Source organism: Pogoniulus pusillus, chromosome 7, assembly GCF_015220805.1.
Source record: "Pogoniulus pusillus isolate bPogPus1 chromosome 7, bPogPus1.pri, whole genome shotgun sequence".
Classification (NCBI taxonomy): Eukaryota; Metazoa; Chordata; class Aves; order Piciformes; family Lybiidae; genus Pogoniulus; species Pogoniulus pusillus.
In genome coordinates, this window is record NC_087270.1 from 42,064,785 (window position 1) to 42,208,218 (window position 143,434).

A 143,434-nucleotide genomic window follows, 5' to 3' on the forward strand; every position below is an offset into this window, starting at 1 on the left:
CAGCAGAGCCAATGGCACCCTGGGCTGGCTCAGGAGCAGTGTGGGCAGCAGGACAAGGGAGGTTCTTCTGCCTCTGTGCTCAGCACTGCTCAGGCCACCCCTGGAGTTCTGTGTCCAGTTCTGGGCTCCTCCATTGCAGAGAGATGCTGAGGTGCTGGAAGGTGTCCGGAGAAGGGCAGCAAGGCTGGGGAGGGGCCTGGAGCACAGCCCTGTGAGGAGAGGCTGAGGGAGCTGGGGGTGTGCAGCCTGCAGCAGAGGAGGCTCAGGGCAGAGCTCATTGCTGCCTGCAGCTCTTGAAGGGAGGCTGTAGCCAGGTGGGGTTGGGCTCTGCTGCCAGGCAAGCAGCAACAGAAGAAGGGGACACAGTCTGGAGTTATGCCAGGGGAGGTCTAGGCTGGATGTTGTTAGGAAGTTGTTGTCAGAGAGAGTGATTGGCATTGGAATGGGCTGCCCAGGGAGGTGGTGGAGTCACTGTCCCTGGAGGTGTTGAAGCCAAGCCTGGCTGGGGCACTTAGTGCCATGGTCTGGTTGATTGGCCAGGACTGGGTGCTAGGTTGGACTGGCTGAGCTTGGAGGTCTCTTCCAATCTGACTGATTCTATGATTCTCTATTACATGCTGGTAAATCTAACTTCCCAGTTAACACCTGCAGACATAACCAGGAGTTTTGATAGAGTATCACAATAGTAGAATCATGCAGTTGTTTGGGTTGGAAGGGACCTTTGAAGGTCAACTAGTCCAATCCCTCTGCACTGAGCAGGGACATTTTCAACTAGATCAGATTGCTCAGAGCTCAGTCCAACCTGATCTGGAATGTTTCCAAGGATGGAGAATCCATCACCTTTCAGGGCAAGCTGTGCCAGTGTTTCACAACCTTCACTTTACAATGTTTCTTTCTTATATCTAGTCTGAATCTACCTTATTTCAGTTTAAAGCCATTGTTCTTTGTTCTGTGACTATAGACCCTGCTAAAAATGTCTAACCATCAGTGCTCATTGTGAACAAACCCTCTCAGCGTACCTGCTCTCTCAGCTTTCAGGAGTGCCAGGAAAGCTCAACCACATGTCCTAAGCCCCTATGGACAGACCCAAAGAGTTTTCTACACCTAATAACCCTGTGGGGCAGGGCCTGTGGGCTTTCCTGGGGTGGTGACCTCGCTGGAACATCCTTTGCCACAGTCTGACAAATAGAATTAGAGAATTATCTCATTATACAATCACAGAATAAGTCAGGGTTGGAAGGGACCACAAGGAGCAGCCAGTTCCATGGGCAGGGACACCTCACACTATAGCAGGCTGCCCACAGCTTCATCCAGTCTGGCCTTAAACACCTCCAGCCATGGGGCCTCAACCACCAACCTGGGCAACCCATTCCAGCCTCTCACCACCCCTATGGGGAAGAACTTCTTCCTCACCTCCAGCCTGAATCTACCCATTTCTAGCTTTGTTCCATTCCCCCCAGTCCTACCACTACCTGAGAGCCTAAAATGTCTCTCCCCAGCTTTTTTGTAGGCCCTTTAGGATACTGAAAGGTCACAACAAGGTCACTTTGAAGCCTTCTCCTCTCCAGACTGGCCAGCCCCAGTTGTCTCTGCTTTGGTGAATGTGTAATATGACAGAAAGTTAGGAGATTCCATTTTCATTAACTTAATTCAGCTAAGTTTAACTGGGTACAAACTGTATGTGACATGGTTGGGAAAGTTTTAAGCTCTATTTATACAATAGAATACACTCTTCACATTTTAGGACATAGCCTGTAGAGCAAATGCTCAAGGTAGGGCATTTAAATTTTGTGGCAGGAGAGATGAGTTTTGAAGAAGGAGAATAAAAATCAAAACCTGTCCTGTTACCTCATTTGAGGATATTTTTTACCTCCCTTTCCTTTTAGTTCCTACACTCTTTTAACTTGCTTTCTGGTGGTAGGTGCTCAGATAATATGACCACAGGCAATGCTTTAGGGATTGAAAGAGTTTTGGCTGCATGAAAGGAGATGTAGAAAAGTCAGCTAACTATCTACAAGGGAAAAGTATTTCAGGCTCCCAAAACTGAATCACAGAATCAACCAGGTTGGAAGAGACCTCCAAGATCATCCAGTCCAACCTAGCACCCAGCCCCAGCCAGTCAACCAGACCATGGCACTAAGTGCCTCAGCCAGGCTCTTCTTGAACACCTTCAGGGATGGTGACTCCACCACCTCCCTGGGCAGCCCATTCCAGTGGCAACTGCTCGTAATACACCCAAGGTCTCACAATTTCCTGGATGCTCCCTTCAGTTTATTCCTACATTGCACTGTGGCAGTCAGAGATTGCCCAAATAGCAGGGTACTGGGTTAAAGTTTTCATTAACTATGGTTTCAAGCAGGTTTAAGTCTCTCTTTTTCCTTTCCTTTCCTTTCCTTTCCTTTCCTTTCCTTTCCTTTCCTTTCCTTTCCTTTCCTTTCCTTTCCTTTCCTTTCCTTTCCTTTCCTTTCCTTTCCTTTCCTTTCCTTTCCTTTCCTTTCCTTTCCTTTCCTTTCCTTTCCTTTCCTTTCCTTTCCTTTCCTTTCCTTTCCTTTCCTTTCCTTTCCTTTCCTTTCCTTTCCTTTCCTTTCCTTTCCTTTCCTTTCCTTTCCTTTCCTTTCCTTTCCTTTCCTTTCCTTTCCTTTCCTTTCCTTTCCTTTCCTTTCCTTTCCTTTCCTTTCCTTTCCTTTCCTTTCCTTTCCTTTCCTTTCCTTTCCCTTCCCTCCCCAACAATGCCAAGGAACATTCTGGAGTTCTAGTTCTCAATTGTTGACAGGATCCTGGCATGGTTTGGGCTCACATGAGCAATTTCAGGCAGTTGTCAGGCCAAGTTTGGGGTGAAAAAGGAAGAGGCACTATTCCCAGGGGTCAGACTAAATATGAGCAGTCTGGTTTAGAGTTTGAGTTTAATAATACAGATAGTAGCTACTCATGCCATATGTGCCCTTGTGGCCAAGAAGCTGGAGGTGGCGAGAGTGAGGCTGGAGGTGAGGAGGAAGTTGTTGAGCATGAGAGTGGTGAGAGGCTGGAATGGGTTGCCCAGGGAGGTGGTTGAGGCCCCATGGCTGGAGGTGTTTGAGGCCAGGCTGGCTGAGGCTGTGTGCAGCCTGCTCTAGGGTAGGGTGTCCCTGGGCATGGCAGGGGGGTTGGAACTGGCTGGTCCTTGTGGTCCCTTCCAACCCTGCCTGTTTCTGTGATTCTACAATTTTCTTATTGATAAGATTTTACACTGATGTAAAATCAGGGATTGGAACCTGAAACTCTGCTAGCACTTTGTATCTTAATCATTATTCTGTCTTCTTCATGCATTTCAGGTTTAAGTAGCCAGCTTCAGATCTAAATGCCTTTATCATTCCATCTAAATATTGTAGCTGTAAACAACAGTCCTGTGGCTGCAAGTTAAATGTGCTCTGAAAGTCATCCATTGAAGGAAGAAACCCAAGTTCATTAGTCCTGTGGTTGCGAGTTGAATGTGCTCTGAAAGTTATCCATGTTTGTAATCTCATTAAAGGGAGAAAACTAAGCTCATTTGACAGCTTCTATTTTCTGTAAACCTCTATTGCTTAGCATTGACTATATTACCCTCGTTTAATTTTGTTATTAATCGAGTTCTTAGATAACTCATTAGTGAGAAGAGAACTGGTGCCAGACTTTTTTAAGCATTTGATTGCATGGATTTGCTGCTCATATTTAAAAAATAATTAGCAGCTAATTAGCTTTTGTAGTTTCCAAGTATAAATAAAGATTTTTTTTCCCCAGAAAGCAGTTAATTTCCTTTAAAACTCCTCAAATGATCATATTGTAAGATGCTGAGTGACCACAGAGGAAGTTATTCCTTTGCTCTCATTCACAGCACTTATCCTCTGCTGTGACACTAATGCTCAGTCCCTGTTAAAGGCAGGCTCCTGAACCTGCTGCTCTGGTTTGATACCATTCCCAGACTGGGCTGCCACATACTGTTTTAATCTTGTGCCATTGGAATGGGCTGCCCAGGGAGGTGCTGGAGTTACCGTCCCTGGAGGTGTTGAAGCAAAGCCTGGATGAGGCACTTAGTGCCATGGTCTGGTTGACTGGATAGGGCTGGGTGCTAGGTTGGGCTGGATGAGCTTTCTTCTGCAGTCCTTCACCAGCTTCTTTGCTTTCCTTCATACACATTCCAGCACCTCAGTGCCTTCCCTGTTGTAGGGACATGAAACTGAACACAGTACTCATGGTGTGGTCTGACCTGTGCTGAGTACAGGGCACACTCACTGCTTCAGTCCTGTTGACTGCACTACTGCTGAAGCTGGGAGGTGCTGTTGGTTTTCTTGACCACCTGAGCACACTGCTGGCTCATGTTCCTCTGGCTGCTGGCCAGCATCCCCAGTTTCTTTACTGCCAGGCAACTTTTCAACCACTCTTACCCAAGCCTCTAGCGTTGTTGCGACCCAAGTGCAAGACCCAACAGAGTAGAGTAGGAGAAGAACCTCCCTGGATGTGCTGGACATAATCTCCTTAATGCACCCCAGGATTCCAGTGGCCTTTTTGGCTACAAGGGCACACTGTGAAACAATTCTATTTCTGCTCAATGGAGGCTTGTTTGGTCTTCATTTTTATTTTCACATCACAGGCAATTTTCAAGGGGAAGTTTTCCTGCTTGCTTTCCATTGCCAAACCTGACAAGTAGGGTGACAACACCTTGGCATACTTCCAGCAGTTTCTTCACAGCTTACAGTTTCATTAATGCACTCTCTGCTGACCATCTCTAATCCTCTGTGTGGTTTTATTACCAATTTCATACTGTGTATTAATTGGCAGAGTCTCAATGCTTTGATAACTCCTTAATTTAGCTGGCCATAATGATGGCCCAGAGTGGTTCATTATTTGTGCTAAATGCATTAATCCATTAACCCCTTCCCATAGGAAAACTGGGCAGCTTTAGGTGGTAACAGTAATGAGACACCCTCTTGCCATTGCATGTCCAGTCCAAGGCTTTAGATGCAGAAGCTGAGTTTCACAAAGTGATGAAGCTGTTTGTGTGTGTGCCACCAGTACATCACCTTGTGGTACAAGTACCAAGGTGGAACTAGACACAAGGCAGCTGTGCACTTTTCACAGCTTTGTATATTTATGGACTAGAGTACCTGAGGAATTGGACTGAAACTGGAGAATGTGATGCATAGCCTCTCTCCAAAAGTGTGTAAGGATAGGTTATTGTGCCCCTGTGCTCAGCACTGCTCAGGACACAGCTCGAGTGCTGCATCCAGTTCTGGGCTCCTGAATTCAGGAGAGATGATGTTGAGGTGCTGGAAGGTGTCCAGAGAAGGGCAGCAAGGTTGGGGAGGGGCCTGGAGCACAGCCCTGTGAGGAGAGGCTGAGGGAGCTGGGGGGGTGCAGCCTGCAGAAGAGGAGGCTCAGGGCAGAGCTCATTGCTGTCTGCAGCTCCCTGAAGGGAGGCTGTATCCAGGTGGGGTTGGGCTCTGCTGCCAGGCAAGCAGAAACAGAACAAGGGGACACAGCCTCAAGCTGTGCCAGATGAGGTCTAGGCTGGCTGTTAGGAGGAAGTTGTTGTCAGAGAGAGTGATTGGCATTGGAATGGGCTGCCCAGGTGGAGTCTCTGTGCCTGGCTGGGGCACTTAGTGCCATGGTCTGGTTGGTTGGATAGGGCTGGGTACTAGGTTGGACTGGCTGAGCTTGGAGGTCTCTTCCAACCTGCTTGATTCTGTGATTCTATGAAGGGTACCTAATTTATCTCAAAATCTTAGGTCCTGTGCATGGAAGGGACCCAAAAAGATCACTGAGTCCAACCCCTCTGCCAGAGCAGGACCACACAAATGCAGTGAGATAGGAAGAGTCCCTCAAGATTATTTAGTCCACCTGCCCTATCAAAGCTTGGTCATCTTGAGAATGTTGCTCAGGGCCAGGTCTTTTCAACCTGTAAGTATCTTCATGGATGGACACTGCACAACCTCTCTGGGCAACCATGGTCAGAGTTCAAATGAATTCACAGTAACAAAGTTTTCCCTTTTGATAGAGATTCTTGCTTTTCAACTTGTGCCCATCACCTCTTCTACTGTCACTGCACACTGCTGAGCAGAGTCTGGTTCTGTCTTTACTCCTGCCATCAGTTAGTTACATACACTGCTAAGATGGTTTCACAGGGAAGCCCATTTTATCCTGGATGGCAGATGGGCACCAAGCAGAATGCCCCTAGGCTGCTGGAATGGCAGCAGATGCTTATGTGTGGGCCACTGAATCAAAATAGTGCCCCTGTGTGTAGACTGCATGTGTAGACTATACTGAACATGTATACTTGTGAAAGAAAATGTTTGCTTTCAGGTTCCCTTGAGTATCCAAGGAAAAGCTGGGGTAAGAAATCAACAGGAGGTGCATTAAGAAGTGTCCAGCAGACCGAGAGAGGTTCTCCTGCCCCTCTACTCTGTCTTGGGGAAACCTCATCTTGAGTACTGAGTTCATTTTTGGGCTCCGTAGTTTAAGAAGGACAGGGATCTGCTGGAGATGGTCCAGCAAGGGGCTACAAAGATGATGAGGGGACTGGAGCACTGCCCGAGGAGGAGAGGCTGAGGGACCTGGGGCTGCTTAGTCTGCAGAAGAGCAGACTGAGAGGGGATTTAATCAATGTTTATAACTATCTGAGGGCTGGGGGTCAGGAGTGGGGGACAGGCTCTGCTCACTGCTGCCTGGGACAGGACAAGCAGCAATGGATGGAAGCTGCAGCACAGGAGGTTCCAGCTCAACACAAGGGGGAACTTCTTTACTGTAAGGGTCCCAGAGCCCTGGCACAGGCTGCCCAGGGAGGTTGTGGAGTCTCCTCTGGAGGCTTTCAAGGTCTGTCTGGCTGTGTTCCTGTGTGCCCTGAACTAGATTGTATGGTCCTGCTCTGGCAGGGGGGGTTGAGTGGATGATCAATTTGGGTCCCTTCCAACCCCTGACATCCTGTGAGCCTGTGAATGAAGTAAAGGAATGTGTAGCAGTAAAACAAAACAATTTGTATTAACATCAAATGGGATTAGGATAAATTTTCTTTCCCTTTACTCTTGTGAATTAAAAATGAAGGCAAATTATTGTGTCTCTTTGGGTCCCTTCCAGTCCCTAACATCCTGAGACCCTGTGAACAGATGTAGTGAAAACTGTGAGACCTTGATCCTTTTGGAGAATCAGTGAGAAGCCAGGCAGGACAGTGCTGTCTAAAACGTCACTTAGTGCTCTTGTGACCCCACTCTACTCAGCACTTGTCGACCAATACACTTCCAGTGTATCAGCCAATCCTCCTAGTCTCATACCATGACCAAACTTGCTTAAGGTACACTCCATTCCTCTGCCCAGATCGTTGATTAAGATGTTGAATAAGGCTGGACCCGGCTCTGATCCCTGGGGAACACCACTAGTTGCAGGTCTCCAGCTGGACCTTCGCATCTTTGATCATGACTCTCAGAACTCTGTTGTTTAGCCAGTCCTTGATCCATGTCACTGTCTGCTCTTCTAACCTACACTCCCTGAGCTTACCTACAAGGATGTCATGAGAGTCAATGACAAAACCCTTGCTGAAATCAAAGCAGACAACCACTGCTCTCCCTGCATCTACCTGTTCAGACACACCATCCTAGGAGGCTGTCAGATTAGTCAGACATGATCTTCCCTTGGTAAATCCATGATGGCTACTCTTGATAACCTTCTTTCCTTCCCCATGTTTAAAGGATGACCTCCAGAACGAGCTGCTCCATCACCTTTTCAGCACTGGGCACACATTTCCCTATTCTTCCTTTTGCCACTGATGTATTTGAAGAAGTTCATCTTGTTCTCTTATAACTTCCTTTGCCAGATATAGTTCTGAGAGTATTTGCCTTCCTTGTTCCACTCTTACACAGCTTGCCAATGTTCCTGTAACTCCTCCAAGTGCCCAGTCCCTTTTCCCACATATTGTGAATCTCTTTCTTCCACATGACTATTTTTCATACAGGTCTTCTTCCCCTTCTGCTCAATCTTTCACTCAAAGGAGTGCAACTGTCTGGAGCTTGCAGGAAGTGGTGTTTGCATATTAACCACTTCTCTTGCCCCCGTTCCCCTACACCTTCCAGAGTTTTAGCCCACGGGACTACTCCAAACAGGTCATTGAAGAGGACAAAGTTAGTCCTGCTGAAGTGTAGAGCTGCAGTCATATTTTTTGCCCTGCTTCTTCTTCATAGAATAGTAAACTCTGCCACATCATGACCACTGCCAACAAGGCTGCTCCCAGCCTTCATGATTGGCTTTTGGTGCCTACCTAGAAAACAAACTGTGTTGTCAAGGAAGACCTAAGTGAGGATCTAGCCTTGCTAACACAAATGGGGGTTCTGTTGCTGAACTTGCGGACAAATGCTACCACACAGAGGTCACCAATCCTACTGAGAGGCCAGAGTGCTCAACACTGTACAGATTTAATCTTCCTTTTCTTTTCTCTCTGGTCACTTTGAATGCAAATCTGCCCAAGCTCTCTCTATGCAGTGTCCACATAAGATCTGATAGAGATGGAGCTTTACATCCTGTGACTTTTTTTCCTTTATGTCTTCTTGTCTGTGGTGGTGTCTACAAATTAGAGGCTACTTGTACACATTGACCTGTGTTTGGGCACTGCACTTCTGCAGGTCTCAGTGGGTTTGCCTCCTTTTTTGTTTTAATGGCACGAGTGGAAAATTTACACACCAAAGTGAGAAGAGATAGGAGAGGGAACCTCTCATGTGGCTGTATTGAAAATACTGATGAATTTGTCACAGTTGTGTTTCCTCTGACTTTGGAGGAGAGCACACACAGAACTGATCAGAGGAATTCAACACAGCACCTGGGAAATTGTATTTCCCAGAAGATTAGAAGAGTAATATTAATTATTGAGAGTTCATTTGGTAGGGAACAGAGGTGGGGGTTGAACAAACCAAGTTTAGACATGTGGGAACTGCTTCTCAATCCATTTTGCTTTTCACCCGACATCCTTCTGAAGTTTCTGCTATTGCAGCTTTGCCCTTGGTGTGTCATTGCCTAGAATTGCTTACAAAATAATTTCTGCAAGCACTGAAGCAACACAGAAAGAAGGATTGTCATCATAGAATCATAGAATCAGGCAGGGTTGGAAGGGACCACAAGGAGCAGCCAGTTCCAACCCCCCTGCCATGCCCAGGGACACCCTACCCTAGAGCAGGCTGCACACAGCCTCAGCCAGCCTGGCCTCAAACACCTCCAGCCATGGGGCCTCAACCACCTCCCTGGGCAACCCAGTCCAGCCTCTCACCACTCTCCTGCTCAACAACTTCCTCCACACCTCCAGGCTGATTGTCTTCATTTGTGCAGAGATGGAAATCAGTTTCAAGCACCAGGCAAATCAGGATTAAATCAACATAGATTTTATTGCCGTGAAATGTTTGCTCAAATGTGGTCATTATCTTCATAGATTCATGTAAAACAGGTAGCTTGTATAGGAAATAGAAATATAAAAGATTATGTTTTTCACCACTGAATTATAAATGGAGTTAAATAAGGTGGGGGGAAAAAAAAGAAGAAAAAAAAAAGGCAACAAACCAAAGCCAAACCCCAAAGCAATAGATGGGACATCGTTTGTTGGTGATGACCAAGTGTGCACTCACATTTAAATACAATCACAACAGCTGCTGTACAGAACAGAATTGATTGTACAAAATAAAGAACAACAAATAATAAATAATCATTTAACAACAAAAAAAAAATCAGACCTCTCCAAATAATCTTCACCTGGCGAAGGAAAATGACTTTATCTTCCTCCCCCATTCCCCACACAGGTGTACTTGGAGTCTTGCTGAACCTGTAGTGAGGGCAGAGGATATTTTTATAAATACAATTCCTGTATAATTATGTTTACTGATTCTTCCTTGTGTTGCAGGCTTCTATCTTCCATCAATGCTGCTTCTCCTTGTCCTGAAAGATGAAGAATTAGAGCAGCAGAACTCTCTCTCCGAAGGATAAATGAAAGTCAAACGACCTTGGAATTCATCAGCAGCCCTTTTGAATACCTAAGACATCTGAGCCCAAAAAGTCCTTGTTGGTATTAGGAAACAAAGGAACAAACAAAGAAACAAACAAACAAATGCAGTTAGAGAAATTAGCTCTTAGGACACTGAAGCAGCCCTTCGTGAGCTTTGCTGCAAACCCACGAGCCACAGATGTGCCACTGAGTCATGGTCAAAGGAAGAGATGAGCTGGGGAAGTATTTACACAGAGGTCCAGGATTTGGAAGGACTATACATTGTGCCTGCTTTGCAGCAGAGTATTTTTTGTTTCTAGGAAAAGGTAAAGAGAAGCTTCAAAGAGCAACTTCCTTGTTGATTTGGAAGGCTGAAGTCTTGTCCCAATGAATGCTAGAGTTTATCTTTATAAGAGAAGCAAATTAAAGGTTCCAAATTCACCCCTTGTGCCAGTTCTCCAAGGCACCAGAATGACACCTAGATGGAGTTAAAGATGGCAGCATGAAGGACAAAGTTCTTGACAGTTTTCAGTTGTAGGTGGCAGGGTCATCACCGTTTGTGGTTCACTCCCCTCTACAAGCCATGCAAGTGCTGTTCCAGTCCTCATCATCTGCATTAAACTCTCCCTTTACACACCTCTGCTACATAATGATACTAATGGAGGACTGTGTGAGCAGAGACACAAATCTTGGGGCAGAGGTGGGAGGCAAGAATGTCACTCCTAGCACTGCCATAGACTTACCTTCTAAGTTTAGTCAACACATGAGCAGTTTGTACTCACAGTACATACCTCGCTCTAGAGACAAAGGCAAGTGGTTAACCAGTGTGCTTACTTCCAGAGAAATTTGCTACTAAATCCAAATACCACCAGCAAGTGAGTCAAATGTGTTAGTGCTTAGCACGAGAAGGAAGCTCAGAGACCACCTCCAAGTGTTTTGAGATGTGTGGTGGGAAAGGCAAAATGTGCACAAAGCTGAGCAAGGAGCTGAAGTACAACAAGAGCCAAATAGAGAGCATTAGAGCCAAATAGAGAGCATTGGAGTCAAACAGAGAGCATTAGAGCCAAACAGAGAGCATTAAAGCTATGAATCTATTTGCAGAGCTCCAAAAACCAGAATTAATCTTTTGCCCTGACCATGGAAGTCTGAACACTTTGTTGTACTCCTTTGATGCTCTTAACCTGAATAGGATAAACAACTCCATGATCTGTCAAAGGAAGAACTCTTCTTCCCTCCCTTCAGATGATTTTCAAAGCCAAAAAGGTCCAAACACCTACATTTTCTGTGAGTGAGCACCTACTAACTTGAGTCCATGCCCTTCCTTCAGGCATTAATGAATGTGTTTTGAGGTGGTAATATTTCCAAAGTAAACCTAAAAAACCCAACATGGGAACATTGTCCAGGTAGAGGTGGATGAGGACTTAGGCTGAGAGCCTTAGCAGGAATGCCATTGAATCAAGGGCTTAAAATTAAGTGCTTAAAACCACACTTGAAAGCTCCAAATTTAAGAATCAAAGTCTCACAGCTCTGATGGCTAACTCAGTGGAAAAGGGCAGGGACAACTATTTATTCTCTGAATAAAACTTACAAAGTACAGAGGAAAACAAATGACAGAAAGCCTGTGGACATCAACAAAGCTCACAGCTACCTCTTAGAAAGATTCTTGGTTTTCCCTTTTAAAATGCTCTAAAATATTAAAGGGAAAACCCAGAAAGATTGAGATGTAAATGCAGGTAATCTCTTGATGGGAGTTCAGTAGACTTGAAGCAGATCTGTATTGAACCTTACAAAAAATCTGTAAGGGGTCAGTAAATCAAAACTTGGAAGTTCTGGGGCTTGAAGAGTGCTCAGGTTTATTAATACTAAGAGGACAAAGAGCAGACCAGGTCAAAAAGAGTTTGTTTGTAGAGCAGAGGTTCAGAGTGATTATGTAAAGCAACCCCAGAAGATGTGTTTCCATAAACGAGATACTGAACAAGTAACACTGCAAACAACCCTGTGTACATATCATTTCCAATGCCAGACAGTTGAACTGGCCTGCAATAAAAGGCTGCTTTCTCAACAGTTTCACACAGTAATCTACCCAGCCAGCCACTCCCCCTTCTCCAGAGGGCAGGCATTTCAGTGAACTGAAGAGAAAAGGCTTTGAAAAACTTCTTTCCCTCCATCAAAACCTAATTTAAACCAATCCACATCTCCACGTAAAGGACAGCAATGAAATTGCTTTGTAATAAGTTTCTGTGTGGCTACTCTGTTTGATTTCCACATGTGGCAAATCTGTTTGATTTCTTTTTCCAAGCTTTTAGTTTTACTCCCCTCTTTTCCTTTTCTCTCCCTCTATTTGGGCAGCAGAAAAAAGAATGACTTTTCACTTTCACTGGGAAAATAACAGTCAGGGACTTTCAGGCTCAGGTATTCCACCTTCTAGAGGAGTTTCTTGATGTTTATGTCAAGGACATCTTGGAGGATCATTCAGTTGATTTTAGCACTTCTTTCAGAGGTGCTAGAGTGAAAAAAACCCTAATTTAATAGAGTTCAGGTTTTTTTAGGCACTTAGCTGATCTTAAAGTGTTAAGGAAGTGGAGTCCCGTGAAGAAGCACCTATTTCCCTCGATGCATAGAGGATGCCTAGCTGTAGGGATCTTCAGTTCTACATCTGCTGTGAGCAAGGGCAAATCTGGGCAAAGTCACAGCATTTCATCTTTTGGGGCAGATTTCTGCAAGCAAATAGACTCTTTAGTTCCTAGTGTGTTTTATGAGGCTAATGTCCTCAAAAGAAACACTCCAATGCCATAAGTGTGCATTTCCACGTATTTGGGAAGCAAGGTTGGTCAGTCTGACTTCCTACATAACAACTGGAATTTCTCTTGGGTATTTGCCAGAGTCCCTAGGTTTAGTCTGAAGCTGGTCATCCACGATGTGATGCATGCTGGCTACATCTAGATAGCTCCTACATGGACATACAGGCATGAGTGCTTTTATCCTCACATACCTAGCTGGGGAAAGCAGACACTTTCAGGGCATGACTCAGGGTTACTCTGAGGTGAGCTAAGAGCAGACTATAAATGTCTTTTTGTCTCCAGTGATTATAAGGAGAGGAGGATTAATCCAGTTGTAATTGTGTACAATGCATAGTGCCACTGTCACATTCCAGCTGCTGTCTATGGACAGTGACAGGCACCTCCAGATGTTCATTTCTACTACCTGTCCTAGACACTTGATGTACAAGTCAAGTGGCCACCCGTAAGCACCTAGTGCTGTCTTCTGGGATCCACCAGGTGAAGTCCAGTTCCACAGGTTTCATAGAATGAATCATAGCACTCAGGGGCTGGAAGGGACCTCGAAAGATCATCTGGTCCAGCCTCCCTGCCAGAGCAGGATCACCCAGAGCAGATCACACTGGAATGCATCCAGATGGTTCTTGAATATCTCCAGAGGGGGAGACTCCACAACCCCCCTGGGCAGCCTGTTCCAGGGCTCTGTCACCCTCACAGGGCAAAAATTCTTCCTCAGGTTCACATGGAACCTCCTATGCCTCAGCTTCCACCCACTGCCCCTTGTTCTGTCACTGGGCATCACCAAGAAGAGGCTGGCTCCAGCCTCCTGGCACTTCCCCCTTACATGTTTATAAACATGAATGAGGTCACCCCTTAGTCTCCTCCTCTCCAAGCTCCAAGCCCCATGTCCCTCAGACTCTCCTCATAAGGAAGATGCTCAACTTCCTTCATCAATTCTGTGGTATCATGTAATTTCTGTTGCTGTCTTAGATACCATAAAACATCTCAAATGGTGCTAAAGACACATGGGCAGATACATTATTTCCTACCATTAAAAAAGAGATGAACTGTCCCTTGGAAGAAAAAGTCTAATCTTAGAAGGAGTTTAGATGACTTTAAAAGGAGTTTAGATGGCCAACATAACTTCATCCTGTCATACCAGCTCCTCATAACTTTCTTAACAAAGTGACCTCAGGACAACAAGAAAAGAAAAGGAATAAAAGCCTTGTTGAAGGAGTTAGCATGTGGCTGGGAAAAGCCCCTTTACTCAAAGAGGCTTGAGATCAAGCTATGCCTCTAATGTTTTCTGTGTGAAGATGTGTAGTAGGTGGACAAAGTAATGTTTCAGAAGTATTTTAGCAAGGTTATTACCATTTAGTTGTTGTGGATTAAACCAATCTGTCTTATTTGCCTTTTGGTTTTATTGCATTTTCTTTTCAGCAAGCGAGTAGACTCTGTTAGACCTCTGCACCTCAGCTGGATTGCTAAAGACAATAAAGCTGCAGAAACAAAAGCTGTCAAAGAAAACAAAGCATCATCAAATCAAGGCAACACAAAAGATGACTCCAACTGCCTGCATTGATCCTGTTGAACAGAGACCCGAGGATGGCAAACTGCAGTGTTGTGGGACTAGGGGCCAAGAAGATTAAGGACAGGAGCCCAAGGTGTCATTTAATCTGAAGTTCACAGAGGGATCAGGGCTCTTATTGAAACTATAAAGGGTTGGGCTTTTTGTTTTTTCACTTTAGCCTGCCATGCTCTTTTCATAGGAGACACCATGGCTGCTGCTTGGATGGTCAGGACAGATTCCCAGTGGGTTCTGGCCTCATTCCAGTGCAGCTTTATTGTACATTCCCCCACGGGGATGAGCAGCCCCCAACACCGAACAGTTCAGTTGTCCCATGACCTTAGAATTGCTCTTTTGCCAGGTTTCCATACTGTTTTTCCCATGGTGAGCAGACCAGGCGTTCCCAATGGATCAGAGGAAGCTCTTCTTTCCATGTCTCCAGCATGAAAGCAAAGTCAGGCTGCTGGAACCTCGTGTCCCACAGCTGCTGCGCTGGCCCTAACTCTGCTGCCGGAAAGGAAAAGTGCTTCGGATTCCACGTGCCACCTCAGCCAAGCCCAGCAGTGCTTATAAACCCCAGTGTCAGTGTATCACTCAGAACAACCAAACACCACGTGCACGAAAAAGTCCTTGAGAGCAACAGAAACTTGGAAAAAGTGACAATTTCATCCTACAATTACTGTACATTGCTGTTCTTAGGCTTGGACACTTCCTCGCGCTCTCTCTTTCTCTCTCTCTCTTTTAATCTCTCTCTTTTTTAGTTTCTTTTTTTAAAAATTATTTTCTTTTTTGATTTTTTTAAACTTTTCCTTTCTCTCTCTTTTTTTTTTCCCCCTTTTTTTTCCCTCTCTTTTTTTTTTTTTCCTTTCTTCCTTCTCTCTTTCCTTCTTTCTTTTCTTTCTTTCTTTTTCCCCCAGATTTGGTCCGCTGGAGAGAAATTGCCCTCAATGATATATATATATATATATATATATAAAAAAGAAAAGAAAAGAAAAGAAAAATATCAGCAGCAAGACTCTCTTGAAATAGATTCTGTTTGATGTAGCTAGTCTGTCTTTTCTGTTTTGCCCTCTTTCACAGCAGCCTCTGAAGTTTTCCGCAGGGGGGCTTTCTCCGAGTTGGCGTGTCCTTGGCCGGATTCCGCCGCGCCGCCGTTTTTGTGCGATGTGTGCTTTTCCAAGTAGTTCAGCATTTCACTGAGAACAGTTTGGAAAGTGCTTAGGGCAGCACATATTGCAGGAGTTCCAAAACCGTGAGTGATCAAACTGCAAAGGGGAAGGAAGAAAGAAAAAAAAAGCAAAACAAGAAAAGAAAAGAAACAGACAGGCGAACATAAATACAGATTGCAGTGGCAGGCGTCGAGGAGTTTGCAGCACACTCATTTTGCTATAGTGAAATTGGAGATCTGCTCCCTAAACTATTTATTACCTACGGGAGAAATGGAAAAGAGAAGGGTAGAGCTGAAAAGCAGACTACATACAGCTTCAAAGGTTGGTTTTGGTAGCAGCCTTACTTCTGAAACACTGTGGGACAGTTCCTCGGCTGATGCAGACTGACACAGTGCTGTTGACTTCAGAGGCCAAGAGAGGATTCATGCCCTAGGCTTCCCATCATTGCTGCTTTTCCTGCCCCCAGAGGTTTGATTCCCTCCTTCTCAGGTAAATAAAACCAGCTCTGTGTAGTTTAGCCATTCTTATAGATGGAATCAGAAGAATCACTTCGTTCATAAGAGACTTTTAGGAGCATAAAGTCCAGCTGTTAAGCTAGCGCTGCCAGGTCACCACCGAACCATGTCCCTTGCTGCCACTGCTACATGGTTTTAAAATCCCTTAAGGGACAGTGAGTCCATCATAGAATCATAGAATGGTTTGGGTTGGAAGGGACCTTAAAGATCATCCAGTTCCAACTCCCTGTCACAGGCAGGGACACCTCCCACTAGAACAGGTTGTTCAATGCCTTACCCAGACTAGTTTTGTGCACCTGCTCTAGGGTAGGGTGTCCCTGTCCATGGCAGGGGGGTTGGAACGAGATGATCCTTGTGGTCCCTTCCAACCCTGACTGATTCTATGATTCTATGACCTCCACTTCCCTGGGCAGCCTGTTACAGGGCTTGACAATCTGTTCTGTGAAGAAACTTTTCTTAATATCCAACCTAAACCTGCACTGGTGCAACTTGAGGCCATTTTCTCTTGTTCTATCACTTCACAGAACCACAGAATTAAACAGGTTGGATACTTGAGATCAGTCCAATCCAGCACCATCTAATCAAATAAACCATGGCACCAAGCATCACATTCAGTCTCTTTTTTAAGTACTCCCAGGGATGGTGACTCCACCACCTCCCTGGGCAGCTCATTTCAATGGGCAATCATTCTTTCTGTGAAGAATTATTTCCTCAACCTCCCCTGGCACAGCCTGAAACTGTGTCCCTCATTCTGGTTGCCTGGGAGAGGAGACCAATCTCCAGCTGGGTTGGTAGTTGTAGAGAGCAATAAGGTCCTCATGGAGCCTCCTTTTCTCCAGTCTGCACACCCCCAGCTCCCTCAGCTGCTCCTTGTAAGGCTGTGCTCCAGCCCCCTCACCAGCCTTGCTGCTCTTTGAACTTATTCAAGCATCTCAACACCTTTCTTAAACTGAGGGGCCCAGAAGTGGACACAGTACTCAAGGTGTGGCTTAACCACACCCAGTACAGGGGCAGAATGACCTCCCTGGTCCTGCTGGCCACACAATTCCTGATACGGACCAGGGTGCCACTGGCCTTCTCAGCTGCCTGGACACACTGCTGGCTCATGTTCTGCCACTGTTGATCAGTATCCCCAGGTCCCTTTCTGCCTGGCTGCTCTCCAGCCACTCTGTCCCCAGCCCATAGCACCTCACTTGTTAGTTGGGAGAAAAGACTAATCATAGAATCAATCAGGTTGGAAGAGAGCTCCAAGCTCAGCCAGTCCAACCTAGCAGCCAGCCCTCAACAAGCAACCAGACCATGGCACTAAGTGCCCCAGCCAGGCTTCGCTTCAACACCTTCAGGGATGGTGACTCCACCACCTCCCTGGGCAGCCCATTCCAATGGCAAATCACTGGAAAGACTAAGCCCCAGCTCACTACAACCTCCTTTCAGATAGTTGTAAGGAGCAGTAAGGTCTCTCTCAGCTTACTTTTCTCCAGACTAAGCAACCCCAATTCCTTCATCCCCTCCTCATAAGAACTCCATTTGCTAGGAAATCGTGGGAGTCTTAACCAAACTGAGAGCTCAGTTTGGAAACATCTTTCTGGTTGATCTTGGGAGTGGCCCAATCTTTTATAAAGGATCTCCCAAAGGCTACTATCAAATAACTCACTTTTACTGTGTTTATCCATCAGTCTCCAGACACTTCTCAAAGCAGGAGTCTGTGTTTATCCCAAATTAGTCATGAGAGGAAAATGATGATTAAATATTTACAAGGACTATTTTGCAGACATCAATTAATAATGCCACATGACTTTCAAAGTTTGGGCTCTTGAAATTTGGACTTGTAATATCTACATCTATTTTAATTCAACACTTTAAAGAGGTAAATGTAGCTCACTTTCATTTTTTTTAAAGAGATGCTTGGCATACCAGGAAAATAAAACAACTCCTCTTCCTCATAAATCATGTTTTTCATAGAATCATAGAATCATAGAATCAACCAGGTTGGAAGAGACCTCCAAGATCATGCAGTCCAACCTAGCACCCAGCCCTAACCAATCAACTAGACCATGGCACTAAGTGCCTCATCCAGTCTTTTCTTGAAGACCCCCAGGGACAGTAGTCAAAGCAAGATCAGCATATAGGTAAGAACACTTTCAGCTATTTCAAGTCCTTCTATGAGTCAGATGATTTCAAAATTGTATGCTGTATTTTATCAACATTTCTCATCCTCCTAAGTCCAGAAAAATAAAAGGGAATGAACTTGCAAGAAAAGGAAGCAGGGAAAAAAGGGCATTCAAATGTATCATTAGCAGTTTTAATATCTCATGAGCTGTACACTGCTTGTGTGACAGTCTGGGTCTTGATCTGGGGAGCTGACTACATAAAGACATATAAAAAATATATATGTCCTTACATGCAAAAAAAAAAAAAAAGGCTTATATGATTTAAAAGTTGACAGCATCTTCAATCATTGATTTCCAGTAGAGGCAAATAGTAAGTTTAACAAAGGAGTGAATAGAAAAGAAATCCAGCCTGTTCTGTTTGAGCCTCTCCATCACCAAGGAACAGATACTGCTCTGTTCATTGCATAGATCAATACAACCCGAAGAGTAAAGAATACTACAGTGAACACTCCCAGACATGGTCTCAGAAACTATCTGCAGGGCTTGTTCTTGAGGCTGTAGAAAGTACCAGGATAGGACAAAACCTGATCTCAGAGTAGATAAGCATAGGTGCTACCTTGTAGGTGTGTGTACATCGATAGTGCCTAAACTCCTGTGACCATCAAAGAGGCCTTAATGTTGTCTCTTACATATTAGAGTCTACAGTGGTTTGAGGTCATAGCATCACAACATCAGTTTTGTTTGATCTTTGAGTAAAAAAATTATCTAATTCAGCCAAGTCTGGTGTTAAACCTCATCCCTCTGCACCACATCTCTGTGTCTTTTGAACACCTCCAGGGATGGGGATTCAGCCATCTCCAATAAGAGCCTGTCCCAGTGCTTGAGAACTCTTTAAGTGAAGAAGCTTCTCCTAATTCCCAATATAAACCTCCCCTGGTGCAACTTGAGACCATTTCCTCTTGGGTTAAATGATGTTGTATGACATCTTATGAGTTTGTGAGGAGCAGCTGAGGGAACTGGGGTTGTTTAGCCTGAAGGAAAAGAGGCTCAGGGGAGACTCTACCACTCTTTACAATGGTAGGAGGTTGTAGTGATGTGGGAGTTGCCCTCTCCTCCCAATGAGCAAGCAATAAGTTGAGAGGAAACAGCCTCAAGTTACACCAGAGGAAGTTTAGGTTTGACATCAGGAAAGATTTCTTCACCAAAAGGATTGTCCAGCCTGAGAACAGGCTGACCACAGAAGTGCTGGAGTCACCATTCCTGAAGGTATTCTAGAAGGCATCAGTGAGATGCTGAGGGACATGGTTTAATGGTGACCTGGCAATGCAGGATTAGTGGTTGGACTTGATGATCCCGAGGCTCTCTTCCAACCAAAACAATTCTATGATTCTGTGACCTGGAAGAGCTGCACAGATTTGCTAGATGTGATACAGGCCCTCAGTCTACCTTGCTTCTAGGTGTTTTGATGCCAGGCAGGTTACCCTTGTGTATCTCACAGGGCACAGGATACCAGTATTTAGGCAACTGAATTGAACCCTGGAGCTTTATTCAGTACAGTCAAAGAGGTCTGAAGAACAATTTAGCACATGAAAAGAGTGTATCTCCTTTACAGTGAGTGATGCCATTCTTCTGGCTACACTGAGGGCTCCAAAAACTGAATACAAAAAGTGTTTGGTGCTATTTGAGATGCTCTATAGCAGAAAGACACCGAGGTGAGGTGAAGAGGTAATGCAGAAGGTTTACAGGAGAACGGCACCCTTTTAAAGCAGCAGTTGACTGATGGCATACCTAATGGCAGCTAAAAAACATCCTACATGCTACCAGTCAGCTATATATTGCTCTAGATCTTCACTGATACTTGGGAAGCTGAGACATGCAGCTTATCTGGAGACACTTAACAGGGATATTTTACAGTGTTCAGAATCCTGAACATCTTGCCTGAAAAGTAGTGTTCATAATCCACAGGCTGAGGCTGAGGGAGCTGGGGGTGTGCAGCCTGCAGAAGAGGAGGCTAAGGGCTGAGACTACAACTCCCTGAAGGGAGGCTGTAGCCAGGTGGGGTTGGGCTCTGCTGCCAGGCACCCAGCAACAGAACAAGGGGACACAGTGTGAAGCTGTGCCAGGGGAGGTCTAGGCTGGATGTTAGGAGAAAGTTGTTAGCAGAGAGAGTGATTGGCATTGGAATGGGCTGCCCAGGGAGGTGGTGGAGTCTGTGTGCCTGGAGGTGTTGAAGCCAAGCCTGGCTGGGGCACTTAGTGCCATGGTCTGGTTGCTTGGCCAGGGCTGGGTTGCTAGGTTGACCTGGATGAGCTTGGAGGTCTCTTCCAACCATGTTGATTCTATGATTCTATAAGAAAAGGGTTTTGAGGGGTGAATTAGGAGTCTACCTCCTTCACACTTTAGCCTTTTATTTACCACTAATAATTGAATATACATTTTTTCTTTTTTCCCCATGATATAATTTAATTTCCTGTCAAAAATGTTCAACTCTCTTTTAGAGAAATGGCATTGCAGTGTCTCATGGCAGCTCTGCTTTCAGGTCCTGATGAATATCTTCTCCACATATGGAGATACACAGAGCCTATTAATTTTCCCATGAAGTTTACTGAGAGAAACTGTTTTACAGCAAAGTTCTGGCCAGTTGTCCTTGCCAAAGCTCCTGTGAGGGTGTACATTTATTTCAGACTCCCTTTATGCAATGAGCATAAAAAGGCTGAGATATATTATCCTCTACTTTATCACATATTTTTATCAGTGATTCCCCTTGCTCTAATTTTGGTGAACTTTAGTTCTCTGCAAGTTAAAGTCTGAAAGCTATCCAAGAATGCTGGATATTTTCCCTTTGCTGATGAAAGTTAAGCTTCAAGTTGGGGAGAAAATATAATTTTAGATTTAAATCAAACATGACAGACAGGAGATTTAATGGCAAAGCAATCAAATGTGCTTCCTGAAAGTCAAATTTAGTTGCCTGATTTTTCAGACTGAGTTCCCACTGAAGTTGGTTCATTTTTGGTATGCACCTACAAAATGAGTTTCTTTTCACTGTAACTCTTTCATTTGAGTTTAAAAGGCCAATATCAAACATGGTGGTTTCATACTGGAGTCTTCTGGGCTTTCTCAGTTTTGTAGTGCAACTCCTATAAATGAGTAGCTTTATTGTTCTAAGAGGCAAGGCAAAAAGCCCTGGTTTTGGTAGTGTGCATGGAGAGCTGCAAAAAGAAGGCAAAGTCTATCAAGCCAACATGTGATAAATCCTTCTGCTTCAGGACACCCAAACCTGCCTGCAGTGCTATGATGTCATTGTGTCTGCTCATGTTTTAAAGATGGCCTTACTTAAAAGTGAAAAGATCCAAGTGTGCCTGAAGGCTTGGAGTCTCATTTGGCAACTACCTCAAGGACTCCTTCATACCCCAGGCTGGTGAAACCCAGTGCACAGCAAAAGAAACAGGTTCCCTTTCAGTGGGGGAGAAGAGGCCATCTGCACTGAATGTTTACACCCTTGTTTAAAATAAATCAACACTTTCAAACAATAATGATAAAGAAAACCAAGCTCCAACTTACTGGTTCCCCTTTCTCAGAACTCTGGATGTGAAAACAACTTAATGGTAGCCAAATTTACCAACACATGGCAGATGGCAAATATTAAGATCTGTTTAGACTTCTGATGGGTGTAAATAAAATGGGGAAATATTTGAACCTCTGCAGGACTACAAGTAATATCCTAAGGTAGAGGTGTCTGCATTGACCTGGAAGGGCTTCTGTTGATCTCAAGGTCTGGCCTGTGAAGGCTGCAGAGACCATTAAATTCTGCTAACCTTACTTCAAAAGGTCAATAAGTCTAATCCTGATCAAAGTGAGACTGACAGTCAAGGAAAACATTGGAACATGGTCAGTATATCATAGAATCATAGACTCAACCAGGTTGGAAGAGACCTCCAAGCTCATCCACTCCAACCTAGCACCCAGCCCTAGTCAATCAACCAGACCATGGCACTAAGTGCCCCAGCCAGGCTTGGCTTCAACATCTCCAGGCACAGAGACTCCACCACCTCCCTGGGCAGCCCATTCCAATGCCAATCACTCTCTCTGACAACAACTTCCTCCTAACATCCAGCCTAGACCTCCCCTGGCACAGCTTGAGACTGTGTCCCTTGAATGGGGTATAAAAGGCTGTGAGTATAGCAATAAACAGCTTTTTGCCCTTGGCTTTCAGCATCAGCGTTGTCTGCTGTGTCGCTATTCTGTCCATCACCAACAAATATATACAGCGAGAAAAAAGAAGTAACAATTTGTTGCTTTCTAGTAGCTCAGCCCCAGTGTTATCCCTCTCCTTCAGCTGAGACTTCAAACCAGTTTGAGAGACATGCTGGAAACCAGGGAACTCTAGAGGGGCACCAGAGCTATTTCGCCACAAGCTCGATGGTGCGCCGGGCTTTCTGCTGCCCGTGCCTCCAGACAGAAAGCTGCTGCTGCTAATCCAGATGACTGGAACTGGGACAGCAGTTGCTTTACTTTCTGATAAATAAAGAATTAGGGAAAAAAACCCCAAACAAATCAAGAAACCCCAAACCTATAACACCCCTCTCAAAACAAACAAACAAACAAACACCACACCAAACCCAAGCAATCACCAAACCTGATATAAAAGAAGTAAGCATATCTGTAAAGGCAACCCATCAGTAAGGCTTTGGGGCTTGGCTCTTTGTCACGGTTTAAAAACCACCTTGAGCTTCAAATGCCATTTTATTGCTCCCTTTTACCCTTCAGAAAGAGCGATGTTGCTTTTCCTACTGCTCCCAAAGCCTGAACCGCTGGTTTCTTGTCTGTCACTTTGTGTGTCACCTTGTCAGTGTGATGCCAGGCACTTGCAGGAGGTTGACAGCTCCAGGCTCAGAGACTAGCTAAATGACAAAACTCTTGTCTCAAACATTTTCAGAGGAAGGGTGTTTCATATCAGCATGATGGCTAGGCAAAGCACGGAATAATTTGTGAGGATGGTGATTGCTTTCATTACCCAGCTTTAGTATGCTGAGCCTATTACTTTTTTGTCTGGTTTTGTAAGGCTTCTGCTCTGAAAGAAATGTCACTTGCAAGAAAGTAGCTTTCCCTTTGCTGTTTTGCTGTCTTTATCTTTTATATATGAAATAAATGATCTGGATGTGATTTTGCATCTTGATGAAATGTAACCTTGAAGTTAAAGGATCAAACCCCAACTTGTGTAACTGCTGGGATTGATCTTTCCCTATATGGTGGGTGATATTAGTTGGATTTCTGAACTTTCCAAACATGATAGATTCTTAGACACAAGCATCTCAAAAGCAGATGTAAAAGACTTTGTCTATATCCAATTTCACAAGTGAAGAAAGTGAGACTAAGAGGCTGACTGATGGGGTCAGGGAGTTTGTATGGGTAAGCCAAGAAATAGACACAGATCTCTTGAGTGTAATCTCAGCAAGTCTTTGCAAGTTTTTTTCATGTCCTGGTTTTTGGCTTCTGAGCAGAGAGTGTTTTGGGTGGATTTGCTGGTAACTGTTCTTCATGAGAATTTGGGGAACTAAATAAAAAAAGCTTGTGCCAAAATTAAAACCAAACCAAACTCCAAACAAAAACAAAGTTATTTTGATGCAAGGATAGATTTTGAAGTCAAAGCCAAGAAGACACAAGTCAGTGTGGCTCTCAGATTTCTGGCTGAATCTGTGGGAAGCTCAGCTATGAGAGTGAAATGGAAGAGCAAAGCAGATGTATATCCATTCAGCAGGAGAGAGTTAGGCTCTAAACTTAACAAAAGTACTAATTTATCTTTTTGGACATTTGATCCTGTGGAAGTACTGCTCTAAATTCTGATCTTGAGATTGCTGTTTTAACAGGACAAAGGGTAGCTGGTTTAAACTATAAGAGGGGAGAGTCAGATTAGATAGAAGGAAGATTTTTTTTTGTACTGAGGCTGGTGAAACACTGGCACAGATTGCCCAGAGAGGTGGCAGCTGTCCCATCCCTGGAAACATTCCAGATCAGGTTAGATGCGACTCTGAACAACCTGATAAAGCTGTAGAGGTCCCTGCTCACTGCAAGAGGGTTAGAGTAGGTGATCCTGGGCTGCCCAGGGAGGTGGTAGAGTCACCATTCCTGAAGGTGCTCAAGAAAAGACTGGATGAGGCACTCAGTGCCATGGTCTGGTTGGCTGGATAGAGCTGGGTGATAGGTTGGAGTGGATGAGCTTGGAGGTCTCTTCCAACCTGGTTGGTTCTATGATTCTATGATTGCATGATCTTTAAAGATCCCTTCCAACCCAGACCATTCCATGATCTATGCACCAGTGTACCCAGGAATAGTTTAGGACAGTGATAGTTAGACCAGGCAATAAGCTGCCAGTACTTCTGCAAAAAGACAATACAGGCAGCCAACACACACCTCTCCCCTGGCACCCCTTAGTTTACTAAGAGCAACGCATCTTCTTTGTAATAAGATACTCCAAAATGTACTGAAAAGGGAAAAACCTGGAATAAAGCATACATGAGAGTGCCCTGGCTCAGGCAGTGACAGTAGTTGCTATGAATATAGGGCTCTAGAGAATTGTCTGTTTGTGGTTAAACAACATTTGGAAGTCATTCTTCATCTAGAACTGAGTCTTCTGTATTCAGGTCAGATGGACATCTCAGAGAGCAGAGTTGCACACATATGGTTGTACCAGGGGTGTAGAAGAGCCTCTGGTTTTATGTGTGCCTAGCAAAGTTGCGCAAACTCAGCAGTTTTCAGGCTCACTGGAAGCTCCTTTGAAGATTTCCCCTGGTTTGTGCTTTGTATGAATTTCGGAGCTTGGCGTTTGAGCCAACCCAGCAATTCCGATGCCTTCACGGGAGCTATCCTGTATTTTATGTTGGACACATGTTTATAGATCGTGAGGGGTTGGGGCTCAGTGGAAAAGTTTCAGAGAGAAGTGTGAGCTTGGAGATTTAACACAGCAGAAATGGAAAACACTGCCTCGATCTGACCTGTGCCAGGCTGTGAACCCTGGTCTGAGCTATTAACGCTTAGCAGGTACCATCACAAATGAACACAACTCTACACTTAGCAGCTGCTGGGTCATTTACTCCTAAAGAAAAATCCATTCAAAGGTTAAGTAGAGCCTGGATTCTGCTGCATGGACCAGATATTACAGTCCTTCCAAAAGCCTTTAACTATCTCAGAATTCATTCTAGTAACAGACATTTCTGTGATTCCTCTGAATTTTTCTAGCCACAGAGAACCTCTTTGACTTTCTGACATCATATGACACAAGCACATAGACAAACCTGCAAAATACCACCCTTTCGCTTCTGGCTTCTTTTCTACCGAGGTTAGGGTCTAGCAGGCAGATTTTCTGAACCTCTTCTTGTTATATTAGATCTATCCAAAACTATATGAGATTTTTCCCACCATCAAAAGTCATCTCCCATTGGATAATAGCTGGGAAAATGTCTGTGTTAAAACACCCACAAAACCTTGTCAGAGATTCAAGTGAAAGACTGTGGCTTGTCCTTGATGTAATGTTTTGGTTCCATCTCAGTCCAGAGATTCATACAACATAGATAAATTATTGTAAGCAAGTCCACAGTTCTGGAATATAGACAGAAATGAAGATGAAAACTTCTTAGGGAAATTTGTGATGGTTGTAAGGAATCACTGCTTTGGATTTATATCTCCTGTGCAAGACCTACTTGTAAAACACCAACAGATCCTGCCTATTTCAGTTATAAATAACATCAATTTCCTGTGTACAATCAGGACCAGGCACTAAGATGGGCTGCCCAGGGAGGTGGTGGAGTTGCCATCCCTGGAGGTGTTCAAGAAAAGCCTGGATGAGGCATTTAGTGCCATGGTCTGGTTGACTGGGTGATAGATTGGACTGAATGATCTTGGAGCTCTCTTCCAGCCTGGTCAATTCTATGATTCTATGATTCTAAGATAGGTCAGTTTTAGACTCTGACTGTTGTGGAGCACATAACAAGGACTATGACATGAAGGTCAAATCCACCTCTGACACAGAGCTGGCAAGTTGTTTATCTGGAAGTAAAGATACATGATAGATGTGTTCACTTCACTGTCCTTATTCATTAAACAAGGACAACATTCTGTGATTCTGTAACGTGTTTCTTTGGGCATCTGATCTTAGGTGGGACCTATGATCAGGGCTGTGGAGGCCATGGTTACTTTGTGTTAAGCCTGTGCTTTAAGCTAGGCAGATGTCTTCAGTGTATCTTCAGTCAATCATTTCTGGCTGCTGTATAAAGACAAGCAGCTAATTAGGCTTGTGACCGGTAAGGAGACTGCGCTGTGCCTGAGACAGTAGTAAGCCTATTGCTCCTGGGTTACAAAGACCTTCTCTATATGCCAGGGTACAAAGAATTTTTTCCTCTTTTCTCATCTCCAGCAGATCAGCTGCAAGTTCCCTGTGATGAAGGTTGGTTCAGTTCTAGGCTTACCTGACATCAAAAGATAGAGAAACCAAGTGGTCAAGTGGAAGCAGTCAGCATTGAGAGCTTGACTCAGAAAATAGCCAGTTCTCCTGGAAAATGTGGTGAGTTGCATTCTCACATCTTCCCTGGCATCTGAGATGGACTTCAGTGCCTTCTATGACATTTAATTTCAAGGAAGACAAATGGTGAAGGAGAGGTTCAGATCACCTGGCTGTGAAGGCTGTCAAATTTAGGGGATAGGAATAATGATGGGTTTTTTTGCCTGCACTAGATTTAGTTATTTACAATGTAAATGTCTACTGTGTACTGACTGACTAAGCTCTCACTCAGTCAGAGATCTAGACCAGACTGTTCAGTCAATGCAGTTTAGAGAGAAATCTGAGTCACAGGATCATAGAATCATAGGATGGTCTGGGTTGGAAGAGACCTCCGAAGGTCATCCAGTCCAGCCCTCTCTGCAGTATGCAGGGACACCCTCCACTAGATCAGGTTGCCCAGAGCCCTGTTGAGTCTCACCTTGGGTATCTCCAGGGATGAGGCCCCAACCACCTCCCTGGGCAACCTGTTCCACTGTCCCACTACCCTCATGGTAAAGAATACACTAATGTAGATGACTATGTTAAACCTGCTTAACTGTAATGCAGATTTCATGGGCTACACAGAGGAGATCCTCAGAGATTACAGCAGAAGACATATGCCTGACTGAAATGGAGGTACCTATATGTAGATGAGTAGAGTTAGAAGCCTGGGTCAGAAGCTGGGTCTGACCTCAGCTTATCTACAATAGATGGGAAAGGAAAATGGTCTCTGTTCAGCTTCTGAGTCTGGCAGTACTCATCATTCCTGATGCACAATCAGAGAAGACTGTCTGATTTAAGCCCGGGGAAGCATCTGTGCAGGATCAAGACCTGTGCTCTTCTAGGTGCTTATCTTCAGTTCAGCACTTAATGCCTACAGCAGGCATGAAAGAAAATACTGAATTATCCAGGAGCTGCCTATAGAAGCTTTGTACTCCAACCTATTGAAGTGCAGCAGAGAAAGAAGGATGGGAGTTGTACCACTCGACATCTTTTGTAGCTGAAGCCTTCAGCATTTTATCCTGACTGCTATTTCTTCTTTAAACACAGGGATCCTTGGGGATTAGCTGCCTTTTATCACGTTTATTTTGTGTGCATGTAATGGGGAATTATCTATCTTTCCACCAGCCTAGGTAGCCCATTAGAATCCCTCTATGAGCATCCTGTATAAGTAAATATGTCTCCCTCGGTGTGTATAAGGGAAAGCGCACACAGACACAAGCAGCATGTGGAAGTGCACAAACATCACTGTGTGAGAATAGGAGTGGGGTTCTCTAGGTGTCTTCATCTACACATAGGATGCACACAGGTACGTGCAAAGATAAACAGGAATGTGTGCATTTACGGACCAGGCATCATCCCTGCCTTTCCTCATCCTCCCACAGACAGGCAGAAGTGGGGTGGTGTTTTGTTTTATTCTGGTTCAAAGTCTGAAGGTCTAAACACCTCCTGGCTGCTGGGTGCCTCATGGTCTATCAAAATCCTCACAACTAAAAGATGTTGGAAAGTTGGAACATGAAAGCAGGAGCACAAAACTTGTCTGTCCAGCCAATGAGTGAAGAGCAGCTCAGCTGGCTGTGCTACAGAATATGGAACAGCACTCTAAGGCTTTATCAGCCTAACGAACCTGCTTGGTGTCATGGTCTGAAAACAGCTTTGAAACAATTCTTTACATGTTGATTTTTTCAAGTATCAGCTAATGGCTAAGAATAAAACACCAAACAAAGAGAAAGAACCTGTAGCCTCAGCCAGTCAGGTATTCCCCTCTGTGGTCTGAGCAAAGTCAGGAGTACATCTAGGATATTCCATCAGGCTTTGATAAATATCTTAAATGACCCCACTACTTCAAAGTATCCCACTGGAAGTCCCCATCTCACTCTTGACTATATTTAGCACATAGCCTAAAGCAAGAATGTGAAGTTGCACAGCGACTCCTGGGCTAATAAATCTTTCTGGTCCCAAATTGTCTGCACACTTTTATCCATAACTTGGGTAAAACTCCAGTGAAGTTTGGGCTTAGTGCACATGTCCATTGCCATTGTCTTCATAACAGCTTATTAGGCTGTTTGCTCCAGTAAATTAAATATTGCTAGGATGTGGGCCCAGAAACGGGGTCCAAATACCTTAGCAGTATCTGGCTGTTCAGTCTGAGCAGGGCTGCATTCTTTCAGACCTTTCCAGGGTGTTATTCAGGAATTAGTGCAGCAACACTGTTCCAGTAGATAGTGTACTTTGAGGCTGATATTCCTTGGAAGCCAAAAACTTAATAACATGATCACGGTAAGATGTCAAATGGTCTCAGCAGCATACAGCTTTGGAACTATTGAGTTAGCATAAGATGCAGCCTAACTGTTCCTCCTCTTATGGCTACTTTGATTCATCTGTATTATCTTTTTGGCTCTGAAATTAAGTTTCTACAGTTTTGGAGCACCCATGTCATTGGTTGGCCTGTGATTTGGTTCACAGGTGACTATCTCGCCAGATGGGAACATTTTAGGATCATAGAATCAGTCAGGGTTGGAAGGGATCACAAGAAGCAGCCAGTTCCAACCCCCCTGCCATGCCCAGGGACACCCTACCCTAGAGCAGGCTGCACACAGCCTCAGCCAGCCTGGCCTCAAACACCTCCAGCCATGGGGCCTCAACCACCTCCCTGGGCAACCCATGCCAGCCTCTCACCACTCTCAGGATCAAAAACTTCCTCCTCACCTCCAGCCTCACTCTCCCCACCTCCAGCTTTGCTCAATTCCCCCCACTCCTGCCACTCCCTCACAGCCTCAAAAGTCCCTCCCCAGCTTTTCTGGAGGCCCCCTTCAGATGCTGGAAGGCCACAAGAAGGTCCCCTGGGAGCCTCCTCTGCTCCAGCCTGCACAGCCCCAACTCTTTCAGTCTGTGCTCACAGCAGAGCTGCTGCAGCCTCTCAGCATCCTCCTGGCCCTGCTCTGGACACACTCCTGCATCTCCACATCCCTCTTGTCCCAGGGGCTCCAGCACTGGCTGCAGTACTCCAGGTGGGGTCTCAGCAGAGCACAGCAGAGGAGGAGAATCCCCTCCCTGGCCCTGCTGGCCACACTTCTGCTGCTGCAGCCCAGGCTCTGCTTGGCTTTCTGGGCTGCAAGTGCACACTGCTGGCTCCTGTTTAGCTTCTTGTTCACCAGCAGATCTAGAAAATGACCTACTCAAACTGAACCTATGGCCCTAGAAGCAGGGTGAATGCACTTATCCTGAACTACATTGCTGGGTAAATGTGTTTTTAATAGGCACAGATAACAGAGAAACGATGAATATTATAGACTTCTTGTAAAGGAGCAAATACCATTAACATCATATGTAGTCTTTATCAAAATTATGGGGTTTGATCGCTTGTCCCTTTCAAAATCATACCTGAAGTGTGTTAAATGTCTCTGGATGTCGAGGTCTAATATTGGAGTTGGTCTGGAGGATCCGAGGGGTGATCTGTCTTGACTTAGAAGGTCTTGGAATTCTTTACATATTTGTCTAAAAGGAAAGTGGAAAGCCTTAAATAAGACAGGTGTCATGCTTTCTGTAAAGCTGATTCCCATAAGACTGTCACTTTATGCTGAGTGATCTCATTCACAACAGAAGTGTTTGGCTGATGCTGAAGAAATCAAAAGCGCAATTAATCTCTTCTTACTTCCCTGTTCCTAATTCTCAGAGCTGGCAACATACAGAATCTCTTGAACAGGAACAGTTCCTCTTTGGGACCACTGATAGTTTAAAATGTGATTTCTCTCCAGAACTGGACCCAGACTGGCAGTGTTAAGCCTGTCTTAGCTTACCTACCTTAGAAGCAAGGATTGTGGTTAATGAAAATGTGTTAGCACACGCTTGACTACTGTGTAAAGACACCACTACTTGTATATTGGCTTGTGGGCACTGCTCCAGCTGCAAGTAACAGTTCTGGCCAGTTTGGACTTGCCTTCTTGACATCCAACTCTTAAGTTGACTGGGGTACTAGGAGGTGTGAAGGAAAATGCTACTTTTGCTCTCCTACTTTCCATTTTAATGCATCCTTTCCTTCTCTGTAGAATCTGGGGCAGAATCATAGAATCAACCAGGTTGGAAGAGACCTCCAAGCTCATCCAGTCCAACCTAGCACCCAGCCCTGGCCAATCAACCAGACCATGGCACTAAGTGCCCCAGCCAGGCTTGGCTTCAACACTTCCAGGGATGGCACCTCCACCACCTCCCTGGGCAGCCCATTCCAATGCAAATCCAGTGTGAACCTCCCCTGGCACAACTTGAGACTGTGTCCCCTTTTTCTGGTGCTGGCTGCCTGGCAGAAGAGTCCAACCCCACCTGGCTACAGCCTCCCTTCAGGGAGCTGCAGACAGCAATGAGCTCTGCCCTGAGCCTCCTCTGCTGCAGGCTGCACATCCCCAGCTCCCTCAGCTTCTCCTCACAGGGCTCTCTGCCAGGCCCCTCACCACCTTCATTGTCCTTCTCTGGACACATTCGAGTGTCTGAACATCTCTCTTGAATTGAGGAGCCCAGAACTGGACACAGCACTCAAGGTGTGGCCTGACCAGTGCTGAGTACATGGAAGAATAACCTCTCTTTTCCTACTGGAAGGACAGATGGATCTTCAACTGAGACCTCTCCCATAGAGTGACAATTCATTCCAGCAGCCATGTTTATATTTCTATTGAAACATTCACATTTACATTTCTGCTGAGTATCAGCTTAGCTTATATTTGGAAGAGTTCAAGAAACCATTCTAACATTCCAATAATACGGACTGTGCAACTACAAAGATACTCAGAGGGCTGCACTACCTCTCCTATGGGGATGGGCTATGAGAGTCGGGGATCTTCAGCCCTGGAGAAGAGAAGGCTTTGAGGAGACCTTATAATGGCCTTCCAGTCTTTGAAGGGGGCCTGAAGAAGGGCTGGGGAGGGAGTATTTACAAGGTCTCATGATGACAAGATGAGGAGTAATGGGTTTAAATGGGCAGAGGGGAGATTGAAACTGGATGTTAGGCAGAAGTTGTTTGCAGTGAGGGTGCTGAGACACTGGCACAGGTTGCCCAGGGAGGTTGTGGCTGCTCCCTCCCTGGAGGTGTTCAAGGCCAGGTTGGATGAGGCCTTGAGCGACCTGCTCTAATGGGAGGTGTCCCTGCCTGTGGCAGGGGGTTGGAACTGGCTGAGCTTTGAGTTCCCTTCCAACCAAAACCATTCTATGATGCTATGATTCTATGATTGCTAACATAGATACAATTGCTGTGCTTGGGGCTATTTTCTAAGGAGCACCTTTGTGTCCATGATTTCTGTTAGAAGACTGTTTGCAAGCCTGATCCTAGATAAATTCTTCCTTATCTCCTTGAAACTCTTAGCCTTTGGGGCAAGGGCATCATGGAGAGTAAGTGGATAAACTCAGCTTCTAAGCCTTTAGACTCTCCTCCACTGCCGTGTCACATGCAAAGGGACTGTACCAACCTGTTTTTACCCTACCACTGTTCTATGAACATAGACTGGACACCACAGCTCCCTCTTGACTAAGAGGAAAGACAATGCAGGAAAAGGTTTCCTGCTGTGCTGCTGGGCTTTGTCCAGGGCTGATTTCCGCAGGTGCTTGTCATCCGTACGGACCTAGTGCTTGAAAAGGCAGGGTCGTCTGAGCCTCTCAGGCAAAGAGAGGTGCTCAGCAGAAATGTATGTAAATGCAGCATTCAGATTTAATGAATCAGGTCCTCAGAGGCAAAACAGCTCCTTTCAACAACCAAAAACAGTCACTTCGGCTTCTAAACAACCTGCTATCCCCAGTCGGTCCTGCCAGCGCTGCTCGTCTCTCCTCTCCTCCCTCCAGCTTCTACTTTCTACCTGTTGGAAAAGTTCCTCTTACAAGTTCTTACATTTTGACACAGGGAAGTGTCAGAACCAAGCGTGCAATTAAGCTCCCTTCTGTCTTCACACGCCACAAGTCTTCACTGAATGCTGGCAGACGGAAAGCAACGAAAGAGCCTAGTTTTGATGAGACATCAGCACCTGTGAAAGGCACTAACCTACTTTGTTTCAAGGGGATCTCTCGGCAAAGCGGTGCCTCGGAGCCTCCACTACCAACAAAACGCTGTCCGGGGGGCCTGTATACCCCCAAACCCCTCTTCCTCCGCGGGTCGGATGGCAGGGGAGAGGCGCGGAAAACCTGTCCCGCCCCCGCCCCGCCCTGCAGGCGCGAACGGGGGCGGGCAGCAAAGGCCCTCCCGGCACCGGGGCTGCCCGGGCAGTGCCTGCGCTGGGGTCGGGCTGTGACCGGCTGCGTGCTTCGCGCCTGGGGAGCGGACACTCGGCCCCTCGTCTAGGCAAGGGATAACGACTGGGGGGCTGCCCGCCTTAGAGTGCTCCCCCCCGGGTAGTTCCTGCACAGAGTGCTCTGGCGCTGCCAAAGGCAAGCGCCTGAGGGCCAGGACCGTGCTGCTTAGGACTGCTTCCCACCTTCGGCAGCCCTTTGTGCAAGCTAACGAGCCTCGGGTGGCCTGTGAAAGAGAGGGAGCTGACAGCGTCGGACCGCCCTGCCTCACCTCCGACTACATTTTCTGCGCAGCTGGATTGACACTGGGAAAGCTGTGTTTAGAGCTTAGCCTTTTCCATCTCCTGGCTTCTGAAATAGCCAAATCCATCTATGCTATCCATCTAAGATCTCAGTCAAGCTGAGTCTGCTAACTAAACTAAATGAATTTCTGTATATAGTTTAGGAGGCAGGGTTTCAGGAAAATAATTCTGGGGTTAAATATATTCCTGACTTGGCCACGTTAATTCCCTGCCTCCACAACCAACACCACCTGAGGCAGTAACAGGCAGAGAGGCTGACAGTTGTTTGCTGGGTTTGGATTATGACTTTGAAACAGCAAGGAGAGATGATTAAGCTGCTTTAGGAGCCACAGATTATTAGAGGAAGTCCTGGATGATGCTACAAGAAAAGCACCTAACGACTTGTGATGGATGGTCAGGTGTTCAGTGTGCCTGGGAAAAGAGAAAAGCTTCTTTACTGCATCACAACAAGAATCCATCCAGTTCAGGACCTTAGGAACTAGCAGTGGCTAAAGCAAATTCCATGTACTCAGCACTGGTCAGGCCACACCATGAGTGCTGTGTCCAGTTCTGGGCTCCTCAGTTCGCGAGAGATGTTCAGATACTGGAATGTGTCCAGAGAAGGACAATGAAGGTGGTGAGGGGCCTGGCAGAGAGCCCTGTGAGGAGAGGCTGAGGGAGCTGGGGGTGTGCAGCCTGCAGCAGAGGAGGCTCAGGGCAGAGCTCATTGCTGTCTGCAGCTGCCTGCAGGGAGGCTGTAGCCAGGTGGGGTTGGGCTCTGCTGCCAGGCAAGCAGCAACAGAAGAAGGGGACAGAGTTGTGCCAGGGCAGGTTCAGGCTGGCTGTTAGGAGGAAGTTGTTGTCAGAGAGAGTGATTGACATTGGAATGGGCTGCCCAGGGAGGTGGTGGAGTCTGTGTGCCTGGAGGTGTTGAAGCCAAGCCTGGCTGGGGCACTTAGTGCCATGGTCTGGTTGGTTGGCTAGGGCTGGGTGCTAGGTTGGAGTGGATGATTTTGAAGGTCTCTTCCAACCTGGTTGATTTCTTTCAGGTAGTTGTAGACATCAATGAGGTCACCCCTGAGCCTCCTCTTCTCCAAGTTCCTTCACTGTTCTTACAGTCACTTGTGTCCAGAGCTATGCACTGGCTACACAGCCTGATCATCTCTTCTTGTGATAATGTCAAGTAAATCTCTGATTATTCATTGTCTAGACCATCAAACCATTAGAACAGGCCATGGCACTATCTTGCTGCATGGGCTGCTACTGTCCTATGTCAGTTCATGTGAAGGACTGTTTCCAAGAGGCAGTTTGGAAGATCAAGCAGTTGAGCATAGTTAATAGAGCTAGTTCCATGGTAGAATAAGTTCCTGATTTCATTCACTATTACTATCAGTAGATCCTCCGAGCAGGCAGGGCTGAGCAGGACAGTAGAGTGTTACTTTAAGCTCAGTGGCCTCCACGTGTTAAAGAGGGTTGCTGACATCTAAAGTAGCCATCTTTAGCCTTTGTTAACATACAACCCACAGTTCTGTCTATGTCAGCTGAACTACTTAGGGTGGATGGACCTCATTGGAAGGTCTGGGTGTCCTTAGCACTGGGAGCTCCTACTGAAACCGTTAAGGGCTTTGTAGACATTAAGAGCTCTGTGTCATTACCCACATAAAGATACACAGTACTCAAGGCATCCATAATAATGGACAGATACAAGGCACACATGAGACCAGTGTGCTTCTGGAGCAGCAGCTGCTAACCAAGCTGGATAACCCAGATCCTCTCAAATGGCACTAGATGCCTACATTTGGGCAACAGAATTGAGTCACTGAAGTTGGATATCTGAATTCAGAATGGAGTTCAGGTTGCCCAGGGAGGTGATGGAGGCTCCATCTCTGGAGGTGTCTAAGGCCAGGCTGGATGTGGCTCTGAGCAACCTGATCTAGTGTGAGGTGCCCCTGCCCATGGCATAGGGGATGGAACTGGGTGATCCTTGAGGTCCCTTCCAATCTTGACAATTGGGTGAGATATGCTAAAAATGGTCGAAAGAATTCTGTTATTTCCTCTTATTTTCACTCAAGACATGTGGAAGATCTCACCAATTCAACCAAAGGCAGACTTCTGTGGGCTCCTGGCTCTGTCTCAAAGTGCACAGTGGCAACACACAGAGGCAACAGTTCTTTCTGTAGACAAAGTCTGCCATGAGTGCTTTTAGCACCCTGGAATTCCAGGGTTGGTTTTGATATCAGCATAACAATCCACCGCTTTCCATGGTGTCATAACTCCAGAGTGCATGAGGCAGGGCAGCTGGGGAGATGCTGGAACTGTAAACCTGGAGCTTTGTGATGCCTACTGAATAACCGAACCCCCTGACAAGCGGCTGGAGTTATTATGATTAGGCACATGGAAGCACGGCTGGGAAATTCCATGCTCACATGACACTGTGGTGGACCTGTGTCTCCTGTAGCCCCTGGGCAGGAGCGGTCTGTGAATCACTGTTCTCCTTCCGGGCAGGAGAGGGCAGTAGCAGCACACACACTGACCCATCTGGCCTTGTTGCAAGCACTGACTGCAGGAGGACATGGACTGTCTGAACTCTTCAGAGGTGCATTTAACTGATGGAAAGGGTGGGGAGAACCCTCTCTTTTTTTTTTTTTTTTTTTTTTTTCATCCTACAAGTGCAGGATAACAACCTGCAAGCCCAAAGTTGATGAAGGTTAGGAGTAATCATAGAGCTGCGGAGTCACAGAATCAGAGAATCAGTCAGGATTGGAAGGGACCACAAGGAGCAGCCAGTTCCAACCCCCCTGCCATGCCCAGGGACACCCTACCCTAGAGCAGGCTGCACACAGCCTCAGCCAGCCTGGCCTCAAACACCTCCAGCCATGGGGCCTCAACCACCTCCCTGGGCAACCCATTCCAGCCTCTCACCACTCTCCTGCTCAACAACTTCCTCCTCACCTCCACTCTGACTCTCCCCACCTCCATCTTTGCTCCATTCCCCCCAGTCCTGTCACTCCCTCACAGCCTCAAAAGTCCCTCCCCAGCTTTTCTGTAGGCCACCTTCAGATCCTGAAAGGCCATAGGATGGTTTGGATTGAAAGGGACATGTTAGGGTCATCTAGTCCAATCCCCAGAGACATCTCTAACTATATCAGGTTTCTCAGAGCCTCATACAGCCTGACCTTGAATGTTTCCAGGGATGAGGCTTGCCTATAATTCCCCATCTCAGTAGGGAGCATGTAGGGAGTGGCAAGAAAGGGGAGTGAGACTCTAATGTTTCCCTTCATAAGGTAGCCTTTGGAGGTAGAACATAACAGCTCCCCATTGATTATTACAACCCGAGGTAATATGGTCTCTCCCGAGAGCCAGAAAAAAGGGGGAAGATTTACACCATTGTGGTTGTGATGTGGTAAATCTTCCACCTGAGGCAATTTGCAGTCTTAGCTCTTGTTGAGATTGTGCTGCCCACCAGTACTATCGACTTTTCTGCAGTGGATACAGGTTGTTACTAGGCTCTACAGTGTCAAGGAGACATAACTTGCAGGGAGGAGCTGCTTTTTGCCAGCTGGGTTAGTCTGGTGTTTGAAACCCCTTGGGCTCTTGGAAAAAATGTGGGTATAGGTGAGAGTAAGATCATATTCCACTGACTTTGTTTCTTTCAGTCTACAAGGAACTTAGGAGCATGATGTGTGAGATCTTTCATCACCTTCACAGCCAGTAAATGCACCTTGAGCCACATGGTGCTCTGCATATTCCCCCAGGGAATGAACGCAGGCTTTAGTCACAGGATTCTCAAGCCCAAAATAGACTCTCAGAATCATTTAGGCTGGAAAAGACCTCTAAGATCATTGAATTCAACCATTAATGCAATACTACCAAGTTCACTGCTAATCCATGTCCTTCAGCATCGCATCTAGAAGGCTTTTCAACCCCTGCAGGGATGACGACTCCATCACTTCCCTAAGAATGCTGTTCCAGGACTTTGACAACCCTAGGTGTTTCAATGCATGGCATCTCTGGGTCACCTTCAGGGCAAAGAGCTCTGGATAGAAGTGGGCCAGGAATTCTTTTCCTCACAAACAAAGGAAAAAGACAATCCTGCTGCTGGTCTGCCTTCTGCCCTGCTGTGGAGTGATTCCTCTTTGTTAAATATATTCCAGTCTGAATGACTGCCAGCATTGAGCTGGTGGTTTGAGGGCTCATGTTTCTGACCTCAGCTCTCCTGTAGCCTCACTGTGTAACACTGCAGTAAGTGCAGGAAGAGCATTAATGTATTCAAGGCCACCCCATGCAGGCATACCACACATGGAGTGTAGGTCTATGTTGTTCCATGCAGACTACTTATTCCTGTTTCCCATGGCTCATGAAGGCTAATTCTTCCCTCATCAAGGCTAATTAACCCAGATGAAATGTTATCCTAACATGATGTTACTGCTCTAGGGAGGTGTGTGGCTTGTTTAGAGCAAAGTGAGGTGTCTCTGTGTGTCTTTAATGGCTTTAGCAAAGCTTCCCTGCTGGTGTACATCATTCCAATGCCTTTGACTTCAGTGGAACCCTTGCAATTTCCATTCAGAGAGGATCTGTCCCTCTGCAAACCAGTTCTCCCTCGGCAGATATATGGTAATTATCCCACAGTTCCTAATACTTTGGTAGAAGCTTAGATCTCCTGCTCACATACAAACAGGAGAGAAAGCCAGTCCCTATCCTATAGAGGTTACCATGCAGTAATGTCCCCTCCTCTTATTTAAACCAAACCATCTGAGATATACATGCTGCTTAACCACAGGCAATGAGAGCATTGCTACTAAAACCTCATTGCAGTAAACAGGTTTCCTCTTATAGCACCTCTAAAGTGGATTGCTCTCACTTGCTGCCAGTGACTATGGTTATGAGAGCAGTCACTGCAATCCCAGCTCCATACTCCCATTCCTCCCTCCCTCTAGTCCCCAGATCAAAAATGGAGACATGACAGACAGATTTCTTTTTTAGTTCCCCCTCCCTTCTTACTTTGTTGCTAGGATCATCTTTTTCCTTGCTGTCTGCTCTTTCTGTTCCATGTGCTGTCTGGCAATGTGCTCCCCTACTGCCTTGGCAGGGAACTCTGTTTCACAGGTGTAGCCGAAATCTCTGGCCAAATGTAATGCTTCCCCTGTGGGCAAACAAAATGGCTCAGTTAGGTTTTAGGGTTGTTATGATGATGATGATGATGATGATGATGATGATGATGATGATGACAGAAGTTCTTCCATTCTTAAAAAAATAAAAAGCAACAACAGCAACAATGAAAGAAACCTCAAACAAACCAACCCCCAATCACTTTCGTAGACGTTCACTCCCAACCTCAGTTACAGATTACAGCCCATTTGGTTTGCTCGTGGTTAGTCATCAGATGGTGCCAGGCAGAAGATAAAAAGGCTGTTCCTCTCATGTGAAAATCCTAGGCAAGACACTTGGGCTTAACTCCCTCCCTTGCCACCAGTGAGTACTGGGCACCTGCTCAAGTTTTGTAAGCTTGGTTCATCACTGATATTTAAGGTGTGGAAATCAGTGGAAGGCAGGAACAAGTAATTCTGGAGAGCTGAGATTCAGCCCTTGGTGCTTCACTTCTCTATCTCTAAATGATGAATAAATAACCCTCTCATGCTGCAGGCATAACATGCGTTTTAGCATCCTTGCTTAGAGGTTGAGCCAATAGGCACGGTAAAAGTGGCCCACACTACAGATGAGGAGACTGCAAAGCAGAGCACAGAAAAGATTCCAAAAGATTGCAATCAAAGCTGACCAGACAGGAGAGAAAGTGGTGACAATGAAGATCACCATTGCTGTTTTAGAGATGAGGAAATCAAGGCAAAGGGGGAGCACAGCTTTACTAGGCTTTATGAGAGGTCTGCATCAGAGGCAGACACTGAGCACCTCTATACCTCACTACAACTGAATTCCATGATGGGTGCCAAACAACTCTGGAAGAACCTGTCTTTATTCTCTAGCTTAGAGAACCCAGGAGTATATTTCAGGGTTTACTGAACACCCTGACCTATGTGCTGTGACTCTGACAACCTTGGTGTGGGATTTATCCAATCAAACACAGCTGTCTGGAGTGTGAACATCTGTGTCTATGTTTGCCATTCCCTTATGGGAAACAGCCACTTCCAGATGACACTTGGTCTCATCTCGTCTTAGAAGGTAGAAATGGGTCAGCTACCAGAAATGTTCCTTGAAGCACATCTGCATGAGTGACTGAAAGATGTGCTCCAGAATACTTCAGGGGTTAGGGTGTTGGATGGTGTTTTGTTTTGTTTTGTTTTGTTTTACTTTATTTTGTTTTGCTTTGTTTATTTGTTTCTGTCGTGTCCTTGGTTGCCATCATGAGAGGTAGCATTGGACCCTGACTCTTTGGAGACTAGGCTGATCATAGAATCATAGAATGGTCTAGGTTGGAAGGGAACTCAAGGATCATCCAGCTCCAACCCCCTGGCATAGGCAGAGACACCTCCCACTAGAGCAGGTTGCTCAAGGCTTCATCCAACCTGGCCTTAAACACCTGCAAGGAGGGAGCAGCCGCAGCCTCCCTGGGCAATCTGTGCCAGTGTCTCACCACCCTCAATGTAAAGAACTTCTTCCTAACACGCAGTTTAAATCTCCCTTCTGCCAGTTTAAAGACCTGACTGGCAGCTTTGTATTTAAAACCTCTGTTTATAGGATAGGATCTATCTGTAGAGTCATAGAATTGTTTTGTTTAGAAAAGTCCTCTAAGACCATGGAGTCCAACCATTGACCTAGCACCACCATGGCCATTAAACCATGTCTTGAAATGCCATTTCCACATGTTTTTCCAACACCTCCAAGGATGGTGGCTCAACCACCCCCCTGGGCAGCCTGTTCCAATGCCTGACCACTCTTTCAGGAAAGATTTTTTTCCTAATATCCAATCTAAACCTCCCCTGGCACAATTTCAGGCCACTTCCTCTTGTTCTATCTCCTGATACTAGGGAGAAGATATTGATCCCCACCTTGCTACAACCTTCTTTCAGGTAGTTGTAGAGAACAACGATCATAGAATTCTAGAATCATAGAGTCAACCAGGTTGGAAGGGATCTCCAAGCTCATCCAGTCCAGCCTAGCACCCAGCCCTGGCCAATCAACCAGCCCATGGCACTAAGTGCTTTGTCCAGTCTTTTCTTGACGTCTTCCCTCAGCCTCCTCTTCGGACGACTAAACAATCCTAGTTCCTTCAGCTGTTCCTCATAGATGAGAAAAGGTCTAAACTTAAACTATAGCTTTTAAACTTCTGTAGAGGTGCTTGAAAATTTCTGTTTCAGCTATGCTTTTACTTGTCCTTAAATAAAGCCTTAAAGTGTAAGTCAACTGTAGAAGAGCACCAGGTTTTGCTTTTCAACTAAACTCCATTAAAACACTTGATAGGTTTGTTTTTGTGCCACCATGGAAAGAAGATGAAAGCCAAACCCCTTGAAGCTATCATCTGGTGGAACTGTCATGCTCCAGACAGCTCTGGCCTGATCCCAGTCAGACTCAAGTAAAAATACGAGGGCTGTAAACAATAAATAAGTTAAAAATTTAGCCACTGGGAAAGTCTTGGTTTCTCCAAAAGAGAAAAACTTTAGTGAGGAAATGCATTTATTTAAAGTGGGCAACAGCAAAATGACTGAGATTTGTGTGCTTTCAATTAGTGCCCCCAAAAAACTCCAGGTTGCAAGAGACCTCCAAGATCATCCAGTCCAATCTATCACCCAGGCCTGGCCCATCAACCAGACCATGGCACTAAGTGCCTCATCGAGGCTTTGCTTGAACAACTCCAGGGATGGCGACTCCAGCACCTCCCTGGGCAGCCCATTCCAATGCCAATCACTCTCCCTGCCAACAACTTCCTCCTAACATCCAGCCTAGACCTGCCCTGGCACAACTTGAGACTGTGTCCCCTTGTTCTGTCGCTGCTTGTCTGGCAGAAGAGCCCAACTCCACCTGGCTACAACCTCCTTAGATTTACCTTCTTCTGCCTAGCTGTTATCTGTGTCAGGAAGCAGTTCTACTGAAGGCAGAACCCCCTAAAATCCTCAGTTTTTATAGACAGTTGCCTTGTTTCAATCTGAAAATGAAATTTCCCTGCTTGCAATATCCTGAGCTTCTTCCTCCTGCTGAGACAAAGAATGGGTGTTGAGAGTCATTAACAATTGCTCCTCAAATCCAGCACGGGGCTTTGCTGTGCTGCTCCTCCTATGTGGTTTCACAATTGACCAGAGAGGTTTGCATGATGAGAAAGGACAGTTGCTGAAGCTGAATTGGTAGAGACAGCCTTGATAAACCTCAGTGGGGACACCAGGCAGGTACCTTGACAGACTTCTGTGGGCAGGTGCAAGGAGCAGTATGCATGTCCCCGGGGGCTAGCAAGAGTGAGAGATGCTCCTATGCGGAGCGAAGGCAGAAGCTTTGTCCCAGGAGAGGGACACATGGCATCTGAACCTCCTACTCTCTCCTCACCTTTGCCTCCTCCGGATGCTCTTCCCGCAGAAATGCTACCCAGAGGGAGGAGGGACAGGCAGGAGGTGGAAGGAAAGTTCTTTCTATTTGTAGGGTGAGAAAGGAGGAGGAAAAAGTGAAAGGCTATTTAAACAAAAGCTGGTGGGAGAGAAGTGTGACAGCTGATAGCAGGGTGAAAAAAGTAACCGCTGACCTATTTTTCTCAGGAGTTTTGGTCCCCAAACCACAACAGATGAATGCTGTCAATTCTGCACCTAGGAAATCTAGAGTTGAATTAAGGTTGACCAAAAAAAAAAAAAAAAAAACCACTCCACAAAAAATAACCCCAACAAACAAATGCCAGAGGTTGGGGTTTTTTTGTTGTTTTTTGTTTTTTTTCAAGGGCTTCTTCTGTTTTTTGTTTTTTTTTTTAAGCAAAACACCTGGTGGCATATAAATAATTCATGCAGTGCTTTTACCTCCATCTGCAATCACGTTTGTATTGTCTCTGTCTTGTAACTCACCTGTCCAAACAGAAGACAGGCATCTCCCCTGCCTTCATGCATCATTTTTTTGCTCGCACTGAGGAGGCTTTTGACTCCTTTGAGCCGGCAGTGAGGCTTAGCCTTGGCAACGCTAATATTTTATGGAGAAGCCTTTACTGTGCTGCCTGAGATGTAGGAATTTTCCTTTTAGAGATGGTAAGAAAAATGACCTTTCCCTTCATCTAATCCAGGCACTAGAGGGCATCCCTCACTTGCAGGCTGCACGAAGATACAGGTACCATGATACCGTGGAAAGTCTGGCGATGCTGAATTCATTCTCCCGGTTTGTCTTTCCACCCATTCTATATTCCATTATATATTATACAATTCCATATACATATAATGGAGTATATATGATATATTCCGTTATATATTTCCACCCATATATATTCCATGCATTATGTGGATGACAACACAAAGAACAGAACTGATCTGTCAAACGGTTCCTACTTTGGGGCCCAAGTGTCCCTACTGAAGACACTGAAGATGCACCTTGACCAAAATAGGCATAGCAGTAAACACCCAGCACCTATGTTGAGACCCAAAAGTAAGTTCACAGAAAATGAGAGGACAGATAATAATTTTCCTTAAGCCTGGATCTTCACATCATCACCAGAGCCTGCTGTTGAGCTTAGCAATACCCCGCAGACATAAATGATTGTAGTCTAGAGGAAGTGAAATCTCAGTCTTGCCAGAGACTTTTGGGACACATTTAGTCACTGTACCTGTTATGATAAAACTGATTCTGCTTTTTCTTACATCAAACAGATATTCAAGAGGCTGAAGTAATTCCTACCTCACAGAGCTGTTAAAGGCTTTGCTGCACTGAAGACTGTGAGGATCTTTAGTAATATTAAACTTACAAACAGCTAAATTAACCAAGCCTAAATCTTTATGGGAAGTCCACACAGTGCACCTGATAGCTAAAGATTCAATAAGACTAACAAATCATGATGTCAATTTGCCTATTGACATCACATAGGAAAAAAACACCAATCTGTTTTCTCCATGTTTTCTTCTCCTCCAAAATCCAGAATAAACCTTCACCTTTCCATTTCCACCTCCTCCAGCAGCAGCCACTGAAGGATGTTTTCCCTTGCATAAACTATGATGCAAGTTAGTGCCCTTTGAAAGTCCTATCTGCACGTACCAAGGGAGGACAGTTTATACCCCAAAGAATTCAATAAGCACTGCCAAGTTTGACCAAGAAAACATCACTAAATTTAGCCAAAGATTGATTGCATAGATAAAAATGAGCTTAATATTTTTGGCATGTTAACACACGTGATGGAACCGTCCCCAAAATCCCAGCAGGTAAAGTTTGTGATCAGCAAGCAGGTCTCTGTCACAGTGAGCTCAGTCTCAGTATATATCTTTAGGGCTCACAGTAAGACAACTTGAGAACAGAAGCAATAGCACAAGCTTTGAGTAAGGGGCAGGGAGGCAAGAACATCTCCAACTCCAGGGGAAAAAAGGAACCTAAATCTGACTTACAGTAAAAGTACTTTGCCATCAGTCCCAGGTCAGCAGTTGAGAAAGAGCTTCCTCTCACTGTCCCCTGATGAATGAGTAGCTGGCCACATAGCTCTGCTTATTCTTCCCTGATAAGACCCAAGATGCATGAGAGAGAAAACTCTCTTTTCTAAGTGTGTAGCTCTGTTAGGGCTTTCTCTCTGCTACAGACAAGTGTGTTATGGACACCTGTGTTTCAGAACAGACTCATCTCAGGTCTGTGTACTCAGTAGCCCTTGAGAATCTTAATGCATAATAATCCACAATATATGTTTTGCATCACCTAAAGGAAGGACAGAGATTCTCAAGGACTGAGATTTCTCCATCCTTTGAGATATTAAAAATGGAGCTACATAAGGTCTTGAGCAACCTCTTCTAAATGACCCTGCTTGGATCAGAATGGTTGGAGTGGGAGCTCAGCAGAGATCCCTTCCAGCTTCAACCTTTCTATAAGTCTGTGCTTCTGTGGTAATAGGTGCTGAGACCTCAGCCTACTTGCCTAGATCTATGTGGACCTTTCAGGTTATGATCCTAGAAATTGTTGACCTTTAGGATGAGCTGAGTGCTCTCAACATCAAGGAATAAGGATCTGAAATTCCCAGAGCTGCTATTCACAGCCAGACAACAAACCGAGTGCTTAGTGGAGTCACCCAGAATATAAGAGATTCAGGTAAGAGCTCTTTTCCCTTTGCCTGAGGGGTTTGAACCTGCATCTCCCAGCTGAAGGTTTGAAAAGCCAGGCAGTATTTGGTGAATGATATTTAAACGACAAGTAAAGGCCAGGGAAGTATCTCCTGGGCCTGTCTGGAGTTTATCTGAAACAGATTTAATTCATTTATGTGGGGGGAAAAAAATCTTGTCTAAATATTATGCCTTCTCATGGGAAAAAAAGATAAATCACATTTTTGGATCAGCTCCAGGAAATTCACAAGTTACAAAAAAAAGGCAGGATAAACAAACCTACTTATAGGTTGGTATAAGGCATTCATCTCTCTCTCAGAAGAGCACTTGGATCATAGATTTGTAAGCCAGATCCCAGCACAGCAAGCTCAGAAATCTAGAGGACCAAACCAGTTGCTGGGAACCAGGACACCCCCAAGAGAATCTCCAGTTTGCCTTCTGTTCTGCCTGTGGCTTTAGGCAAGCCAGTTCTCCCCTTGCTGCACAGATGATGATACTTAACACTCTGGCTCAAACCTGCTACACACAAGGAAACAATTATATTTCTGTTAGATTGCAAATGTTATAAACCCTACCTTCTACCAAGGAAGTCAAGAGTGTGACATTTGCTGCTTTTCTTCTTCCTGCAGGCAGATTCAGTCCGAGTCTGTCTAATTTTTCTCTCAAGCAGCGTCCTCCATTCTTGGATTTAGCTCTGTCATGAGAGAACAGTAGGAGGGATGAACTTGTCTTTATTCTGCACTTTCCCATGTTAATATGAGTCTAGAAACTGTACACACCTTATTGGCAAATCACAGAATGACACAGAATCACAGAGTGTCAGGGCTGGAAGGGACCTGGAAAGAACATCTAGTCCAATCTCTCTGCCAAAGCAGGATCTCCTATGCCCACAAATGTGTGGGGTGATGCCTGCACTAATGGCAGCAGTGGAACATCTTTCTGAGCTGTGTTCTTAACATCCTGCTTGCACTGTGTGAGTCTTTCACATTGGTCCTTTGACAAATGTAGACCTTTTTTAATGCCTGTCACAGAGGCATCAGATCTTCAGACAGCTTTCCACCTAGTGAAACCCATGGTCACGCGTTGGACACAGGTTGTGGGAGGGAGCAGCTCTGCTATGAGCACAGACTGAAAGAGTTGGGGCTGTGCAGGCTGGAGCAGAGGAGGCTCCCAGGGGACCTTCTTGTGGTCTTCCAAAGTCTGAAGGGGGCTACAAAAAAGCTGGGGAGGGACTTTTGAGGCTGTCAGGGAGTGGCAGGACTGGGGGGAATGGAGCAAAGCTGGAGGTGTGGAGATTGAGAGTGGAGGTGAGGAGGAAGTTGTTGAGCATGAGAGTGGTGAGAGGCTGGAATGGGTTGCCCAGGGAGGTGTGTGCTAGTTTGAAGCAAGCTGGAATGTTTTGGTAAAAGAACTAGATAATGGGCAGTGAAAAGTAAACATGGTTGTGTCTCTTCGCTCCCAGTCACACTGAGAACTCTGGGAAGAAGAAGTAAAACATTCTGCATTTTGTCTCTCACTTTGCTTCTGGGCTTTGATGAAGCTGCATCTCATTAACCTTGCTGCCACTAACCTTGCTCCCTAACCTCTTGGCTGCACCTCTCTTCTTTCTGAGAACTGGGGTAAGGTTGAGAGGGCAAGGGGAGGTGTTGGGGTGGTTTGAGAGCCCCTCCTGGGGACTCAGGTTTCTGAGAGGGGAGTTGTGCTTCTGTATTGTTTATCCTTTGTATATTTCTGTATATAACTGTATATATTGTAAATAGCTGCTTGTATATTTGCTGCTGTAAATAAATTGCCTCATTTATATTCCCAGAGGCTGTCTGAGTTAGCTGGGGCAAATTCAAAAGTGGGGGGGGGGGGCGGGTAAGAGCCCAAACCATCACAAGGTGGTTGAGGCCCCATGGCTGGAGGTGTTTCAGGCCAGGCTGGCTGAGGCTGTGTGCAGCCTGCCTTAGGGTGAGGTGTCCCTGCCCATGGCAAGGTGGTTAGAACTGTCTGATCCTTGTGGTCCCTTCCAACCCTGTTTGATTCTATGATTCTAGGAAGGAACTAGACTTGAAATACCACTGTTTGCATGGTTGCTTTTACCTACTAAGAGATACCAGAACTTTAGCTGTGTTGTACTTCAGGAAATGTCTCCTGAGGACACTTAATTCCGAAGCTGAACTAGCTGGTGCATTACCTAGATGGTTACTGCTGACAGAATGCAAATCCAAGCCTTCTAGCTGTCAGGCAGACAAGGAACAAGGTTTGGTTTTGCTACATCTCTACTGGTAGACTAAAGAGTGCTTCAGTCTGTTTTCTAATTGTAACACCTACAGCTACAGCCTGACCAAATCTATTCATTAATACCTCTTGGTTCAGAAAACCTGTGGGGATCCTTCTAGCATTTTAGCAGAAAGGAAAAGTCAGTCCTCACGTTTGGGCTGATGACCTTGCCTTCATGTGCTGCTGTGGATGAAGCCTGGGGTACGAGGACTTCAAGTGGCCGCTTCTCTGACTACTAGCTGAAGGTGAAGTAAGGTAACAGAGGAAATGCAAGTAACCAAGGTGAAGCAGTAACACCTGGGGATGCAGGTTTTGGATTCCAGCGCCTATAGAGGCAGGTAAATGGAACTCGTGTCACTGAAACAACTTTGTCATCTCTTGTGCTTACTCTGCAAGAGTAACCTTGGACTCCTATACACCAGAGAGGTTGTGGGATTTCCTTCTCTGGAGGCTTTCACAATCTGCCTGGATGCCATCTCCTCCAGCCTGTTTTAGCTGTGAGGCTGGACTAGCTGATCTCCAGAAGTCCCTTGCAGCCTCTACCATTCTGTGATTCTTTACCCTAGGATACTGCAGGTTGGTTAAAATGACTTTTTGTGTGAGAATGAGTGTGGCCTTTAGTGACAACAGGGAAAAAGCCTATGACTTTCCAGCTAGTTTTGATCAAAAGGCATTCAAGTAGCTTATGCCATCGAAGTTGATGCCTCAGGGACACAGCAACTTACATATGCCTGGCTGAATTACAGTTGCCTCCTTGTTTTCCACTTGCAATGTCAGCTCTGCACAGTCTGCATAGTTACTTTCTTCCTCTGCTCTTGCTCCCTGCAAGCCTCTACTCTGGTCAGATGCAAAACAGAGCCTTATCGCTCGCTTCTCCTCCAGTATCACACAGTGACAAAACCAAACCCAGCATATTCCATCTTTTCTCTACTCAAAAGGCATGCAAAGGAGAAAGAAAGAAAAAGGAATCTCTACACCTCCGTGGTTTTGTTTTTTTCTGTTGAGTGATGACTGTAACTACACTTGCTAGAACAGTTCATAGAATCATGGAATCATAGACTCATAGAATCAGTCAGGGTTGGAAGGGACCACAAGAAGCAGCCAGTTCCAACCCCCTGCCATGCCCAGGGACACCCTACCCTAGAGCAGGCTGCACACAGCCTCAGCCAGCCTGGCCTCAAACACCTCCAGCCATGGGGCCTCAACCACCTCCCTGGGCAACCCATTCCAGCCTCTAACCACTCTCAGGATCAACAACTTCCTCCTCACCTCCCGCCTCACTCTCCCCACCTCCAGCTTTGCTCCATTCCCTCCAGTTCTGTCACTCCCTGAGAAGCTCAAAAGTCCCTCCCCAGCTTTTTGTAGCCCCTTCAGATGCTGGCAGGCCACAAGAAGGTCCCCTGGGAGCCTCCTCTGCTCCAGCCTGCACAGCCCCAGCTCTTTCAGTCTGTGCTCACAGCAGAGCTGCTGCAGCCTCTGAGCATCCTCGGGGCCCTTCTCTGGACATACTCAAGCACATCCACATTTTTCTTGTAATAGGGGCTCCAGAACTGGATGCAGTACTCCAGGATGGGTATCACCAGAGCAGAGTAGTGTTCACTTTGGAACAGCTTCTCTACAAGATCTCAGGTTTGCAAAGCAGCATTTATCTACCTCATATGAGTAACTGAATAGAAAGGAGAAAAAAACAAACAAACAAACAAAAAAACCCCAAAAACCTCTGCTTACTGAAAAATGTAAATGCTCTGTGCAAAAATGTCAACACAGTGTTATCTTGCCCTAGAACTTATATTCACTCCCAATCCTCCTCCTTCTGTTTTCCCAAACCAAGACCACCTATCAAGCAAGGAAAGAGAACCAAACTTACTTGCAGAGAATAAAACAACAGCATTTACAACACTGTCTGGGACTTGTTATTCTCACCTTCCACTTACCTTCTCAAAATACCACCTAGGAGGGAAGCATTGAGGCATTCTGGTGGTGAAAGACGCCTCTTCACTTCTGCAATGGTCACTTTGTACTTCGAAGTGGAGCTTAGTAGAGATAAGCGACCAGGAACAGAGCAGAAGAGGTCAGTGGGGTTGACTACGCAGGTGCCACCTATGAAACAAAGCAGTTGTTAGAGCAGAAGAAATGTCATACTCCATGTAAGGCATCCTGGGCTGGCTCGGGAGCAGTGTGGGCCTCAGGACAAGGGAGGTTCTTCTGCCCCTGTACTCAGTGCTGCTCAGGCCACAACTTCAGCATTGTGTCCAGTTCTGGGCTCCTCCATTCCAGAGAGATGTTTAGGTGAAGGAAGGTGTTTGGAGAAGGGCAGCAAGGCTGGGGAGGGGCCTGGAGCAGAGCCCTGTGAGGAGAGGCTGAGGGAGCTGGGGGTGTGCAGCCTGCAGAAGAGGAGGCTCAGGGCAGAGCTCATTGCTGTCTGCAGCTGCCTGCAGGGAGGCTGTAGCCAGGTGGGGTTGGGCTCTTCTGCCAGGCAAGCAGCAGCAGAGCAAGGGGACACAGAGTGTCAAGCTGTGCCAGGTGAGGTCTAGGCTGGATGTTGTTAGGAAGTTGTTGTCAGAGAGAGTGATTGGCATTGGAATGGGCTGCCCAGGGAGGTGATGGAGTTGCTGAGTCTGCAGGTGTTCAAAAAAAGCCTGGCTGGGGCACTTAGTGCCATGGTCTGGTTGCTTGGCCAGGGCTGAGTGCTAGGTTGGCCTGGATGAGTTTGGAGGTCTCTTCCAAGCTGGTTGATTCTATGAGTCTATGATTTGACAAGTTCAATCACAAAGAGCAAATTCCCTTGTTTAATTGTGATTGGTTTTGATGGTGGTTCTGTTTGGCATTATGTATTTATTTATTTAGTATGTTGAGGTGGTGGTTTTCTTTTTGTTGGTTGGTTGTTTGTGGTTTTGCTTTGAGAAATAAGAATGGATAAAAAATTTCATTCTGGGAAAAATGAGTTAGTAGATCATTTTGGTGACCTCGTCTGATTTTATGCTCAGTAAAAACTGGATGCTGGCAGTCTTGTATCTTGCATAATTAACAACATAAGACTGAACCAGATTCAGGTATCACTCAGGACATGGAAAAATGAAGATGGTTTTAAAAATGCAGCCTTGATCCTAGTGAGAAATGTTAATTTTGCCTCTTAGAGCAGCTCTTAGGACACAAAGATGCAACAGCACTATAGCTTCGCAGGGATTTGCAGCCATAACAGTTCCCAAGCCTTTGAACTCTCACATACTAATTTCAAAGTTAGATCAGGTGATGTTAATGACTGAATCTATTGAGCTGCGTCAGTTTATCTCAGGTTAATTCTTGAATTGTTTGTTTCTTGAAAGTGGCAATTACTCAGCTTGGACCTAAAAGTGCTGAATGATCACCAAACCTTTCAACAAAGGCTGAGATCAATAACTCCTCAGGCAAAATCTTTTTCTTTTCAACTTAAAGCTAATATGCAATACAACGAGAAAGCAAACTGTCCCTGCAACAGGTAGAAGAGGAAAGTACAAACTCCTATGGGGAAAAATAAATGTAATCTTAAGGACTGTCACCTATATTATCACCAAGAGCAAAACATTTTTCTTTGACCTGCCCTCTCCAACCTAAGTGCAATAAAAAAATCAGTGGAAGAAATAAATCTTACCACTGCATGCACAATTCTTCCCTGGCAGAAAGATAAGGGGAAAAAGGGATGAGCTGCATACAACCGTTATATGAAATATCATATAATGCAGTGCACTGCTGGTTTCTGTGAGGACAGTGAGATAAATACCCTCTATCAGTGGAACTGATTTGTGCTCATCATTCCCCTTTAAAGGAAAGGTAATGTGTTTTTAAAAATACCACGACAATTCCTTCGTTCCTGTGAGCACCTTAATCTTTGTGCACTGCAGGAGCTCATTTTGTTACGCTCTAAACTTTTAGTTTTTAATCTAGATTGCCACAGGTTAGAATAGAATAGAATAGGGAAGAGGAGAGGAGAATGGAAGAATATCAGCACACTTTCGACAAGGTCCTGGCACCTTTATCTTCTTCCACACTTAAAATTAAGGTGACTATATTTGGTCCAGTTTCAATAGAGGGTGAGGAATATAGCTGAAGGATGAAACCTTCATTAGAGGCAGATTATTGCTCACTTACATAAGGCTACCAGACTTTCTTTCCAAATATGGCAGCTCTTGAAGGTATATTTAAACATTTGTGCTGACAGCAGAACCGCAAAATAACATCTCTTGGTATAAATCCCAGATGGGTGAGATCCTGACTCTGTACAACAGGATATTTAATGGCTTTGCTAATTATGCCACTGCATAGATCTCAGCGTCCACTTCTCAGGCAGAACACAGAGACAAATTCCACATCACCAAGCATCGAGGCATTTATCCACAGTTTTGCACAGCTACAATTTGTGATCTCTTAAGCTCAAATCTGGTGCCATGTCTCTGACATGTTGGGGGGATTTCTTTCTTGTTCTGATGTTTGGTTTGTTTGTTTGTTTGTTTTTCCCCCTCATATCTGAGGCAGCACTGCACAGAAATCTGTAAATATTTTCAATCAACCTTTTCAAAATTCTGATCCTTCAGGTACATTTGTGAAGAAGTTCTTCCCAAAGAGAGTGATTGGCATTGGAATGGGCTGCCCAGGGAGGTGGTGGAGTCTCTGTGCCTGGAGGTGTTGAAGCCAAGCCTGGCTGGGGCACTTAGTGCCATGGTCTGATTGATTGGCCAGGGCTGGGTGCTAGGCTGGACTGGCTGAGCTTGGAGGTCTCTTCCAACCTGCTTGATTCTACGATTTTATGCATGCTAGTACTGAGTAGATTTCTTTGGCATCTCTGGCCACACAAGACATATACACACCTGTATATACATACGTGTCAAGAAGAGACTAGCAAGATCTACATATTTATTTACTTCGGTAGTTCTGTACATTTTATAATGAGAGGAATGGTAGTGAAATCAGCATCATATTAAAGCTTCCCTTCTTGCCAGGTTAAGCCAGTATGTGCACCGTTTATTCCAGACAAATAATTGTTCCTTTAACCCTAAAACCTGCCCCTACTGTAACCAGAGCTTACTGGAACACCTATGCAATATGATTGTTAGCAAAGCAATTCCAGGTAGGCCAAGTATGGGTTAAAAAAGTAAAAGCAAACAACAAGTCTTAAGTCATTTGCTTTCCAGAAACAGAGAGAACAAGTTGCAGATTATGAGAAGGTAAAATCTGTTGTGTATAATTATTTCACTGTATTAATTATTCATTGACACAGCAAGAGAGAGTGGTGTGGTGGTTTCTAGATGAAGCTGTGTCTTTGTCACAAACTGCATGCAGTTTTGAAGGCATAAATCCACTACCAAAACCACCACCTTGGAGAGGAGATGGATGAAGCCCTGGACTTTACACTAGGCATAAACAGAAACAGGCATGGCAGTAAACAAAGGGAGAGCTGCTGGAAAGAGAAAGGAAAGGCTAAGTGCAGCCTTGCTGGGAGAGGAAGGATTAGATTTCTTTCCAAACATCAATCCCTTATTGTATTCCTTCCCTCATGTTCTGGTCTTGCATTAGAGGGGACAAATTATTCTGTGAAGTGCAGCTCAGTGGGGAGAGGACAAGGTATGTTTTAAGTTGCACTAACAACAGTGGCGACAACTAGCTTTTCTTGCCCGTCAAACCAATGCTGCTGTAAGGTGCTGTTGAAAAAGTTGGCCCTTGTTAGCTGTTGGGCTGGTCTTGTCACAACAGAGTGGGATGCTCACAAACACCACTTGAAGAGACAGAAGAAAATGCCCTCAAAAATAGAATAGAAATAATGCCTTTCATGAGTCTAGCTGAACAGCCTGCAGATCTCTAGTCCTCTTAGCAACTTTTACTTGCTTTAGAAAACTTTACAGACTGGTTTCTGATGCCAGGACACATAAAACCCTGTCAGATCATTAGATGAAGAGCCCCACACAGCTCTGGCAAAGTGTCCACTATCCTACATAAAGAAGGGAAAACTCTGGCCATTGCTCCCTGACTATTTAACCACACAACCAGTCCCACTGCAATGCTAGGAGAAAGAATATGAGAGCAGGCAGAAGCTGGGGTAACTAGTGGGATCATCCAGAAGACTGCCTCAGCAGTTCACTGCTCCAGGTACCACGTGAAATGGGCCTGTGAATGTTGAAAACACTTTTTTTAAGGACAACTCCTTGTTCTCAGAGGGAAGTGATCATATAGTCCAGTCTGACATCATCTGTTGCCATAAGATACTGAGTTACAGGTGACCGTAAATGATGATAGTTGTGCTGTGACAGACACAGATGTCCAAAGATGCAAGCAAGACAAGATGTAGGTGAAGGGGGAATAAGTTTTGTATTGAAAATGGTAGATTAGGGGGAGAAAGAGAGAGAGAAAAGAGAGAGAAAGAGAGAGAGACAGAGAGAGAGAGAAAGAAAGAAAGAAAGAAAGAAAGAAAGAAAGAAAGAAAGAAAGAAAGAAAGAAAGAAAGAAAGAAAGAAAGAAAGAAAGCAAGCTCGCTCTCAGGCACAAAACCCCTTCTTCAGGGCTTTTCATCCAGCTCTACTCAACTGCTTCTTTCTCCATGACAGAATCTTACCCTCTGATCTGTTATCTTTATGTTGATTTCAACAAATATCATTGTTCAAAAGGAAAAAGATGTGTGAGGAAGAGATATGCTTTGTGCAGCAGACCACATTTGAGTGGAAGACTCACAACCATATACTGTCACATACTGCATGGCCTCAGCTGCCAAATCCCATCAGGAAAATATATATAACCTGATCTAGTTGAAGGTGTCCCTGTTCATTGCAGGAGGGGTGAATCTTGATCTATCTTTTTCAATCTTTAATGTTCCTTTCAACTCAGTCTGTTCTCTGATTCTATTCCATGATTATTGTCAAGTGGTCTGAGGGAGAGGAATAAGGAAAGAGGAAAAAGGTCATTGCCTTAGTTTTTGGGGCAAATCCTTTTCACTCTAACTGACATGCCAAGCACAGTGTAGTCCTTGTTGTAAACAGTGCTTTTGCTTTGTTTCCCAAGCTGAAGAAGAACCAAAGTTAGGCTATGTAATACTGCAAAACATAGTCAGAGCAAACACTGGGGGAGTATTTTCCCTTCTTTATTCCTCTCTCCCCATCAAATAGCACAAGTCAGTGCAAAATGCCAACATAAGCTGATGATGGGTTTTGTAGATGACAGCAACAAGAATGACAGAGCCTGACTCCAACCCACCAGTCTTGTCAACACAATGAAAATCCCAATAACACATGATGCAAAAGGAGCTTGGTCTGTTTTGATTGTTGGTTTCCCTTTGTACAGACACGGAGGACAATGGGGTGGCTGGAGTGTGATGATTTAGTCTGATTTAGTTATGTGCTTGGGCATCTGCTGAAATCTAAGTCTCCCTGATGCCCTCAGAGTGAAATATTTGTGCATGTTTTCATTGACAAAATCCATATTCTCACATGCCATGTGCTCTATGCAATATTATTGCATCATTAGGAATGAAAGAAATACCCCTTAATTTTAACACTTCAAACAGGTTTTTATATGTGTGTCTATAATTTTCTGCAGATACACACTCTGAAAGGCTGTTTCCTCTTTGTTAATCATAACAGCTGCATTTTGATGAGTATTTTATACTCATTCAGGCAAGGCAGTCCCTTTCACCAAGGAAGTCACCCATCAGTAGCACGCAGTTATGGAAGGCAACATCATAATATCCTGGTGACAACAGCATAGGAGTGCTGGGAGAACAGTGCAAAAGTACTGTTTATTTTGTTTGCTAGTCATAACAGTACTTGTTAATCACAACAGCTGCATTTTGATGAGTATTTTATATTCATTCAGACAAGCTAGTCCCTTTCACCAAGGAAGTCACCCATCAATAGCATGCAGTTATGGAAGGCAAGGTCCTAATATCTTGGTGACAACATCATAGAAGTGCTGGGAGAAGAGTGCAGAAGTACTGTTTACTTTGGGTTTGCATGTTTGTGTGCTTCTGTACATGATTAAGTATGCCTGAGTGCCCACAGATTAATCTTATATAAAATATTAATAACATGGCTTTGCTTTTTATTAGTTTATTATTTATATCTACAGGTGCTGTTGGTGGGAGTCTCCAGCTTATAGCATAGGGGGTGGGGGGATTCTGCTCTGTTCTGAAATTCTGGCAAATTTACAGTACATTATAAAATGAAGACAGGAAAATCTACCTGCCCACAGGTTTTGGGTTGGCTTGGGTTGGGTTTGGGTTTGCTGGTTGGTTATTGGCTTGTTTTTTCCTCTAGCAAATAGCAAATCTAAGCAAGCAGTTAACCACATAGAGTTTGTCAGTGCTATTTAATCCCATCTTCAGTTCCCCAAGGTCTATAAGCAATTTCAAATGTTCTACAGACACAACTCTAAAACCCATCTACATTTGCTAGAAAAAAACAGTAGGTACAGGATTCTTTTTTGGGTTTTTTTCCCCCTTAGTTATTCCTTTAGTCTCCCTTAAATTAGCAAACTTTGCATCGTGCAACTAATGACTGGCAAACCAGAAACATAAACAATTCTGTACATCACTACAGCACTGATGCTAAGGAAATGGATGCTGTTGATGCTAAGGAAAGGACATGTCAGCATGTAGAAAATGTTTTGATTTTTTCCCTTAAAAAAATAGGTATTAATCAGTAGGTTCAGTAGGACTGAAAGAATTGTCAGCAATTTTTAAGAGCAGCCTCATAGCTACACCACAGCTCTTAAGGCTGTTAAGACCGTTATGAGTTTTAAGTTTATACAGTGACAAAAATAATCAAATGCAATATTTAAAAGTATAAATAAAGAAATAAATAGGAGAAGCAAGGTATTATGGTGGAAAATGGAACAATAAAATAGGGGAAATTGTTACAGCAACTCAACTTTAAGGATTGTATCACCGTGCAAGGGGATGTTAAATCTCAGGTACCCAAGACCAACCCTACACTAGCAAGAGGTGTCAGCACCAATCTAGGAGAAGCCTTACAGCTGCTGTGGTGAGGAATAGCACCCAAACCAAAGCTAAACAAAAAAGAGACCTGCTTCATTTCTTTCCAATCCACAAGTCATAAAGACTCATCGTTTTTCAAGATCTCTCTGGGCCCTCTCTGTGGCAGCAGTTTGAGATATAGCTGTCCGTTGTTGGATAGTGTGCATCAACCTGTGCTGGTGGCTATAGGGCTGCAGGAGGACAAAGGCTTGGGCAGGTTGCATACAGTGTGCGAGAGAATGTAGGAAGTGCTTGTTGAGGGTGTGGTCGAGGCTCGGCCTGAGGTGTGTGAAGAGTGGGCTCTGCATGGGGCAGTGAGTCGTATTGAAGCTGGAAGGAACTGGCAGTTGATGAGTGTTGTGTGTGTCCCCTTGTGTAGTATTTCTCTTCCCTGAATGTGTGCCTCGAGTTTGCAGGATGCCAAGGACTGGTCTGCACATTGTGCATCCCGTGTGTGTGACTCCAAACTCTCCACTGAGGCAGGTCAAGCTGAGACGGTGTGGATCATGACATCCCACAACTCAGAACTGAGCAAGGGGAGAGAGAAAACAGAATACATCACCTCTACCCGAGCAGGCGAGGAGACTAGCACAGATACCCAAAGCGGGTGGATGCCTACAGAGGGGCTTTTCATTGCTCCTCCATGGGCAGCCAGAAAATGCCCCTTTGCAGATCAGCAGGGGAAACGAACAAACAAACATTTCAGAACAAACCCTCGAACAAACGAAGCACCACACTGAAAACTCACATCCCTTACCCAAACTTCTGCCAAAAGTCTTGCGGGTTCAAGGACCGCAGAGAACGAACTGCACTCCCTTCCCGGCCCGGCGAAGCTCTCGGCGTCCGGACACAGCCAAACTGCTGCTAAGCCCCCTCAGTCCGCTTCCCGAGCCTGAAACTCCCGGGGAGCTGAAAGTTGGCTTTAGTCGGCTGGAGATTATCTCAGCTGGAGCCGCAAGAGCCATTAATTAAGCCAGCTATTTAGGATTTTAATGCGATTTAAATTGGCCTTTGAAATAGAAAAGACAACAGTGCTAATGACAGTGCATTAGGATCTGAACACAATGATGGGCTATTAGAAGAGTCCCGAGACTCTTGTAGGGTTCAGAAGAGCCGGGAAAGTGGAAAGAAAAGGACAACAAAGAGAAGACAAGGAAAAGATCTGCCTTGCCCTCGGTGGGCTTCAGGCTGGGCACGAAGAGACGGTTCAGCCCTGTCCAGGGTCATCCTCACCTCCCGGCGATGCCAGGCGGGCGGTGAAACCTGCCCTGCCCTGCCTTGCCTGCCTCTCGGGCTGAAGGCAGCAGGGCTTTGGGGCTTCGGGCACTGGGACGACTTAAGGCAGCCTTCGACAGGGGGTGGGAGCTGAGCAGGTAACTCAGTCAGTATGCCAGAGCAAGGGAGAGCAAGAGGCCATTCCTGCATCAGCTCAGAATGCTTGATGGAGACTAACACGCCAGCACCCTCTTTTTTCCTTTTCTCCTGAACACAGAATAACAGGGGAGAAGACTTTCCTGGGGAGAGGTGCAAAGCCTTCAGCCCTTGCCATCACCCGCCTCCTCCAACCTTTTGCCCAAAGTCTTTTCCTTAATGACTGAGTCATTAGGCGGTAGTTTTGAGTCAAATATTAGAGTGAGAACGGGAGAGAGGATGAAGGCTCAGCCAGTGTTTTTCAAATGAGAGGCGATATCACGACTAAGTACATAAAAGGCAGAAGCTAGAAAGAGGAGAGTCTTTCCCCGGATTTTATTGGTAGACTTTATGGTGACTGATGCTTCAGCTTTTAAGAGGGTGTTTCTTTCTCTCATTTTTATTTTCTTATTCTTTTTCTTCCTTATTTTTTTCTTCTAATCAAGTAAGATCTGAGGGTTGTTCCTAGCTAGGCACTAATGCATTCGGATGTCAGTCACCTCTAAGCGATTTGACAAACTCAAGATCTCTTAAAACGTGCAGAGTTCAGATCATATTAATTCCCCAAAAATGTTTTGATTCAAAGTAGTTTGTATTTTATGTTGCCAAGGGCAATCGAAAAAGAGCTATTGCCGATAGGTTGGCCCTTCTCTCTTCATGGCCCAGAGGCGATAGCAGTATTTAAGCTTCTGAAATTAGCCTGGGGCAGGAACGATGGATGATCACAAAGCGAAACAAGAGCTTTTTTTGGAGTTTGCCATCTCGATTTCATAAAACGATGCAGGCCAAATGTCACCGTGTTGTCTTTTTAATCCAAATATATGGAGGTGAGGACACCAAGCCTGCATACACTTCATGTCCGAGGGATGGGGAAGAGATGGGTGGAGAAAGGGGGCTTGGAGGGCACTTTCTGAAGAAGCTTACATTTTAAAAAAGCAAAGAATTAAAAAGAGAGAGAGGAATCAAACAGGAATCAGATTATTCTGCTTTTTAAACAACGACCTAGAGAGGAATTAAAAGGGAATGATATGTAATAAAAGACTGAGACGATTAATAGGAAAGTATAAGAGGGGAGGGATTTTTTTAATGATTAAAAAACACAGACAACTCCTGTAAATAGAAGCTTCATTTCTTCAAGTGATTTCTTTTGAAACGAGCGATCTGAATATTCAACTTTAAGGCAAAGCTCCACTCTGTATGTACAACATTAATATGATCTCTGCAGAATTTGGTACTCAGAAATATTAACATATCAAAGCCGCTGCCTGAGGCTAGAGAAGCTATCGATACATGAGTAGTAGGAAAAGTAAAGATTATTGGTTCTGATGGTTAGAGCAGGGAAGCTCCGGGCTAAATCCTGCACACCATTAACTGAAAGTGATAGCATGGGGATCTCTGCCCTGGAATCGGTGGCAAATATTTTCTCTAGCTAGTAATTAGCTCGCCAGCACCTAAGCCTTGCAAAAATCTTTCACTTTCCGAGCCTCATTAAAAGCAAACACCAAATCACTGCACTAAACAATCCAGAAGGCAGCTGATGTGTGCAATGGCAGACAGACATGGAAGGAGAGAAGAATCACGTTTGTAACACTGGCCGTTCCTATCAGCATTGATACCAAGGGCACAAAGCATTGCACTTTTTTAGAGGCTGGGAGTGGGTTTTTTTGTTTGTTTGTTGATTTTGGTGTTGGTTTTTTTTGTAAACAGGGCGAGGGAATAATGTCTACTTCTGGGAGAGCAAATATGAACTTTCTCTTTTATTTTCCCTTTCCTTTCCCTTCCTTTCCTTTTCTTTCCTTTCCCCTTCCTGCCTTCCTTCCCTCCTGACTTTCTTCCATCCTGACTCCCTTCCTGACTTCCTTCCTTCCATCCTTCCTTCTGTTCTTCCTTCCTCCTTCTCCCCTTCCTTCTCTTCCTTCTTCCTTCTCTGCTTTTTTCCTTCTCTTCGTTCTGTCCTTCCTTCTCCACTTCCTTTTTGTTTTCACCCCTTCCTTCTCCTCTTCCTTATTCCTCCTCTACTTTTTCCCTTCTTCTCTTCATTCTACCCTTCCTTCTCCACTTCCTTTTTTTTTCACCCCTTCCTTCTCCTCTTCCTTCTTCCTTCTCCACTTTTTTCCTTCTCCTCTTTGTTCTATCCTTCCTTCTCCACTTCCTTTTTGTTTTCACCCCTTCCTTCTCCCCTTCCTTCCTCCTTCCTTCCTTCCTTCCGCCCTTCTGCCCTTCATGCTAATGCAGCTAAAACACTCCAGAGCAATGTGTTGTTGTTTTTGTTGTTTTTCTTTTTTTAAATATATGTATGTATTAGTGACAAAAAATAAGCTAAAAAGCCTGACACACGATGTTTAAAATATTAGGGAAGCTGCTCTCCAGTTAATATATTCTTATTGATGTATTGCTGGAAGAGAAGTGTGATTTATTTATACGGGGTAGCGTATAGCGCTTAGGTGCAGGATGTTTTGATTACTGCTAACACCTATCGCTTTTTTTGAAGTCGGACAAAATATTTATTATGTATTTTTAATATACGTTTGAAACTTATATGCTCGCCTTTGATATTTCCCCTGAATATGCCAAGAGACAGAGAGCAGTGCAGCAGTAGTGCAGCACTTAGATCAGGGAGAGAAAACCTTGCGTTTTCGTGCTGGATTCCCTTCACTATCCATCTTTAAAGTCTTGAATAAATTGATCGCTTAAAAAAAGAAGAAAAAGAAAAGGAGAGAGGAGAAGAAGAGTGATTTGGTTACAATCATCTCTACAGGTAATTGGAATCTCCTTAACAGGAGCTGGAGCGCTGACTAAACTGGAGTTGAGCTGAGCTGAGGTTTGAGCCGCCCTGCAGCTGGGAAATGAGAAGCACAGTCAAACGCTACAGGCACAGGCCCCAGCTGACGAGGACTCTGTCCTTCTTGCAGCTAATGATCTCCGCTTCTCGGAGGTCAGCTCCGGGATCAAACCCGAAAGAGTTCCCCCTCTTCCCAGGGATAATTAGACTCCTCTGAAATCCGGGAGACTGGGGCCTAGCCAGGCACAGACAGCACGGCTCTGGGCAGGACCCTTCCCCACAGCGTCCCGCCAGCGGTGCCCGGGGGGGGGGGCCGGGGCGCAGGGAGCCGCGGAGCCGAGGCCGCCCGCTGCAGAGAGGAGGGGCCGGGCGGAGCGGAGAGGGGCGGCCGAGCGGAGCTGTCCCTTCAGCACCACCTCGCCGCCGCCGCCCGGCCCTGCCTGCGCCACCGGGCACCGACCACAGCTCCGGGCCTCCGCTCCTCAGCCCCGGCTTCGGCTTCGGGCCCGACGTCCTACCCCGCCTCCTGGTCCCCGGGCCCAAGCCGTCAGACCCGGCTTCGTCTTTCTCTGTCGGCCCGGGCGAAGCCTGATCTGAGTCGGTGTAGAGAGACAGCACTACGCAACCTCTGCTTCTGTGAGTCAACCGCAGAGAGTAGTACTACTCCCTGTCTCTACTCACTGTAGTAGGGTAGTCTCGGTAGTGGCTAAAATCAGCTCTCTGCCTCAATAGTATCACATGGCCTAACCCACCTCCTGATTGTCTGTTTTTCATGGCGGATATAATGAATAAATAAAGGCAACAATGAGACAATAAGTGCTCATTCCAAGAGACCGAGTCTTTAAATGTCCTCTCTCCTGCTGCGTTTTTCGTTTTCTACCGGGAAGGGGCTTAAACTTGCAAGAATTGTGCGCCTGCATTACATCTTCCAGCAACTTTTGTTTCTCTTCAGGGAAAACGACGGTAGTAACCAACTCCCTCCCCAGAACACTCGGATTTGACAAATGCTGAAGAAATGCAAATGTAGTAAGAGTTCCAAACCTTTCCTCTAACTTCGGCGTTAGATATCTATATTGACAGATGGTTATCAGATGAAATGACACTCAAAAGTGAGTTCAACGCCGGTCTGTAGCGCCACTGAAACCACGTCTCCAAAAACGCTCTTTCCTTTCCCCACATGAGATCAGACTGCCTATTTAACAGCCAGGAAACACGTTTCTCAAGCTATCAGGGATCAGTTCGGTTAGACGGGGAATGAGGAAACCACTCAAGAAAGCTCTGGATTCCGAGGAATTATCCTGAGCTACGGAGGAACAGAACCCTTGCAAAGCGCAAAACGGACTGTGAAATGTGAAGAGGTCTAAACTAGTTTGCACCTACTTCCGTCTAAGGTCACTTTATCGCTGTCTTGACAGTAAACTCAAACTACGCTGAACAGCAGGGGAGGAAAAGAGAGAAATGGAGAGGGGGGTTTAAGTTTTTAAAAACTGATAGACCCAAGTATTTGTAACCTCTTACCTCTTCTTATTACTCCTCCTTGGCCGTTCAGTACAAGTCCACACTGGGCCTCCACTGAGCTCTTAAGAAGAGAGGTGAAAAAAAGGAAAGAAAGAAATAAGATACAGAAACCCAAAGAGCTCACACAGCTTTTGTTTTGTTACACAGAAACAATAGTTAAGGTGAACAGGGGAAAAACCCACAGCTACTCTCAGCGAACTCCAGTGCTTTGGCGAAATCCCACCCCACCCTGAAGTCTGCCCCTACCCCATGAAATGCAGGGTAATTATCACTTTAATTGTTATTTAAATAGGGCTTTATCCTGAACTGGGGAGTTAGAGCGGCAGTTCTGCAGCAGGATAGAGAGAGAAAACCAGCACTCTGAAGTGAAGTGTGTTGCCTCTCTAGAGTCGCACGTACAAAGGAAAAAATACACTTTAACATAGTATTTTTCTATGTTTAGCTGGTGTATATATATATATATATATATATATATATATATATATATATATACAGAGAAAGAGAGCTAAATTCATGTATACATATGTTTCACTGAGGCTTCTATGCCAATTCTCAAAGTGTACACAAAGTAGACAAAGAGCGCAAACAGCAGACGAGCTAGTGGGCTCTGCCGGCTACACAGAGCCGTAAGGGTATTGTAACAATGCGTGTGTCCGCACATAGGTGGGGATGAATATGCATCTGTGCGCGCACACACACAGGCACCCATGTGTGAGCCTGGGGTGAAGAACCATCCAAAAACCTGCCTAGGGCTTTTGGTGCTCACCCGACTAGATCTCTCTTCTTTATTCTCCTGTTACAAGACTGATTATTTGGGGATCTTCGCCCTCCTTAATAAATATTTTTATTGGAAATGATAAAAGGGTTGGGTTTTCTTTGGGTTTTTCCTTATGTTAGGGTTAAAAAAACAAAGCAAAGCAAAACAAAAACAACACAACAAACCAAATCTAAATCTTTGCCCAGTGGAAATGTGTTAAAGACGCGTTTTCCTCTACAAACAAACGAGGTATTGGACATGAAAGAGGCCTTTAAGGGTGTTAACCTACTCAACAGCCCGTGAAGAGTTAAGTAAATGCGGAGAGAGTCGGTGCATAATAAAACCCCCACTTTACAAAACAACCTTTACAGTCCTGGCTCTCTCCCCCACTTTCACCATATTGGCGCTGGCCCTGTAAGACCTTCCTTTTCAAGGCTCTTTTTTATTTTAAGTGTTCTGCCTTAAAGTGATTATGAAATCAATATGAAAAAAACTTGGCGACTGAGCATAAATTAAAGCGGTGATGGGAAAAGGTGTGACAGTTTTCTTTGTTGCCCATGGAAAATCTTTTTAGGGCACTGAAAGATGCCACTCCAGCTCCAAGACTGTTTGCATCTGTTAGGCTGACTTAAACCGCCCTCGAAACTATTGGACATTCACTTAAAATTCTGTGCAGGGAAAAGTATATTTACATTTGTTGCATTTGAAATGAGGCATATGCTGATGAACGTTTTAAAAAGAAAGACTAAGGAGAAAGGGCAAGACTGGTTAGACTACGATTTGGGTTTAAAAGTATTTCTGCGAAGTTCTGTTTCTATTCGCCACCAAAACGCTTCCTTCTAAGCACAAACTGACATTTACACAACTCTAAGTTTGTTCAAAGTTATCTAAATCATAACGACAAATATGAATATTTTCAACTTCTCACCACTCAGCCTTTTCGATACCTCAGCACACTCCCTCTTGTGTTCGGGAAAAGAGGGAGGAGGGAAAAATAAAGAAAGGAATAGGTACAAAGACCTAAGTCTTTCAATTTCAAATAAAAATGTGATCGAAAGAAGAATATTTTCCAAATGAAAAACGTTGATTTTTTTTCTTCTTAGAATAAATATAAAGAGACTATTCCCGTAGCAGCTTAACCAATCTCTCTCTCTTCCCCTCCCTCCCCCCCTTTCTTTCTTTCTTTCTCTCTCTCTTTTTTTAATGGAAACATGTTGTTTGGTCGGATGACATTGCATAAATGACCAGTTGAATGGCACTAAGTCGAAAATTGGATAAACTATGGTGCTTTTTTTGCCCGGGATTTAGGCATTGTCTGGTGTCTTGCAAACGTTCCTAATCCCCTCTTTTGAAAAATACAAGGCTTTGTGCCTGCCAAAGAAAAAAAATTTGTACAGATACAAAAAAATCAGCAGCAGACGTGGTTATAAAAAGGAGTAAATAGGTTTTAGTTGGGCTGAGCAGTGAATAGCAAGGTTCTTTTTTTAACTTTTTGGGGTTTTTTTTTGAGGGCGGTAACATAAGGAAATCCTTGTGAAAAATGCAAACAACAACAAAAAATATGGCCATAATGGATAAAATGACATAGTGAATTTGACTGGAGAAAGCTAGGTTTGAATAGTTACGGTCTCCTCCTCAGAGCTAGAAAAGATAACGATCTTGGTTGTTGGCTCGTTGAATTATTTTACTCCTTAAGAAATAAATCGAGGGTTTGTGGGTTTGTTTTGGTTTGCTTTTTAAAGGAAGAATACATAAGCCTCATCAGTTTCACAAACTTTGGGGTTTTCCCAAGCCTTTGACCTTTCCCGTCTTTTTTGGAAGGACCAACATAGTGTGCTTTGTATGACTGGAAGCGAGATTTGGGGGGAAAGTAAGTACAGTAAATACGGTCTTGTTTGCCTGTCCCCGCTGGTCGGTAGCCCTCTAGTTCCTCAGCTCCTCGGGAGAAGGAAGGTTTGCTTTTGATTTGGAGGACTTTCCGAAATGGGTGTTAGATACAAGAGGGCGTAGTTGGCAGTTTTGGAAACAAAATTCATGTAAGCAATCGGCTTGATTTACCGGAGGTAAATTTTTAGTGAGTGGGAAAGGATTTCTGAGCGGAAAAGGCTCAGGTTTTGATACAGGGATTTTTTAATGAGTCGAGATGCCGGTTAGGAGAGAATAGGTGAGTGATTAGACGCACACATTAATTCGTTCATCGTTATCTCTCGCTATTAACACCTAGATCGGCTATTGCGGGGGGTATTTACCATACTGAATATTTCTGACGCACGTTTGCTCCCGTTTGTTTCTTCCCTGCCTCGTGCCTCGGACTTGAACGAAAGGTTTGCCTTTGTATGCGTGTCGGAAGCAAATTTGTTTCCTGCCCTGCTTTCCCCCCTCTTATCCTGCCCCATCGCTAACACATTTCCCCGTCTTGTAGGTGCAAGTTGCTCAAGCAGTTCCTTTCACCGAGAGAAAGGAAAAGTTTAGGACAAACAGGAAGGTGGGCTGGGTTTGCTTTTGTGTTTCTTTCGCGAGGGCTGGTGCACACACACGCGGACCCCTCACAGGCACACACGCACCCGAGCTCTCCGGATGAGTCCCACCGTCTCAGTCACAACAGAGACACAACCCACGCGGGGAAGCCGGGCGTGCGTTTAGGTTTTTTGTTGTTGTTTGGCTAAGAAAGTCTACTGGCTGCTTTATTTTTTCCCTTCCCCACACAATTTTTGTTGCTTCTATTCTAGAGGGCTCAGCTGTGGATCAGATTTTAGGTGAATCTTTCCTCCTTTGTATGAGCTGTTCTGAGCAAAGGAAAATGGGGAGGGTGAGGGGGGAACCAGGGCAGGGGGAGGGGAGAAGTAGGTGCCTCCAAAGGAAATCGCATGCTATTTACCTGCAAATCGTCTGCTCCCGAGGCTGCAAGCCCGAGGCTTGGTCCTGGCAGGAGTCTTTGATCTGGATGCATCCCATATTGGGATCCATGGCTCATAAGAGACAGGTCGTGGCGGCGGTAAGCATCTAAGCACCCCAGCTCTCTCCTCTGCTCGTCCAAGCAAGAGGACTTGAGCGCCCGCGCATTGTGCAGGTTGATAAAATCAGTGGGTTCCCCATGGTGGATCTGCTGGTAGTATTGCTGGGAGTGATGGAGAGAGTTCAAGGAGTAAGCGTCGGGGTTGACTGCCGGGTGGCTGTGTTGGAACTCGTAGTGGAAGGACTGGTGGTGCAGTGGGGTGTACTGGTGGTTAGTGGAGAAGTACGGGGAAGCAAACTCGGTGCCCGTGGTAGAGTAAGTGAGAGGAGATGAGGAGGAATAGGCGACGGTCGAGTTGGCCACAGACTCCAGGCATCCAAGCTGCATCAAACGGTAACTGTTTGATCCGTCATGACGTATCTGAAAGGAAGAAGTGAAAAGAAGACCCCAAAACTGGAGGTTTGTCATTGAAAGCCCCGTGTGCGCTTCTGCCGAGCACTTTGTCCTGCATAGCTTCTCCCCCTGCAGAAACGTCTAAGCCTGCGAGCGGCAACCCCAGCAACAAAAGATCCTTTCCTACCTTGGGCTGGTGCCATAGAGGTCTGTTCAAAAAATCATAAACAGCCCAACCTGCCCTTAATACCGTCAAGCGAAAGAAATCCACGCACCGAAATAAAAACTATCTATCTTTCTATCTGTCCATCCATCCATCCACCTCCTGATCACAGCTGCAATATCTGGGGCTGACACACAAAAAAAAGTCATCAAACAGAGGAAACTAACGACAATACACACAACTCCCGTCCCTGGGTTACAGCGTTACACATTGAGAAAGCTTCGCCGCCTGCTTGCCTTTGCCTTCCTTTCTTCCTTCCTCTCCTTCTCTCTCTCTCTCTCTTTTTTTTTGAACCCCTATTTTTCTTTCTTTTTAAAATAACGAATCAGATCCAAAATTCCTTCCCCCCCCCTCCTTTTCCCGCGTTTCGAAAGAAAAGGGGAGTCCTGCTTTTTAGTGAGAACTCCCCATTCCGGGCGAGCTGCTGGTGATTTCCCTCCACTTCATTATATTATTAGGGGTATTATTCTGATTTTCGTTCTGGCAACGGTTTTAACGTGGTAATGAGTTGCCCTTTCTGGCGACAGATGTCATAACGAATTTTCTCTCTATACTTCTTTAAGTTATCTCTGAAGCCGGATTATAATTAAATGTAACGGTCCAATATGGATTAAAAAAAAAGTGGAAACAACCGCACAGGCACATCCACACACACAGATGCACACACAAGCGCACACACACATCCACACACCCGCACACACACCCGCTCGCTCACACACACAAAATACCTCTGCATCGTGGACGAGACCTGGAAAGGTAGTTGACATTTTTTGGTTTTCTCCGGGAGAAAAAAAAAAAAAAAAAAAAAAAAAAAAAAAAAAAAAAAAAAAAAAGGAAAGAAAGAGGAAAAAAAAAATTCAAATCAAAACCTTCTGGATAGAAAAAATAAAAAAATAAAAAATCCCCCTCTCCAATTAAAAAAAAAAAAAAAAAAGAAAGGAAAAAAAATCCAAAGTTCACGTATTTCCCCAATTTTTTGGGGGGCTTTTTTTTTTTTTTTTTTTTTAGGAAAAAATCTCTACAGACAGAGAGAATTTGCAATGTATCTGCATAGATCAGATCGCTCGCTTTTCCATGCACCTCCTTAAAAACCTGTAGGAACAAAATTTTCCCTCTGCACAAAAGCTGCTCCCTGGATCAGATTTTGTACTTGCTGGGTATTTCTTTGGCTGATGTCGTAGGTCCCTTGGTAATATAGAAGTTTTGAAAATTAAGCATCAGCACTGAGAACTGGGAGGACAATAGATAGAGGAGCTTCATCCCAGGAGACAAGGAATAAATATTGTATCTTCGCCTAATAAGGAACTGTAGGTTCTTTCAACATTTTTATACATTTTTTCCTCCACTCTTTAGAATGCTTTTTCTTACCCAGGCTAATGTGGGAGCTAATCTGATCGAAGGGGGTATTTTGTGAACATTTTATTGGGAAGACATAAAGCTAATATAAATTAATATATATTATTAAACCATCCTTTTCCATAGGTAAGTGCTCCTTCCTGTTGATTTATAATGCTTTTAAATACTGACCAGCATCTAAGATTGCACATTTGTATGTGTGTCTGTTTGACTGTATTTCTTTTTTTTCCCTAAATGAAAACGATGTGGTTTGGTTTGGTATTTCTTTTTTTTTTTTTACCCTTGCATTTACATCGAATTTAAGTCCACCCCACACTCCAACCTGCTTTTAAAGCTTCCTAATATGTTATCTTACAGGGTTCTTTAAATAGCATTTTCAAGCATAAAGCTAGGGTGAGACCACAAAATATCACTGCAGTGGCATATTATATGGAGCTCTACATAAAATACATATAGATCTACGGCACTGCATCCGCCTGTACAGGAGAAAGCAAACTAGGGAAGGGAACGTATGAGGTAAAGACCACTGCTAGCTGTTTTCCCGTCGACATTTGGAAGTGCCGATGTATTTTAGTGATGGGAATGCACGGGGACTGCGCAGCCCTGGCTTGCAAAGCTGAAGGGGGGACGTTATTTATTTATTTAGTGACACGGGTCCTAGGAGTTGCCACTTGGGGAATAAGTCCCCTCTGCCTGCTCGGCGCCCCACCACCTCCGCCTTGTCCCTCTGCCTCCGTCCCCAGGTAGTGGCTCTCCAGCACCCGAAGTGATTGCGGGCACCGCACCGGCAGGGCCCGGGGTGGGGGCTGCCCGCTGCCAGGCGGGCTCGGGGCGGGGTGTGTGTGTGGGGTGTCATACACCCTTTGAGAGGATGCCAGCCCAAATGACATTTCCCGGCGGGGTGGCTCTGCTGATGGCTAGCTTCCACAAATGATAAGCCTGGAGATAGGAGAGGGTGTAACTTGCTTTTAATTGCCATTTAATTTGGGTTGCTTTTAAGCGTTTAAGCTGCGAAGGTGTCTTAATCATAACCGCAGGCAAATAGGCATGTGGCTCTCCCTGCCTCTCCTCTGTTGTTTTTTTTTTCCAAGGTCCGGGTTTTGGGAGGGTTTATTGGTATCTGTTCATGCAGGCTAACAGGAGCTGTCATTCAGCCCTCTTTTCTTTCTACAAATGGACAAAGGCACACGAGTGGAATTGAAATGGGAAAGTGCGTTCATCCAGGCGTGCCGAGGGGTCAGCACCAAACACCTCGGCCCTCTCCGGAGCACTGCTGGCGAACCAGGGCTCGGCGGAGCAGGGCTCACTCCCGAGCCTCCCTGCCCCGCCTTTCCTACCGAGGAAAGAGAAGTAGGAAGAAAACGAGGAGGAGGAGAGGAAAAGGGAGAGGAAAGGAGGAAAAGGAAGGAAGGCAGGCAGGAAGGCAAGAAGGAAGGCAGACAGGAAGGCAGGAGGACAGGAAGGAAGGAAGGAAGGAAGGAAGGAAGGAAGGAAGGAAGGAAGGAAGGATGGATTTGGAAATTCAGAGGGAAGTAATTCAGAATTTGGAATTTGGATTTCGAAGGAAGGGAGGAAGGGAGAAAGGGAGGGAGGAAGAAAAGGAGGGTTTCTTTCTTAATTTTTTAATTTCCTACCATTCTAATGCTGGTAATGGAGTTTAAAAAAATCCCCAAATATACATTTTGAGTAAATTCTAGGAATTTCTTCCAGTTCAGATTTTGTTTGCACTCCTCAGGGTTTTGGTAGCCGAGATAATAAGAGAATACATGAAAAATGGGCAAGCACTGCACTTTTCAACCCCCCCCTTGGAGCCTGGCGAGTACAGGAGGAGCAGTCACACTGTCCTTTAGCAGAAAGGCTTAGACCTAACAATAAAAAAAGTTAAGACACCTTCGGCACACCCTGCTGATGAAAGGAGCAGTGTCCCTTTCCTCCGAGGAGGAAGGCAGCCCCCTTCCCACTCAGCCAGATCGCCGCACCTCTCAGCGCGGCAGATCTCCCCCGGCCGGGGATTTGCTCTGCGCTACCTTAGTCCTACCTGGGTCTTTTTCTGCGGGGAGGAGGGGGATGTTTCCCTCGACCTATCAAGGCAAACCCAGAGGGGAGACGACCCAGAGAGAGGAGCGCGGAGCGCAGCCCAGCCCCTGGCCCGGTTTAGGGCTCTCCGCGAAGGCAGCGCATCTCACCAGCTCCCCTCCACAGAGCACTGCCCGTCTATGGCTTGTATTTTCAGACAGGTACGGGTGTAGGAGAGGCGGGGAAAGGATTTGGGCTCAGATTTCCTTCTTTTGAAACCTGCGGGTACCGTGGTACGGTTATCACTCCACTGCCCAGATCCTCTGAGTGCAAGGGAAGATAAACATAGTGTGCAAGGGCTGTTGCTTTCCCAACTGGCTTCCCGAGCTGCCAGAAGAGCACCCCACAGCAAGAGATCTATCTTGAGAGAGATCTCCCCCCTGGTCTGACCCCTTCCCCCTCCATGCCCCCCTTCCCACGCACCCAGACAAACGCAGAGCCGAAACACCAGCCAGCTCGCAGCCCAACCTCGAACAACAACAAAGCCACCAAAATGGTTTTGTTTGGAGGAAAGTTTATAAGAAACTCGGCTTGCCAGATGCACGTTACTGGTCAGTTCCATCTGTTAGCTTCGCTTGCAGAGCCCCCAAAAATCATATAGACCATTTGTGCTTTTAATTCCCCCTCAATCCAATTAATAACTCAAGTCCAACTGCAAAGCACTTATTAACTGCTCCCGAAGAAAATCTTTCAGGAAAGTTAATTGGAAGCTTTCTGATGCTGCAAAGAGCACCAGGAGCTAATGGTCAGAGCAGATAGCCTTCCCATTGAGTTTCATTCTGTCTGGGTGTGTTGTTTATCCCCTGCTTAAAGTTTTCTTCTGCTTCTAAGCTTCTAACCAAAGTTGTGGCTTTGTTTTGTTTTGTTTTTAATCTCCTTTTATTTATGTATTTTTACAGAATCTGAAAATATCTGATTGGGCTGCTGGGAGGAGTGGAGATGTGGGGTTGAAAAGCAAGGAAATAAAAGCTCTCTCTCTGGGATCATCTCTGGGAGCTCAGTGAAGTGTGCAAAGTGGCTGGTGCTGCTGCAGGGACAGAGTCTGGTCTTGACGTCTGGCTGCTGTGTGAGTGCAGCTCCCTGGGCTGACAGCTTCCTCACGTTGTGGTTGTGTTGCAAACGTTCCCCAGCATGTAGGAACCTGAAAGCACAAAATTTCCTGCAAGATTTCCTTCCTACTTTAGTTCCTGCATTTTGCTCATTACCTAATAATTGTTTATTTTGTTTCCCGATTAAGAGCCTTCTCTTTCACTGAGGGTCACCAAAACTTGTTCTGGGCTTGACCAAAACTTCTGACAATTTTTTCTACTCTTTTCTGTCTCTGAGTGAGACCAGAGAGGAGTTCAGGCCATCCAAAGCAACTGGGGTTAGCAGTGTCAGGACATTCCTGGAACAGGGTCCGTACTCTGTGATATCCTGTTCTGTGAAAGAACCAAAGAGAAGTCCCCCTTTTGCACTGAGCAAATTCTCTTTTCCATCTGGTTCATCATCTTCAGTTCCTACAGTATGGGGACTGTGAGCTCTGGGGACAGTCAGTTGAAAGGAAAGCAGTCCCAGATCCTCTTGCTGTGTCATTAGGTTCTGCACATTGCTTGTAGATCTATTGTTGTTCATCCCTTGTCGTCTTCTCCATCTCCCTCCCCCTTAGAATCACAGAATCAGTCAGGGCTGGAAGGGACCACAAGGATCAGCCAATTCCAACCCCCCTGCCATGCTCAGGGACACCCTACCCTAGAGCAGGCTGCACACAGCCTCAGACAGCCTGGCCATAAACATCTTCAGGGATGAGGCTTCTGCCACCTCCCTGGGCAACCCATTCCAGCCTCTCACCACTCTCAGGATCAACAACTTCCTCCTCACCTCCAGGCTGAACTTACCCATCTCCAGCATTGCTACCTTCCTCCCACTCCTGGCACTCCCTGATATCCTCAGAAGTCCCTCCCCAGCTTTTTTGTAGCCCACTTCAGATCCTGGAAGGCCACAAGAAGGTCACCTGGGAGCCTCTTCTCCACCTCAACAGCCCCAACTCTTTCTGTCTGTGCTCACAGCAGAGCTGCTGCAGCCCTCTGAGCATCCTCGGGGCCCTTCTCTGGACACACTCCAGCATCTCCACATCCCTCTTGTCCCAGGGGCTCCAGAACTGGCTGCAGTACTCCAAGCAGGGTCTCAGCAGAGCAGAGCAGAGCAGAGGGGCAGAATCCCCTCCCTGGCCCTGCTGGCCACACTTCTGCTGCTGCAGCCCAGGCTCTGCTTGGCTTTCTGGGCTGCAAGTGCACACTGCTGGCTCCTGCTGAGCTTCTCCTCCAGCAGCACCCCCAAGTCTCTCTCCTCAGGGCTGCTCTCCAGCCACTCACTGCCCAGCCTGGATTTGTGCTTGGGATTGCCCTGCCCCAAATGCAGGACCGTGCACTTGGTGTTGAAAATCCTTTTCTCCTCCTGTTCCCCATGTCCATCGAGCTTCTCTGTCTTAGCTGGCAGGGGAGCTGAATCTAAATATGGACCTCTGGGTGCTGGGTATCCCCACCTCATCTTTCCTTGAACTTTGGAAGGAGGGAAAACCCTGGGAGAGGCCCAGGGCATTGCAGGTTGGAGTGAAGGAGTTGACTTCATCCCCTTACATACAGACACAGACCACCCACCTTCATGTTGAGGCCAGTCTGTCTGTTTGCAGACCTTACCAGTCACCCAAATGGAGGAGGGCAATCCCTGCCTGGTAAATAAATAAATCCTGTGCACTATCATGGGGTGCAAGAGATCACAGGGAGATAAAAAAAATCATTTCTTTTTCTTTTTCTCCTCTAAGTATCATCATTTGGAGAGCACAAGTTACACTGTATTGCTCTTTTCTCTTCCAAGGAGGGTAGAAGAAGATTTGACAGCAGAGGTCACAGATTGGTGCATGTGTGACCAACGAAGGTGGGGAGCTTTGGAGGAGGTTTCTTCAAGCTATAAGATGAGAGATATCCAGCAAAACCTGCCCACTCCCCACCCCTCTGAACACAGCTAACCTCTTCAAAACCCACCATGGTATTTCCTCCTCCTTGCCAATTTGTATTCTGCCTCACCACAACAGCCGAAAGGCAACATAATGGGACAGAGAAAATGCATTTGCAAGCAATTAAAATGCTGTGAATAGATTAGTCAAAAATTAAAGGGGATAACTGGTGTCTCCAGTCATTTCTTTGATAGCAGCAAGACTTCCTGCTCACTGAAGCTTTCAGGAAGGCTCAGGGGAAGCTCTATCTCAACTCAAGTACCTGGCATCACTCAGAGTAAATGCAAAAGAGAGAGGTGACATAGCCACAAAGGTGTCAATATTGATCAATATTGCCTTGCAAAAAAAACCCCTCCCAAAACCTAGATGTATGCTCACTTGATGTGAAGCCCACTCATGACAGTCTGTACAAGGACTGAGAGGGCAAAGTTTGTGGTGACTGCACTGCAATGTGACTTTCTGGGCATTTGGTGAGAGTGATTCGTTGACTACCCTACTCTTCCCCTTCTTTTCTTGGTTCACCTGCCCTGTCCTCCCTCTCCTTAATCTCTCTCTTCCCTGCTGGCTGTTACCTATTTCTGACTGAAAGGAACTGTCAGCTGCAGAGTCCATGTCCCTGCTGTGCTGCTGTTTGTGATGAGGGTTGTGGTGAAGTGACTCCCCTGCTTTGTTCTTCAACCACATTGTCCTACGACCGTAGGTGTATTTCTTCCACGGAGAGGCTCCTCACATTTATGCTCTCAGCTGATCTTGCAGTCATCTCATTTCTGCATCTCCTGCCTGTTTCCCCACAGATTCCTGAGCCACTGAGTGCCCCATCCCATCTGTCTTTGCTCTCCAGCCAGACACTAAGAAAGCAGCTTCTCTTGGCTCCGGCTTGTACAGGCGTGGAGCTCCTGCCGAGGGCCCCTTCTTACATGGCTCCTAGGGCTGTACCTGCTCCATGGAGTCCTCTCCACCTGGTCCTCCTTGACAACAGCCTCTGGTGTACCTTGGTCTTTCACACACTCCTGCTTTAAGGCATGTGTTTCATTGCCACCCATGTGTTTTCAAGCTGTCTACCGTTTCTCTCTCCTTTAGGCACCTGCATCAAGAAAACAGGCTGCTTCCACTCCTCCCCTTTTGGGATTTCTCCCCTTTCCATCTTCACACAACACTGTGGTTTTGCCAGGGCCTTTTAGTGCCATATTCTTAATTTCTGTCAGAATCTCTGCCTCACCCCTTAGGGGGCTAACACAACAACGGTGGCAGCTGTCCTCTCTCCAGTTCTGCAAACACTGAGACAGTGAAAAACCTCCCTCCCTTCTTCCAGTTTTCTCCTGAAAGCAAAATCTACTTCTCTCAGTTGCTCATGCCATTTCTTAGGGGCCATCTTGAACTTCCACGGACCTCTTCTGTACTTGAAAAATATCATAGAGTCATAGAATCAGTCAGGGTTGGAAGGGACCACAAGGAGCAGCCAGTTCACAGTATCAGAGTATCACCAAGGTTGGAAGAGACCTCACAAATCATCAAGTCCAACCCTTTACCACAGAGCTCAAGGCCAGACCATGGCACCAAGTGCCACGTCCAGTCCTGCCTTGAACAGCTCCAGGGACGGCGACTCTACCACCTCCCTGGGCAGCCCATTCCAGTGCCCAATGACTCTCTCAGGGAAGAACTTTCTCCTCACCTCCAGCCTAAATCTCCCCTGGCACAGCCTGAGGCTGTGTCCTCTCGTTCTGGTGCTGGCCACCTGAGAGAAGAGAGCAACCTCCTCCTGGCCACAACCACCCCTCAGGTAGTTGTAGACAGCAATAAGGTCACCCCTGAGCCTCCTCTTCTCCAGGCTAACCAATCCCAGCTCCCTCAGCCTCTCCTCGTAGGGCTGTGCTCAAGGCCTCTCCCCAGCCTCGTTGCCCTTCTCTGGACACACTCAAGCATCTCAATGTCCCTCCTAAACTGGGGAGCCCAGAACTGAACACAGCACTCAAGGTGTGGTCTAACCAGTGCAGAGTACAGGGGCAGAATGACCTCCCTGCTCCTGCTGACCACACCATTCCTGATGCAGGCCAGGATGCCACTGGCTCTCTTGGCCACCTGGGCACACTGCTGGCTCATGTTCAGGTGGGTATCAATCAGCACCCCCAGATCCCTCTCTGCCTGGCTGCTCTCCAGCTACTCCGACCCCAGCTTGTATCTCTGCATGGGGTTGTTGTGGCCAAAGTGCAGCACCCTGCACTTGGAGCTATTGAATGCCATCCCATTGGCCTCTGCCCATCTGTCCAGGCGGTCAAGGTCCTGCTGCAGAGCCCTTCTGCCCTCCAACACAGTCACATCTGCCCCCAGCTTGGTGTCATCTGCAAACTTGCTGATGACTGACTCCATGCCCTCATCCAGATCATCTATGAAGATGTTAAAGAGGATGGGGCCCAGCACAGACCCCTGAGGGACACCACAAGTGACAGCTGCCAGCTGGATGTGGCACCATTCACCACCACTCTCTGGGTCCGGCCCTCCAGCCAGTTCCTAACCCAGCACAGAGTGTTGCCATGCAAGCCGTGGGCTGACAGCTCCAACCCCCCTGCCATGCCCAGGGACACCCTACCCTAGAGCAGGCTGCACACAGCCTCAGCCAGCCTGGCCTCAAACACCTCCAGCCATGGGGCCTCAACCACCTCCCTGGGCAACCCATGCCAGCCTCTCACCACTCTCCTGCTCAACAACTTCCTCCTCCCCTCCACTCTGACTCTCCCCACCTCCAGCTTTACTCCATTCCCCCAGTCCTGTCACTCCCTGATATCCTCAAAAGTCCTTCCACAGCTTTTCTGGAGGCCCCCTTCAGATCCTGGAAGGCCACAAGAAGGTCCCCTGGGAGCCTCCTCTGCTCCAGCCTGCACAGCCCCAACTCTTTCAGTCTGTGCTCACAGCAGAGCTGCTGCAGCCCTCTCAGCATCCTCCTGGCCCTGCTCTGGACACACTCCTGCATCTCCACAGCCCTCTTGTCCCAGGGGCTCCAGCACTGGATGCAGTACTCCAGGTGGGGTCTCAGCAGAGTGCAACAGAGGGGCAGAATCCCCTCCCTGGCCCTGCTGGCCACACTTCTGCTGCTGCAGCCCAGGCTCTGCTTGGCTTTCTGGGCTGCAAGTGCAGCCTATTACTAATATCCTTTTACTTTATTGTGCTCTCCTACACAGTCATTTAATGCCTTAATTTGTCTCCTTACACTTACTGCCCTTCAGCAGGTGATCCTCCTAGATCTCTTTTCTCTTTATTTGATCTCTCTTACTCAGGTTGGTCACCTTTGTTTTTTGTCTTTAAGTGCTGTTAGGATCCTGTCACTACCTGAAGACATTTGCTGCCCTGGACAGCCTAATCACAATACTTTCTGGAGGATCCTTTACCAATCACATTTTCTTATCTAATGATTTGTCACATTTCTCATATTCTGTGTGTTTTGCCATTCTGAAAGGGGATGTTTAGTTGCAACCATAGCCCTAACTGGGCTCCAATTCCTCTCCTATGCGAGAGCCTTGCCTTCCACCTCAGCAGCACATCAGCCAGTTCTTTGCTTGTGAGCGGCTGCTGCTTTTGAGTTTGGGGGAAGGAGGAAGGCACAGCTACCACATCAGTGTTTTGTGCTCTTGAGCTGGGATCAAGGGAGAAGCCAGGAATTCTCACTCCAAGAACACTTCTCTATGATAACAATTTTTCTTCCAAGCTGTGGTCTCCTCTGTAGTGGAGAGCCACATGGGCCCAAATAAGCTTACTTATGCCTTGCCTTGCCTGGACACGTTTTCCTGCCCAACCCAGAGGTAAGCACATCAAACGGACAGCAGGGGCACAACAAGCTGCTGCCAGAGTCTGGGCTGCCCAGGGCCCAGGCTGTGTAACACGGTTGCATAAGCCCACGTGCTTAGCTTATGGCCCACCCATGGTATCCCCATATCTGGGGGTACCAGACCTGTGGACCCTTCCTAATTTGGTGTGTTTTGGATGGCTGCCAGATGCCTATTGGACAATATCGTGGCCAAAAGACCAAGCCTGGCCCACATCTGATAAATAGAGCAATCCAGGCAAACAAGAGGCTCTTGCCACTCCCAGCCTGCCTGCTGCTGCCTTTGTCCGCTTTATGCGACCCTTTGTTCCCCGGCTGGATGTTGTTAGGAAGTTCTTCCCAGAGAGAGTGATTGGCACTGGAATGGGCTGCCCAGGGAGGTGGTGGAGTCACCGTGCCTGGAGGTGTTGAAGCCAAGCCTGGCTGGGGCATTTAGTGCCATGGTCTGGTTGATTGGCCAGGGCTGGATGCTAGGTTGGGCTGGATGAGCTCAGAGGTCCTCATCCAATCTTTTCTTACCATTTCCAGCAGAATGGAATAGTGGAAACATTCAGAATTAAGAGAAGGCTTCTCTGACACTTGGCTCTGCACACTGTGAAGTCCAGACCTTCCTGAAGAGAGGCTGGTGCCAACAGCATGTGTAAGACACTTTCACTCAGTTTTAAATACAGTCATCAAAGTTAAGAGGCTTACTTCTACAGAGAGCACCAGGAGAATCTGTATGAGCTACTCCTGCACATTGATGTGGCATCATAGCCATAGCCAAGCACAGCAACAGGAAAAAAGTCCTTATGTCATGGCTATGAGGAGAGGCTGAGGGCCCTGGGGCTGCTCAGTCTGGAGAAAAGAAGACTTAGAGGGGATTTGATAAATGTTTATAGGTATCTGAAGGCTGCCAGGAGAGGGGGACAGGCTCTGCTCACTGCTCCCTGGGATAGGACAAGCAGCAATGGATGGAAGCTGCAGCACAGGAGATTCCAGCTCAACACAAGGGGGAACTTCTTGCCTGTAAGGGTCCCAGAGCCCTGGCACAGGCTGCCCAGAGAGGCTGTGGAGTCTTCTTCTTTGGAGCCTTTCAAGGCCTGTCTGGATGTGTTCCTGTGTGCCCTGAGCTAGATTGTGTGGTCCTGCTGTGGCAGGGAGGTTGGACTGGATGATCTCTTTGGGTCCCTTCCAACCCCTAACATCCTGTGATCCTATGATGCTATGTGATAAGGCTTTTACATCAGACCATCAAAGTTCAGTGGGGACTATCTTTAGAACCTTACATGTTGCTGCTCAGGACAAAGCAGTGGTGATGAAACCTTTACAGATCTCTTCCAGCCCAAACCATTCTATGATTCTACAATGCTACAATTCTAAGCTTCCAGGAAGCTGGAGCTCTTGTAGTTAAGTAACACATCTAATTAAAAGGGTTTATTTTTGTCATGCCAGTCTCATCCCCCAGGACAATTCTAACCCAAACCCTCCACACGTAACCAGCTAAACTGAGACTTTAGAAGTTCTCCTGATCACAAACTGGCTAAGGTGATTTTTTAATCCCCATTATTTTCTGGATGCCTTTCAGTAGAGGAGGCAAAATCTTATCATTAAACTTCTCTCTGGTAGTGAAGAATGAAAACATCTGTAGACTGTGATGTATTAAAGATGTACCTTATATTAGAAACATCCATAATTAATGCAGACATTCCAATAAATAATACAGTGTCAGGTTCTGTGGATTATTGAGTGTACTCCACTGTGCTCATATACTTATGTACTGGCAGTAATAGTGAGTAGGTTTCCTTACCTAATTAAACACTGCTCTCTACTATCTGTTTAAATAGCATTAAGGTTGTGTCACAGACTTAAAAGAGTAAATCAAAGGTAAGGATGACATCTCTGTCCTCAGCTCATGAGTCACCTATTGATGGCTTCTTCCACTTTCCCCCCACCTGCATGCTCACATTTTCCTGGGTGTCATTTTTTAACCTCTAACACTTAATTTCTAGCCTTAACACTTGAAAATTACGTGTAATAACATCAATATTTTAAAGATATTCTTTCCTCAGGAGTCTGGGATTGCTCTGAACAGCTCAAATAAATCTGCATTTAGGTTAAGTAATATATAATTTTCACTGAACACATATATTTGTTAACACATTTAAAATGGGGCTTTTATTGACCCAAGAATCCTGGGTAGGTGCAAAGAAACTGCTCTGTATGTTTCATTGGTTCAGTGTTCAGGCACTTGCCATTAAAATGCATAAAATGTATCCCCAAAACTGAAGCCAGCTACTTCAGAGACATAAGATTCCACTGAGGGAATAGGTATTTATGCTTTAAAAACATATTTTAATTTCCCAATTGATCATAATAGCTCATGCATAAAACCAAGAGATTTTGGGACTTCTGCTACCTTAAAATTGGGCATTAAAATTCATTTGGCAGAAGGAATGGTTGGTTTTTTCCCTCCCCTTCTTTCTAGATAAAAAAAGATCTTATCTGCAACTTCTGATTCTGGAGTGATATCTCTGATAGATTAGATAGACATCAGTCACAACTTGAGAATAGCTGCTGGAGGATTGATAATGAATGTCCTGATAGAGCTGACTGTGAGCTCCATTCTGCATCCACAACTAAGGTCAGTAATCCCTATATGAGGCAGTTGCCTCTATGACCTCTATGGGCCTAAGAAGGCTAGTTAAGGTGGAGGGGTCAGGCAGTAAAAGGCCAGTAGTCTCTTGCATGAGGGCCCTCCTCCAAAGATCATCTTAAGTCAATGTAATTCTTTCCTTGGAATTCAAAGTGCTGTGGAAAATGTCTTAAGTCTTTGGATTGGTATTGTACCCAAACTGTAAGGAGAAGAAAAGGGAGAATAAGAGTGCCATAATGTTCACCCAGAACGTGTCATTAGCAATAAGTTTAGAAGTTATTTCCATGGTCTGAAAGCTGAAAAACCTTTTTAGAGATTCCTTCCTTCCTTCCTTCCTTCCTTCCTTCCTTCCTTCCTTCCTTCCTTCCTTCCTTCCTTCCTTCCTTCCTTCCTTCCTTCCTTCCTTCCTTCCTTCCTTCCTTCCTTCCTTCCTTCCCTCCCTCCCTCCCTCCCTCCCTCCCTCCCTTCCTCCCTCCCTCCCTTGTACTACCATCTGTATAGATGTACATGCGTGTGCCAGTGCTATTGACACTCTAAAGATGCAGTTTCTAAACTCTGGCTTCCACGCTGTGGTTTTCAGCAGTAGTTTCCCTTGATTCATACTGTCTGGCTGTTCTGAAATGATTACTTGCAGAGCAGTGAAGGAAACATAGACAATCATCAGTTTCTGATTGCACAGAATAGAATGACTGCAATTGAAGCACAGTGTTTCCTGTGCTTTAAAGACAATAGGCTATAGCTTACTCACTCCATTCAGCAAAGTGCTCAGCTGAAGAAAACGCTTAACTATTTCTGAGTGTAGAGCTAAAATCAAAGAAGCAAGAAAGTGTCTTTAGCACCAATAAGCAGTATTTATTTGGGGTAAGACTAGGAACTGGAATTTGGGTTAGCAAAGACCAGGACAGCATTTTGATTTGCACACTTCAGGACTTCTAGCAATGCTCATGTATATTTCTCCATTTCATTAGTGAAAAAAATCTGTGGTGACAATAAAGACCCTGTGTCTTCCTCTCTATACACATGTATCACATCTATGCACATCATCCAGATGTATCATGCACTTCTCTGTAGAGATGATACAGGAGCAGACAGATATCACCATGATTTTCATAGCTATTTTGCATCTTAATTTGAGACAAATAAACAATGTTGAAGTGACTGATTAATGTCCATTTGCATCAGCTGAATCTCTGGTCTAGTTTGAAATATAGAAACATACTCCTTTTGTACTTGCAATTCCTCATCACAGCAACAGGAAGTGTCAGTATTTTCTTAGCACTCTCATCTGCCTGCACCTAAGCAGGTTCATGGGGTAGACTTTACACCTTCATTTATATCCCTCCAAATTACCATTCTGGCTATTTTGCATCAAAAGGGCATTTTCCTCAGCTGGAAATAAGAGCATTCACCTTGCCCATACCCTTAACCCTGACCCTAAATTTGCAACACTTAAAGATTAACTTAAACAGAAGATCAATTTTGTTTATAGTGATGAGCATTGATTTTTTTTCTCCCTGAAGTGCATGATGCTGGCCTGGCTATTAATAGAGGAGAAAATATTATTCCCTATGGCTAGAAAGTTCTGTGTCATAAAAGGAAGGTATATCTAATAAAACTGCAAAATAGTTGGGTTGGAAAGAACCTTCAAAGGTCATTCAGTCAACCCCTCCTGCAATAAGCAGGAAGGTGTCTAGAGAAGGGTGACAAAGCTGGTGAGGGGCCTGGAACACAAACCCTATGAGGAGAGGATGAGGGAGCTGGGGTTGTTTAGCCTGGAGAAGAGGAGGCTCAGGGGTGACCTCATTGTTATCTACAACTACCTGAAGGGAGACATCTAACACCTTTTGGGGTAACTGTAAAATAGTTGGGTTGGAAAGAACCTTCAAAGGTCAGCTCAATCCCTCCTGCAATAAGCAGGGACATTTTCAACTAGATTAGATTGGATGGGGCTCTGCATTTCCAGGGATGGGATATCTAACACCTTTTGGGGTGACCTGTTCCAGTATTTAATCAGCCTTGTTGTAGGCAATTTCTTCCTTGTATCTAACCTGAATATATATATATATGTATACATACCCCTCTGTGTGTTTCTATGTCTATCTCCATCTCTATCTCCATCTATCTATCTATAGAATCATAGGATCATAGAATCAGTTAGGGTTGGAAGGGACCACAAGGATCATCTGGTTCCAATCCCCTGCCACGGGCAGGGACACCCTAGCCTAGATCAGGCTGGCCACAGCCTCATGCAGCCTGGCCTTATATATATGCATGTAGATACATACATGGAATGTTATCAGCAGCTTCTCACCTGCTGCCCTGCAGGAGGAGTTTCTAAAATGAAAAGTTACTTTTCTTTATGGTCTTCAAAGAGCCCCCCTGAGCTAGGTTAGTTGTTTGTAGTAACCCAAGGGAGGAAGAAAGCCTGTTTAGCATCCCTCTTCTTCCCTGCAACCAGCAGCAGGCTGTGGTGCAGACGCACCCCGCCGGCCCTCCCTCCCCCTGCCCGCCGCCTCCTCTGCCAGTGCCCCCCATCAGCCCCGCCGGCAGGAGCTGTCCCTTCAGCACCCCGCACCCACCGCCCGCCAAAAGCAACAAAGGGAGAGAAATACTCATTAATTTAAAACCAAACCAAAACCTACAAAAAAAGGGAGGCTTAGGGAGGTGGTGGAGGTGTGGTGGGGGGAAAGCTCAAAAAACAAATCACCAAACCCAAACAAACCACCAAAGAAAAAAAGAAGCCAATCTGCTCAATCCTCTGCCTGCAGGCAGACTCTAACGGAAATCACATATGCTTTGCCTCTCCCTATAAGAAATCTTCATTGGGGCATTAAAATACTTAAAAGGATTAGTCGTTAAATACTTGTACATTTGGTTTAATTCACCAGCAACGCTATGTCACAGGGGTTACAGCAGAGAGCTGCAGAGTTTTAATCTCGCTTGCAGCATTTACCTAGATGTTTTATTCCTTCTGCTGCTTGTTACAGGGGTAATATTAATATCCTGCTTTGTCCAGAGGGAAGAAGTTAAAAAAAAAAAAGAAAGAAAGAAAGAAAGAAAGGAAAAAAAATAAGAAAAAAAAAGAAAAGGAGAAAAAAAAAAAACCAACAACTCCACACCACACCCAAGCTGGCTGCTGTCTGGTGGTATAAAAATATCAAAGAGACTTTTAAAGCAAAATGAAACAAACCAAACCAGCATGAATTAAAGCATGGCATTCCTTCCCACGGCCTGTTGCTTACTCCTGATACAGATCACAGAGGGGTAAGGAGCTATCATGGTAGGAAAACAGAATAGCTTAGTGGCTGACACAGGTCTTGGGGCATAGGAGACAGTGGCTTTGTTTAAAGCCATCACTCCTGTTGGGGTTTTTTAAGCCTCAGTTTCCCTGGGTGGCAGGTGTGCAGCTCCTTTAGAGTTCCTCTCTTAGTGTGGTAGCTGAAAACGCACTGCTCTTGGCAAGGGCCCAGAAGAAGTTGTCTTCAACTAAGCAAAGAATCAGAGGCCATAAATACAATGAAGCCAGGTACAGAAACACCTTACTGTGAACTTCACAACAGGGAGGGCAATTGGTGTGTAGGAGGATTTTGTCCTGTGAGACTTGGGTCTTTTTGTGACTAAGGAGAGAGGATGAACTGTTACAGCCTAAGCCTTGTAGAGGCCTCTCCACTTAGTCCTGACATTCCTGCTGCAGCCTTACTGTGGGTATAGCCAGTAGAAAAGGCCTCAAGTAATGAAATCTCAGTGAAATGATTTGCCTTTTCAGATCAGGAGTTACTTTATTCATGTGCCAGACTGTTTGGCTGAAAAAAAGAAATAAAAGCTAAGAGTGAATTTCTGATCCCATTGTAGTGAATAAGTTCATTGACACAGATTGCTCCTCATTTCGTAAGTAAAACCCACATTGGATTGATGTACCTTTGCTACTGCCAAGAAAGAGTCCATGGATCTTTCACAGAAAGAGAAGAAGGGATAAAGACAATTTAAATTCCATCATCAAGTTGTTTGCTTTGCAGTACCTGAGCAGCAAAACGACCCATAGTGAACAGCTTGCGTTGTATCAGCAGAGTTATCACTGGAAATCTGGCTGTGATTTCCATAAGGCACAGCCCAGTGCCGTGGTAGTTCCTCTTGTCCACTATCTGGAGTCAAGGCATCTCCAGAAGTAGCAACAGAGACTGCCCTGTCAACACATGCCATAGAAAGTACACTGCTGCTTGGTTCGTGTGGAGGTAGAGAGACCTTACCACGCACACTGCTCCTGCACACGCAGCTGACAGGGATTCTGGAGGTACCTTTTTTGCCTTACAATCTGTTATGTCCCCTTCCCTTCCCCTTCCCCTTCCCCTGCCCCTTCCCCTTCCCCTTCCTCTTCCCCTTCCCCTTCCTCTTCCCCTTCCCCTTCCCTCTTTTTAGTATCCCCTTTTCCTTTTTCTTTTTCCAATTTTCTTTTATCTTTCTCTTTCTTTTTTATTTTTTCATTTTTCACTTTTTCACTTTTTTATCTTTTTCTCTTTCTCTTTTCCTTTTTCTTTTTCTTTTCCTTTTTCTTTTTCTTTTTCTTTTCCTTTTTCTTTTTCTTTTCCTTTTCCTTTTTCTTTTCCTTTTTCTTTTTCTTTTTCTTTTCCTTTTTCTTTTTCTTTTCCTTTTTCTTTTTCTTTTTCTTTTTCTTTTTCTTTTTCTTTTTCTTTTTCTTTTTCTTTTTCTTTTTCTTTTTCTTTTTCTTTTTCTTTTTCTTTTTCTTTTTCTTTTTCTTTTTCTTTTTCTTTTTCTTTTTCTTTTTCTTTTTTTCTTTTTCTTTTTCTTTTTCTTTTTCTTTTTCTTTTTCTTTTTCTTTTTCTTTTTCTTTTTCTTTTTCTTTTTCTTTTTCTTTTTCTTTTTCTTTTTATTTTTATTTTTCTTTTTCTTTTTTTCCCCCTCTTTTTCTTTTTCTCTTTCTTTTTGTCCTTTTATTTTCCTTTTCCTTCTTCTTTTTCTTTTCCTCTTTTTATCTTTTTCTTTTTCTTTTCCTTTTCCTTTTTATTTCCTTTTTTTTTCTTTTTCTTTTCCTTTTTATTTCCCTTTTTATTTTTCTTTTTCTTTTTCCTTTTCTTTATCTTTTTTCCTTTTTCTTTCCTTTTCTCTTTTTCTTCTCCTTTATATTTTTATTTTCCTTTTTCTTTTCCTTTTTTCTGTTCCTTTTTATTTCCCCCTTTTCTTTTTTTTTTTTTTTTTTTTTTTTCCATTTTCCCCCTCCTTTTTTTCCTTTCTTGAACCTCTCCTTGTTTAGGATGACTTAAAACCTCCTAAACCTCTCAGTCTCATTTAATTTTTGGGGGTGTCTGAATATCACCCTGCCCTTGACATAAAGAGTATTTTTTGCAAGGCTTTGTGCCTTGTTGTGCCTTTTTTTTCCCCCTCAAAAGCAGAGAGTTGTTTCTTGTATTCAAAGCATAAACACAGCTGCCCATGAGACTGCTTGGATGAGGACTAGATGAGAGAGTTACATTAGGGCAGAAATTCGGGTCACATCATATCAAACTGAAAGCATCAGGCCAGAGATAGGCCTGGCTAATAATATTTATACAGGATTATTTTAAATGTGAAAGTCCTCTTGCCATGAAAGAAATCTCTTCAGTCTTGAGTCAGTGCAGGCATTTTCAATTGGGTTATGGTACTGCTTGCTAAAATGCAATGCATTTGCATCTTCTTTGCATTATTTATTGTTATCCTGCAGGCTGGATTGTCACACTAACCATGATTTATGTCACTGAGTTTTATCAGCTCCTCCTAGATTATCTTTTCAATTGGTGCTCCTGGACTTTAGGAAGAGAAATGTCAGAGCAAGTCTTTTACACCTGTTACACAGCATAGGGGGATGCTGCTTGTTGTCAAAGTCTTGCAGAAAAATGTCTCTCCTTCAGTAGCAGCTCCTGGTATTGTGACCTTAGCACATCCTCAGCAGACAGACTCCTCAATGCTTTGAAAGCTGTTAGAACCGTGGTGCAGGAACACTTTATAAGTTTATGCTTGACAGACCAAGGGGAGAAATTTCCAAATCACTGTGATGTGTGCTGCAATGTATGACACAGAAGGCTCTGCATGTGATTAGAGGACTGTGGATGATTGGGGTGAGGTTTGGAAAAGGTTTTGGGCTGTGTGGGAGACCATTTTTTGCTTCTGCTACTGACTTTCTGTGTCACCTTGGAGGTATCACCTACCAGGTGATTGCTAGGTTCCCCATCTTTCACACGTGCAGTATATCCATTTCTTCTTTTAAATCTTACCTCTTTGCAGCCTCAGCTCCTTGTGGGGAAGAATGAGTCTTGTGGCATGGCTGTACCTTGCTTGAGGGAGTGGGAGCCTTGATTTGAACTTGAGGTCACTCAACATGCAAAAAGCTAAAGTTTTGCATCTTTTTGGGGACATTCAAAAGAATAATCACAGGGGCTGGAAGTGACCTTGAAGGATCATCTAGTCCAACCCCCCTGCAGAGCAGGATTGACAAGGTGAAACCTTGAATCATCATACTTTGCTTATGGACTTGCCCCATTGAAACTTCTTCTGGCAGTGTTTGCTGTGCCATGGCCTGCCTGTAGGCCCATATGGAGAGCATGAGGCTGCCACTCTGACTGGCAAACAAAGACACTTCATTGCTTGAAGAGGTGAACTGAGGAGTCCAGTGGAAGTTGTAGACTTGGCTGATCTACACTGGGGAAGTATATGCTACCTCAGTAGGTATGGTGATTGAAACTAGACTTGAAGAGATGGAGTGATAGTATCAAACTTGTCCATGCCAAGCTGTGTGATGACACAGCAAAGGTTAGAAGGATGGAGTGCTATTGAGAGCCCTCACTCTGTTTCTCTTGAGTTTGCACACCTCAAGTCTTACAGAGGTAGAATCACAGAATCATAGAATGGTTTAGGTTGGAAGGGACCTCAAAGCTCATCCAGCTCCAACCCCCCAACATAGGCAGGGACACCTCTCACTAGAACAGGGCACTCAAGGCCTCATCCAACCTGGCCTTGAACACCTCCAGGGAGGTTGTGGAGCACAGAATCACCCAATGTGATCAAAGATCAAAGATCACACTGGGTAATTCTGTGCTCCTCCCTGAGAAACCTGTTCCAGTGACTCACCATCCTCATTGTAAAGAACTTCCTCCTAACATCCATCTCCAATCTCCCCTCTGCCAGCTCAAATCCATTCCTCCTCCTCCTGTCATTACAAGACTTTGTCAATAGTCCCTCCTCAGCCCTTCTATAGGCCCCCTTCAGATACTGCAAGGCCAGTCCAAGGTCTCCTGGAAGTCTTCTCTTCTCCAGGGCTGCAGAGCCCCAACTCTTGCAGTCTGTCCTCACAGAAGAGCTGCTCCAGCTCTCTGAGCATCTCCATGGCCCCCTTTTGCAGTAATAGGAACCAAAAGAGAAACACCAGGGAAAAGCTTCCAAGGAACTCAGGGATGTTCCTCTAGGAAGGTGGCATAGCCAAGTAAGTCAGCTGGAATGCTTCCACACCAATGTATGTGGCATGGGCAGCAAACAGGAGTCAGAAGTGACTGTGCTGCTAGAGAGCTACAACCTGGTTGTCATTACTGACAGTTGGCAGGATGGATCCCATGAATGTGGCCAGCAATGGAGACAGGTTGTTCAGAAGGACAGGTGAGGAAGGAGAGGGTGGCTGTATGAGCTGGATTTCTAGATCAGACACAGAAACTGGGAACAGAGAAACGTAGAAGTGGAAGAGTATTGGAGTCTCTGAGTGGAGAGGTGAACACTCCATGAATGGGCCACACAATGGCAACGATGGATAAGTTACTGTAGTTTCATTGGAGCATCAAAAGCTTTATGTCTGGGAGCACAGTTTGTGTCTTCCCCTTGCTGCTTCTGCTCAGCCCACTTCTATCTTCCCCCACCTCTGTTTAGGCTGCTACTTTCCTGCTTCACCATCGCTTGACTCCATCCCCATCTTCTTTGTGGTTATTATAGTCTGTAGTAGTTCATCCTCCTTACACTGTTATATTTAGTTCAAACTATAAAAAAAAATCAAACCCATTTTTTCCTGACTTCCCAAATTCTGAGTTGTATTGAATTTACCCTACAGGAGGAGGGATCCAGTCTAGCCCATTACAGAGAGGGTGGAAAGAAACCCAAACTCAAACTATTCTGTGCTTCTGTGATTAAAATTACATCTGGGGTTTTGAATTGGTTACCACAAAACTAATCTTACTGCATGGGAAAAGATCATAGAATCAGAGAATCAAAGAATCAAGCAGGTTGGTTTGCTCTGAGTAATTTCTTGTTTGCTTTCATTAGCTTGGCAGTTATTTGTATTATTTCTCTTGCAGTGTTCTGCTTCTTGCCAGATGAATAAAAGGGGTTTTTGCAGTCATGTCTCTAACTGTGCTATGTAGCAAAGGAATATTGTAAGAGTATTGTTGTCATAAGCAGGAGAATCATAGAATCATAGAATCAGAGAATCAAGCAGGTTGGAAGAGACCTCCAAGCTCAGCCAGCCCAACCTAGCACCCAGCCCTAGACAATCAACCAGACCATGGCACTAAGTGCCCCAGCCAGGCTTGGCTTCAACACCTCATTTTCCTTCATCCAAAAGGCTTTAGTTCAGAAGTCCTCTTCCACCTTTGTTCCCATATTCATTGTCTGTGATCCTCTAGGCAGCTGGAATGTTTTGACAACACTCTTCCCCCTTACTGTTACCTACATGCTGTGCTAGTTTTCTGGGAGGGGAGTTGTGCTTCTGTATTGTTTATCCTTTGTATATTTCTGTATATAACTGTATATATTGTAAATAGCTGCTTGTATATTTGCTGCTGTGAATAAATAGCTTCATTTATATTCCTGGAGGCCTTTCTGAGTTAGCTGGGGCAATTCCAAAAGTGTGGGGGGGTGGGTAAGAGCCCAAACCATCACACATGCTATTAAGTGGCATAAATCCATTTCAGATGTTGATTAAACTTCTTCATTTGAACAAGGAGCGAACTTTCCCCTCGCTTGCCCAGGGAGGTGGTCACCATCCCTGGGGGTGTTCAAGAAAAGACTGGCTGAGGCACTTGGTGCCATGGTCTGGTTGACTGGCTAGGGCTGGGTGCTAGGTTGGACTGGATGATCTTTGAGGTCTCTTCCAACCTGCTTGATTCTATGATTCTATGATTTTGCATCGTTTGAAGTAAGGGCTAAGTTTTCAGCGACCAGGAGACAAAAAGTTTGGCTTGTAAATGTGAGGAAGAAGGGTTTCTTTTTTTGTTTTTTAATGGCACATGGTCTGTGGAGTTGTATTTTTATTTTTATATATATATATATATATATATTTCATAAGTGGATATCTAGGGCATTTCTCTTCAATAACAGCATCCTAACCTGGGATACCAGATATACCATTAGTGTAAAGCTGCACAACTCCCAAGGGACATGTGTTGATTTTACACCCACTGGACATGTGGCTCAGCCAGCCTGTGAGTTTTAGCACTTAGTTGTCTCCATGAACAGAGAATGACATTATCATTTGCCTGCGATAAGGATATCTTTAATCAGGAACTGGGACCTACTGTACTGCTAGGTGCCAAAAAGACAAAATTTAGTTTAGAGGCATCTTGGTGTAACACAGAATTACTCCACGAATACAAGAATAACACAAAGTGATAACGAAAGAATGTTGAAGTGTTCGATTTTATGTGGTCATGACTTGTTCAGGGATTTGAAAGCAAAGGGAGGTAATTCTTCTGTTTTCTTGACTGTGTATTCAACTGCTGCAAATGCTGCCACATGCTCTTTCCTCACACCCATCGGTAGAAATGGAGAGCTGGTTCAGTGGAATTTGCACTGTGCACCTGCAGCACTTTGCAGAGCCTGGGCTGCAGCAGCAGAAGTGTGGCCAGCAGGGCCAGGGAGGGGATTCTGCCCCTCTGCTGCTCTCTGCTGAGACCCCACCTGGAGTACTGCATCCAGTTCTGGAGCCGCCATTACAAGAGGGCTGTGGAGATGCTGGAGTGTGTCCAGAGCAGGGCCAGGAGGATGCTCAGAGGCTGCAGCAGCTCTGCTGTGAGCACAGACTGAAAGAGTTGGGGCTGTGCAGGCTACAGAGGAAGAGGCTCCCAGGTGACCTTCTTGTGGTATTGCAGAATCTGAAGGGGGCTACAAAAATGCTGGGGAAGGACTTTTAAGGCTCTCAGGGAGTGACAGGACTGGAAGGAATGGAGCAAAGTTGGAGGTGGGGAGGTTCAGGCCAGAGATGAGGAGGAAGTTGTTGAGCAGGAGAGTGGTGAGAGGCTGGACTGGGTTGCCCAGGGAGGTGGTTGAGGCCCCATGGCTGGAGGTGTTTGAGGCCAGGCTGGCTGAGGCTGTGTGCAGCCTGCTCTAGGGTAGGGTGTCCCTGGGCATGGCAGAGGAGTTGGAACTGGCTGCTCCTTGTGGTGCCTTCCAACCCTGACTGATTCTATGATTCTATGAGCTATGTTATCAGAATGTTAAGGCATGCATCCTGCCTAGTTCTCTTCAAAAGACATAGCAAAGAAGAGGGATTGGTTTGATAGTCGACATCTGAATTATTTCTGAGAATGTCCTGTGGAAAGGAACTGAATTTGAAAAGATATTGTAAAGGAAAATTCATTTACATATCTCATGCAGAAGGAACCTGTTGAATGACATTTAAAGGAGGATTAAAGCTGATTTCTTACAAGCAGTAGGCTAATCAGATCTCTAAGCTAAAGTGGAATTAAGGTCCTTCCATTAATCTGCAACGCTGACTGAAGTTGAATCTCCGCTTGGCAATTTGCATGTCATTTACAGGGGCACTCATTGTGCTCTTAGTACTGTAAATATGATCTGAACAGCTTTTGATCTTTTGCAGCATTTGCAGGAACATATTATTGTTTCTGAGGAAATAAAAAAAAAAAGAGGAGGAGGAGGAGGAGGAGGAGGAGGAGGAGGAAGAGTTTGATACAAAAAAAACCTGTGAGGCTTTTTTACCATGTCAAAACAAATGTGTCAACCAAATGGTAATATCTGCGCTGGTCTCAGCTATCTGCACACGGTTGTGGTGAGGTTTTAATGATTGTTTGTCACAGAAGTACATTTTAAGAGAAGCAAGCAGATTGCTGAGGAGCAAACATGTTTTATGGAAGATGTAACATTGTAAACACATCCCTCCCCCCCCCCCCCCCTTCAGTAGGATTTACAGAAGAGTGCAAAATGAATGCACAAAATGAGCAGACAAAGCTTTGTGCAGCGCTACCGAAGGGTTTTGTCTCCTGCTTTTCCTAGAAGGATTCCTGGGCTTCCATTAAAATGCACACCTTTGTACTTCGTGGTGGTGCTGGTGCTGGTGGTTTTGTGTTGGACTAACCTCACCTTTGAACTGGGACTAATTTTTCTGACGTGTATTTGACCGCAGCTCCCACAGCAAGGAAACTCGCCCACATTTCCCACAACTGCCAACCTTGTTTGTCTTGTCAATTCTCTCTCTTGAAGGATCAGATCTTTAGCTGTGCCAAAGCCCTGGGAAGTCAATGAAAAGATTCCCAAGGGCTTTGAATTAGACTCTGACAGCAAAGCACCAGTAACTTCAATAGAATTACACCCATTTACTCCAAACGAGGATTTGGTCCCGTGCTTAATGCTGAGCTCATCATCATTCTGTTTGAGACTCATCCTCAACATTGTTTGGAGGCAAAGAAAGGAGATGTTCTGAAACTAGAAATTTGGCTGAGGGAAGGGTGAAAGGTAGTAGATTTTATTCAGGTAGATAACAACTCAGTCAAATGATGATGATTATTATTATTGTTAGTGTTGTTGTCATTATTATTACACACACCTTGAACACTGTGTCCAGTTCTGGGCTCCTCAATTCACAGGAGATGTTGAGGTGCTGGAAGGCATCCAGAGAAGGGCAGCAAGGCTGGGGAGGGGCCTGGAGCACAGCCCTGTGAGGAGAGGCTGAGCGAGCTGGGGGTGTGCAGCCTGCAGCAGAGGAGGCTCAGGGCAGAGCTCATTGCTGTCTGCAGCTCCTTGAAGGGAGGCTGTAGCCAGGTGGGGTTGGGCTCTGCTGCCAGGCACTCAGTGACAGAACAAGGGGACCCAGTCTCAAGCTGTGCCAGGGCAGGTTCAGGCTGGATGTTAGGAAGAAGTTCTACTCAGAAAGAGTGATTGGCATTGGAATGGGCTGCCCAGGTAGGTGGTGGAGTACCAGTCCCTGGCAGTGTTTAAAAGAGGCTTGAAGAGGCACTCAGTGCCATGGGTTAGTTATTCAGAAGGTGTTAGGTGACAGTTTAGGTTTGATGATCTCAGAGATCTTTTCCAAACTGGTTAATTTTGTGATTCTGATTCTGTGATTCTGTGAAATGGACAGAGGCATCTAGAAGGATTTTTACCCTGCTCATTTTGGGCACCAATTTTTAGGACCCTTTGAATCACCTTTTGGAGTTTCTGCATCTTTTCAATGATGATGGAGAGCTTAAAAGGCATCTTGTATCAATTATCTTTTTTGGGTGGTTAAAACCAGGCAGACTGGATGCAAAGAACACTGATTTAATTTGCTGTTTAAAGGTTATAATGTTTATGGTCTTAGGGGCTCTGCTGGCTGATAATGGAGGTTTCCTTTAACAGCAGGATGGGCACTGGATTTTGAGTTTCAAGCCCTCCTTAAGCCTCAGGTCATATTCACTAACAAGGATTCATAATCTGAAAACAAAGCACTTCTAATGAGGTGAAAAGTAATGGGTTACAATCTGTCCATTATCTGAGGAACCACAAGCGTAAAGCGAGATCTAAAAAGTATATATAAAGGTCAACATTCTCTTGACATTTTCTCTGTCTCAAAAGGCTGTGAAATCCTAATCTTTGAACCAATACCTCACAGAATCATAGAGTCATAGAATCAAGCAGGTTGGAAGAGACCTCCAAGCTCAGCCAGTCCAACCTAGCACCCAGCCCTAGACAATCAACCAGACCACAGCATTGAGTGCCCCAGCCAGGCTTGGCTTCAACACCTCCAGGCACAGAGACTCCACCACCCCCCTGGGCAGCCCATTCCAATGCCAATCACTCTCTCTGACAACAACTTCCTCCTAACCTCCAGCCTAGACCTCCCCTGCCACAACTTGAGACTGTGTCCCCTTCTTCTCTTGCTGCTTGCCCGGCAGCAGAGCCCAACCCCACCTGGCTACAGCCTCCCTTCAGCGAGCTGCAGACAGCAATGATGTCTGGTTTCAAACATTCTTGCTCTAGCTTAAAGCATCACAAGAGGTCTGAAATCCATGTCAATTGACACTGATGCAGATTTCAGGTATACCTGCTTAGCAGAGGTCTAGGTAGTTCAGTTTCTTTCTCCAGTTCATTTCTACCTGCCTGGTCCCTCTTCCTGGAATCTTTGGAGGATTTATTATTTGTTTATATCCATTGGCTATTAGATTCAGATGCATAAAGCTCCTCATTTTCCTAAAGGAGTTATTTCTTTGATCAAAACTCAACATAGCAGAAATGTTGTGGGTGTTTTTCTCTGAAAGAAACAAAAAGAAGATGCCCACGTTTCAGTTCATTACCTTAGTGATAGCTTTTCCTACCGTGTCTTGTCTGTTTCTCCCTCTTGACCTCTGGTTTCACTTCTTCCCTCAGTTTACAGGTGGCATTCACCATGGATAGGATATCACTTGTGCAATATTAATAGCAAGTAACACTCTCTCACTTGTACCAGATAGTGACAACATCATCATCTTGTCCCAGCCAGCCACTCACACCTTGGCCAGGAATTCTACAGCATTTGCTTTGCTTGTTAGCTCCCTCAAACTCAACATGATCTGGCAATGTGTGTTTGCAGCCCAGAAATGCAACTAGACCCTGAGATGCATCCAAAGGAATGTGCTCAGCAAGTTCAGGGAAATGATTCTCACTCTCTATTCCTCTGTGGTGAAAACTCTGGTTCCCAACTTAAGCAGGACATGGACCTGTTGGAGCGAGTCCAGAGGCAGCCACCGAAATGATCGAAACAACTAGAACACCTCTGCTGTGAAGACAGGCTGTTAGGCTGTTAAAGTTGGAGCTGTTCAGCTTGGAGAAGATAAAGCTATGGGAGAGATCTTACAGCAGCTTTCCACTAGCTGAAGAGTGCCTACAAGAAAGCTGGAGGAAGGTGACAAAGCCCTGTGGTGGTAAGACAAGAGGCAGTGGCTTTAAGCTGAGAGAGGGCATATTCAGATAGGAGGTAAGGAAGGAGTCCTTCACCACGAGCGTCATAAGGCACTGGAACAGACTGCCCAGAGAAGTTGTGGGTGTCCCATCTCCACAGGTGTTCAAGGCCAGATCTGGTGAAGCTTTGAGCAACCTGACCTACTGGAAGGTGTCCTGCCCATGGCAGGAAGGTGAGAAGTAAATGATCTTTAAGGTCCTTTCCAAGCCAAAACATGTTATGGTTCTGTATTGACAACTTGCACAGGAGCAACCTCTTCTTCTCACAAGCTTGTCCAAAAGCAACAGGAGTTTACTTCAGAGGAGTCATGGCTGACCTGCTTTCACATGGACATGAATTCTACATCCAAATTGTCTTCTCTCATCTCCTTCTTCTTTGTCTTTCAAGGCTCTCTCAGGTCCTACTTTCTGTATTGCAGCAATCAGTCTCATTGCCTTTCTCGCACTCTGTCCTTGCCTTTTGGATTTTCTGGTTCTGGTCCCAGCTTGGTGGCACTCTGCAGTGTGCCCCCAAAGGCTGCACATATCACCAGCTTATGCTGCAGCTGTGCTGAAGAAATTTCTTTAACCCAGGAGCTGGGGAAATAAGGACAGATGTGTGCTTGCAGCAAAGGGGTGACTGTGAGACAGGAACATCCTTTGCCACTATCAGGTGTTCTGTGTGTCTGGAGCCTGAGAGGACGGAAGAGTGTCTGATGTCTCCAGGCACAGACAATCCATGTACCTGACATCTGGATGTCAGGCAAGAATAAGTGAAGCAGTCAGCTGGATTTAATCCTTCAGAGTTTAGGAATGACACAAGACATTGTCACTGTTGTGCCTTTTCACACACAGGTGTTCTCTTCCAAAGAGCACCAGCCCTGCCTTTCCTGCCGCCTGCGTCTGAATAGGAAACCGACAGGGTGTTCTTCACTGCACAGCTGGGGTTTAGTGAAGGTACAGGTGGAGGACACCTTTGAAGATGTGTGTCCAGCAGATCTGGGGAGTTTCTCCTTCCTCTCTGCTCTGTCCAGACCACGGCACTAACTGCCCCAGCCAGGCTTGGCTTCAACACCTCCAGCCACAGAGACTCCACCACCTCCCTGGGCAGCCCATTCCAATGCCAATCACTCTCTCTGACAACAACTTCCTCCTAACATCCAGTCTAGACCTCCCCTGCCACAACTTGAGACTGTGTCCCCTTGTTCTGTTGCTGGTTGTCTGGGAGAAGAGACCAACCCCACCTGGCTACAGCCTCCCTGCAAGGAGCTGCAGACAGCAATGAGCTCTGCCCTGAGCTTCCTCTTCTGCAGGCTGCACACCCCCATCTCCCTCAGCCTCTTCTCATAGGGTTTGTGTTCCAGGCCATGTTTTGGTGATTAAAGGAACTAGAAGTGCTTCCACCTGTCCTGCTCCACAGTGCCTTTGAGTCTCCCACCACAGTGGATGGATGGCTGTCTGCTGCTCCTCATTTACCTTGGGCGTGTGTTCAGGCTTGGGTGGCTTGGCCCCTAAAGATGCCTGTCTCTCCAGTAACTCTAGAGGCATTCCACAAGCTTGCCTAGATGAAGCAAAGCATCTGACTTTCAGATGGCTGTTTAGAGGGTGTAAATACCACCCTACGTTGGCAAATTGAGAGTTTGAATGCTGCAAATACAGAATTTCCCCCTACTTCATCTGCTCCTGATTGTCCTTTTCACTGCTTGTTGGTACTTTGTATTCCTTCTCGTTGCAGATGGCTGCCAACTGCTTTGCATTTACCAAACAAATAGTTTATGGTATCATTTAAATGAAGTGATTTAATATTCTATTTCAAGAGAAAATTCCCTTCAAATTTTTGGCTTGGATTCATTGATGCGGGGAAACTGCCTTGTTAGTCATTAGGGCTTTGATAAAGCACCTGAAGACCTTTAGAAAGAATTGCTTGAACTTCTATCATTTGTAATGCTCCCCCATACAAGAAATGACTCAGGGGTGTTTTATAGCAGTCCTGGCTCACTTCTTCCTTCCTTTGGGTTTGCTGTATTCACACAGAACAGTCATTGCACTGCCAGAAAGCAAATGAAACGATGCTGTGTTTGAATAGAAGCAGTTTGGATTAAGAAGCCAAGATTCAGTTTATCTCTGGAATGCACATTCCCATCCTTGATGTCATGAGATCATTATCCTGCCATGGGTCCTTTGCCTGTTATCAGGCCTCACCTCATAAATCCAAGAGCAAGGTCCTGCTGCTGGGTCAAGGCAATGCCAAGCACAAATGCAGGCTGGGCAGGGACTGGCTGAAGAGCAGCCCTGAGGAGAGGCACTTGGAGGTCCTGCTGGAGGAGAAGCTCAACAGGAGCCAGCAGTGTGCACTTGCAGCCCAGAAAGCCAAGCAGAGCCTGGGCTGCAGCAGCAGAAGTGTGGCCAGCAGGGCCAGGGAGGGGATTCTCCCCCTCTGCTGTGCTCTGATGAGACCCCACCTGGAGTTCTGCATCCAGTTCTGGAGCCGCCATTACAAGAGGGCTGTGGAGATGCTGGAGAGTGTCCAGAGCAGGGCCAGGAGGATGCTCAGAGGCTGCAGCAGCTCTGCTGTGAGCACAGACTGAAAGAGTTGGGGCTGTGCAGGCTACAGAGGAAGAGGCTCCCAGGTAACCTTCTTGTCGTATTGCAGGATCTGAAGGGGGCTACAAAAAGCTGGGGAAGGACTTTTGAAGATGTCAGGCAGTGCCAGGAGTGGGGGGAATGGAGCAAAGCTGGAGGTGGGGACAGTCAGAGTGGAGGTGAGGAGGAAGTTGTTCATGATGAGAGTGGTGAGAGGCTGGAATGGGCTGCCCAGGGAGGTGGTTGAGGCCCCATGGCTGGAGGTGTTTGAGGCCAGGCTGGCTGAGGCTGTGTGCAGCCTGCTCTAGGGTAGGGTGTCCCTGGGCATGGCAGGGGGGTTGGAACTGGCTGCTCCTTGAGGTCTCTATCTCTATTAAATAATACTAAGCTCTATTATTAGTACTTTGAAAGCAAACAAAAAGAAAAGGCAAAAGCCAAAACCAAACTCAAAATCCATGAAGGTTAATAAGCACTTAGATGTTGAGACTAGTTTCTCTAAGTTCAATTTGCTGCTAATCATAGAATCAAGCAGGTTGGAAGAGACCTCCAAGCTCAGCCAGCCCAACCTAGCACCCAGCCCTCAACAACCAACCAGACCATGGCACTAAGTGCCCCAGCCAGGCTTGGCTTCAACACCTCCAGGCACAGAGACTCCAGCACCTCCCTGGGCAGCCCATTCCAATGCCAATCACTCTCTCTGACAACAACTTCCTCCTAACAGCCAGCCTAGATCTCCCCTGGCACAGCTTGACACTCTGTCCCCTTGTTCTCTTGCTGCTTGCCTGGCAGCAGAGCCCAACCCCACCTGGCTACAGCCTCCCTGCAGGGAGCTGCAGACAGCAATGAGCTCTGCCCTGAGCCTCCTCTGCTGCAGGCTGCACCCCCCCAGCTCCCTCAGCCTCTCCTCACAGCGCCTTGCTCCAGGCCCCTCCCCAGCTTCCTTGCCCTTTAACTCAAAGGAAGTTTATGCTGGCAACACCCCCACAACAACATCCTGGTTCATTCCCTAGCTGGTGGAAACTGCAGCAGATCTCTTCTTTTTCCTTCCATGGCAGGCTGCAGGCATGAGCACAGCAAACAGTTTCCTTAGGGAGCAGATGCCAAAACCATCTCACTTTCTACTGTGCCTATGACTTGAGTGAAACCAGTCATAGTGACAGCAGAACATTTCTGATGCAGGCCAGACTTAAATGCCCAAATTCAAAACAAGCATGGGGCTGAAGTACTCTGTTGGACTATTTGCCACATTCTAGCTACATATCTGCTGCAAATTCTTAATCTTCCATGTTATTAATCTGAGAAAATGACAATAAGAATTCCTCTGGATTTGAAATTTGTGGAAGTTAAATGCATGTTTATTTATTTTCCCATATCAGGACCTAATCTCTAATGAACAGAAAATGATTTTACTGCCATAGCTGAGAGAAGAATTTGGCTGTAGGTTGCCATTCTCAAAAGCAAGGTGTTTGTTTTTATTGCAACAGTTCATCTTGCTCAGACAGAATTAAGCCAGCTAGATAATTTTCTGAGAATAGAGGAGCTTGATTAAAACCCCACACCTCTTTCTTCTGCATTCAAAAGAGCACATCAGGCAAAGGTGTAGAGCAACCTGGCTGTGAGTCTGTCAGAGGTGCAGTGCCAACCAGGTAATGAAAACAGGAGAGAAAATGTACAGCCCCAGCCACATTTGTGCAACAATTAATCACAGAACACATTTTGCCATCAAACTGAACTGCAGCAGTGCAGCACTGGGTGAACTTTATCCTCAGAGTCCTCCTCCGCATGGGGCACTGTGAGGCTTAATTAATGAGCCTTTGTATTGTGCCTGAAGATCCTCAGATAAAAGAGACTGATACACAAGTGGAGAAACAAACAAATGAACAGAAAGGGAACCAGGGAAAGAATGAATCTCTCCATGAGCTTGCCAGACTTAAGATGCCATTATTTTAGCTGTGATTAAAGGATACAAGCTTTAAGGGGCTGCAGCAGTGAGCTTCCTCTGTGGCAGAACACTGTGGTTTTATGACATAAAACTGGGCTGTTGAGTTGATTAGCTGCAGTGTCCCTTAAAAATAACACCACCAAAGCAGCTTCCTATTCACATTCAGCTTAAATAATTTAAGTGGTATTTACAAAAGCTGCTAAGATCTTTTGTTATTTCATTTGGCATGTGTTGCTTCTTTTTTTAGTCATATATAGCTTTTTTTGGTAGGGCTAATAAGTAAATTGCAGACATACATTATTCTCCACCATTCTCCACTCACTTTCCTCCCACTGGCAACCAATCTACCAGAATTTTCTTCCATTCCCATTAATTGGTCCTTAGAGAATCTCCCTCACATACCTTTGCAGTGACAGTCAGTGAGCATTTCTTAGTAATACTGAGTCAGAAGTCCTGTGATAGCTCACAAGTCACATATTGAACTGGAGCTGTACTACTCCCTTCCATTATGTTTAATGCATGAGGATTCTTAAATGGCATGGCTCAGGTGATGGATTATACTTTTGCTTCCAGACTATCACCAGTTTCTCTGGCTATTTCTGTTTTATATAGGTGTGTGTATATATATATATACATATTTCTAATGCCTGGCAGTCCATACAAAGCACAACAGAATGGTAAGCAGGAGAGCCTCATGCTTCTGAAGCTGCAAACCCACAATGTCTCAAGTGACCACAGCTCTACAAGGGAGAGGTAGAAATAAATAGCTAAACAAACAGCCACGTCCTCTCCCAGACACTGACACTTTCAACACATTGGAGAATCCTGAGCCGGGGAAGTTTCAGTACAGCTTGGAATCCAGAGGGTCTTGTAGAATTTAAGCAATCTGTGACATTTAAAAAAGAATGATTTAAAATGCATATTGCTCAGCAGTGCTAGAGGGTCCCAGGTGAAATCAGGTGTCTGCTGTGCACACCACTGTGCAGAGACACACAGGGAGGAAAAAGCCTGCGCTGCCCTAAAGACTTGACAACCGAAAGAGATGGGAGAAGCAATTAATCTCCTTTATTTCCAGAGGAGGAAGTAGCATGCAGAAGGCTGGAGTGCTGTTTAGAGACAGCCTTCTAGATATGTCCAGTTCAATTGTTTGGATTTCAGCAAGCTGGGTACTGAGAACAGTGGGGTGGCTCAGGATAGAGCGAGCTCACTGCAGATGCTATCAAGTCACATAGGTTAGAGTGAAATCAGCACCATGCAGGCTGGCAAAGCCTCTCAGGATCACCAAGCCCAACCTAGAACCCTACTCTACAACATTCACCCTAAACCATATCCCTAAGCACCACGTCCAAGTGACCCTTAAACACATCCAGGGTGGGTGACTGCACCACCTCCCTGGGCAGCTCATGTCAGTTCCTGACCACTCTCCCTGAAAACCTTTTTCCTAATATCTAATCTAAACCTTCCCAGTCTCAGCTTGAGGCCATCCCCCCTTGTTCTGTCTCCAACTACCTGTGGCAAGTTTAATGTTAATAAAGAGTTTTCATAGTAATTAATAATCATCACCTGGATATCAAAATTAATACAAATCATTAATTTTGCATCATCCTCCACAGAAAAATTGCCAGGTGAACCAGGAGAGATGACTACTCAGCACATTCCTTCTACAGACGTTAATTTTTGAGATGGAAACTGCTGGTGCCTGAGTTGGGAACTCAGGGTAAGTCATTAGTGGAAAGGCATCAACACACAGCAAGTCTCACCTCCCATAACACTGGCAATCAAAGCCCACCAGAGATTCATCTAAGCATGTCATGCTGACTGCTTCTAGAGCTGATAGAAAGTTAGTCTCCAGGTGACTGATTCCTGAGATTGTGTTTTACGTAGAGTTGCAGTCTAGAAAAACTCCTCTCTCCAACTCTCGAAGAGGCTTCTAACCACCTCTATTAAGTACCCAATGTCAGTTGGATGCTAAACAGTGTTATGGCTGGGAAAGGCTGGGGAAATCCAAGGAGGAGCAATCTACAGGGGCTTCCTAAAGCATGGATAAGTCAAGAATTTTAGAGGCCACAAATTGATGAAGGATGTGATAGCACTCAAAGGGGGATACTACCTCATTTTGGTCTTTTATCCTTCTCAAGGCACATACTTAGGGGTCATTGTTCAGAGACTATTACAGCCATATAAAGACTGAGATGTTTGCTTTCTTTTGGATCCAAGCTCACTGATTTGTACTGGTGCTGATGTATCATACCTCATTTATTCCCTAAAGAGACAAGACATTGCAGTACATCAGCCATATTACACTTGCAAAACCAGGACCATCGTAACTCTTGGAGTCAGGCCAATGTAGAACATGTTAATCTAGCACTGCCTTTACTTGCTGTTTCCATCATAATGCTGATCCTTGTGGGAAAATTAATTACACTATAAAATCAAAGTGCATTCAATCCTGTCTAGATAACTATTAAACACAAGTGTTCATAGAATCATAGAACCAGCCAGGTTGGAAGAGACCTCCAAGATCACTCAGTCCAACCTATCCCCCAGCCCTATCCAGTCAACTAGACCATGGCACTATGTGCATCATCCAGTCTCATTTTATTGGCTATCTCATCTGTGGGGTTGAATCATGGCTTTTTTGGGTGAGGGGAATCAGTGATTCATTTGTTTGGCACCAAAACGTGACTCAAGTGCCTCAAAGTCATTAGGAAGACAATGCAGATAGAACAAATCTAATGCAATACTGATGGTTGAAACAGACAGGTCTATCTCCGAGCTGCTCACTCTGGGCTCCTTTTGTTTTTTGTGGTCAATGGAAAGGAGGAGGTATCAGAAAGCTGTAACTCATCTCACCAAAAGCAGAATGCTCAAGTAGGTCAAGTGAATCAAGCCTGAATACATCTCTTTCTTTCAAGGGTAGAGGAAGATGTCTGTATTAGAGAAGTCTGAAGTGCCCCCCATGAGTGCTCTTCCGTCGTTCAGTAGTTCAGAGGTACAAGCAAGGCTCAGCTAATTCACAGGCAGATTATTTTGTCTGGGTTCCACCAAGATCATAAGAACATGAGAGAGATTTTCCTGAATCTCACCCTCTCTCCCAGCATGCTCTCTCTGACAGCTGTCGAAAAGCAGATGCCCAGGGAAGAGCCATAAAAACAGGGCAAACATATCATATTTCCTCCAGCTTCTTTCCCAGCCTCTAACCATCTGTAGCTTCAGAACTCTCTAAGCCAGACATGTTTTTGATGTGTTCAGCAACCTTTGAACGTGTCCTATCCTCCTCAAACCAACGCTAAAGACTTAACCATGCGTAGCACCCTTCGGTAAGGAGGCTCTCGGTCCAACTGCAGGCTGTATAATGAACTTTCTTTTGTGTGCTTTGTTCCTGCCTTCTGCTGGTTTCATCTGAAACAGAACAAAGTGAGCTCTGGAAGAGAGCTGGTGTAGAAAAGCAGTCTGCTGGCTTTCTCCAACCTGAAGTGTGCAAATGTTGCTGAAAGAAGAAACCTGTGTGCTTCAGTAGCCTAGGCTAGCTTTTGCCTGGTCATTCCAGGCAGCTGAGGCAGGTGTTTGGAAGTACATTCTGAAGGGTCTCTTGCTCTGCTCTGACTTCAGTGAGGCAGGAAACTGCTGGTGTGACACGGTGTGTTTTACCTACTCTTAACTAGCGTTTTGATTTTGCTCCTGAAAGCTCATTGGCCAAAATTGCAATTGTGAGAATGCCCACGTCTTAATCTCCTCCTTAAAATGCTTGGCATTCAGTCACAGTTGTCACCCAAGCACCTGCTTCACAGCCAGACTGCAGAGCTCAGCACAAGGTGGAAAGTTAAACGACGATGAACAAGTAGGGCCTGACCTGGGGACAACTTTGTGAGGATGTTCTTGAAGTAGAAGTAATAGAGTAAATAAAAGCTGAGCCCCTGTGTCTGGGGCAAGGGCTCAGCCAGTCCAACCTATCAACCAGCCCTGGCCAGTCAACCAGACCATGGCACTAAGTGCCCCAGCCAGGCTTGGCTTCAACACCTCCAGGGCAGCCCATTCCAATGCCAATCACTCTCTCTTCAAACAACTTCCTCCTAACAGCCAGCCTAGACCTCCCTGGCACAGCTTGAGGCTGTGTCCCCTTCTTCTGTTGCTGCTGGGTGCCCGTCAGCAGAGCCCAACCCCACCTGGCTACAGCCTCCCTGCAGGCAGCTGCAGACAGCAATGAGCCCTGCCCTGAGCCTCCTCTTCTGCAGGCTGCACACCCCCAGCTCCCTCAGCCTCTCCTCACAGGGCTGTGCTCCAGGCCCCTCCCCAGCCTTGCTGCCCTTCTCTCAACACCTTCCAGCATCTCAATATCTCTCTTGAATTGAGGAGCCCAGAACTGGACACAGCACCCAAGGGGTGGCCTGAGCAGTGCTGAGCAGAGAGGCAGAAGAACCTCCCTTGTCCTGCTGCCCACACTGCTCCTGAGCCAGCCCAGGATGCCATTGGCTCTGCTGCCCACCTGGGCACTGCTGCCTCCTCTGCAGCTCCTCTCTGCCAGCACCCCCAGCTCCCTCTCTGCCTGGCTGCTCTCAGCCACTCTGTGCCCCAGCCTGTAGTGCTACTTGGGGTTGTTGTGGCCAAAGTGCAGAACCCTGCAAACAATAATTTCTAGAACCTGTTCCACAACACCTCTGTGACTTGCCTCCTTTATCTATCTCTGATCATTTCCAAGTTTCATGCTGTGTCTTACAAACACCAGACCTGTCAGCCAGAGCCTCAGTGCCTGCCACATTTCAGAGCCATGAGCAAAGCCTAAAACCAAAAGTGAACTGAACCTTCACCTTTGCATTGGTATCTCATGTATAGACTGAGTTGGAAAGCTTAGTTCCATCTTCTGTTCCTTGATGATTCACTCTGCTTGTACTTGCATGTAAGTGTGGCCAGCACAGGACTGCAGTGAAATCACCCTGGAATGATTCATTTAATGAGAACAGAGCCCTTTAGTAAATATTCCCAATAGTTCTGTAGATTTTGGGGAACAACATAGAATTTAATAGAAATAATACTGGAGCTGCAGACAAGATTTGGGGTCTTGCCCTTTAAGTCAAAAGAATAATTTTCACTGCCACAGAGATGCAATTCCTTTAGAATCCTAACCATTCCTCTGTAGCCTAATTTTAGCCTCCTTCAGATTGGTAGAGTGCTTGCACATAATATTAGAACAAGTGGCAACAGATTTCCATTATTAATGGCAAATTGCAACAGTGAATAGCTAAAAAGCAACGATTGGAAGATTGGCAATGGGCAAGGGAAATAAATTAGCTCGTTCAAGCTACGCAGCAAACACTTCACATCACCAGCAGCAGCCTCAAAGAGTTCAGAATGCTTCACAAATAGTGTTTACAGCAGACAATGTGTTGACAATCAGACAAGACTGAGATTAAATAGGGTCTGGCCTTCCTTGTTATTTTGGTTTGCCAAGCATTCCTTTTATAAGGCACACTATATTTGGGCTTACTTTTGTTATTTGGGTATCTCACATCAGTATCACTTCTTAATTAGCAACACTAATGAAGGCAGATGACTCAACGATGAGAGTAACCTTGGTTTTTTTCCCTGTTTAAGCAGCCTTGATTTAGATGTATCATAGCAAAGCAACTGTGTCATTCCATCCCCAAACACCCTCATCACCTTCTCGAAACAATCCTGTGCCAAAGGAGAATACATTTCAGGAGCCGAGTCATGAAATAGCAGAGCAAAGTTTGCAACAGAAACGCATCCAAAACACTGGTGATGAGCAGAGGCTGCAGCAGCTCTGCTGTGAGCACAGACTGAAAGAGTTGGGGCTGTGCAGGCTGCAGCAGAGGAGGCTCCCAGGAGACCTTTTCTGTATCCGAAGGGGGCCTCCAGAAAAGCTGGGGAGGGACTTTTGAGGCTGTGAGGGAGTGACAGGAGTGGGGGGCATGGAGCAAAGCTGGAAGTGGGGAGAGTCAGAGTGGAGGTGAAGAGGAATTGAGCATGAGAGTGGTGAGAGGCTGGACTGGGTTGCCCAGAGAGGTGGTTGAGGGCCCATGGCTGGAGGTGTTTGAGGCCAGGCTGGCTGAGGCTGTGTGCAGCCTGCTCTAGGGTAGGGCATCCCTGGGCACAGCAGGGAGGTTGGCACTGGCTGCTCCTTGTGGCCCCTTCCAGCCCTGACTGATTCTATGAATTACATGTCGAGGGACGATAGTTTCTGCTCTTATTTCTATCAGGAGAACTAAAGAAATGAGTTAAGCTAGACCCATAATGGCTTACACTGTTACCGTCACAGAGATCACAGAATTAAACAGGTTGGAAAAGACCTTTGAGGTCATTGAGTCCAACCTATCACCCAACTCTTTTAATTAACTAAAACATGGCACTAAGTACCTCATCCAGTCTCCTTTTAAACACCTCTAGAGACAGTGACTCCACCACCTCCTTGGGCAGCCCATTCCAATGCCAATCACCCTTTCTGTGAAGAACTTCTTCCTAGCATCCAGCCTGAAACTGACCTGGCACAACTTGAGGCTGTGTCCCCTTCTTCTGTTGCTGCTTGCCTGGCAGCAGAGAACAAACTTCACCAGGCTACATCCCTTCAGGGAGTTGTAGACAGTAATGATCTCTGCCCTGAGCCTCCTCTGCTGCAGGCTGCACACCCCCAGCTCCCTCAGCCTCTCATCACAAGGCTCTGCTCCAAGCCCCTCCCCAGCCTTGCTGCCCTTCTCTGGACTTCAGGCAGAAGTGCCAAAGGATTGGCTGAGGAAGGCTGGTTGCAATGGAACCATTGCCAGGCTACTTTTCTTTCTTTCCTGTGTTTCCTCCTTCCCCCCCCCCCCACACACACACCCACACACACCCTTTTCTTCCTTTCATAGAATTAAACAGGTGTTGCAGAGGGCAGAAATACGTGGCCGAGAAGAAAATTTATCAAAAATAGATATTTTTTATTTTTACAAAACCCGCCCCCACAACTATATATACAAAGATTAATTTCGTTTAATAAACAGGTTAAGTTGCATGAGAATTCTACGAGGATACCATTAATAATCTGACTATATATATTTGGAAGTCAGTTTTTGGAAAAGGACTCTGCTATTAATTAATAGCGGTTTCTTACTAAATTAAGCTAAGCCAAATAACTCACTCAGGCTGGCTCGTGCGGTCGGTCTTCCTCCTCCAGCGGCTACAGGAGTCGTTAAGGGTCGTTAAGGGTCGTTAGGCAGACAAAGGTGTGCCTAACACCAAGGCAAGTCCTTTGGTCTCTCTGCAGTCCAGGCACAGGAGAGTGAGCGAACTCGTCCAGGCACAGGCAAAATCCAAAAGCGGGGGGCCCCAAAGGCGGGAAGACCCCCAATATTTATACCCTTCGCTAGACAAAGGGCAGAGTTACCACACTTTAGGCGCGAAAGCGCACGGCCAATCCCAGCCTGGCTCCAGCGCGGGAACTCACGGGGCAGTCGCCGCCCCCTTCTCGGCTGCAGGGCAGGCGAGGGGGGGGGGAAACCAGGCGGCTTTTCCCCTTTCCCCCCGAAGTCCGGGCAGGAGAGGAATTTAGGGGTACAGGACTCCAGGACATCCCACCCCGGTGGTAATGAGCATCTTTGTCTAGAACTTGAGTGAGAAGTGATCCCCCTTCAATTTAGGAACCTATTAATATATATATATGGCTTAGCCTTTTCCAACATTAACAATAGGTAATACATTAATCGCCCCAACAATATTTAACAATACTTAACAAGGCTTAACAATAGCCCAAACAGTATTAATAAAGCTACACAGTCCATTTGAAGATTGCTCTGTTCCTGGTAGAGCAACCAAGTTCATGGCAGAGCCTTGGATGCTCTGAGTCCATGGCTGGAGGTCACAGTCCGTGGGTCCGGATGCCATCATCCACTGGCCACCCCGGTGATATGACTCCATCTCTCGTGTAGCTGGTTCTCCTTTTCCCAGGTGCTGGTCAGGTGGTCAGGAACTGGTCCTCTGCCTCTACCTTAACCTGTAAGGAGACAAAACCTGCCTCGGCCTCTAAAGGCCAGGCTTAGCAATTAATAATTGGGGACGATCCACCGTGCACTGATCCGGTGGCCTTTTCCATTTGCATCTAGGGCTTCCCAGGCATATAAGCCTCTGGGTTTACCCCATGCCATTGGCACTACCCCTATAGGTTGGCCTTTTGTACTGGGGCAGGTGGTCAGTGACCACGTGGCTCACCTAGGCAGCAGGTCTTTATTCTGGGGGCTTCTGTAGCTCTCCCCGTGACTGCTGACCATTAAAAGCTGCCGAGCCACTATTACGGTAATTCAGTGTTTTGCCTCCCGTGTGGGAGACGAGAAAGGGTTAACCTTTCTGTCTGGGGACGAGCTGCAGTTCCCAGCGGGGGGGCTGCCGCTTCTGGGCGAGCCGCTCTGGGAGCCACCGCTGGGCTTCTCGCGGCTGCCTCTGGGTTTTGCAGCCGATTTCTGAAGGCACCGCACTAGATCCTTCAGCTGCCAGTCTGCCAGCTGCCTTAAAACAGTTTTTGGTACCCCTAAAGTCAGGGCTTGTCTATACCAACTGTTCTTTCCTCTGGGTCTCCAGTCACTCTGTGGGTCTCTGCCCCTTCCCCTCGGGGAGAAGCCTGAAGGACCGGTCCCCCTGGGGGGGCAGTCCTGCACTGGCCGGACCTGCCTGCGCAGAGTCCTGGGATTTTCTGGGGGAGAAGCACGAGACTGTCTCTCCCCAGCCCCTTTTCCTTCAGGAGACCCAAACCCAAACTGCAGCCCGTGGGCATTCAAGTCAGTTAACAGTTCAGCCCAAGTCATTACGTGCTCTTTAGCACCATCGTTCTCTGCATTTTCTCCAAGCACACGTTCAATTTTCTCAACATTCTTCATAAGTTGGATTTGCAGAGTTGCTGGCAAACCCTTCATAATAGGGTGCAGTCTCTCCGGGTCCACAGGGGCATAAAACGGGCAATCATAATGTCCCTTATCATAGATAGCCTGGACACAGGCAAGTCTGCGGAGAGCAGTGATGAGCTCAGAGGAGCTGGTGACCTTTAGTTCCGTCGGCTCCCCCCGGTAGGCTGGACGGACACTACTTGCCCAGTAAGCTATCCGAGCGGTGAGGCTGTGTGTCCCCTCGGGTTCACGTGTCAGGAACACATCGTCCCCCCAGTCTCCAGCAGCTTCCTGCGAGTCTAGAAGGACCCGGTCCCCACCGGCTCGGGACACTCGATACACATAGTCAGCGACTGAGTCCCCAGGATCTCTCGCATATTTGACTTGTAAGTCACTGAGCTGTGCATCTGTAAACTGTTTTTTGATCACGGTGGTCCCTGCACCGCCTTTTCTGCCCTTCACGGACTCATTCCTGATCACAGGCAACACGTGCTTGTGCACCGCGGCGCCCTCCTCACCGGAGCTCTCTTCTCCGCTAGCTACGGGAGAGTCCGGTCGGGACCTGCGCTTTCTGCGTGGCTTTGAGGCTTTCTGCCGCGCAGAGGCATGTGCAGAGGAATTCTCTGCGTCTCTGGCAGAGTCTTTTGTGCCTGGTTTCGGGGAACTTCTCTCCCCCGAAGAGCCCCTCGGGGCATTCTCTGCCTTTCTCCCCGATTCCCGCGAATCACTCCATTCAAATTCAGACACGGAGACCGAAGAGGTGGTGTCTGCAGGCGTTACAAGCCTTTCTTTCATCCGGGCAGTCAGTGCCGCGGTCAGGCTCTTTGTCTGCGCCAGCATGCTTTCCCAGATACTTTGGCATTTAGCTTTTTCGGCTAATAAATCCTTTTCCAAGGCCTGAATTCTTTTTTCATAATTTTCAAATTCGGCCAGAGTCTGGGTCACGACTGACCCCAGAACAACAGAGAAATGCTCCGTTGGAGACTCAGAAATCACAGGGTCTGAGCGCTCAGCTAATTTCTCCAGGATTTTCTCCGGATTTTTACAATTTTTCTGAGCCCAAATTAAATCAAGACCTGTGATTAGGCATCCCTTTTCTTGTAGAAATTCTATGATTGAACTACCCTGCATACACTGCGCCATAATGTTGCGGAGGGCAGTAATAATTCGTGGCCGAGTCGAGAATTTATCAAAAATAGATATTTTTTATTTTTTACAAAACCCGCCCCCACAACTATATATGCAAAGATTAATTTCGTTTAATAAACAGGTTAAGTTGCATGAGAATTCTACGAGGATACCATTAATAATCTGACTATATATATTTGGAAGTCAGTTTTTGGAAAAGGACTCTGCTATTAATTAATAGCGGTTTCTTACTAAATTAAGCTAAGCCAAATAACTCACTCAGGCTGGCTCGTGCGGTCGGTCTTCCTCCTCCAGCGGCTACAGGAGTCGTTAAGGGTCGTTAAGGGTCGTTAGGCAGACAAAGGTGTGCCTAACGCCAAAGCAAGTCCTTTATCTCTCTGCAGTCCAGGCACAGGAGAGTGAGCGAACTCGTCCAGGCACAGGCAAAATCCAAAAGCGGGGGGCCCCAAAGGCGGGAAGACCCCCAATATTTATACCCTTCGCTAGACAAAGGGCAGAGTTACCACACTTTAGGCGCGAAAGCGCACGGCCAATCCCAGCCTGGCTCCAGCGCGGGAACTCACGGGGCAGTCGCCGCCCCCTTCTCGGCTGCAGGGCAGGCGAGGGGGGGGGGAAACCAGGCGGCTTTTCCCCTTTCCCCCCGAAGTCCGGGCAGGAGAGGAATTTAGGGGTACAGGACTCCAGGACAACAGGTTGGAAGAGACCTTCAAGATCATCCAGCCCACCCTAACACCCAGGCTCATCCAATCAACTCGATCATGGCACTAAGTGCCTCACCCAGTCTTTTCTTGAGCATGTCTTTTCTTTATCTTCCTTCTCTCCACAGCATCTCCTGCTTTCTCCCATCTCCTTCCTTGCTTCTCTGTCTTCCTTTTTCACCCATCTGCCCCTTTTCCTGTCCATCTTTGCACTATGCCTGCTCCTTTTCCACCATATCTGTCCCTTTCTCTCCCCACCCCACATTTTCCCCATTTATCCCCTAGAACACCTGGGTGCTGTTGCAGTCTCCTCCCACCCCAGGTGTGACCACTTTGCCCTCCCTGCCCACTCCCCTATTTAATGGGCCCTGGGAAGGGCAGAAGCCCCAAGCTTGCCCATTTGGGCAGAAGATCCTCCTTGGATCATCACTGGTGAGTGCCCCTGGTGCGCACTGGGTGACTGGTGGAGGGGATCTAAAGGCCGGGGGGCCCTGCTGGCCCCCCGGTTATCCAGGATAGGCACACAATGATTACTCAAATGTCACTTGTGGGTGGTGGTGTATGCTGTGCTCTCTTCCCAGGAAGTAAAGAGTGTTTCCCAGGTGCTGAAGATTTGGTTATACAATTCCTACTGCTTGTTGTTGTTATTTATTGTTGCAGGACAAAGAAGGTTAAGTGGAATCTGTGCAGGAAAATGACCTGCTGTTTTTAGTGACTGGAATGTTGAGACTGGCCAGAAAGGGAAGCTACCTCTAAACATTTCCATTTCTTTGCAACAGAAGAGAGGAGTTCGTTCTGCCATGTCCCTTTTCTGGAACAGGGCATTGAGAAAAACATGTCAGGGCTCCAGAGTCTCTGGCTCTGGCTACAGCAGCTGTAGAGAAAGCAGGACAAGAAAGCACCAGGAATTAAAGGTATTATAGCTCAGAGACCTTAAAGGTGCTTAAAGAGAGGTCCTATTGCGCCCTAGGAGAGCTTATCCTGGCTTTTCAATACTTATGGGAAGGCTGTAGAAAGATGGGATAATCTTTTCAGCAAGGCCTGTTGTGACACAACAAAGGGTCTCCACTGCAAGCTAAGAAAGAGGAGATTCAGACAAGACAGAAGGAAGAAATGTTTTACATTGAGGGTGGTGAAACACCTGGCACAGGTTGTCCTGAGAGGTGGTAGAAGCTGGAAACACTCCAGGTGAGGTTGGACAGCACTCAGACTCCTTGTTGAAGCTGATCCTGCTTTCTGCAGGGGTGTTGGACTAGATGACCTTTAAAGATCACTTTAATCCAAAGTATTCTATGATTCCACTCCAAGGAAGCTCCTCCTCTCCTTCAGCTTAAACTTTGTAATGATCTCTGCTTTCCTTGCATGTTGGGGGCTGGATCCCTGCTGATTCTCTTTTGGTTCCAACTCCATGGTCCTAAGTTCCACCACTAACTCTGCCAATATCTGATCCTTAGCTTTCATGACTCTGAAAGTATGACAGAACATCACACCTCAGTTCTTTGGTTCTCTCAGTTCTTGATCTGGCACAGCTTCAATCTCCTGATTTTTGTACCTCTTTCTTCTCTAGGTTGGAGGCTGCAGGACCAAGTCTCTCTCTGGGTGTCTCTGAAATGTGTGGAGTCTCTAAACGAAGCAGTGGCAGAAACAATGAAAACAACCAGAGAACAGCTTGCTTGCTTCTGGTCACAGGGCTGCTTAAGCCAACACAGCTGAAACCATGGAATCATTTTGGTTGGAAAAGACCTTTAGGATCATCAAGTCCAACCAAGTCTGGTGCCAAACTAACGTCACTCAGCACCACCTCTCTGCCTCTTTTAAGCACCTGCAGAATGAGGGTTTAACCACCACCCTGGGGAGTTTATTCCAGTCTTTGAGAATCTTTTTTTAGTGAAGTTTCTTTTAATAACCCAAATTGCTCCTGGTGCAACTTGAACCCAAGTTGCTCTTGTCCTGTCACTTATTACTAGGAAGAAGAGACCAACATCCCTTCAAGGAGTTGTAGAGAGCAAGGTCTCCCAAGTTCCTTCAACTGCAGCTGGCCAGCCCTGTTCTCCAGAGCCTTGGCCAGCTTTGCTGCCCTTCTCTGGACATGCCCAGCACCTCAGTGCCTTTCTTGTAGCGAAGACTGCAAACCTGAATGCAGTACTGAAGGTGTGGCCTACCAACTAAGAGTACAGAAGGAAAATATCCCCTCCCTGGTCCTGCTTGTCACACTATTGCTGCTACAAGCCAGGATACACACTGCTGGCTCACAATAGCTACCCTTTAAGCAGTTCTGGGTGCTCCAGAAGAGAGGACAGCACAAAGGCATGTGTGGGATTTCAACATCCCTGATTCACACTTGCTACTTTGGTCTGTGGGTAATTCTGCTCAAAAGGTACAGCCAAGGTGTCTGCAAATGAGCCCAGCATCTCTCCTCTGCAGCAGTTACTGAGAAGCAGTGCAGCTGTCTGCTAGCAGTGGGCAGATGTTACATGCAATGCCTCTTTGGTGATGGGCCTAAGTTTCAGTGGAGAGCTCTGGTGTCTAGTTCTTGTTTGGCAAGTGTGTGGCAGTAACCAGCTGCTAGGAGCAGTCACAGTACAGCACTGGTGCAGGCAGACATGCAGAATTACTACTTATACAAATGGAATTGATTTTAATGCCTTTTTCTTCCCCCAGTTGCTTCTTCAATCCTCCAGATGTAGGTTTTAATGGAAGTGGGATACTTTTACACAATAGCAGTACAAAATTCAATGAAAGCAGGGGAGGAAAGGGAACCTTTCCTTTATTCAATTAGCACTTGCATTCTATGGATGTCTGGAATGTTAGTTTTGCCAACATGATGAGGTGAGCACTCACTGCCATGAAGAGCAGAGCCTCCTGCTTTGAGCTGGCACAGAATGAGCTCTGTTCAGCAATTCATAGATTCTTAGAATGCTTTGGGTTGGAAGGAGCCTTAAAGATTGTTGTGCAGGTTTGAGACTAATTGAAATATTTTCCTGAGAGAAATGAAATCCTTAGCTGTGAGAAGAAAGGGGAAAAAAAACCATGTGCCCTATAGTGCCCATTCTTCTGCTGGGAAACACAAGGAGTCAAACCAGAGATAGGACACTCGCTGCTCACACGGCTCAGCTCTCGCTTCTGCCTGTGCCTTCTTTCTGGCACTCTGCTCTCTCTGGCTGCCTCTGCCCTAGCTCTCTAATCCACCTGACCCTTTGTCCTCTAACCTCCTTCTTGTCTTTTTGGCATCTCAGCTCTCCCGATTTATCATGTGAGCTATGTGTGGGTTGATCTGGTTATTTCTGGAGGGAGGGGGAAGGAGGAATTGGGCCAGGAGCCCTCCTGGGGACCCTGATTGTTTCTGGGAGGGGAATTGTGTTTCTGTATTGCTTTTAAACTTGTATATAGCTGTATTTATCTATGTATATCTGCTTGTACACTGTGCTAAGCTGAAAATATAGCTTCATTCTTTAACTTCCAGCCATCTGAGTCTAGTCTGGGTGATTTCATAAGTGAGTGTGGGGGGTGGGTAACTCCTAAACCATCACAATCATCTAGTTCCAACAAACCTACGTGGGCAGGGACACCTTCCACTAACTCAGGGCTGCTCAAGGCCTCACCCAGTGTGGCCTTGAACACCTTCAGGGAGGGTGCAACCACTACCTCTCTGGGCAACCTGTTCCAGTGATTCTAGTTCTCAGCTCAGTGTCTACTAGGTAATGACACTTTGTGAGGCTATTGGCATGTTTTTGCAGGCAGTATCTACTTTAAACATTGAGAGTTCTCTCTTCTAAATGTTATTACCAAGGAAAAGTGTGCAGAAGGGGTCTTGTCCATACCTTATGGATACCAAGGTCACTGTTAAATCCTGTATACTGTGTCAGAGGAACAGAAATAAGAGGTCAGGCTTGAGAGGAGGGCTGAACCTACAGTGCCCAACAAGGGATTCTATTACATGTATATTTTATTCATTACAAAGCTGAAGGACTGTGAGGGTCATGTTCTCCTTAGCATCCAAGAAGGACTCTGTTCAGCTGTTGGTCTGAACCAGTGTATTCCTAAACTTAGTTACAGCTACTGAATCTAATTGCCTTCTGCCTCTGAGTCCAACCTGGGACTTCCTTAGTGCCCAGCCACAGCATTGATGTGAATTCCCTCAGGGTGGTTTGGTTTGATATTGACTTTTTCATAGAGAATCATAGAATCAAACAAGTTGGAAGAGACCTCCGAGCTCATCCAGTCCAATCTAGCACTATCCAGTCAACTAGAGTACAGCACCAAGTGCCTCATTCACTCTCCTCTTAAACATCTCCAGGGACAGCAAATCTACCACTTCCCTGGGCAGCCCATTCCAATGCCAATCACTCTTGCTGGGAAGAATCTTCCCCCTAACATCCAGCCTAGACCTCCCCTGGCACAGCTTGAGACTGTGTCCCCTTTTTCTATTGCCAATTGCCTGACAGAAGAGACCAACCTCCACCTGGTTACAACCTCCCTTCAGGTAGTTGTAGATAGCAATGAGGTCACCTCTGAGCCTCTTCTTGTCCAGGCTAAACAACCTGAGCTCCCTCAGCCTCTCCTCATAGGTTTGTGTTCCTATTTTCATTAAAGTGATTTTAGTGTTCTTTTCCAGACCATGGCTCTCTCTTCTTTGCTCCTTTCCTCTTCTTCTGGTAAAGGAGAGAGGGGAATAAAGAGCCTCTCTCACTCTAGCTGGCTCAGCCCTAACCCTTGACAAACAGTCTACAGTAAATATTCAAGTCAACTTTCTTGGCAAATATTTTCCTGTTCATTGTAGCAAACCTGGGTTTCTATGTTTTGAAGTTAACAATTAGAAAGAACATATCTTTGTCAAACTCCAAGTTCTTTGTTACTTTTGCATATTTATAGAGAGCCTTGGTGGGTGGCATTTACATCAACCAGCTCCAATCACCTATGAAATAGGCTTCTGTTCTGCTTTGCCATTTAAGTTCTCTTTGAATCTATGGAGCATGAGATGCTTTCAGAAGCTGACTCTAAAGCTGTTGTGATAAAGCATCCTCTGGAGGAACATAGCTCTTTGCACAGTGTTTAGAGTATGACTAGACCCAATCACATACCCAGGTTTTAGACATTTAAAAGATAGAGTAATGTTTCATAGCAGCTTGAGTCACTCTTACCACCAGCACTTGCATAGCCCAGGCTGACGTTCGCTACTCTGCAGCCATGAGGAAATTGTATAGCACCTTCAGCAAACCAAGTTCCAGTCCCCCTGAACTCAGCAGGAATTTTGGGACTTGAATAAAATGCAAGCAGACTTGGAGTGCAGTTCCCAGTCTGCACAGCAGAAATCACGACCACGCTTCAGCAAGCACTTCTGCTTGGCTGTAACCGCATGAATAATCCTCTCTACAGGATTGCTGCTCTGCTAAGCCCAAGTGCAGGCTGAAACCCTTTGAAAAAGGAAGGCCCAGAAGCACTTTTCTCTCATCTGGGCAGACATAGCATATAAGTGGTGGAAGTTATAATAATAATCATAGCACCAACCAGGTGGGAAGACAACCCCAAGCTCATCCAGTCCAACCTACCACCCAGCCCTATCCAATCAACAAGATCATAAAATCAATCAGGTTGGAAGAGACCTCTAAGCTCAGCCAGTCCAGCCTAGCACCCAGCCCTGGCCAGTCAACCAGACCATGGCACTAAGTGCAGTCTTTTCTTGAACACCTCCAGGCACAGAGACTCCACCACCTCCCTGGGCAGCCCATTCCAATGCCAATCACTCTCTCTGACAACAACTTCCTCCTAACAGCCAGCCTAGACCTCCCCTGTCACAGCTTGAGGCTGTGTCCCCTTCTTCTGTTGCTGCTTGCCTGGCAGCAGAGCCCAACCCCACCTGGCTACAGCCTCCCTTCAAGGAGCTGCAGACAGCAATGAGCTCTGCCCTGAGCCTCCTCTGCTGCAGGCTGCACACCCCCAGCTCCCTCAGCCTCTCCTCACAGGGCTCTGCTCCAGGCCCCTCCCCAGCCTTGCTGCCCTTCTCTCAACACCTTCCAGCACCTCAACATCTCTCTTGAATGGAAGAGCCCAGAACTGGACACAGTGTTCAAGGTGTGTGTAATAATAATGAGAACAACACTAACAATAATCATCATCATCAGCAGCAGCATTATCACTACCACTACAGCAATAATAATAAATAAAAGGATAATTCCCCAACCACCACTGTTATGGAACTTTGTCCTTGTCAATGCAGTGTGAAGAGCAAGCACATCACTCAGAGCTGGACTTACACAGGACCTTACAGAGTTGTAATGTTTCTCTGTGAAAAGTCACTGCCATTACCTTGCATGCAAAACACATACTGATTTATACTGCACATCCTGGAGCTGCTGTGTTAAAAGCAGATTCCCAAGGCCCTGTCTTAGTCTTCATTTTTCTTTCCAGCAAGGAATCCTACTGAATGTACAAATCAACGACATAAACCCAAGCAGCAACATTGAGTCAACACAAACTGATTGTTTGCAGACCTTCTCCTGAATCCTAATTGCTTTCAGTGTGCTCCAAACACCATTAGATGGTGAAATAACAACTTTCATCATACAGTAAAAGGCAATTACATCAACTTGGAAGAGACACCTTGGGAATCTTTGTATCAAGCTTGATTTGCCCTGATGCTCTGCAAACGTGCACCGATGGCAGCAGTTCTGACTCAACTCCAACACGAAATAGAGTTCCCTCAAGTTCACTGGAGGTAAAGCTGATTTTCCCTGTGCTCCCTTCTGGCCTTTAATCTATTAATCATGCTCTTTTTAGATTAAAGTATCAGAATTGCCTACATATTCCATCTTCCTCCCACTCGTTTTCCTATAGCCTTTTTTTTTCTCTTGCTCTATTTTTAAACTCCATGCCCCTTTTCCAGCCTTAACCCATGCAGGGAATTCTTCCTCATCTGAACCTGCTGGTGAAAGTGGCTAGCCTGGTTTGTATGGTGACACCAGAACACTTCTGAACAAAATAAGCTTCTGCCTGATTGCCACCTTCAACACAGGAAATGATGTGATTTAGGATGGAATGAAGCAATGCCTAAAGAGCCAGTCCAAGGTCATTCAGTCCAAAGTGCATAGAATCGTAGAGTTAGTCAGGGTTGGAAGGGACCACAAGGAGCAGCCAGTTCCAGCCTCTCACCACTCTCATGCTCAACAATTTCCTCCTCACCTCCACTCTGACTCTCCCCACCTCCAGCTTTGCTCCATGCCTCCCACTCCTGTCACTCCCTGACAGCCTCAGAAGTCCTTCCCCAGCTTTTCTGTAGCCCCCTTCAGATCCTGGAAGGCCACAAGAAGGTCACCTCAGAGCCTCCTCTGCTCCAGCCTGCACAGCCCCAACTCTTTCAGTCTGTGCTCACAGCAGAGCTGCTGCAGCCCTCTCAGCATCCTCCTGGCCCTGCTCTGGACATACTCCAGCATCTCCACATCCCTCTTGTTATAGTAGCTCCAGAACTGGATGCAGTACTCCAGGTGGGGTCTCAGCAGAGTGCAGTAGAGGGGGAGAATCACCTCCCTGGCCCTGCTGGCCACACTTCTCCTGATGGAGGTTATTCAGTAGAGTAGTTCAAGTGGAGCTGGTGGGCAAAAAGTAGGCATCTGGTATCAGAAGTCCTGAAGAACTGGGAAAGCCACATCCTGCTGTTATTTGGAATAGTCCTGAGAGCACTCACTGCTGCTTCCAGAAACAAAAAACCCTTATATAAGAGACTCATTGACTTATAAATCATGACACCTCCTTTTGCAGAAGCAGCTACAGAGGAATCTTTGCTCTGATGTGCTGGTCAGAAGCAGACATCAGCTGTATGAACCTTGTACCCTGTGCCAACAGCAAATCATTTTTCTCTTCCACAGAAGCAAAGCAGATGAAATCCTTGTCTGTTTTGCCTGTAACAAAAACCACACATGTGAAGATGTTAAGATCATCTATGGACATTGTCTCTCCGAAATGAAGGGAACTTGGTAGATATTGTGGCAGGTAGATAGGCCAGGTAAGAATACAGACCCAGGAGCACTGAGTGGATACCCAGATTCATCTCAGCCTTGGCATCAATCCTGCAATCTGGCCCCAAAAGTCTGTTCTATTCAAGCCTCTTTGGATTGTTTTAGTGGGAGGTGTCCCTGCCTATGGCAAGGGGTTGGAACTAGATGATCTTTGAGGTCCCTTCCAACCTAAAGCCTTCTGTGATTCTCTGATTGCATGACATTATGTGCAACTTATTTGGATGCTATGGCTTTGGAACAGCGCCAGAAACAAACTGCTGATTGAGTGTCTGTCACTGCAGAAAACTGGCAAGAGTTCCTCTCCTCCCAGACAAAGCTTCCCAATAGAAAAGAGAAAGTGTCAGGGAAAAAAGCAATCCAGATGAGTCCAGCATCAGTAAGCTTGCAGGTGACACCAAGCTATGAGCAGATGTGGAGCTGTTGGAGGGTAGAAGAGCCCTGCAAAGGGACCTGGCCAGGCTGCATGGGTGGGCAGAGGCCAATGGGATGAGACTGAACAAGGCCAAGGGCAGGAGTTTATACTTTGGCCACAACAACCACAAGCAGCACTGCAGGCTGAGGACAGAGTGGCTGAGAGCAGCCAGGCAGAGAGGGCCCTGGGGGTGCTGGGAGAGAGGAGCTGAAGCTGAGGCAGCAGTGCCCAGGTGGGCAGCAGAGCCAATGGCATCCTGGGCTGGCTCAGGAGCAGTGTGGGCAGCAGGACAAGGGAGGTTCTTCTGCCTCTGTGCTCAGCACTGCTCAGGCCACCCCTTGGGTGCTACGTCCAGTTCTGGGCTCCTCCATTCAAAAGAGATGTTGAGGTGCTGGAAGGTGTCCAGAGCAGGGCAGCAAGGCTGGGGAGAGGCCTGGAGCACAGCCCTGTGAGGAGAGGCTGAGGGAGCTGGGGGGGTGCAGCCTGCAGCAGAGGAGGCTCAGGGCAGAGCTCATTGCTGCCTGCAGCTCCTGGAAGGGAGGCTGTATCCAGGTGGGGTTGGGCTCTGCTGCCAGGCAAGCAGCAACAGAAGAAGGGGACAGAGTCTGGAGTTGTGCCAGGGCAGGTTCAGGCTGGCTGTTAGGAGGAAGTTGTTGTCAGAGAGAGTGATTAGCATTGGAATGGGCTGCCCAGGGAGGTGGTGGAGTCTGTGTGGCTGGAGGTGTTGAAGCCAAGCCTGGCTGGGGCACTTAGTGCCATGGTCTGGTTGGTTGGCCAGGGCTGGGTGCTAGGCTTGGCTGGCTGAGCTTGGAGCTCTCTTCCAACCTGGTTGATGCTATGATTCTACAAGCAACTTAGCCAAAGTGGCTTTGAGTAAGTAGTGGGCAATGTGACCTGGTAATGATTGCCTTTACTTTATCACTTGTAAAGACTTCTTGGGAGGAAAATAGTGGCATTAAAGGTGGAGCACAGCCAAGCAGCTTAATGTTGTCAGGGCTTTATGTAGCAAAGCCATTTCATGTTTGTGCATCTGTGTGCATCTAAACAGATCTGCAGGGGAGAATTCACAAAGGCTAATTTTGGCCAGAAGAGGTGGATGTGTCTGAGCTGCCCTAGAGCCAGGAAAAAGAGGGAGAGAGAAACAGGCTCCTTCAGGGAGTGATTAAAGAGAGCCCCTTCCAGAAGAGGGCATTCCTCTCCTCTGACCTAGCAGAACCGAGTGCTGTAGGCTAGTGTTAGCCTTTCTTGACACCACCATTGGAGGGTTTGATGTCAGCCTAGGAGCTAGGATAACTGGACCTCTCCCAGGCTGGACTTCCACTTGGAAAGTGTAAGTCATAACTCATTAAGCCTTTGGTCATGTGAAAATTTACATGCACCATTCAAGGCAATGAGCTCACTCAGAGTGCACAGACTTCACCAGCAGGGCCCTGAGTGCCATCTTTTTAAGTCCCAGGCTGGAATTAGTTCAGTGCATGTTTAGCTGTGGGCACAGCGGGTAGCAGAGCTAGTCTGAGCAGTCACTTATAACATGATGATTTGTCAATGACAAAAATACACTCTAGGAAAATAACTTTGTCAACACATCTTGCTTTGGGAAAGGTTTCTTCGGTCCAAGAGAGAATTTCTGTCCAGCTACAGGCATACTGGAAAAAAGCCAATAGCCCAGGGCTAAGGCATCCACTTGGGACAGGGGAGATCCAGGTTGTCTCTGCACTGCCTGATGCAGCCCAGGTGTTTGAATTTTTCTTTCTGTGTTTCAACTAAATGATCTGATGCCTTGGTTAACCTAAGGTGGGATGTTTCCCTCTGGAAACTCCAGAAGTCTTCAATGACTTCAAAAGGAAAAGGAAGCAGATTTAATTACAAAGCAGCTTAGTTAGGGATGCATCCAGACTTCCATTTGCCATTAAAGCCCGAAGACTTTCATTGCTACCAGCCTGAAAACACTCCACAGAAAAGTACTTTCTCAGGTCTCAGCTAGAAAGAAAAAAATCCCTGTCCCATTTTCTCACTGCATTTTGTGTTCTCTCTGGCATCTACTCTTTGGTAAATTCCTATTAATTTTAGATGGCTGTTTAGCCATTTATTTCCTTATTACTAAAGTAAGAAAAGCATGAGTGCAATTGTCATTATGACTCCATGCAAATCCAAGCTGGTTTTAATTGGTTTTACAGCCAGGAACCACATATCTGCTCAGAGGTATCAGATCAAACTTCCACATTCTTTCACTAGATCAAATTGCCACTTTATGACAGGAGGGCATTAATGAGAAGTGCCAGTCCCAGCAGGAAGCAGCTAGCTGAAAAAAATGCCTAGATTTTCTGTAAGGTGAGAAAATAGTTTCCCAGAATAACAGGTAGGAAGAGACCTCCAAGCTCATCCAGCCCAACCTAGCACCCAGCCCTCAACAATCAACCAGACCATGGCACTTAAGTGCCCCAGCCAGGCTTGGCTTCAACACCACCTCCCTGGGCAGCCCATTCCAATGCCAATCACTCTCCCTGACAACAACTTCCTAACAACATCCAGCCTAGACCTCCCCCGGCACAACTTCACACTGTGTCCCCTTCTTCTGTTGCTGCTTGCCTGGCAGCAGAGTCCAACCCCACCTGGCTACAGCCTCCCTTCAGGGAGCTGCAGACAGCAATCAGCTCTGCCCTGAGCCTCCTCTGCTGCAGGCTGCACACCCCCAGCTCCCTCAGCCTCTCCTCACAGGGCTCTGCTCCAGGCCCCTCCCCAGCCTTGCTGCCCTGCTCTGGACACCTTCCAGCACCTCAACATCTCTCTTGAATTGAGGAGCCCAGAACTGGACACAGCACTCAAGGTGTGGCCTGACCAGTGCTGAGTCCAGAATGTTCTTGCAAGTGATGCTGTTGCCTCAAGAAGGGCAACTTGCAGTCAACAATGCTGAGGAGTCTACAGTGTGTTTAATAGAGGAAGAGGTCTTCTAGAAACAAAACACAGAGGGCTGAAATGCTTAATAGAGAGAAATTTTAATCTTCAAAGTTTCTTTGGTTTCCCAGTGTAATGGAAAAAGAAAAAACAATGCTGATGGCCCAGCTGCAAGATTCTTCCTACTCTTTATAGACTGTTACAACATATTGTTTTAATTCCAGTAGGGCTCTCTTCAGTACTTAATTGTTGGTAAAAATGGGCAGCGTAGCACAGATTTGCTCTGAGTAATTTCTTGTTTGCTTTTCATTAGCTTGGCAGTTATTTGTATTATTTCTCTTGCAGTGTTCTGCTTCTTGCCAGAAGAATAAAAGGTTTTTTTGCAGTCATGTCTCTAACTGTATTATGTAGTAAAGGAATCTTGTGAGAGTGTTATTGTCATAAGCAGGAGAATAATAGAATCATAGAATGACAGAAACAGCCAGGTTGGAAGAGACCTCCAAGCTCAGCCAGTCCAACCTAACACCCAGTCCTAGCTAATCAATCAACCAGACCATGGCACTAAGTGCCCCATTCAAGCTTTGCTTCAGCACCTCCAGGCACAGCCACTCCACCACCTCCCTGGGCAGCCCATTCCAATGCCAATCACTCTCTCTGACAACAACTTCCTCCTAACAGCCAGCCTGAACCTGCCCTGGCACAACTCCAGACTCTGTCCCCTTCTTCTGTTGCTGCTTGCCTGGCAGCAGAGCCCAACCCCACCTGGATACAGCCTCCCTGCAGGTAGCTGTAGACAGCAATAATAACTTAGTGCTTCCCATATAGAGTGTGACTTTAGTTCAAAGATGAGAGGGGAGGCAGAGCTTCAGTGCATGGCCTTATTTTTCTTTATTGCTTTATTTTTAGTGGCAACATTTTCAGTTACCCAACAAAACCCAGATGCACCCCAAAATAAACCGACATGGCAATTATTAGTCATCCAATCCTCAGCCAAACCAACTTTCCCTCAAATGAGAAGAACTCTTAATTCTGATCCCCATTTACAATGCTTTAATGAAAAAATGACCCAGTGGCAAGGTAGAGAGCCTGGGCAGAACCCAGGGCTTCCTCTGCTTGGAGCATTTAGCTTAAGAGCTGTTCCCCTTCTTGCTCACAGTCTTTCCAGCCCCACTGAAGGGGTTCACATTCATGAGCTTCCCTAAAACATCAGTCATAGATGAGTGTTTTTGCACCACACTCTGCAGCCAGATCATTCATTCAACTTTGCTGACATCCTTAAATGTTCCCCAGAGAGACAGGGATTCTATTTTTGAGTCCTCTCAGTAAAGTGAGTCCCCAGTTGCTAGATCTGTGGATAAGTAGGAGAATTTGGACATTTTTCTGCCTAGTTTCTGAAAGACTCAAAAGAAAGACCCAACGGGACTCAAAAGTAAGAGTGGGAATGCTCCAGGGAGCAGCCATAAAGAGCTTTAGACAGCACTGGATGTCGGTTGAGGGAGCCCAAAAGATGGGCTGCATCAAGAGAAGCATGATCAGCAGGGCAAGGGAGGGCAATCTCCCCTTTCACTCTGCTCTTGTCAGACCCCACCTGCAGTCCTGGGTGAAGCTCTGGAGCCCTCAGCACAAGCAGGACATGGAACTGTTGGAGCCAGTCCAGAGGAGGCCACCAAGATGCTGAGAGGGCTGCAGCAGCTCTGCTGTGAGCACAGGCTGAGAGAGTTGGAGCTGTGCAGGCTGGAGAATGGAAGGCTTCCAGGAGACCTTGGAGTGGCCTTCCAGTATCTGAAGGGGGCTGCAGGAAGGCTGGGGAGGGACTATTGACAAGGTCTGGTAATGACAGGCTGAGGAGGAATGGGTTTGAACTGGCAGAGAGGAGATTTAGGCTGGATGTTAGGCAGAAGTTGTTTGCAGTGAGGGTGGTGAGACACTGGCACAGGTTGCCCAGGAAGGCTGTGGCTGCTCCCTCCCTGGAGGTGTTCAAGGCCAGGTTGGATGAGGCCTTGAGTGACCTGTTCTGGTGGGAGGTGTCCCTGCCTGTGGCAGGGGGGTGGAACTGGCTGATCTTTGAGGTCCCTTCCAACCTAAACCATTCTATGATTCTGTGACAGTACTTGTGGATTGCAACAGTCTGAAACCCTTCTTGGCTCTGTTCTGGCTCTAGCACTTGCTGGGGTATAAAGAAGGCAAGAAGAAGAAACAATAGTGAGTGGAGTTCTGAAAATGAACTGAAGAAGGTAATTTTAAATACCAGAATGATCTCTGTTGTCTCTCTGCAGCCAAACACCTTCTAAACAGCAACCTTTACACTGCTGAACAGCCTGCATGGAAATACAGCTGCCAAAGGCCAGAAGCTAATTGAAATGTTCAGATATGAATCCTGGGCAGTCCTACAGACCTCAGTTAAGACACTCCACGTTTACCCTGATTAACTGTGATTATGCTCTGCCTCTGTAAAGACAAGCAGATACAGAGCTGCAACTGCTGCCTTCCTGTGCACTTCTGAGTAGATCATTAAGGTCAAGTGGCTGAAACTCAGTGGATATGCACAGGTTTAAGGCTCTGGGCGGGAACTGTTATTTACGCCTGTATTTAACACACAGACCCACCCTGCCCTCATCTCTCACAACATTAAAGCAATGCATTGTAATGCTAAACTGCTAAATCAGCCTGCGAATGCACCTGAGAAGCGTCCACGCTGCAACGAGAAGCTCTGCAGCGCTGTGTCCTGCGAACAGCAGCAGGTTGATTTATTGTTGTTTATTAAAGACAAATGGGCAAAATTCCTTGGTCTGTGTAAATCAGCAGAGCTCTGTGGGGAGAATCCTGCATTTTTCTCAGCAAGTAACGACTGTTTACTTACAGTTTCAGTGTCTACACTTCATTACTCAGAAATACTTGAGCTGCATTTATTGACCAGAAATTATTGTCATAAGGATCTGGCTTAAATAATGACACAGAAGAGCCCCTGCAGTACTTCTGCCTCGCTGCAGTTTTTCTGGTGGCTGTGTTTGCTGATGTTTTGCCTGTGTATTAGTTTAGCAGTAATTCAGATGAGCTTTTCAAAGCTTAGAGATTGGTCTGAGGGCTGCTGTAGGATGCTGATTTACTAGCTTGAAAACTTTGTAATGCAACAAAACTATACATATGTAAGCCCCATCTCATTGCCTTTTTGAGGGAGTGAATGTTGAATATTCAAATTATCATCAATTTTAATGTGAATAATTCCTTTAAGAAAAACAAAATAGACAACCTGCATGCTTTCATTGCTTAGAACTGCCCTTGTTACATCTTCACAGAATTTTCTCATCCCTGGGAAGAAAAAAAGAGAAAAAAAATATAATGAGATTAATTTTACCATAAAGCCTGAGAAGAAGAGATACTACCCTGTGACATAAAGCACTTCTAGAGCCTTTTGCTGTATGCTGCTGATGTTAGCTATTATGCAGCGTGCACCTGGAGTAGCATTACCTTCCAAAATTCCATTTTAGAAGGATAATAAAATCCATAGCAGACCATAACTGACAATCTTCAGTGACTCAGTGAATACAGCTCACTTCGATTGGTGAGTCTTAAAGCTCAGCAGCAGCAGGACAATCAGTAAGACTGTGAAACGAGTTAGCTGGGTTAGGAGAACTTCCTTTTCTTGCCTTTGCCTTGTTTCTTGCAGTTTCACTGTTTCTAGGATGCACTTGAGGTCAATGAAAGCTTAAAGTAGAACTTCAATCTTTGGAATCGAAGTCGGAAGCGATGTGAAAATGTTGCAAATGTTTCTTTCAAGCCAACCTCCTTCCCATTCAGCTTGCCTGGTTTTATCTGGGGGTGTGTTTGCCTGGTAGAAATGGATCTCAGGCTCAAATTTACTCACTTGTGCTATAATACTCTTTAAAGAATCACCAACCAACCAGCACACTAATGAAACAAATCCCTCTACTTGTTCTGCAAGTGAGTAAATGGAAAGAGCAAAGCTTATTTCATGTCTCATTCCTGCATGATACTTACGCCGCATGGAATCACATCGTGCTGCATCCCATAGAAGACCGTCTCTGCAAAACTGCTACACAGACACAGCTCCAAACTGCTGTGCCTGTTTTGCAGTTTGCAAGCTGTCACACTGCAGAAAAAACAACACCAAATCCTGCAGCACAGCTTTGAAGTTTTAGTTTGATTTAGATTAAGCAGCGAGAATAATTGAAGCAGGGAAGCATCCGATTCCGAACGCATGCCTCAAGTTTATCTTCTGCTTTCCATTTAAAATGACACCTTCTACAATTAAATGGCTGGATTGAGAGAGCAAATCAGCTCTGTGATTTCATAGTGACTGAAGATCACCTTTAAAGCACTGATTTACTGCCTGGCCTCAGTGAGCGTGGCTGCGAAGGCAGCAGTATCAGACCAGACTGGAGATTTCCTGTGACTTTTCTGCCTTTCGAGCCTTAATATTAAACACTTCTCCTCGCCTCGTGCTAGTTTCCTGTGTTAATATCATTTTTTATTAACATAATACACATATCACTTGCAGCACTACATCCTTCACTGCTAGTGGCTTTCATATCAAATGTCACAGCAACTCTTATTTGTCGCTAATAGATTACGACTGGTACATCGTATCAGCGAACGCGAACAGCACTGCAGGGTGACACCGAACCTGAGCGCACGCTGCGGAACAGCACATCACACTCTGCTAAATCACCTGCTCCTCCTGACCCGCTCCCTAGCCTGGCCCACCCCACCAAACGCTACCAGAACTGCTGTTAGGTGTTTTGTGGCTCCTTCGGAGAAAACTTCACCTTTCGAGCACCTCGCTGCAGCCATTGTCAAAATATCACATTATACAATTCACTGGGAGTGAACTTCTTGCTAAATACCCATTAGGCTCCCAGGAGATGCCTTACATTAATTGTTTAGTGAAAGCACCCTTAGGCTATCGCTAGGGAAGAACATTAAATGCATAAAAAGAGAAGCTGACAGAGATCCCTGTAGAACAAGATACATCTACCGGCTTAAAACTTCTCTGGGCAGGATCCTGCAAGCTGCTGTTCAAAGTGGTCATTCATGAGGTTACTTTTCCTGCTCCTGCGAGCACAACTGAAATTAAGGCAAAAGGAAAACCAATGCTGCATTGCACCGGCCTTTAAATCCAAGTCATTATGAACAGCCAAGCCGGGCATGGCAAACAAGGGCAAAACCCCCCTGAAACCAAAACCAAAAGGGAGGTTGTTTTGTACCTGAGGTGTCTGCAAGGCTTGCAGAGGTAATAGCAAGTGGGGAAAAAAAAGTTGGAGAGCAGAGAAACTGCAGAACTAATGCTGCAGATGAAATGCAGAGTAAGGAAAAAGAAAGATGTTTGGGAGGGAAAACGAAGAGAGAAAGGAGAGGTAGAAAGCTCACATGAGCTCAGAAAAGTTGTACCTAAAATGCCAGATAGCTGTCGATGAGCAAGAAGTCCAGGTCAGAAGGGAAGGGGAATGATTTTGGCAGCCGGGCACATTGTCGTTTCCTATCTGCTACAGCCTTTTATTTTGTCACCAAGCCCCCTTTACGTTGTTCTTTACTGTTGATAGGTGACAGCTCTCCTCTTGGTTACCCATCTAACACCATCCCATCTATTTTACCCTGCCCTGGATTTGAGAAGTGCCCAGAAGGAAACCTGCAGTACGGCCCTGTGCCTTTCTCATCCGAGGAGCGGGCGCCGAGGGCTCGGCAGTGCGGGCGCAAGGCCACAAGGGGGGGCACTAGTTAAAGGAGACGCAGCGGCGGCGCTCGCAGCTCGCCTTTACGGCACTCATGAAAACAGGGGGGGAGAGAAAACTTCTGTTTTCATACCGAACCTGAATATATGATGCTATGATGTTGAGAATATTTATTCCTACCGGGATAATTGATGGCAGACTACCTACCACGGAGATGTGCTGTGAAAAGAGACAGAGAAGCCTGAGTGCCCTCAGAAGTAATTAGCAGAATAAAATTAAGGTTTTGCTCACATCCCCCTTAAGAAAAACATTTACCTAAGAGGAAGATCTTTATTTCAGGCTGAGTCTTCAGATCTGTTTATGCTCAGCCTTTGAAAACACAGGGCTCCTAGATACTGAGATGTGATTCATAGAATAGAATCATGGCACCAGTCAGGGTTGGAAGGGAGCACAAGGAGCAGCCAGTTCCAACCCCCCTGCCATGCCCAGGGACACCCTACCCTAGAGCAGGCTGCACACAGCCTCAGCCAGCCTGGCCTCAAACACCTCCAGCCATGGGGCCTCAGCCACCTCCCTGGGCAACCCAGTCCAGCCTCTCACCACTCTCCTGCTCAACAACTTCCTCCTCACCTCCAGTCTGACTCTCCCCACCTCCAGCTTTGCTCCATTCCCCCCACTCCTAGCACTCCCTCACAGCCCACTTCAGATGCTGGAAGGCCACAAGAAGGTCACCTGGGAGCCTCCTCTTCTGCACAGCCTCAATTCTTTCAATCTGTGCTCACAGGAGAGGTGATTCTGCTTTCAACTGTCTGTGCCTCACAGCTTATGCAATCATTTGCCTCTGTAAAAAGAGCACACAGATGATATTAGTCTGAGTTTCCTTTTTGCTTGGCACTGGTTTTGTGCAGGTGCAAGTGCCTGCAAGGCTGTAGAAACCGAGCATATGGATTTTGATGTGTTGTGCTAGCTGCCTATCTTAGAGGCTTGGAAGTCTTTCCTAACTATGTAAGCACCTCAGTCTGTCCAGAATTTTTCTCCAAGCAGCTCAAAGTGGCAGGAAGTATTGTTACACCTAGTTTTATATTTGAGGAGCTAAGGCAGTTCAGGCATGGAAACCTTTCTGTGCCACTGAAATTGCTGGAGTCCAGACAGTGGCACACATATGAGCCTAGATACTTTGCCCCAGACCACTGCAGATTTCAAGAAAGTGAAATGAGAGATCTCCAGTTCACAAATGGAAAACAAAATTACTTCCCTCTAAGCAAAGTATCTGACTCTGAGCTGCCTCTATTCTCGTTTGCATTACCTTTATCAAAGCGCAGCTCTCCAGCTTCATGGCTGAAGTGTGGAGCTCTCACATCCATGGCACTGCTTCTCAAGTGCAATATGAAGAGACTCAGACCTCTCCTGTCCAGCTCTTCCAAGACTTTGTGGCTTTTTCTGCACTAAAGTTGCCAAAATATGAGGATGAAGCTTAACAAGGCCAAGTGCAGGGTTCTACACTTTGGCCACAACAACCCCAAGCAGCACTGCAGGCTGGGGCCAGAGTGGCTGAGAGCAGCCAGGCAGAGAGGGAGCTGGGGGTGCTGGCAGAGAGGAGCTGCAGAGGAGGCAGCAGTGCCCAAGTGGGCAGCAGAGCCAATGGCATCCTGAGCTGGCTCAGGATCAGTGTGGGCAGCAGGACAAGGGAGGATCTTCTGCCCCTGTGCTCAGCACTGCTGAGGTCACAGCTTGAGTTCTGTGTCCAGTTCTGAGCTCCTCCATTGCAGAGAGATGTTGAGGTGCTGGAAGGTGTTGAGAGAAAGGCAGCAAGGCTGGGGAGGGGCCTGGAACACAAATTCTATGAGGAGAGGCTGAGGGAGCTGGGGGTGTGCAGCCTGCAGCAGAGGAGGCTCAGGGCAGAGCTCATTGCTGTCTGCAGCTACCTGAAGGGAGGCTGTAGCCAGGTGAAGTTTGTTCTCTTCTGTCAGGCAAGCAGCAACAGAAGAAGGGGACACAACCTCAAGCTGTGGCAGGGCAGGTTCAGGCTGGATGTTAGGAGGAAGCTGTTGGCAGAGAGAGTGATTGGCATTGGAATGGGCTGCCCAGGGAGGTGGTGGAGTCACTGTGCCTGGAGGTGTTGAAGCCAAGCCTGGATGAGGCACTTAGTGCCATGGTCTGGTTGACTGGCCAGGGCTGGGTGCTAGGTTGGACTGGCTGAGCTTGGAGGTCTCTTCCAACCTGATTGATTCTATGATTCTATGGAATTTGGCTAAATATAACACTTGAGACTTAACGAGGTTGCTGCAAGCTCTCTGCTGCATGTTCCCACCAGCTGCCCAGGTTAAGGATCTGGGTAGAGGAGGGCAGCTCGGGAAAACGAGCGTGCTACTGTCAGGTCTTAGTGTGGACTTTGTCCCCAACCTGCCCCTCTACAGGAACAGCTATGCACCACTAACTGAACTCTCTCTTGGTTTACTGTGCAAGATCAATAGGCTATCAAATGGAAAACCATCCCTCGTGGTGCATCTGATCTCCAGTCGAGCTGAGCATGAATGCATTGCCAGTGCCTGTGCTGGGGAGTCTTGTACGTTCCTCAGGACTGGGTTAAAATAGGTTTGTTTAACTCAGCAGTGTGTCCAGGAAGGGAAAAGCTGCAAAAATGGTAGATATCTCTCATGATCAGCCACTGAGCTGATGAAAAGGAAAGGAAGAACATTTAAATTGAAGCTTAGAGCTTGAAGAGTGAAGAGTCAGCTCCCCTGCTCTATCACAGACTGTCCTTGTGATCTCAGCTAGACACATCCAGAGTACCTTAAGGGATTGCTTCACAGGCAGCTTGAGTTGAATTAACTGTTCACTTCAACTGAAAGGATTAGAAGCTGCTTCCTTTCTTACCTGAAGATAGTCTTTATGTACATCTCATGGTACAACAGTGGCAGCTTAAGCCCCTCAAGAGGCTGAAAAATAACTTGGCCAAAAAAAAAGGCAATTCTCATTAGATTAGTGAATGGAATTGTCTTGCAATTGGACAAGCAGCATCAAAAGCTGATAGGAAGAAAGGGTTACAATGCTGAGACTGGGGATGTGCACAGGGAAAAGCAAGGGAAGGAGAAGGAAGGTGGCTGTGCTGCTTTGGCTGTAACAAGCCATGAGCTTATCTCAGCTGCCTGTGAAAAATGTGTCAGGCAATCAGAGCACATAATAGATGGGAAATGGGATGGACTCTGAGAATCAACCCTCTGACCAAGGACTGTCACCAGCAGCCAGATGGGAATGCAAAGAGGAGAGCAGCTCTCAATCTCATGGTGCTCTGAGGGATTCATGTGCTGGATGCTGTGGCTATGCAAAACCAGCCATCCATAAGGCTTCTGCAGTGAAGGACACTGTCTCACAAGGAAAAGGACATGATGTTTATATCTAGAGGCCCTAGGCACAGAGTGTTGACTCAGAATATAGGGTACAGCTCTTCTCTCTGCAAGGGCACAGGGTATCACTGTTCCTACCTTCCTACTCTCTAGGGTATATATTGCCTTCCAGTAACTGAGTGGGCCTACAGAAGAGCGAGGGAGAGACTATTGACAGGGTCTGGTAATGACAGGGTGAGGAGGAATGGGTTTAAACTGGCAGAAGGGAGAGTTAAACTGGATGCTAGGCAGAAGCCCTTTCCAGTGAGGGTGGTGAGACACTGGCACAGGTTGCCCAGGGAGCCTGTGGCTGCTCCCTCCCTGGAGGTGCTCAGGGCCAGGTTAGATGAGGCATTGAGTGACCTGTTCCAGTGGGAGGTGTCCCTGCCTACGGTGGGTGGATTGGAACTGGATGAGCTTTGAGGTGCCTTCCCTTCCAACCTAAACCATTCTATGGTTCTATGATTCTATGACACTTCCAGAGTGAGGTGATCTGATGAATCAGTTGTCAAGGTGCTGTCAGCTCACATTTCTAGAAGGGATTGACTTTCTATCAGGACAGACAGCTTTGTCTAGTGGACAACACACTTCACAGTGCCAGCAGCTGAGCAAACCAGGGAGCATCATGCATGAAGTGCTCTCAGATTCATGGCCTATGCAAGATCTATAAAAAGACCCTTGTGAGGGTTGCACATCCCTTGGGCTCGGTGTAAACACAATCCTTTTGTCCAGGACTGGATATGGGGCATGCAAAGAAGACTTTGCCATGAGCCAGAAAACAGAAGTGTGTTGTTACATGATATTTGGGTAAGGAAATGAATGGTGCAAAACACAGTCTGCAGCAGCTCAGTACACTGTTCATCTTGTGGGTAGTATCCAGAGAATCTCCCAGGGTATAAAGGCAAAGGAACTGCACCAGACCAGAGGACCACTTAGCTTGATGTCCTGCCTCTGACCGGTGGCACAAACACATACAGAAATGGAACATTTTCCCTGCCACATCTTCCTGGATTCTGGAACTTTTCTTGCCTGGGGATGTTTGAGAGACAAGTTATAATGATGCCCCTGATGGACCTTTCTTTTCCCCCCTTGAATTTGTCTCATCACTTTCTGAATGCATTCATCATCTGGGCTCTGCAGCCCCCTGTGATGAGAGCTTCCAGAGCTTACCTGCTTGCAGCCAATGGGATCGGTTTTGCTTGGTTAAAACTAGTTACCAGGGCATTCTGTTCCATGCCAGTTAGTGTTGTGTGTTGTAAGAAACAATGAATAAACCTTTCCCATTCATTTTCTCCATGTCAGTCATCATTTTATCTACCTTTACCATGAGAGAGAGGAAACTTCCAAATGGATTTGTCTTTGTTCCTGTCTTCTCTCTTCTGTGGTGTCGTGTGGTTGTCTGATTTCCAGCGCTCAACAGCCCCCACCAGAACAACCCCAGCTGGGCCAGGCTGTTCTCTGGAACTCATCTGCAGGTGGCCACCATCTACAGGCAGGCAGAGTGATCACATCACAGGAGCCAGACATCACAGAACATTAGGGGCTGGAAGGGGCTTCTAGAAATCATCCAGTCCAGCCCCCCATCAGCGCAGGATCACCTAGGGAAGGCCACACAGGAATGCATCCAGGAGATGCATTCTTCAGAGACAGAGACTCCACAACCTTTCTGGGCAGCCTGGTCCAGTGCTCTGTCACCTCCACTGTAAAGAGCTTTTTCCTTCTGTTGGGGCGGAACTTCCTGTGTCCTCGGTTGTATCTGTTGTTCCTGCTCTTACAGCTGGGCACCACCAAAGCCAGGCTGGTGCTTTCATCATGGCACTCACCCCTCAGATATTCACAGGTGTTAATAAGATCCCCTTTCAGCCTCCTCTTCTCCTGACTAAACAGCCCCAGTTCTCTCAGTCTTTCTTCACAGGAGAGGTGTCCCAGTCACGCTGCCATCCTGGGGATAATTTGCTGTCCACCAGGACTCCAAGGTCTTTCTGCATGGAGCTCCTTCCCAGCAGGATGACACCTGGTCTGTACTGGTGTCTGGTGCTACTGCTCCCCAGACACAGGACTCTGCACTTGTCTTTATTGAGCTGCATGATGTTCACCTTTGCCCAGCTCTCCAGGTTGTCCTGATCTCACTGAATGGCAGCACAGCCCAAAGGGTGTCAGCCACCCCCCCAGTTTCCTATCATCATCAGACTTGCAGGGGGGAACTCTCTATCCCCTCATCCAGGTCACTGATGAAGAAACTGAACAAAACTGGACCCAGTCCTGATCCCTAGGGAACCCCACTGGCCACAGACCTCTTGCTGGACTCTGCCACTGACCACATCTCCCTGAACTCTGTTGTTGAGCCTATTTCCAATCCACCTCACAGTCCAATCATCTAACCTGCTTTTCTTGAGTCTGCCTATGAGGATGTTATGGGAGACAGTGTCAAAAGCTTTGCTGAGGCCAAAGTAGATGTTATCCACTGCTTTCTTTTCATCCATCCATTTGATCATACCTTAGTAGGAGGCTACCAGAGTAGTCAAGCATGATTTCCACTTAGTAAATCCACTCTGGCTACTCCTGATAACCTTAATTTCTTCCGTGTGTTTAGAGATGGTCTCTTGAATGAGCTGCTCCATCACCTTTCCAGGCAGGGAGGTGGGGCTGGCTGCTCCTGTTGAACTTGTAGAACTGATCTCTCTGTTTGTACACAGAGGGAATGCCCAAGGTGCACATCTTGAACACCTCAGATTGACTAGACTTGGGCTGCAGGTTCAAGCTGTGCACAGCCAATATCCTAACCCATCTGAAACACTTCAAACTTAACTACAACTGCAGCAGAGTTCTAAAGCTTCTTCAAAGTGAGACACTTACTCTAAAAGTGCCCATGCATGCATCACTTAGACATAAATATAGCTGCTGAACACCAGCCTCCTGCAAGTGATGAGGATAGTACTTGGCTCTGAAAGGAGTTCTCTAAACTTGCAGCCCTGAAAGGAACAAAGCAACCACAAAGGGAAAGAGCTCCTTGATTCTCAGCTTGTGCAACTGTGACTGGAGGATGAAGCCTTTCTTGCTCTTCATTTGGGGTCAGCTTGCATGCTCTGACTGTGCTCATGCAGCAGTATTATCCCAGATTCAAGCCCAGGGTGACCTCTTTCACATTTCACATGTGAAATGGCTCATGCTGACATGTGATTAGACAGTGACCTCTTTGCCCTGCTTATCTGGGTACCAGGCTCCAATCTAACAAGAACATTCAGTGTCTGTATCCATACCTAGCAGTGTTTTGTTTACCAGCATTGCCATGACCCCAGAGAGCAATGTGCCTACAAGATGAGATGACTCAGCCTGTATGCTCCACATACGAGCCCCCTTTTACTGTTCCCTTTTCTTGCACCCTCCTCCTGGTGCCACCATCTCAAGTGTGAGCAGCACAGGGTGATGATGTTTTCTTCCAGGATTGGAACATGAGGCCACAGAGTAAGATTTCATGGTGTTGTGGATGGGTGCTGAATTCTACCAGAGCCCTGCCACCAAATGCTCCTTGATAGAGGACATATACCCCAGGAAGCAGCTCACTGCTGCAACCCTTTCTCTGTCCTGTCACCTGAATATACAACATTCTCAGCTACCTTTATGTGACTTGATCAGTGAAACATCACACTTGGGTGGCTGAGACACTCATGAGCTTGGAGATGAGGGAGGAAACTCTGTTAAAACTGCAGTTAAAGGAACCATTCTCACTTCCTGCAGTGGGACCAAAAAATAGTTTTTGTGGAGGAAAAGTGAAAGTGATGATGTTAGAGATGATCACTGGAACATATTCCTGTTAGTCATAACTTAGCATGTCTGGGATCAGTCCAAGCCAATCTGGAGATCTGTTGTGCATGTGTCTGTGTAAAATGAGTCACCTGAGAGCCTTTTCAAGTCCAGAGAAAGAAACATGTCCTTCCCAGGGTGGATCAGAAGAATCACACCTGAAAATTGTCTGGTCCCTGCTTCTGCTGGAGGGAATTTGGCCAACACCACCAGGCAATCCTTCTGTTCCTTTTCCTTGCACTGAATTGGCAATCGTGTGGCTGGCTGATCAGGTAGATTGGAAAGGCACTGGATGAGCACTATGGATTTGTTTGGATCTCTTTTGCATTCAAAAGATTTATTTTCCAGATTATCCTGCTTCTGGTATTTCAGGAGCTCTGATGTCATAGTGGAGACTGTTAAGAGCTGGTAATTGGCATGGAACCCTCTTTAGAACCATAGACTTATAGAATCAAGCAGGTTGGAAGAGAGCTCCAAGCTCAGCCAGTCCAACCTAGCTCCCAGCCCTGGCCAATCAACCAGACCATGGCACTAAGTGCCCCAGCCAGGCTTTTCTTCTGTTTAGGACAGTGAAGCTTGGCTCTAGCTCTGCACACATCTGACAAAGATTCTTCACTGGGAGTTAACTCTGTTGTGCACATCTGTGATCAGGATTGGGGCTCTCAGGATTTAATCACCGAAGACTGAGCTGGCACAGCAAAAAGCCAGACTCAGAACCACATTTACATGGAATTTTGTAAAATATCCTGCTGATTTCCTTGAGAAGACATTGTTTACACTTCAGAGGACTCATTTCTCTAAGGCAATGCTTATATTTTGGTGCAAAGTAATGGTTACTGTTGTACATCCACTTAGAGTGATAGCTGAGAGGCCCAAACTTGCAGAGCACCACAGGGCTACGACCAATTTCAACTGTGCTAACAGAATGTATCCCAGCCACATAGACAGATGTGGTTTCTTTCCTCTGAGGAGGAAGTTGTTGATCCTGAGAGTGGTGAGAGGCTGGAATGGGTTGCCCAGGGAGGTGGTTGAGGCCCCATGGCTGGAGGTGTTTGAGGCCAGGCTGGCTGAGGCTGTGTGCAGCCTGCTCTAGGGTAGGGTGTCCCTGGGCATGGCAGGGGAGTTGGCACTGGCTGCTCCTTGTGGTCCCTTCCAACCCTGACTGATTGCATGATTCCATGATTCTCTAGACAAACTCATAATAGCAGACACTAGAAGTATCTCACAATAGTTCCTATGGGCTACATCTCCAGGTCTTGTCCTCCAACTTCCTTGGACAATAGGCTAAAGATTCATCCCATCAAATGCAGACATTTACAGCACAGGCATAAGAATCTGTGGTACTCATTATAGTGTCTATGAGTAATCAGTGGAAGGAAATGATCTGTCTAGATCACTGGTTTTAGCCTTTACTGAGGTGTCTAAAGTAGGGGATGCAAATCAAGCTAAAGAACCAGTCTGCACACTGCTACCAAGTGCATTTTCTACCTTTTATCTGCAAAATATGGAATGAGATTGAACAAGGCCAAATGCAGGGTTCTGCACTTTGGCCACAATAACCCCAAGCAGCACTACAGGCTGGGGACAGAGTGGCTGAGAGGGAGCTGGGGGTGCTGAGAGAGAGGAGCTGAAGCTGAGGCAGCAGTGTGCCCAGGTGGCCAAGAGAGCCAATGGCATCCTGGGCTGGCTCAGGAGCAGTGTGGGCAGCAGGACAAGGGAGGTTCTTCTGCCTCTCTGCTCAGCACTGCTCAGGCCACACCTTCACTGCTTTGTCCAGCTGTGGGCTCCTCAATTCAAGAGAGATGTTGAGCCCTGTGAGGAGAGGCTGAGGGAGCTGGGGGTGTGCAGCCTGCAGCAGAGGAGGCTCAGGGAAGAGCTCATTGCTGTCTGCAGCTCCTGGAAGGGATGCTGTATCCAGGTGGGGTTGGGCTCTGCTGCCAGGCAAGCAGCAACAGAACAAGGGGACACAGTCTCAAGCTGTGGCAGGGCAGGTCTAGGCTGGATGTTGTTAGGAAGTTGTTGTGAGAGAGAGTGATTGGCATTGGAATGGGCTGCCCAGGGAGGTGCTGGAGTCTCTGTGCCTGGAGGTGTTGAAGCCAAGCCTGGCTGGGGCACTTAGTGCCATGGTCTGCTTGATTGTCTAGGGCTGGGTGCTAGGTTGGGCTGGCTGAGCTTGGAGGTCTCCTCCAAACCTGGTTGATTCTATGATTCTATGAAACAAACCTGGCTCCACAAAGCTCAGATCAGTAGAAGCTTTTAGAATTCAATCTGCTGTTCAAAGATAAAGCAAGAGAGAGAAGCAGTTTGTTTTATGTGGTACTGCATACATTTGGCTCCATTTTTATATTGACTGTATATGTGAAAAAAGAAGAAAAGTAAATAAACCTGAGGAGGATAATGTCCCAGATTGAGTTTTATCACAAGTGTCACCTGCTGGGATTTGAGAGCAGAACCTCCCCTTGAGGGGACAGAATCATATCATTTTAGTTATGGCCATATTCTTCATTTAGAGTCTCCTCATCAGCATGTCAACACGTGTTATTCACTGCTTGGAGAGACAATAAAACCAAAGGGCTCATCTTTAGACAGAGCCATGCATGCTATCAACGTTTACACTGCAGCGATCTTGGCCCTTAATAAAACCTCCACCCAGTAGCGAAGTTATCAGGCAGAGTTGTACTCGCTTCCTATTATAGGCCAGGCAGGGCCACAAGATATCTTTCCAGGCAGCTGGGAAATTAATGCTGCAACTTAAAATGGCATTCTGTGTCTCAATGAGTGATTTCCTGTGGGCTTCAGAGAGTGGCTGTGATGAGAAGAGGTGTGATAGTGGAGCTAAGTCCATAATGCATTTATCCCCAGGTGCGCTGGCTCAATCTGTTCAGTCTGCAGCTTATTTGTTTAGTTCTGAGTTTAGAAGCACTTTTAGAGGTTTATTTTGCTGCACTCAGGCGAATGGTTATGATTCACTTAAAAATGGGGGAGAGGGATGGTTTCTGAGCATTTCTGTGTGTTCTGCTCTCTACAGCTACCTGAAGGGAGGCTGTAGCCAGGTTGGTCTCTTCTGCCAGTGTGCTAGTCTGAAGCTAGCTAGAATGTTTTGGTGAGAAGAGTTACATTACAGGCTGTGAAAGGGAAACAGTGGTGATGTCTACTGCACTCATAGGCTTCTTGAGATGGATAAGAACAGAGGGAGCTTTGGGTTTTTTCTGGAGGGCCCTGCACAGGAGTGAAGCTATCCACTGGCTTGCAAAACTGCACAGCCTACATCAAAGCTGCAGTGATGGGAGAAGAAAACAGGAACTGGTTGGGGCATAGGCTAACATCTACACTTGGATTTGTCTGCTGCTGAGTGCTGTGCAGCTGTGGGTCTGACACATCCAGCCTGCAGTCTCCGTCTGAGAGGTGCAAAGGTCTAGGGCTGATGGCATGGAGAAGTCTCCCATTTCCCCATCAGGCTGCCTTGGTTGGGCTGCTTCATTTGGCAGTGGAAATTCTTCCTCTCTGTCCCAAAATCCCATCGCGGTCCAGGCATTTCTCCATCTACCCACAGCAAGCTTTGTGAAGCTGTTCTTGGTGGGGAGATGCTGAGCATCTAAAACCAAAGGCTCCTCCAGGACTTCCTATCCCCTGCAATGCCATGGGATCGCTTGGGAAAACGTTGTAAAAAAGACAGCACAGAGCTGCTGCTGCTGCCAGTAGTGGCTGAACCACTCTCCAGGAGCCTGAGCAGCTCTGAGAACCCAGGAAGGGGAACAGCTTCTGCTCCTACCCCTAGCCCTGTAGGGATGGGATAGGGGGCAGGGGAGGGGGAGAAGAAGGCTTTTTTGGGAAAACAAAACAAAAAAAAAAGGGTTTCAAGGAAAAAAAATCTGCACTTATCCAACTCCAGACAACTCTCCAAATGCAGCTCACCCAAGCTATTCCCCCTCCCCTCCAGGAGCAAAACGAATGCTGCAAGCAGTCACTCTGCTAATGGCCTTTTTTTCACGTCGCTTCCCCTTGCTCCCCGAACTGAAGGCAGAGCTGCAGAGACTCCAGGAGCCTCTTCATGCTATCACTTCACAGGCTGGAAGGTGACAGCTTCGCCAGGGACTAATGCAGGCCGACATAATTGAATGTGGCCTGCAGCAAAGCAGCTGCCTGGAGCCACTGTTGATTGTAGCTGTCATCAGGTGGAGCTTGCTGCCGGAAAATACGGTCCGGAGGAATGCGGCTCCCGCCGGCTGCGCCCTGCTGATAGCTTATTTACTGCTACCTCGCTACAACGCTTTGTGCTTAGTAACTGTCAGAACCTCACTGCTGAGTGCTCGAACTCGAAATCATCGTCAATAACCTTCCCACTAACCTGGGCTGGGAAATTAAAGATCGGCCAGAGTTTGCCCCATCTTCTGCGTGTAAATTGTGTGTCCTCTTCTCTGCCTGCCTTCCTTTCTCTCCCTTCCTTCCTTTCTCTCCCTTCCTTCCTTCCTTCCTTCCTTCCTTCCTTCCTTCCTTCCTTCCTTCCTTCCTTCCTTCCTTCCTTCCTTCCTTCCTTCCTTCCTTCCTTCCTTCCTTCCTTCCTTCCTTCCTTCCTTCCTTCCTTCCTTCCTTCCTTCCTTCCTTCCTTCCTTCCTTCCTTCCTTCCTTCCTTCCTTCCTTCCTTCCTTCCTTCCTTCCTCTCTCTCTTTCTCTCTCCCTTTCTCTCTCTCTCTCTCCCTTTCTCTCTTTCTCTCTCTCTCCCTTTCTCTCTCTCTTTCTCTCTCCCTTTCTCTTTTTCTCTCTTTCTTTCTCTCTCCCTTTCTCTTTTTCTCTCTTTCTTTCTCTCTCTCTTTCTCTCTCTCTTTCTCTTTGTCTCTCCCTTTCTCTTTTCCTTTCTTTCTTTCTTTCTTTCTTTCTTTCTTTCTTTCTTTCTTTCTTTCTTTCTTTCTTTCTTTCTTTCTTTCTTTCTTTCTTTCTTTCTTTCTTTCTTTCTTTCTCTCTCTCTCTCTCTCTTTCTCTCTTTCTCTCTTTCTCTCTTTCTCTCTTTCTCTCTTTCTCTCTTTCTCTCTTTCTCTCTTTCTCTCTTTCTCTCTTTCTCTCTCTTTCTCTCTTTCTCTCTTTCTTTCTCTCTCTCTTTCTCTCTCTTTGGAGAACCTTCAAGACAAGTTTAAAGCTATTTCCTCCGCCTGTGTATTTAACTGCCACAGGAGGTGGGGGAAATACAATCTGCTAAATTAGGCATGAAAAAACTGTACACAAGGAGAGGGCTCCCTGATTTCCGCCTTGGCAGAGAAGTGACTTTAATTACAAACTCAGATGAGGAAGCAATCACATTTTCCTTTCATACAGCCTCCCTCCCCCCATTTCCAATGGGTTTAATTTTTTCTCCTTTACTTGGAATCTGTGAAGAGTAGAAGGTGCATGAGAATATTTCATGCGAACGAGACTGCAGAAGCTCTCTCCTCGATGAGTGTTGCAGCCAGCACTGATCTTTACTGCAGAAATCCTGCCTAAACTCTTAGTGAAAACGTAATCCAGCCCCAGGATAAGCCTCCTGTTTTGTGTGTGTGTGTGTGTATGATCCCAACTATGCATTAGCTCTTGATAACATCGTTCTAATCACTGTATATTCTATTTAAACCTAGTACACTGCATATAGTATATACAGTGCAATATGTCAACTGCACTACTTATTTGGTATATTGAGGATACCATATTTAAACCTAAATAGAAAATGCAAACCTTGGGCTGCATTAAAACATACATAGAGAGAAGAAGATCCCATAGCTCTCAGACTACTGCGTGGTTGTGCTGATAATATATTACTCTGGTTGAGTTTCAGGAGTGTCATTTTGCTTTAAATACTTGTCATTTGCATTTAAAAAACCAAATCATATTGGTGTCACTGGCTTTTAGACACCCAGCTCCTCCACATCGTTTGGCAACTAAGGAGGTGCAGAGAACTGCAGGTACATCAAAGACCTCAAAGTGAGTTGATAAAATAAAAAGAAGTAGAAGAAGGGATATTTGAGAGAAGATATGAAAAGCAGGATTGTCAGCCCGTGTCTGCTGGCTGGTTTGATTTTGTTGCTTTGCTGTTTGTACCTGCTTGGCTTCCTGGAAAATTAGCTTACTGGGGTTGATGACAAGGGAGTTGGCTGCATCTGCACTGAAGTGCCACACTCGCATTCCTTGCTGGGATGCAGGAGTGGTGCATCCTTTCAGTTGTTTCCGTGAGGTTCTGTCCAGCCTGTAGCACCTGCATCAACCCAGCTGTAGGCTCAGAGGGTCACAAAAGTCTCTACAAAGTGAACTTTAACTCGCAGAGAACTCCTTCTGAGCAGCTCTCTGGGCTTGATTTGGGTTTCAGTTACTTTGGTTTTGCACTCAATCCATCTCCCTCTTTGCATTATGATTAACGTAGTGATTAATTTTATTGATTCTACCTTCCACCTAGGATTACATTATGGATGCTCCTTTGATTTTATGCTAAAGGAACATTTTGTCCTTTATCCTGATTCTGAACTTCTCTTACACTGCTGCAAAATCAGGGATAATTCTGGTATGAACCTGGTGCAGAGTAAGAGATGCACCCCTTGCGTTTATCTCACCTCCAGAATGAAAGCTGTGGGTCTGACCCCGATCATTCTTACGGTGGTTTCACAGCAATGTAACTTGACTCCAGCAGAGCTGCTGCTGCCAGATGCCCTCACGAGTAACTCGAAGTGGAACCGATTGCTCTTCTGCAGGTCCTTCTACTGCAGACAGAAACAAACTCAAAAGGTATTTCTTCCCACACCTACTTGAGTGGGTCGTGAGATGTTTCTTCCCTTCCCTGACAGAACTGCATCTGTCCTTTACGAAAAGCAAGTATTCATTATACAAGCTCTAGCCCCAAACATCTGTGTGGGGTTTTTGGCCTGCTTTTAAATGAACATGTTCCTTCCGCTGGCACGGAGCCTTGTCGGGGAAGGGAGAGCTGCACACTGCAGAGCATCACCGTGCTCCGCAGCAGCAGCAGGCTGCTGACTCGCTGCCTCCCCAGAAGGCGAGCGAGCAGCGTCCTCAGAACCGGGAGAAAACGCATTCTGCGTAGAGCTCATCCTGGGGTCGGCTCAGCTGTCTGCTTGTGTTTAGATTTGGGGAGCTTGCAAGAGGATTAAAACCACTTGTTTCTTTTCTTTCCCTCCCACCCCCACCCCCGGCCCTCTTTTTCCCCCTCCTTTTTCTTTTTTTTTTTTTTCTTCCTATTTTTTTTTTTTTAACTTGTCACTGCAATAAAGTTGGCTGCGGCTCTGGGGAGTCCTCTGTAAAGTACAATGCCCTGGGCTATGGGAGATGGAGCCCTCAATAACTGATATGAAAGGTCCTTAATTAAGCACTTAGCATTTCAAGGCAGTTATCACGGCTAGCCCACAGCCCGAGCTGGCAGTCCGTCAGCACCGATAGGCCACCTAGATGACTAACGTGAGTTGAGTCGAGTCTTTTGTACTTTAGGCGAGGAGCCCCGAGGCACAGGCTGATCTGGTGACCCTCCCAGATACACTTTCTCTGCCGGAAGGAACTGGATATCGGATGTGACAACACTGCAGACGGGGAACGTGAGCTCTGGGTTTGGGTTGGTTTTTTTCCCTCCCTTTCTTCCCCCCCCTCCCCCGAAGAGCAGGGATTGAGGAGAAAGTTAGAATGACAGTGGCACTTTCTTGGCTCTGCACATTGGTATGAATATGACCAAACCAAATGAATGAATAATTATGAATGTATTATGAAAACAGAAGGGTGGGGGAAAAAAGATCCTGTTGCTGTGGTGCATTCAATTATTTCAGCGATTACATACGGCCGCTGGGAAGTTAACTAAGGCAGAGGCTGCGCTTCCCCGCGGTACCGCTCCCCGCACACATCTCTCTCCGTGACCCTCCAGACATCAGAGCATCAATATTTCAGGGCAAGTTTATCTTTATATTAAGGAGAGGGGGAAGACTTCTGTGACATTAAATTGGAAAGGGTTAATGGAATGAACTATAGATTAAATTGTAAAGCAATCAAAGAAAACCAAAGGCTTTATAGCAGACAACCATCTTCTGGTGTTTGGGTCTGTGTCAAGCCATGGATGTGGAAAATTAAAGCCATACTGAGGAGGGAAATGAACCATGTCTAATACATCCCCAGCAATAAAATGTTTTCACTAGGACTGTAAAACTGTGGCTTACATTAGGAAAAAGAAAATCAAACTATATGTCAATTCCACATCATGGGACATGAAGTGTCCACAAAAATTTATATTACTATTTAAAAGTGTTTCATTCTGGTGTTTTATTGTGATTGGATGCGCCCTTCTCAGTATCTTTTGACTGGTATGAAAATGATTTGAACTACTTTTTTTAGCATTTATTTTACATCTATTACCTGTTCTATTACTTTTTATTATTTTATTGTGCTTGTGTAGAGGATTTTGCACAGTTTTCATTATAATGTAGCATTAAGTCAATTTATTTGTGTATTACATGCTGTATAATTGCACCTTTTTTTGTGGAACAATTTGGATTTCATTATCCAACAAATCAGCAGCCTTACATCTTGAGGAGCTCTGGTTTGGAAGCCGAGTGCATTTTCCAGCTGAGACAACAGAGGTCAAGTTTGCATCAAAAAGGCAGCGGAAGATTCCTTACCTAAAGCGCTCGCACAGACGAAGGAGGTCATGGTGGAAACAGAAATGTTCATTTCTTTCAGGAAATATTTCATTGCTGTGATCCAGATCAATGGAGATCAATATCTGCACGAAGGAAAACAGTATGGAACAAGGTGGTCTGACATGGAATAGGTTTGAAGGGGAATAGATCAAGGGGAAATCGAATGGGTGCAGAGAAGATGTTAAACGCAGCAGCGTTTTTTTGTTTAATAGTCTTGTGTATCATTCTGTTCCTTAATTTACAAGTGCCATAAGGAGTATAACTAGCAGAGGCAGAGCAGAGTGTACATCTGTTTGTGCAGATCTGCCTTGCTATCATTTATCAGCTTAAACCTTTCATGAGAGGTGACATAACAACAACTGCATCTCTCTCAAAGGTGAACTGACAGCCCCTCTGAAAAAGAAATGCAAAGCAACGTTTTAACCAACACAAGAAGAATGAGAGTAGAAGGCACAGACCTTCATCTCTTTGTACTCTGCAAAAATTGCTACCAAGTCCCTCACTTCCTCTCTGGTAGTTACTACAGCTTCACTCAGATGAGTTAATTTAAACCCGTGAGTAAATAAATGATCAGGTTGTACCCTGCTCTCAGGTCTCCTGTCATTCAGCTGTCCTGTCATGGCACAGTGGGGCCACCAGCTTGCAGAGATTCCACCTCTGCTTTTTCTTTCCTGCTTAGAAGGGCTTTTTAATGGAAAACATTGGATTTAGAGGCAGGGATTTAGAGATGGGTGTCTGCACAGTGCTGATGGCACCAAGCTGGGCGCAGCTGTGGAGCTGTTGATGGGTAGGAGAGCCCTGCAGAGGGACCTGGCCAGCCTGGATGGGTAGGCAGTGGCCAAGGGGATGAGATTGAACAAGGCCAAGTGCAGGGTTCTGCACTTTGGCCACAACAAGCTTCTGGCGTTGGTTTTGGGGTTTTGTTGGTTTTGGTAGCAGACTTATGCACTTCTACTCAGTAACAGGTTGCCTGTGTCCACTCAAACGTGTGCTAGCAGAGGAGTTTCCAGCAGTACAGACTGGGAGGTGGTCTGCTGGAAAGCAGCACCTGGGGTTGCTGATGGCTAACAAGTTCCCCATGGCACAGCAAAGTGCCCTTGTGGCCAAGAAGGCCAATGGGATCCTGGGGTGCATTATGAAGAGTGTGTCCAGCAGATCAAGGGAGGTTCTCCTCCCCCTCTACTCTGCTCTGGGGAGGCCTCATCTTGAATACTGTTTTCAGTTTTGGGCTCCCCAGTTTCAGAGGGACAGGGATCTGCTGGAGAGGGTCCAGCAGAGGGCTACAAGGATGATGAGGGCACTGGAGGGCATGGCTGATGAGGAGAGGCTGAGGGCCCTGGGGCTGCTTAGTCTGGAGAAGAGAAGACTGAGAGGGGATTTGATAAATGTTTATGAGTGTCTGAAGGCTGCCAGGAGGTGGGGACAGGCTCTGTTCACTGCTCCCTGAGATAGGACAAGGAGCAATGGGTGTAAGCTGCAGCAAAAGAATTTCTGCCTCAGCACAAGGGGGAACTTCTTTACTGTAAGGGTCCCAGAGCACTGGCACAGGCTGCCCAGAGAGGTTGTGGAGTTTCCTTCTCTGGAGCCTTTCCAGGCCTGTCTGGATGTGTTCCTGTGTGATCTGTGTTAGATAGGATTGTCCTGCTCTGGCAGATTGGACTCAGTGATCTCCTTGGGTGCCTTCCAACCCCTAACACCCTGTGGTCTGTGAGTTCTCAGTAAGATCTCTTCTGAAAGGAAAAAAAGAAAGCAATTACTTCAAAATGAATTACTGTTACTATTTTAATGCCTTCAGATTCTCTGTCAAAATTCTGCTCCTGCTGAATTCATAGCAAACATTTCATAAGTCCTGTAGAAGATGTCATGGTTCTGATTGATGGGAACACCCCAACGACCTCAGAGTCAACATTCTCAACACAGAGGAGATTCTCTGGTAGCTGAGCACCTATGTGATTTCCAGAGCATTTAACTTTAGGCACTAGGATTGAAAAGATTTACTTTGGTATGAGAGGCAAACTATTAAAGCTTTGCACTTAATGATTTGCTTTTATGGTTGCTTTTAATCATGGGTGGAGCTGACATTTGGAAAAGTGCCTGCACAGAAGTCTGCTAAAGGCTTACAGCAGTACATACAAAGAACTTTATTGCACCTTTTTGTCTGATGTGTGGAGTTATCTTTTACCTCTGTTAAAAGTCTACTGCTGTTCTTTGTAAAACCTTAACATGCAAGGACTTGGTAGCAAAGCATCAAGGAGTAGTTAAGTTTACATCTGTGCATTTTTAGAGTTGTAAATGGAATTGATATTTTACAACACTTGGGATGACATTTCTGTCTTTTACAACAGGCTAATGTCACAGTCTCCAGTTTGGAAAGCCTTTTCTTAATTAAAGCACAAATGCCACCATGCATGGAATAACTGTATGTGACATCAGGGGAGAAACAAGGGCAAGAACAGAGTATTGGACTGCCAAGGACCAGATGGTTCATCTCCTGAAGGAGAGGGGCAGCCATAAAATAGGGGTCTTGCTTAGAAAAAGCCATGTCAGCTCTGCACCCTCTCATACACTGTTCACTATATCACTGTGCAGTGGTCAGCAGGTATATATCACTGTTCTATC

General features: G+C 46.1%; 1 protein-coding gene and 1 long non-coding RNA gene across 2 annotated transcripts; one reads left to right on the plus strand and one right to left on the minus strand.

Annotated features, from left to right (window-relative positions):
- Positions 1-12,510: 12,510 nt before the first annotated feature.
- TFAP2D (transcription factor AP-2 delta) lies at positions 12,511-65,542 on the minus strand. The gene is made up of 7 exons (XM_064146708.1): positions 64,997-65,542; positions 61,362-61,422; positions 48,591-48,756; positions 44,967-45,085; positions 38,186-38,327; positions 30,021-30,134; positions 12,511-15,573 (listed from the first exon to the last, which is right to left on the minus strand). Exons 1-7 carry the CDS (start codon positions 65,540-65,542, stop codon positions 15,354-15,356), a joined length of 1,368 nt encoding a protein of 455 aa, XP_064002778.1. The 3' UTR covers positions 12,511-15,353.
- Positions 65,543-108,423: 42,881 nt separating this feature from the next.
- On the plus strand, positions 108,424-111,427 carry LOC135177194 (uncharacterized). Its single transcript, XR_010302970.1, has 2 exons — positions 108,424-108,879; positions 109,533-111,427. It is a non-coding gene; the product is annotated as an uncharacterized LOC135177194 (long non-coding RNA).
- Positions 111,428-143,434: the final 32,007 nt, after the last annotated feature.

Coding starts and splice junctions, on each gene's coding strand:
- TFAP2D (XM_064146708.1), bottom strand. CDS start 65,542: ATGACAAACCTCCAGTTTTGGGGTCTTCTTTTCACTTCTTCCTTTCAG. Junction 48,757..61,361: donor AGGAGGAGTAATAAGAAGAG/GTAAGAGGTTAC, acceptor TTTGTTTCATAG/GTGGCACCTGCGTAGTCAAC. Junction 30,135..38,185: donor AAGATGATCCTAGCAACAAA/GTAAGAAGGGAG, acceptor CTTTCCTTTTAG/ACAAATATGTAAAGAATTCC.